The 121,896-nt window shown below is 52.5% G+C and overlaps 6 protein-coding genes and 1 long non-coding RNA gene across 11 annotated transcripts; 5 read left to right on the forward strand and 2 right to left on the reverse strand.

The window, feature by feature from the left end:
- Positions 1–2,848: 2,848 nt before the first annotated feature.
- Positions 2,849–31,439, reverse strand: CHRDL2 (chordin like 2). Its single transcript, XM_074573007.1, has 11 exons — positions 30,954–31,439; positions 22,554–22,666; positions 22,012–22,105; positions 20,924–21,066; positions 17,329–17,422; positions 16,171–16,226; positions 14,657–14,825; positions 13,550–13,744; positions 10,514–10,696; positions 5,780–5,872; positions 2,849–3,884 (listed from the first exon to the last, which is right to left on the reverse strand). The coding sequence occupies exons 1-11, from the start codon at positions 31,033–31,035 to the stop codon at positions 3,805–3,807; spliced, it is 1,302 nt and encodes a 433-aa protein (XP_074429108.1). The 5' UTR covers positions 31,036–31,439; the 3' UTR covers positions 2,849–3,804.
- Positions 31,440–45,807: 14,368 nt separating this feature from the next.
- On the forward strand, positions 45,808–80,209 carry RNF169 (ring finger protein 169). Of its 2 annotated transcripts, XR_012585187.1 has the most exons (7): positions 45,808–46,200; positions 61,178–61,254; positions 69,976–70,122; positions 71,026–71,138; positions 71,810–71,909; positions 74,110–76,894; positions 78,818–80,209. XR_012585187.1 is itself a non-coding variant. In XM_074572232.1 (6 exons), the coding sequence occupies exons 1-6, from the start codon at positions 45,825–45,827 to the stop codon at positions 75,316–75,318; spliced, it is 2,022 nt and encodes a 673-aa protein (XP_074428333.1). In that variant the 5' UTR covers positions 45,808–45,824; the 3' UTR covers positions 75,319–80,209. The 2 variants fall into 2 exon arrangements, 1 of the variants encoding a protein (XP_074428333.1); XM_074572232.1 differs by having other exon boundaries at positions 74,110–80,209.
- On the forward strand, positions 64,842–66,231 carry LOC141737493 (uncharacterized). Its single transcript, XR_012585188.1, has 3 exons — positions 64,842–64,882; positions 64,986–65,188; positions 66,082–66,231. It is a non-coding gene; the product is annotated as an uncharacterized LOC141737493 (long non-coding RNA).
- A 797-nt stretch (positions 80,210–81,006) lies between the features above and the next one.
- On the reverse strand, positions 81,007–97,937 carry XRRA1 (X-ray radiation resistance associated 1). 2 transcript variants are annotated; one of them, XM_074572235.1, is made up of 18 exons: positions 97,834–97,937; positions 96,091–96,134; positions 94,520–94,674; positions 94,222–94,293; positions 93,378–93,450; positions 92,589–92,686; positions 90,918–91,051; positions 90,202–90,300; positions 88,837–89,096; positions 87,335–87,375; positions 86,438–86,554; positions 85,315–85,408; positions 84,496–84,614; positions 83,801–84,043; positions 83,083–83,248; positions 82,843–82,955; positions 82,159–82,264; positions 81,007–81,400 (listed from the first exon to the last, which is right to left on the reverse strand). In XM_074572235.1, exons 1-18 carry the CDS (start codon positions 97,929–97,931, stop codon positions 81,138–81,140), a joined length of 2,295 nt encoding a protein of 764 aa, XP_074428336.1. In that variant the 5' UTR covers positions 97,932–97,937; the 3' UTR covers positions 81,007–81,137. The 2 variants fall into 2 exon arrangements, with proteins under 2 accessions (XP_074428336.1, XP_074428334.1); XM_074572233.1 differs by having other exon boundaries at positions 96,025–96,134.
- A 73-nt stretch (positions 97,938–98,010) lies between these two features.
- Positions 98,011–107,778, forward strand: SPCS2 (signal peptidase complex subunit 2). The gene is made up of 5 exons (XM_074572236.1): positions 98,011–98,119; positions 104,946–105,029; positions 105,340–105,499; positions 106,683–106,818; positions 107,520–107,778. Exons 1-5 carry the CDS (start codon positions 98,081–98,083, stop codon positions 107,704–107,706), a joined length of 606 nt encoding a protein of 201 aa, XP_074428337.1. The 5' UTR covers positions 98,011–98,080; the 3' UTR covers positions 107,707–107,778.
- An 831-nt stretch (positions 107,779–108,609) lies between these two features.
- On the forward strand, positions 108,610–111,333 carry NEU3 (neuraminidase 3). The gene is made up of 4 exons (XM_074572237.1): positions 108,610–108,638; positions 109,724–109,771; positions 109,867–110,103; positions 110,234–111,333. The coding sequence occupies exons 2-4, from the start codon at positions 109,745–109,747 to the stop codon at positions 111,200–111,202; spliced, it is 1,233 nt and encodes a 410-aa protein (XP_074428338.1). The 5' UTR covers positions 108,610–108,638; positions 109,724–109,744; the 3' UTR covers positions 111,203–111,333.
- Positions 111,334–114,854: 3,521 nt separating this feature from the next.
- On the forward strand, positions 114,855–121,545 carry P4HA3 (prolyl 4-hydroxylase subunit alpha 3). Of its 3 annotated transcripts, none has more exons than XM_074573008.1 (13): positions 114,855–115,065; positions 115,695–115,837; positions 116,207–116,427; positions 117,587–117,736; positions 117,827–117,878; positions 118,056–118,213; positions 118,295–118,471; positions 118,895–118,959; positions 119,142–119,301; positions 119,897–119,959; positions 120,223–120,291; positions 120,983–121,079; positions 121,277–121,545. In XM_074573008.1, the coding sequence occupies exons 1-13, from the start codon at positions 114,875–114,877 to the stop codon at positions 121,345–121,347; spliced, it is 1,617 nt and encodes a 538-aa protein (XP_074429109.1). In that variant the 5' UTR covers positions 114,855–114,874; the 3' UTR covers positions 121,348–121,545. The 3 variants fall into 3 exon arrangements, 2 of the variants coding, with proteins under 2 accessions (XP_074429109.1, XP_074429110.1); XR_012585283.1 differs by having other exon boundaries at positions 114,865–115,065; positions 119,902–119,959; XM_074573009.1 differs by having other exon boundaries at positions 114,865–115,065; positions 115,767–115,837.
- The last annotated feature ends 351 nt before the right edge of the window (positions 121,546–121,896 follow it).

The raw sequence follows: 121,896 nt of genomic DNA on the forward strand, positions 1-121,896 counted from the left end.
CCCTGTGGGTAAAGCAGCCTCTAAGAGGTCCCCCGTGGAGAGGCATGGTCATTAGGGCATGCTCCTGGCACGGCCGGGTCTGGTGTATCACTGACACGATTACAGATTACCCACCGCTCACAGCCCCCTCCAACCCCACAGCAAGTCCCTCTGCTCCTCCTCGGCCACATGTCACTGGGCAGTGCTACGTGCAGAGGTTGGTCACCAGCCCACGTGGCCCCTGGGCACATCTCCAGCGCTCCTCTGGGATCGTTTTTTACAGTCCTTGGAAAAATAAAGGTCTTTGACACTGGCCAGCATTCAGGGTAAACCATGGTGAGGGTGATGTCTTCTCCCTCCCATGCCACTGCAGGGAAGGAAAAGCCAGAGGGCCAAAAAATTTATGGCTGGAGAAGGGAAAGGATGGATGGAGAAGGATGGATGGATGGATGAATGGATGGATGGGAAGGATGGATAGGGAAGGGTGAGGAACACACCTAAGAAACCCATGGTTGCAGCTCTGCCATCTGCAGGGAGAGCTGAGCCTACTCCTCAAATCCCTGTTGGCTCAGGGATCACCTCAGCTGGGTAAGAGCCCTTCCTGCCTCACTGCAGAGAACAGAGGGGAGGCTTTTGGGTCTCCTTGGGTGGAGACAAGCTGTCCTGCACCACCTGTGGCCGTGTCCCTCTGACAGCAGACACCAGTGCTGCTCCAGGACCAGTGCAAGGCTTATTCCTCCAACCAAACCAGCAAAAAGCAGCGATGTCCTCGTTTTCTCTGCCAGGAGCCGGCAGCCGAACTGTGGCACTTGGCTCCTGCCTACCTGGAGCTCGCCCCTTTGGTCCGTGCTGCCACAGCGAGCGAGGGGGAGCAGCAGCCAAGGCGAAAATGTTTTACTGTTCAATATAAAATTTATGGGGTGCCTTTTATGACAGCGTCCCAAAGCAGGGCTGCAGTAAAGGGATAACTAAAAGGCAGCAGAAAGCCTGACTCACAACAACAGAGAGCTGGCAGTGGCGTAACGCCTGAGGTGGGGGAGAAGCGGGCACCGGAGAAGATGAGATGTTGCTCGGAGGCAGCCAGGGCCCGGCGGTGCAATGGTTCTGGGAGATAAAGAAAGTTATGGGAGGATGGGACAGTCACATCATGCAAATGGCGTCTTTGGAAACTTCCACATCTTCCTTTCATGGTGGGTACGCTCAGCACCAAACCCTGTGTGCTAGGATCAACTTCAGTGCAAGGACAATGGCAGCAGGAGGAGCAGAGCATACCCAGTCCACCTCGGAGCACCAGGGCAATGCCATCTGTGTTTCCCAGGAATGGACCAGGCCGCAGCATCACCTCTTGGTGGGAAGCTCCTTGGGATGAGACCGCTTCTCCATCTCCATCTCGCATCTCCATGAAATCTCTCTCCAAAGAATCTCTCTCTTGCTTATTGCTGTTAATCTCCAAATCTCCCTGCCCAAGGCAAAGCTCAGCCACGTGTCCAGGGTGATACAGCACAGCAGCTCTGGGGTTACTCCAAACACGCAGTGCTTTTTAGAAGAAACATAATGTCCCATGCTCTGGGTAGAGACTACTCGGTGAGGGACGGCACGGACCTCACCCAGGCAGGTTCCTCTGTCTCTGCTCACCAAAGGGTTTCTCCTGGCTGTGGAGCAGCCGGCACCATCCACCACCCTCCTGGAGATGGTAGAGGAGCTCTGTGTGCACAGCACTCAGCTGATTTGCACCCAAGAGGTCTCCTGCCCGTCTCTGGGCTCAGCATAACTCATATGGGCTCAATATAACCCATACTGGGCCCAGTAATCTATACTGGCATCGGTAATCTATAGATACCTGCAGGAAACCTAGTCTGGGCTGGGCAGTGCTGGGTTTGCGCTGGTTTTCTCCAGGCCATCCCTAGGAACCCAAGCGGGCGGCTTCATTTCAAATGCCTGCCGCTTCTGGTAAACGAGCGTAAATGGGGCCTCAGCTCTGCTTCAATTAGAGCACGCAAGAGCGAGTTAATTAGGCTGAGGAGTGAGGGGTCAGGCTCTGCCCGGCGACTGGCAGCATCTTCCCCGCTGGGGCACGGCTGTGGTCATGCATACGGCCATGGGGCGAGAGGATGGTTTCACTCCCATCCCTTTGCCCCACGCCACAGGGGACACCTCCCAGTGCCCAAAAACATCACTGGGATTTTTTCCTGAATAAATTTAACCGCGTCGGCCCCATCTCCTGGATCATCGCACAGCTCCGGTGAGCGGTGCCGGGTCGCTGCCGACCGGCTGCTCCGATTATCCCCCGTTGCTCCTTGCTGCGGGTTCACTGGAGCTGTGGACATTTTGCTCTTTGGCTTCTCGGCCCTTTGGCCATGCACAGACCTGGTTTCCATCCACATCCTGAGCGCACGGCAGCAACCTCTGGTTTTTTGGGAGCGTAACGAAGAGAGAAGGGGAAGGCATGGCTGTCCCCGGGGTGGGAGCTGCTCGCATTGATCCCTTTACAGCCCCACGTGAGCAGTTGCCTGTCCAAGAGAGAGCACCTGCACTCACTTAGCAGCTTGTTGGGCGCCCATCCAGCACGCCAGGACCTCCCGGTTCCTGGCCCGGGTTTGCCCCCAGCCTTCGCCTGACCCTGGTGCCCCAAAGCTCTGTTTTCAGCCCCAAACCGTCTGTGCACCGTAAGCGAGTGGGGCGGGATGATCCCCTTATGAAGAGCAAAGCATCCGTGGGATGCTCTCTGCATGCCTTGATCCCGCATCCCAACCCTTAGGATGCTGCCTGAGTGAGTGAAGGGGATCAGACCCCACCAGGATGGGGGGGGGAAGGCGGGGAGGGGCAACAGGGCCCCGCTATGGGGGAAGGAGAGCCAGCAGAGGAGGCTGAATCAAGAAGACGCTTTAATCAGATTTATCAGACAGATCTGGATCTCCAAATAAATAGATTTATCAAAACAGAATAAAACAAGAAACCAGGGATAAATACATGTACCAAAACAACCTGAAAATCCCCCAAAGCTATTTCCAGACAGGGGGAGGGCGATGCTGGCTGCAAGCCCTCCTCCCCACGCTGCAGAAATGGTCCTGTTTGCCCTTTGGGAGATGCCTCTCCTGTGAATACAGCCCAGTAGATATTATGTAGAATATATATAAATATATAGCATAATAACATGCTTAGTAGCGACCTTAGTGCAGTGTTCGGGGTCTCAGACCCTGTCAGCAGGTGGGTCCTCCCAAAAACTACATCTTCAAGTGACCTGCAAAGAAGGGAAAAGAATCCTCCCAGCTGAAACAGAGGAGAAAAAGCCCAAGATTTTTCAAGAAATGCCCTTTGGAGGATATTCAGCCAAAGAAACCCTTTTGCAGATCACTGGGGCTCTCAAGAAAAGAAATCAGGATGATTTTTCTCTCCTCGCAGGTCATCCTTATGCCGGCGGTTGGTAAAAAGCATGGTCACGTTCTGCTTTACTGCTAGCTCCTGATGCTCTTCAGAAATCCCGGGGTGTCAGGAACGTATCCCCAGTCTTCACATCGCACCAGGTCTCGCATCTCCGCCGTCTCTCCTTCCTCCCTCTGCACACTCGACATCTCCGGTGGCAGGAGACGACGGCCGGCCTCTTCCACTCCCCGGCTGGAGAGAGGCACCTCCACGGCTGTGGCTGCAATGCGGTTCCATTTGGTTCGTTTGCTGGAGTTTCTGTAATTTACACTAGTGTTACCCTTTATTGCTGTGCCAGTCTATTTAATAATGCAACTTTTTTTTTTTTCTTTTCATATATATGTGTATGTGTGTGTGTGTGTGTGTGTAGATAAATCAATAGCTAGGTTAAAGTGTTTTTCTTTACAAGTTCTTTGTTTCTTTCTCTGGGCTCTCTGTCATCCTCAGCTCTGACGTCTGGGCTCGGAAGATGTTCCAGTGACCTGGATGAGCAGAGACGGACACTCGTTAGTAACAACCCTTGGAGCAGGAAAACACAATTTACCCCACGCATAGCACCCTCCGCATGGGAGAGGACCCACAAGGACCACGCTGGGAGGGAGGTGGGGAGAGAGGGCTACCCACAACATTGGCCAAGGCCAGATGGGGCCCCACAGTCTGGTCCTAGACTTTGCCATCTTGCAATTAAAATTGTATTATTTGAGGTCAAGGGGCCCTTTATACCTCCTGCAATGCAATTAACAGCACAATCGACAGCATAGAATCAGAATCATAGAATCGTTTTGGTTGGAAGAGACCTTTAAAATCATCAAGTCCAACATTTCCAACGCTTTCCCTGGAAACCACTCGCACGCTCTTCAAAGAAAAGGAGCTCAGCCCGAAACAGGGATAAATCCTTCCTTCTGCCTCCTCAAACGATGCTTCAACGTGAGCGGTCAGGGCCATGTCTGGGATTGGGGCTGACTCCCTGCCTCTCGGGGGGAAGAAGCATTTCATGGGCTTCTCTCCCCCCTTCTCTCAGTCCCATTTCTTTGGGGTGGGTTGCTCAAAACCCCCACATTTATATTTATTTTTATGCTGCTACCCCAGCCTTGGCTCTTCATGCAGGGCTTTGCGACCACCTATGCAGGGGAAGATCCTGCTGCAGAAGGAGGAGAAACCCCTCTGTATCCCCCCACAACTTCACCAGTGAGCTGCAGGCTCCCCGCAAAGCAAATGCATCGGTGGGAGCTGGGAAACACCCCAAAAACTCGCACAAAGTGTCCCAATCCCTCTCCTTCCTCCCCCAAAACACCAGCATCCCCAGAGGTGCAGGAGGTGGCTGAAGGTGCTTTCCCTCTAGGTGGTTGCTTCCCTTGTAATCCCAGCAAGGATTATGCAGCCCTAATGTCGTCATCCCCGGGGGGGGGGGCATATTTTCTAGCTGAATTAATCTCCTGTTGTGAAGAAATCACCGGCCAATGCTTTCCTAGAGCTTGTGGCAACGGCAGAGGGATGGTTTCACAACAGGGTTATTTGTCAGGGGAAACTGAGGCAAGAAGCAGTGGGCACACACCGGAGACCCCATCAGGTTGCGAAGGCTAACCTGGGAGCAGGGACTTGAAAAACCCTCCAGGGTTTGGTCAAGAGATGTTGTCTCGAAGGGATTGGAGGTGAAAACAACTCTCCACCCTCCCCAGGGCACTGGGCGTGCTGGTATGCACTGGGCAGCAGCGTCGGTCCCAGCTGACCCCATGACCTGCGGGTGCTGGACAATATGGGAATGGCTCCGATCCGAACCTAACCCATTAAACTCTAACCCAGCCCTGGCGAAGAGGCAGCCAGCGGGAAATAACACGGCAGTTTCGCTCTGCACAGGCACTCTCGGCATGTGCACTGGCATTCCTGCTTTTTGTAACATTTACGCACATCCAAGAACATTAAGAATGATTTTTAAAAATATTTCAAGAGTTTATACTTTTTTGCAAATCCCTTGCATCATTTCACTTCCCCCCCCCCCCCCGCCCCCTCCCCAGTAACGCCAGATGGATTAGATATAAAAATCAAACAGTTTTACAGGCTTTGGAGAGACAAAGCCTTTGGATTTCACAAGCGCGCGTCCACTTTTAGAAAGCTGGCTGCCCTTTCCGATACCATAAAGTGAAAATGCGACTGCTAACCAGGAGTGTTGCATGAGTGTGTGAAGACAGGTCAGCCCCGACCCGTCTGTGTTTGCACAAGCTTCTCCCTACGGCTCAGCTCTCCACGCCGCGCCGGGATTTAGGCAGCCTTTGCGAAATGGCAGGAAAACACGGGGGTTGTTTGGGGCAGGGTCTGACAAAGGAGCAAGGAAATGGGATTTTTTTTTTTTATTTTTTTTTTTCTTTTCTCTCCCTACCTTCGTTCGTCCTGGTGATCAGCCTGAAGTTCTGTGCTTCTTGCTTGAATTCTTGTTTGCTGATCTTCTTGGTCTGTATCAGATGAAATATTCCTGCAGAGGGAAACACAGGGCATCAGGCTCTGCGACGCTCGGTTTAAGGCTCAGAGGGGTTTGGACGCACAGCGCTCTGTCCCCTCCTGAGATGCAGAAGAGAGACACAGGCTGCACTGGATGCCCCGGGGTCCTGGTTCGGTGCGGGACCTGCTGCCAAAGCCTGGTGGGACTTTGGGAGTGAATCCAGGACTGGCCAAGAACTAGGAGAAATCTCGTTTGAAAACGGTGAGTGCTCGTTAAATCAGAACACGGCAGGGACAACACCACGAAGCAGGTGAAAGAATAATAAGACTTTGTTGCTCTGGAAAGCATCTCACACTGGAGGAGGTCTCATCTCCCCAGAACCATTAGAGAAATTAAGGTGACGCCAATGGGCTCCCCCTCTCTCTCTCTCTCTTGCTCTTGACCATCTACCTTCCCTGACCGCAGAGGCCCCTCCATCCTCAGATGTTTTCCTTTCCTGGAAGCAGCCGGAGACCAAAGTTTTCCATCTCTCTGCCCCCAGCCCTGAACCTCCTCCAGGACAGAAAAAAACCACGAATGACCTCAGCAGAGATTGATATTTCTGTCCGTGCCAGCACCGTCCCGTTAGTGGAGGTGCCTGACTCAGACATTTGACCCAAGAAAACCAGAACCTGCATTTAGCAACGGAAGCGACCTTTCGGCAGGATTAGGGGTTACGATATTCATATTTGCCTGCGAAGCGTGACAAACCAGACAGGTATGCCTGGCACATCCTTCCCCACCTCTCACCCGGGCTCCTCGTGCGTCCAGCCTCTCGCTACCAGCAGACGTGAGAGGCAACGTGGTCCCCCTTATTTGGTTAAGAGACTTTCCCCGATTCCCAGCAGCAATTACACATAAAAAGAGTATGTAACAAATGAGAACCGGCTAGCAATCCATATAAACGAGATGTTATGGACTGTGGAAAATTAATACAGGAAGTCAAAGACATCCGGAGAAATATGTGGATATTTGGACTATTAATAAGTCCTTTAAGTGGATCAGAAAAAGAAGTCCTACCAGTAACAAAAGAAGATACGGGATGAAGATAATAAAACTGTTAATGACGCAAGAAAGGCACAAGTGTTCAATAAATCCTTCTGGTCTATACTTAGAAAGGAGCAGAAGGGTGTGCTTATAGTCCCTGTGGCTGATGAAGCACTTTCCAGTACATTAGTAACCAAGAGGATATTTTAAACAAGAGCTACAAGAGATAAACATCTTTTAATCAACCGACCTAGATAATGTTCACCCAAGAGCCCTCGGAGAGCTGTCTGAGACCTTTGGCCCCACGGACGGTCGTTTCTGACGGATGCCAGGACCTGGGGAGCAGCGGAAGAATGCAGACGATGCTCCAGCACACACAAGGAGAGCACGAGGAGGCGCAGATAAGAATAGCCCGCTGAGCCTGTCATCCGCCGGAGAGGCAACACGGGATGGAGCTGGTAAAAGGTGATGCCGTTTCCCGGTGAGCAGATCCTGTCCACCAGACAGGACCGTTCTATGCAATGTTTGGGATGAGATGGAGGGAGGTGGTGGGGCTGTCGGGCACTTGCCACCCTTCTTGGTGCTTTAAAGGGGGCTTATAAGAAAGATGGGGACAGAATTTTTAGCAGGGCCTGTGGCGATAGGACAAGGGGTAATGTCTTTAAACTGAAAGAGGGGAGATTCAGAGCAGATATTAGGAAGAAATATTTTATGCTGAGGGTGGTGAGACACTGGCCCAGGTTGCCCAGAGAGGTGGGAGAGGTCACATCCCTGGAAACATTCCAGGTCAGGTTGGGTCGGGCTCCGAGCAACCTGGTCTAGTTGAAGATGTCCTTCCTCATGGCAGGGGGTTGGAATAGAAGGCCTTTAAAGGTCCCTTCCCACCCAAACCATTCTATGATTCTATGCTTTAGGCACTGCCTCAGGACCAAAAAACAAGCGGAGTCCAGTAGGGCGCAAGGAATGAATTAAGGATCAGCCCCATCTCCTCCAAGGCAGCAATTCATCTTTCCGAATTTTGAAGAGATAAGTTCTTCCAGACAGCCATTCTGCCCACCCTGAAATGGATGGACGGGACATACCTTCACCGCTTCTCTCTGTGGACTACGTGAGGAGCCAACATGACTCTTTAAACATGATATTTAGCGCTGGGCTGAGGAGTGAAGTTCAAGAAACCGGTCTCAGTACTTGCTAAATCAGCTGCAAAACAAAGCTCCAGCAGGTGGACTGAGACAGGAGCGTGGGTGCACATGGGTGTATGAGACCCACCCTAGCAGGACACAACCTTTACCCAGAGCCCTGCACCCCATTTTGGGCTCTGAACTTCTAGAAAGACAGAGAGAGTCCACAGCAGAGCCATGGGAAGGACCAAAGGACCAGAAATTTCTAACATCAAGGAAAGACTGAAAAAACTCAACTGCTTAAATTGTGTAGGAGAAGACAGAGGCAGGACCTAATGGCATCTGCAGAGGAAAGGAGTCTGCTCTTCACACCTGCGGTGGAAAGGATGAGAAGGCAGGAGCTTGAGGCTACACAAAGGCTGCACATTGGGAAAAGTCTTCCCTTAGGAAGGGTTTTGTGGCTCTGGAAGAGATTACATGGGCTGTCGAGTCTCCGTGGCAGGAGATCTTCAAGCACATGCCAGAAGAGGGCAAGGACAGCTGTTTTGGAACCTGCAAGCCCCCTCCAGCCCAGATGTGAGGTACACCAGTGTGATGAAACACTGGGGATCGCTGAAGGTCCCAGAGGTGCAGGTTTTCAGAATAGTAAGGAATATTTTGGTCAATGTCTAATCAAAAGCCTGGCAGGGTAAATGTGGGAAAGAGGTCCATGGGGTGACAGCAACTCCAAGTACAGCTCAGGCCTCCAGCAAGGCAGGGTGAAGGGCAGGAGTCAACAACAGAGCCTCCAAACCGTGCTGGTCCCTCTCTGATCCTGCCTGTTCCTTTGCTGTCTTCACTCCCCATGATAATTCCTGCTCTAAAACACCAGCAAGTACCATTTCAAAACTTCTGAGGTGTTCAGATGCCTGAAAGCGTGGGGAAACCCCCACTGCAACTCATCTGGGAGCTGGTGGTGCACTACCAGCAAGCTGGTTAAAGCTTTCAGCTGGGTGTTAGCACTGGTTTCTCCTCCCAACTCCTGCCTTGTGGAGGAAACCATTCCGGCACAGAAATAGATGAGGCCACGTAGGTATCATAAGCCCATACAAAGGCAGATGGACAGGTTCCAGGCGCAACTTGCAGTCTCTTTTCTCTACACACGCTGCTCTGTTGGTAGAGTGATGGACCATGGAGAGGTGGAATCCATATGTGACTGAGCTCATGCTCTTTCCCAATAGTAACACTTTGCTCTGCCAAGCAAAAGAGCTGTGTTGGCCTCGGGGACAAGGGCCTCCCCTGTCCTTGGCTGGCAGGGTTCGGGAGCTCCGTGCAGACGTGAAGCTTTTGGCCTCAGAAGGTGGCAAGAAGGTTTGGGTGGCGACCTCTGCCAAGGAGCAAGGAGAGGAAATGGTGGGGCCCAGACAGTGCAGGCTCAGAGCTGTCCTCCAGCTACAAGGTGCCATTGTAAAGGAGGCTTTGCCGAGGCAGGGGGGAGGACAGGGAGAGGGGCACCGTGGAGGACGGAGGATGGCAGGGGGAGGATGGAAACATGGTGGCAGCCACAGCTTCATCTCTGGAGTTAATTTCTCCAGATACTATCTACATGTGCCCACCCCCGGCAGCTGGAAAGAGCCAGCCCCAGGAGGCCTGAGGTCTCCTTAGGGAGAGAAGTGAGACACGAACATACCCAAGAAACCAGAATATCTGCCTACACATGTCCAGAAGACACCCAGCTACCTGGTGTGAGGGTTGCTGTATCCATTCTGGGGTGTGACCAACCTCAAGTGCTCAAGGCTCAAGCTTTTGCAAGGAGTAGAGTATGTCCAATGAAGACTTGGGGTTGGGGCGCTGCAATACTTTCCAGGGCCCAAGAGAAAGACAACACAAATATTTACTGGACCAAGCGCCTCCAGTAGAAATAGGCTCCTCTGGTCCATAAGAGTGTTGCAAAGCTAAAGGTATGGGGACAGAGCAAGAGATTTGGTGTTACTTGATGGTGTATCTGCTGTGCTTTGACCTTTGGAGGACACACCAACAGAACCATCCAAATCCACCCATCCAAAAAGTGAGCTGGGGGCAATTCAACCCCTCCTGTGTGCACCTTCGCAGCAGCTCTGCCAGCTTTGCTCCCAAAGATGGGTGGACTGGGGCGGGGGGGCGAGCAAAAGCAAAAATATGGAATGACCAGAACAATTTTTTGTTTTGTTTTCCATGTATGTTTGGCATGCAAGCGGGCAGGTTTGGTGGAGCAGCCCCATGGCCCATGCTTTGTTTGCCCACGTGCTGTGTCTCTGGGTGGTGTTGCAGCTCGTGGTGGGTACACTGGGGCCAGCAGTGGTTTCCAGCCCCTGGTCTGTATGCAACTGCAGCACAAGAGCATGAAAAGGGGAGTTAGAAAAGCCAGCCCGCTGTCAGCAGGTTTCGACTCACTACACAAGGTCTGGAGCACCACTAGAAAAGCCTGAAAAATTGAACAAAGCTTGGAGAGCACCAGGTTTCCACACACACCTCCTCCGCTGCTGCCTGGTTTCCTTACAGGACTCACCTTTAATCAGCTTCCAGTTGTAGATTTCCACCTCTTCCGCGGGCTCCTTCTCGATCGCGATCGTCCTGAGGATCTCCTTGGAGGTCTCCGAGCTCGGCGGCACAAACATGTACACCAGGACACGGTTGGGGTTCTTGCCACATCGCGTGGTCACTACTTCATCAGTGGGTTTGACTCTGGTTTCTGGGCAAAAACAAGGACAGAATTCATTAAACAGGGGCAGGAAGGAGCTTGGAGGAGGTCATCTCAGCACCTGAGTTGAGGTAAAGGCATCTCATTGGGTTTGACACCATGTAGCACACCACGTCTCTGAAAAAGACCCTAGCTCCCAGGGTCTGATCCCCAGTGCTGAGATTGGCAACAAAGGGAGGTGTTGATAAAGGATCTGTGGACCCACTCATCCCCATATTTTCCATTCCCTTTGTTTTTGGCAGCCTCTACGCCAGCGGGGATGGGGAAGGGGGATTTTCTCCACCTGGATCCCCCGTACCCACTGCAGGGACCTTGGTGCCATCCTCAACGCAAAGCCCAGGCTGGATTCCCCACTTCCCATCTCGCTCCTGCTGCTGTCCCGGAGGAGCAACGTCAGTGAAGCGAAGGGATGAGCCCGCAGCGCGGGAGCCAGCGCCGTGGCCGGGCTGCCTGGGCAGCGCGCCCAGCTCAGCCCCACGGGTGGGCTCAGCCCCAGCCCGAGCCCCCTCCCCCGTATGGGGCACAACGGCAGGGAGACCCACACCAGGGATGTCAGTGGGACCCTACGTGACTTTTTCAACATCCCTGGTGAAGGAGAGCCGCAAATTTTTTAATTTCTTTAATGTATCTGGAGTAATTAAGAATCCCCCATGGTTTTGGAAGGAGATTTATTGCCTTTGGTTGTGGTCCTTGGAACGCAGAGGAGCCCAGCTCTGCTGAATTTAGCCTTGTTCTCCCCGTCATTTTGGATGCTGAAGCTTTTTACACTACTCGAAAGAAAGTTTGGCTATAAATAGATGCGTGGGGTTTATTTTAGTAGACAGTTATTTTAGGCCTGATTCTGCTCTCCCCCGTGCTTTCTGGGGTGGTCCTGAGCTACTCTTCTCAGAGAGGGATGGAAATCCCGATTTAAAGGGATGGAAAGCCAGGCTTTTTCAGCGGTGGGAAGACAAGCGTTCAGTTCTGCAGGCTCAGCATGATGTAAGAGGGGACAATCCCAGTCCACCACCCTCACCCCTGCCACCGCGGGGTCCGGGTCCCCAAAAACCTCCGTCCCAGACCATTAAATTTCACCCACACCAGGGTTGCTCTTTGCATCAATCGAGGCAGCCCCACCTTCACAACAGGGAAGGAACCACACGTCCTCACAGGTACAACAGGTATTTAACAATCTTGGAGCTTCACACTGGAGCCACACAACAGCCAAGAGCATTGGGAAAGAGGAGCAGGGACCCAGGGGTCCCGGCCGCTAGCTCTGCCCCAGCAGCTGCAATGGTTTCTCCATCCGACCAATGCATCCCAGCAATTCCCTTTCGATCAGGGTCCCTTTTGCAAATAGAAATCACTCAGCGTTTCTTTCCAAGCCTCCTGGCTACAAAGGAGGAAGAGGAGGACAGTCATGGAAACTGCCTGGAAAAAGAAGATGGGTGAAACCTCCGTGCAGTGAAACAGAGGACAAGCATGTAACTTGGCTGAGCAACGTGTATGTGTGTGCGATTGCTATCTGCGAGTACTGGAAAGCAAGAAGAAAATCATTTTGGCTAGGTCAGAGTGTTTAACTGGAAATAAATGAAGACTGAACAGCAGACAAGAGATCCCAGCAGAGAAAGTTGTAGACTTTAAACCAGAAAGACCCGTTATAATGAGAATGCAAGACTGGAAGGGCTCTGCTCAGTCATCACATCCCATTCCCACCAGGCACCACGTCATAAATCCTGCTCATAAACATATCAGAAACCTTATTAAAACAAGCTGAGCTTCTGCCCTTCGCTCCCCCGGGGAGGCCATCCCAGAACCTCCTTGCTCAGAGGCTGGAAAAGCTTGAAAATCCCAGCTGAAATTATTTTGCAGCCTGTTTGCCCCCATTCTTAAATGTAGCAATCCCCTTTGCTTCTTCTCCCTGGTGAGACCCCCCTCCACAAAACCACCTTGAAGATGCACATCAGAGGAGATCGCCCAGAAACTGCTGCATCTGCAGTCAGGCTCAAAGAGACTCAGGTATCTTAAGTCTCTCCAGGGAAGCAGTGGGTGGTCCATCATCTAAACATCTACTGCTGAATGATAGTACAGAGAGAAAACATTCTCCAGTGGGAGCAGGAGAAGATCTCATGCCCTGCCACATCTTTGCCAGGTCTGTGGTTTAAGGTAAACAGCTTTCCAAAGACGAAGAAGCAGCTGAGAGACACAAAACCCATTGAACACGAAAAAAAAGAATCATAGAATCATAGGATTGTCTAGGTTGGAAGGGACCTCTCAGATCAAAAGAGGTCCTCTCCACCATGTCCCAGCCCCAGCACCAGCCCTGTTCTACCTGGCCCACCCCAATAGTTGTGTGCCAAAACCTCCCCTTCCTTGGACGGGGACCTCAACTCGAATTCAAACAAACCATGAGTGCCACAGATAACCCCACACCCAAGAAGTGTCTTTGTAATCTCAAACCTACGTTTTAGCTGCCACAATTTAACCCTATGACTTCTTGTCCCAGCTGGTCTGGAGAACAGACTGTGCCCTCTCCCCAGAAAGCATCTTCTGTCTGTCTGAAGACTCCTAGCATGTCCCTCCTGGGGCATGCTCTCCAGACATCTTTCTCCAGACTACACCCACCCAACAGATGCAACTTTTTGGGATTGGTGCAGCTTCCTCACCTTTGCTCTCCAAGACAGGCCAACATTTACATCAGTGCTTGCCCTGCTGAACTCACCTGGTGTGAATTCAAGTCACCAGTGATGTGAACATCTACACATCTCGGCTTTAAACTTTAAACTTTTAAAGCTCTGGGCTTTAAACCAAGGCTAAAGGAAGGAACTGGAAGGCAGCTGCAGGAGCAGGTGGGATCTCACCTACCTGGACATATTTTACAGCATTTTCCATCTACTTTCTCTGGATAGTCACACGGATACTCCTTGGGGCACGTGATCTTCTGGCAGTCCTGGACACCATCCCTGCAAGTGCAGAGGATGCAGGGCAGGAGGCCGTAGAGCCGGAAGACGGGGTGCCACACTTCCCCATGGGAGTAGGTCTTCCCATTGTAAACACAAGCTGGAGGAGAGAGAGAAAAAAGTTGCCAATGGAAATAAATCCTCCTCCTCTCTGTACACTCAGGTCTTGGTGGAGCTCAACACATTTCACCGCCTCAGAAACGGGTGGCCCTGCTGTCTTGAGGAGCATGATCTGCTGGCAGCACATCCAGCAGCAACGAACACTGAGATATAGCAGCCACCCCGCCCAGGAGGTGCCATGAGGCAGGGGACCAGGCTCCAGGAGGTGGAGGCTGCTTGGGTCAACCACCCTGGTGGGGGTGAGTGGAAAGTGTGGGCAGGACCTCACCTGCCTCCAAGCCTCTGTGAGCCCAGGGTCTCTCCGAGGCTGTCACAGGCATGAAGCACAGTGAAGAGTGCCACCTGCTGACTCCTCCATGAAAATTTGTGGAGGTCCCAAAATTTCCTCCAGGGCTTCATCTCCAAGGACTGGAAAGAGCCTTTCTGGAGACACAGTGGTGGGAGAGCCCCCAAGAGAAGAAATGACCTGTCTTTCCCCCTTTGGCTCCATGGGGTTGCCTTCTCATCTCACATTTCTACTCTCTCCTCCAGGAGAAAGACTGCAGCACCAGGACAGACCCAGCACATGGTGTGTGGGTGCAAGGGGGAACATCCTGTCCCTCTGCCACACTGTCCTGGAAGGACCACATGGAGTCTTCCAGCTGAGCACTGCCCTTCCCAGTTCCCAGGTCTCCAAAACACCCCAAATACCAATCTTCTTACAACTCTTTTTGGAAACTGGTAGATTCATGCAGTCAAGAGGCTGTGGGCCACGAGGACTGAGATAGCTAGTGAGGAGTGGGAGGTGGGACTTGATGGTGGAAAGCTGCTGCTGAAACAGATTCCTTGGACAATTCACAGTCCCAGAGAAGTCACCTTAGTCCATGTACAGACCAGCCCTTCTATCTCTTACCTTTCTTGTGCTTCTCCTTCAAGACAATCTTCACGGTGGTGCCACCTCCTCCCTTGGGTTTGAAGCTCCTGGGAATAAACTCCAAGGAAGAACTGAGAACAGTGGACATGGTGGCTCCAGGTGGCTTCCTGCCCATTGCTTCCCCCAAACACTGGTCTTGCGAATGCCTCTGTGAGCAGTCAGAGAAAAAAAGGGACTCAGACCCTAGCAGTTGGGTTGTTCTCACTCCAAAACATGCTGGAAAAAGCCATGCACAACTTTCATCAGGAGTGGAAAGTCTAGAGACCACAGGGATGAGCAAAGACCCAGGAGCCATCTTGGTGCCTGCAACCGCCTAAGGGGTGCTGAGCAGTTTGTGTCAGTGCCCCACACTGGTGTCCTCCCTGTGCTGCATGCGGGTCACCCTTATTGGGGCAGCACCCTTCTCATCCCATGCTCATCCCAATGCCCTCAGGTGAGGTCCTACATCACTAACACAGGCAGGGAAATGGGCTAGTTTTTTCTAGATGCCTGCTGGGAAACTGAAGACCAGCATCCGTGCAAGGTAACCAGGATCAGAGACGTAAGGATGGGTCTTATCCTGCCCTCTCACCTGGCTGGCACCAGGAGGGTTGGTGTGTGGCTGCCAGCCAGCAGGATTGAAATCCCGGTAACATCCCCATCTTCCACGAGCAAACTGCTGGGACAAGACATGCAGCACAAAGGGTCCCCTTGTGTCTATTTTGGAGGTTTTATAGGTGGTGGAGGTGTGACGCTGGCGTTTCACCCAGCAGTATGGAAAAGGGCAGGGCCAGGAGCTGTAAGTGATCTAATCCCACAGACCTGGCATGGGCTGCCCAGCTCTGAAATGTCACCACGAATCCACCCTCGGCAGCCAAGGAGTCACTTTTTCCTTGCTGGGGCTGCTGATACAAACAGCCTGGGGAAAGCACACTGGTGGCCAGCTCCACTGCTGGCTGCTCTGTGGGAACTACAACTGGGAGGCAGGACTCCTTTGAGCCCAGAGTGGAGTGGAGACACCATGTCCTGAAGCAAAAGCCCCCAGAGAGAGATTTGGCCCATCTGATTCTATGGGTAAGGGTCACATTTGGCTGTTGGTCACCTCTGAGTCTGCTCTGCCCATGCTCCCCAGCTGTTTTAACCTACTGGCCAACTTCAGCCAGGTTGGCCAACAAGGAGGAGAAGCAGCCAAGATTTACAGTTCTTGCAGGTCTTTTGCTCTTCCAAAGACATTAGAGGTTCTTCAGAGGAATAGGATGAGAGTCTTTCCCTGGTGGTCTGAAGTCTCAGCCTATGCTGATAGCCCTCACCTAGAGTTAACACCAAGACACTATTCATCTGCAAACCAGGTGTCCGTGGCTCTGCTGTCCAAGGAACTGACTACCCTCCTAGAGCTGCTGTGGGTCATTTCTTTGCAGAAGATTATGGTCAAGGACAAATGGCTTTCTTTGAGCTGTTTAATGGGGCTGTGCTAGAAGCAATAATCTGAGTTTTAAAATGCAAACGTCACGTACAACACCTCTGTTTAACTGCAGGGGCTCCTCCTCTGTGGACTTCTCATATGAGCCATCTGCAAGGGAAAAACATTGTCCTGTGAAATGCTGCAGGGTTGGATGAGGATTTGCTCCCTGGGGTCCAACTGACTAAAAGCAGCTCTCTTCAGGGTGCTGGCCCACCTGCAAGGTCTGGAAGGAGAAGAGCTTCACATAGGCAATGCACATCACCCAAAGCAAGTGGGAGCCATACCCCAAAAACCCTTTTATCCCCACTGACTATTAACAAGATCTCAGCTCCAAGAAAGACATGGCCTTGTAGCTTCTGAAGTCAGGCGGCATGAAAATACCCCCAGAAGTAGAGTATCAGGTGATGGGGATGATCTGGCATTAAAAAGAAATCCAAAGACATTTCTCACAGAGTCAATGACATGTCCCAGCTGCACCAAAGAAAACTGGGAGAGAGGAACACAAATTGCAGAAGGGGAGAGTTTGGAGGAGGCACCTAGAGGAGGTCATTCTGTGTCCACAGCCAGGAGACCACCATGGCCTTACAGCTCCATAAAATTTTCTCATATTAAAGAGTCATTTTGTTCTGTGACTTCACTGTCAGCAAGGTGTGAACCTGCCCACTCGCTCTTGAGTCTGTCTCATTTGGAGACACGAAGCTTGATTTTCTCCTAACCCTCTCAGCTGTGAGTCAGGGGATACAGCAGCAAATTCAAATATTTCTCCCCCATGGAGAGCTGTGGGAGTAAAACTCAGTCATGCCGTACTGAGGGGGAAGGGGGAAAGTTCCCTGACTGGCCTGGAAAGTTCCCTGGAGCAACAGACGCATGCACAATCTTTACGTGGTCCATACAACCATCTCCATCCTGGTGGGTGAGTGGTCTGAAGGACTTTGCCCTTCATGCAGGTCACATCTCTTGCATGATGCACCAGTGGCAGGGCAAAAAGCTCAGCTCTGGCCAGCGTGTGGGCTGCAGGGAGGCAGGACACAGCTAGGTGTGGGAGGGGAAGCACGCAAGGAAAAAACCGAACCCTCATCTTTTGTTTCCTGGTGCAACCAAGACATAGGCAAGTGGCCTGATTTACAGCAGAGGCTTTCAAAATCCTGCTGAAGTGGCTTCAAATGGCTCCCAGTCCTCGCTCAGGAGCAGCTCCTGGGCCCCTCCTTACCTTTGCAGACCTGGCAGCAGGAATCCGGCACAGTTAGGGGAGAGGAGCACAACAGCTCTGGGCATGTCACCAAGCCGCAGTAAATCTGGCCTTCCTAGGAGACAGGAACAAAACCAAAAACACTGTCAGCGTTATCAAGGTCTGGACAGGGGTGTATGTCACCCGTGTTAGGGTGTCAACACTTCAAATTGCAGACCTAGCATAAATCAAAAGCCCCCCAATAGTCCATCCTCAGATATCACCAATTATCTATCAACTGATGAAAGCTGAAAATCTGCCCCTGCCGCACACTCCATCCTGTGGGGTATAGCGTGGTGGGTGGTGTCTTCTCCTGGCATGGCTGGTTCACCAATTGTCAGTCATCATGCTCAGGAGTGGAGTGATCTTCCCCAAAAAGAAGGAGACAGTGCCCTGCTCTCAGCCACTGTTAGCGCTACCAGATCTGAAACAGCCACCACACACCTATAAACTCTGCTTGACACCCACCAATTCAAAGTGGCGCAAGAACCTGACGTCTCCCAGGACAAGGACCTGGAGGAAAGGTGAAAAGGGTAAGTGTGATGCTGAATCCAGGCCCAGGTTGAGGTCACAGCTCTGCCCTCCCTCTGTCTTGGGTTATTCAATAACACCAGAGCCAAGCACACAAAGACGTTGGGTCGAGAGCTGTGGATGGACATTCAGGTCTACACCTTCTTCTACTGGCTTGGTGGTTAGTTTGGTAAGTATCATTGCTGCAGCGTTTAAGCTGAAAACCATGGGCCAAGGCCAGTCTTGACCTCAGTGCATCCCAGTCCCACGTCAGTCAATGGATTTGCACCCGTTTGCTGCAGGTCTAAGTTTTTCCTGCTTTGCAGAAGGATAAAAAAGGATGTTCGGCAACCCACCAGCCAGACCTCAACAGCAAGTCCTCTTCTCCAAACAGCAGTTTCCTCTGGGACATACACAAGCTCTCAGTCAACTGAAGCCAAGAGGTTAACCAAAGATTTCCTTAGAAAACCAAACCACAGCAGCTTCTTCTACCATCAGTAAGCCAAACCGCTGTGCAGGGGACGTGAAGAGGAGGAAGAAAGTTTGGTAAATGAGAGGATCTGGTGGAGGCCGCTGCAAACCAAACCCTGCTCTCCACTTCAGGGACCTCCACGGGGTCCAGACCTGCAGGGAGCAGGGTTTGGCCATGCAGCTTCTTCCTTCTTTCTCCTTCTGACCAGTAGCTCTCGGCAAAGACCTGCCTTGGGCGGGAAAGAGCAAATGTCATAAAAAGCAGGATTTATCCCAGAGGCACTGGTCTCGGGGCAGTTTTCAAAGAGGTTTAGACCAGCTGTTCACGCAGCTGTTCTAGCAGCTGACAACATCAGACACAGCCCAGCGAGACCCCGCCGCTGCAAAGCTCCTCAGCCATCCTTTTATTTTCCCCTTCGTATCCAAGGCATTATCGTGCCGAATAAACAGAGCCTGAGCGAGAGCCAATGCCTCTGAGAGGGACACGAGGGTCGCAGGCTCCTGGGGATCGTGGTGGATGGGGTGGGAAAGCAGGGCCAGGTGGGCATGTAAAGTTGAATCCAAGGGCTTCTTCCCAGCGTTTGTCCCCAGCCTCGTGGGCTGGCATCCAGATGGGGTCCATAAGAGAGGAACCAGCCCCAAAAACTCTATAATTTCTATGTCTAAGCTATGCCTCTTGCCACCTAGCTCCAAGCCACTTAGCTCCAAGGCGGGCACAAGCACCAAAGGCTCAGAGCAACTATCCTGGCATCATGGACGTTTTACTATCAAGCATCAGCTGATGGTAACCACCATGTGCGTGCTCATGGCATGAGAGAGGGAGGTGGTTTGGGGTCTCTCACCCCTTTTTCTTTTCTGGCCAAACTTAGTCCAATTATTTGCCGCAAGCAAAGGACAGATCAGTGGAGCCTGGTCCCATCTAAGGGCTCTGTATGATGCGTGGTGAAAGCCACGTCTGAAACCCTCTTCTTTTTTACAGCAGAGGCTGTAGCGGGTATGAGAAGTTCCCCACAGCATCCAAGTCCAGCATCGGCACTTTCAATCCCCCTTCCTTGCTCCCTCTCAAGGAGGAGGAGCTGCTCCATTTATCTCCCAACACTCAGCTCCTGGCACGCGTGGCTCTACACTCCACACACCTTCCCCATCGCCACTGGCCAGGCTGCCTCGCGTCTCCTGAGTAAAGCATCAGGACTGGGTTTTTGATGGGTTTTTGCAGGATCCCAGACTGCGGGAGAGGGCTGGCCAGAGCGGAGCCAAAGCCCTGTCTCAGGGCACTGATGGAAGCTCACGGATATGGAACGTCCCTCCAGTGCTGGCAATGGGTGGTGGATGGGCAGTCCATCCCGGGGATGCATGTTGAGGACCACACAGCATCCTGGCCACTGTCACAGCCCTCAGGTAGGGCAACCAGGGCCATCAAGGAAGATGGGCATGCAATGGTCCTGCAAAGGTCATTGTAACTCAGCATGAAAGGCAAATGCTTCCTGAAAACGCTTTTCATAGACAGCCTGGGAAGCATATGCACAGCCCTTCTCCAGGGCACAGCTCCACACACAACAGCCCAGAAGGTTCGTGAACACGCTGCAGGAGTTTCCAGACAAGAGTAGCTCCTGGTGCTCAAGCACATCTTGGCCCTGAGTTCAGCTTCCACTTAAATCCAGGCAAGGGGAATGAAGATCGCTAGGTGCCTGCCCATTGCCATCTCTGACTGCTAGGCTCCACTGCCCCTGGCTCTCTGCTGTCATCTCCTGGCTGTGTTGGAGCGTGAGATCCAGCCATGCAGGGCAGGAGCTGGCTGCTGGAGGCACTGTGAGACCCAGGCACCCACCAACGGTTGGGAGTCACCAAATCCTTTCTGGAGCTCAGCTCAATTTCACCAGGTCAACATGGGGCTCGATGTCCCAAGAACTTCTGAAGCCCAAGAGCTGGCATCCGTGTTGCCTTGAAGGCACACTGAGCTCCCCCATCTTCCCCTGGCTACAAACCCCACCTGCTTTGCACCAAGCACATGGGTAAAAAGGCTCCCTGTCATCCCCTCTGCCAACCATCTGCCATACGATGCCTCGGTGGGGCAGGTGGGATAGCTGGATGCTGTGGGGACAGCACTGGTCCCCAGCAGGCAAATGCTCAATGGGGACAAGGGCTGTCCCCCTGCCCACCCCAAGGAGCCCCAGCAGGGTCCATCCAGAACTGGCCTGTGGGATGTATGCTGAATAATCCACTCTTGGAGCAGCTTGTTTGTGCTGTTCCCACCAAGAGGAGATGCAGGCAAGTGTTTTGTGCTCTGACCCCAGGGCCCAGCGGACATTTGCAGCCCACCCTGCTCAGGGTCAAGGCCACATAACACACCTGGGCAGAGGGGGAAGCACCGAGCTCTGTGGTGGTCCTTGGTCACTGGGTAGGGGAGGACCCATCACCATTTCAGAGGAAGCTCAATCTCCTGCACTGATAACCTGATCCTGATAATAAACCATTCCACCATGGGCTGGTACCACCCAATGGTCTTCATGAGGCTTTTGACCTGGTGGAACACTGTTGGGGTGCAGGAGTAGACCCCAAGTCCTCCCCACGTCCCGCGGGCTCGCAGGTAGCTTACGGAGCAGCTGCACTGCACACACTGGTTCGGCTGGCGGCTGGGAAAGAGCTCGTTGGTGGTGAACATCTCGCCTTGCTGGTAGGTCGTCCCGTTGTACTGGCAAGACTTGATGGGTGCCCGGAGGCCAGAAGGCGAATGTGGCTCTGGAAAAGAAGATGAGAAAGCAACTGGGATGAGAGTCAGCCCTTACTTGGCTCCGATGTAGCACAGATGCTCAGCAGATTCCCACCAGCCCAACCCAAAGGGACAAGGAGACTTTTACGCACCGCAGTTATCAGGAAGAAGTGGCCGGGGTATTGCATGGCCAAAAGCTTTTGGAGAATGAGGCTGCCCTGACTGCACTGAGCTCAGCACAGAGTTGTGGAGTCTCCTTCTCCGAAGAGAGGAAACCTGCCTGGATGCATTCCTGTCCAAGCTACTCTGGGTGGCCCTACTTTGGCAGAGGGGTTGGACTACGAACGTTCCTTCCAACCCCTACCATTCTGTGATTCTGTGAAAACCTGGAATTCTGATCTCCCACAGTCTTGTCCCCTGCTGTGACAGAGTGATGGCAAAGCTAGTCAAAAACCAACAGCAATTTGGGAAATTAGAACAAAAAAAAGAGAAAAAAACACTATTTTTAATTTTTAGCTAATTATCCATGGGAGAAGCCCTTTTTATCTGACTCCATCTGATGGTGAAAGGCATTACACACAGAGGAGGGAAAAATTCAATAATTTTGTTTAAATTCCTCTAAATTATTCTTTTCCCTACATCCAACACATTTTGCTGGCAAACGATCTGAATAAAGTGCCAGCTTCTGCTTTGTCCCTGAACTGACATTTTGTCTGTCCCTACAAGGTTCTGTGGATGGGGGAGAGTTGGAGAAAGTGGTCTGCTAGAGACACTTGTCCGTCAAAGTGACATTTTGGGGGGGAAAAAAGCAACGTGAACAGCCTGAGCTGCCATTGCTGCCATGACCCTTGAGCAGGGCCAGACCCAGCATTGCTGCGCTGCTCCAAGCGTGAACATTCAAGTGACTGCAGTTGAGGTATGCCCTGCAGGACATGGCAACCTTGTCACCTCCTCCCCATGGGATGTCTACCTACCGAGACACCGTGGGCAGCACTGCTGGGGGTCCGTGACGGGACTGGCACACTGCAGAGCCGGGCACTGGATCCGGTAGCACCTGATGTTGGTGTTCTGGGGAGAAACAGAGAAAGATGGTTCGTTCAACTATATGTTCACCCCTGCATGAGGAGGAAGATGTTGGATGACGGCCACATTATCACAACAGACTCTGCTTGTGTAGCTCACCTAGACAAGGACGTCTCCATCCCTGGCTCAAACCCAGCCAGCTCATGGTCTCATCTCTCATCACCAAAGATCACTTGTGGTCCCACAGCAGGCCTGAGCCACTTCCACCCACAACCCATCAACACTGCCGAGACAGCTCCCTCACAAGGTCAACCCAACAACCCCAGGGGGACATGGGGCTTTGTCAAAAGGAAAGAGATTAATCCAATGTCCCTATGGGACTGGAAAGGGCTTCTCTGGTCAAATTAGACACCAAAACTTAAAAGCTGCCAAAGCAATGCCCCAGGGCAGCAGCAACCCCACCACCTCCCATGGAACCTCACAGGGGACGTGCCTCAGAGCAGCTGCAGCGGATGCAGTACATCAGCCCCTGTGGCTCCAGATAGGGGTGCCAGCTCTCGCCAGGGCTGTACTTCTTGCCATTGAAGTCGCAGAACATATCGGGCCCTGAAAGTCAACCAGGAGAAGCTATGTGAGAGAAAGGAACGGTCCTTGGGAGAGCTTTCCTCCCTCCATGATAAGAAGAGCAAGGCCAGGTTGGATGGGGCTTTGAGCAACCTGGTCTAGTGGAAGGTGTCCCTGACCATTGCACGGGGATTGGGACTAGATGATCTTCAAGGTCACTTCTAACTCTAACCATTCTATGATTCTATGACAGCTTGGTGTCTTCATGCTTTCCCCCATGAGCAGATGATGGCCACATCCCATCCACCAAACCCCAGAATGAATACATTCCCCAAAAGACATTTTTTTGCCGTGATTTGTTATATTTTTAGCCTGGGATCCATCTGACCAGCTGGCAATTCCTCTGTGCAAGCTGGACTCCCTTTGCAGGCAAGGAACAGAATGGGTGGGTTTGAGCCATAAATTAGAGCGCTGTCTCTAAAATATGTCAGTAGAAATGCTCGTTTGATGATGGACAGGTGATTTCAGGGTGATGTTATGGGACTGAATTTTCCCCAGAAGGGCTGTGACTGGTGGGGGGGGACAGGAGAGCCTGAATTTAGGAGACGTTTTCACTGTTACCCAGAAATAGAAGAGGAAAAAAAGATATTTTGAGATAGAAACACATTCCAAAGGAAAACGTTTTACTGCCCCTAAGAGCTTCAGCTCATTCTGTTCAGGACCCCTGGACAAGCGCCATCAGCACACAGGCAGCGGAGCATCAGCCCTGAGGAGCAGGACAGTGCTGGCTTGCCCCATCCCACCAGGCTCAGTCCCTTGGCTTTACCAAGCTTGAGATGGCACTGGTCTGTCTGGAGTGGGTTGAACCATGCTCTTCATTCATGGGCGTGTCCACGGGGACAGCAAGTCCACCTCATCCACTTTTTGCCCCCAAAAGCACAAAGCCATGTATTTTTCTACTCCTTCCTGATCCTATCATCCTGAGAAGAGCCAGTTTCCAGCCATGCTCCTGAACTGGAAGTGTCTGTCCCAGAAACGATCTAACCCTGCCTACGCTGGCATGGGTTTAACCTTGCCGTGGCACAGGGAGATGGATGAGATGGTGCCCAGCACAACTGGTGAAGGAGATCCCCTTTGGAGATCTCCCCTCTCCCTGGATTTTAGCAGGTCTCTATCAACCCCTTCCATCTCCAAGCCCTTGATTACACACCAACCCTTTGGCAGGACAAGGCCAGCCTGCAGCAGGACCTGTGGGACAAACTGTGGCCATAATCACCACCAACAACCAAAGGGTTTTGGCCAGAAAGCCCAGATCAATCATCCTTAATGTTCGCATCAAAAAGCATTGCAGGACCAAGCTTCGAGCCCAGTTGGACCTGCAAGAACCTGGACCCTGTAACTCCCTCCACAGCCCAGTGGCTGCTCCTGCTCTCCCATGGTGTGTCCTCAGTCCCCGAAAAGCCAGAGGGACGCATCGGGGCTTAAGCTCTTTCATGAAGAAGCACATGCCTGCCCGCGTGTGTTATTAGTGGTTTCAGTGCTTACAGCCCCGCTAAAAACTGAAGGTGATTTAAAAGGTTATGTCATCGAGGGGATTTGAGGTAGTTTGGGTGATTACGTTGCACGAAGGCAGCAGAGACATTTATGCTCCCTGAAGCATTTATGGGTCTTTTAAAGCCTTGTGGTGCCCTGGGGATGTGGGGAGCGGGCAGAAGGCTGTTTTCCAAGGCATGGTGCCCAGCTCTCACCACCTGCCGCATGGTTGGGCAAGCTAGCATGTGCTGACCCCGCTACATGGCTGGAAGGAATCCTCGATGAATAGCAGAGGGTCCCCAAAATCAGCTTGGTGGTGCTCACCACCCCAATGATACTAAAAGTCATCCCATGCTCCACTCTGTCACCTGGGGCAAAGCAGTGGTCTTGAGATCCATGCCAGCGTTGTCCCACCTTGCCAAAGCTGAAGATGCCACCTTCTTCATGTGTTTCTCCCACCAACCAGGCAAAAACCATATGAATACAACATGGTGGGCTGACATCCCTCCTCCAGCTTCTGACCGTCCTCAGGATGAACCCAAGTGATGGTCTACCACGGCTGGTCCCCATGGCCATCAGGAAGGGCAGCCCTACCTGAGGACCCCTAAGGGTCTATGATGATCCTTATGGGTCCCTTCCAACTCAAGCCACACAGGTCTGCCAGCAGCCATGAGCTCCTCATTGAGTTCATGGCTTTAAGCACATGATTCTACAAGTTGTACCTTCAAAGGAGGTGATCACCAGCTGCCCAGACCACCTAGTCCAAGCACAGTGGTGTGGGGCCAGTGTTGTGTCTGTAGAGGTGGAGATTTGCAATGACTTTGGGGTGGATGCTGTCACAGGGACAGGCATTTTCCTTCCTTTTCCCTACTCCGGTCTTTACATTGTCCCCATAGCTTGCTCCAAACCTCTCGACAAGTCAGCAAACCCTGGCCATGCACAACACAAGCTTACAGCAAACCACACAAGAATGGGAAGCACGTGGCTGGAAACTGCAGAAACCCAGAAGAAAGGGGAAAAAATCCACGAAACTAAAAAAAAAAAAAAAAAAAAAAATCATCATTTTGCAAAAGGGTGAGAAAATGACTTCATTTTTCCCTGCTTGCAGCATCTTCATGAATTACGCTGAGGGTGAAGAAATCGAGTTGCCTTCATGTGACGCGGCCCCGCTCAGCTCGCAGGCTTCCATGCCAGTTGGCTGCTTCGTTCAAACATTTAATCACAAGTGGAGCCCTGGTTTGGGTCCAGCCCTCGAAAGCAGCCTGATTCATGTCTGCAAAGGGCCCGCTGGTAAAATTAAAGCCGACTGGCAGCGCTGGGCAGCAGCAGACACTTGTCCGCATCGCAGTAGCACTATGCCGCGTATTTGGCAAGAGGCGCCAGCATGTTTGGTTAAAAGCAAGCTGGGGATGGGTGGAAGGAGGAGGCTTAAAAGCTGAAGGCTCTGGATCATTTTTTCCCATGCCAGGCTAATAATTTCATTTTCAGAGGTCAAACTTTGGATATCTTCCCAATTCACTCGGACTGAAAAACCATTTGTGGCAGTAAATTGCTCCTGTGCCGTTCAGTCTCCTTATTTATTGCGTCTTCGGCAACAGCATGCTCACAAAAGTCACGTTGTTTTACTTTTCATTTTCCAGAGAGGGCTCCTGAGCTGTGGAGCATTTTCAAGGCTGCAGTACCAAAAATCCAGATGAAGCCATCACCTTGTTTTCCTTCCCGAGGACCACGCCACCCCTGGGTAGGAGAAGACAGCGGGCCAGCCTGGTCCATGCCACCTCGGAGACACAACCACAGCTTGCTGATTGCAAGTCAGAGGCTCTACGCTTGTTGGTGGCCCTACGGGACCTGGAAGCAGGAGCAGAGGTGGGAAGGGGCAAACAGCTCTCATTGCAAACACCTCCAAGAACAGGTCCCATCTAACAGGTCCCACCTAACCAGTTTCTTCTCAAATACAAGAAGCCCCCAATACAAGACCCTGCTCTTCAGAGTATCGTTACGGGTTGTATGAACCAGGAAAACCAACTGAAAACCATGGAAATGATTTCTCTGCCACCCAGCAGCAAGTCCTGTGCCTAGAGGGAGGGTGGGAGATGCTGCAAAGAGCAACTCCTCCATGCAGGAACTGCTCCGCCTTTCCCACCACAAATGGTTCTGCTTGGGGACATCATGGAGGAGGAAGGTTTCTCCCTTCCTCCCCATCCAACAGACAGTGTTTTCTTGGGTGAAGACCACCTGGTTACAACCAAATCATTGAATACCCCAGGCCAGGGTCTGGGGCCTGTGGCCCAGCCCAGCTCATGTTCATACCCACCTGCTGGAACTGCCCTGGCCCAGCTGTCCCCAGGCATTTGCCAAAGCGCAAGTTGGCATCGGCCAACACCACGCTGGGGAGTGCACCTGCAGCGAGAGTCTGGACACCTCCAGTCAACACTCAAGGCTGTGCCCAAGCCCTGGTTTACTTTGATTATCATTAATTGTCATTAATTATCATTAATTGCATCCTGGACAGCAAGGAGGGTATGTAATATGATGTGGAAAGTAAGAGGGGGAGGACAAGGCAAGAGAGAAGAATAAAGTTACAAAGAAAAGGGTGTTTTTTGTCCATAACAGGGACAAGAAGCAGTCAACCTGAGGTAAAGCCTGGAAGATTTAAGACAGGTATTGAGGGAAGGTTTCCAGCTACCAGGAGATTTAAACCCCAGAAGAGGCAATCACAAAGGCTCTGAGCCACTCCATGAACCCCTTGGAGCAGCATCTTCATGAAATGGTCTAGAGACATCAATCCAGGGTCACAAACTGAATGGCATGGAGAAACCCCTCCTGCACTGCCTTTGGTGACCGCTGACACCCTCTCACACCATGAGAATGGCCTCAATGCCTCTTTGGGATGTATCTCAACAGCTTCATACACCAACCACCACGCCATCCTGCATCTTCGTGACCTGCTCTAAATCCGGTGAAAGACCATGAAACAAGGGGAGATGGGCGAAATCCCATGGTCTCCTTGCTGAACCATCAAACTGACTGATGTTGATCAGACCATCCCCAGACATCTGGCCTCAGATGCAGACAAGTCCACTCAGGCCAGCATGTCCATGAGACCTTTTCCCTTGAAGCTCTCCCAGCTGCTGACACAGCCCGTTTGAGCCGGTTCCTTCCACCCCTCCACATTCACAGTGGACAAGGATGTCCCCATGGGTTTCCCAACACAGTGTGACTCCTCCCACTCCCTGGGCACTTTGACCTTGGATGAACCAGGGGCAAAAACAGGTCAGATGTTCTCCTGCATCAATCCCGAGCATGGTAGCAGGAACCGCAGTGAGCTATCAAACCCGCAAGCGTGGTGGTTACCAAAATGCCACGTTCTGCTGCCAAATCCTCCTTTGGCTCAGGTTGAACCATGCTCACTTCACCTTCCTCTGGGTATAGGGACTGATGCTCAAGAAAGTCAAGCCATAGACACACCTGTGCCTGCAAGATCCTGCCCCTATGTCCCCAACTCCCACATCGGGGGGTTTCCCATACCTGAGCAGAGCAACCTGATGGGTCATGGGAAGTTTAAAGATGCTTTTACCTCACTGCTCCATCAGCCCAGGGATTCTCACACCCGTTACCCAGTCGGGTCTCCACACACGTGGGATCACCATGCATCAATCCTTACTTTCACTGGAGATCCTCCATGCTACAGGACACTGAGGAGTCCCCAGAGGCGATTCCCTGCTGCACGTAAAGCCTTGACCCGTGGCTGGAGAGGGGCTAATGCGCCCACAAGACCCCAGAGCATGGAAAATGAAGGTAATAACCTCTCCCAATTTGCTCTCCCACTGCAGAAAGCTTCCACCAGCCCTGTGCCTCAGTTTCCCTAGCAGGGACTTTCACTCCAAACCGGCTCCGACAAGGATGCTTCCGAAATATCCCACAGGTCTCACCCTGCTTCTCCCTCCTTTCATCTCATGGGGTGGGGGGTTTCCTCCACCTCTGCATCCCCAGAGGGTCTCCCCATAGCTCTCCCCCAAGCAGGGCACGTCTGAGCCAGGCTCCCGACCCCGACAGCTTTGTCGGAGGTCAGGCACCTGCCAGCCATCCCTGCGCCGGGCGTGCGGGGGTGTGTTTATGCAAACCATTTTGCGAGTTTTAAGAGCCGCCATAAATAAAGTGTAAAAACCACTGTCTGGTACACAAAGTCCAGGCGCTCCTGTGACAGCCCTGTATTTATGAAGGGCTTAAAATGCAACTTAGCTGCAAAGGGACTGGTTAAAACACACTGGGCCCTTGACATGTGGCATCCTAATGACTCTGCTCACGTCCAGATCGCTTCCCACGCGCTCGCCTCGCTCAGTCCTGGGCTGGGATTTTCTTCTCAGGATTTTGGGAGCCTGGAAAACTCTGCAGCTCTGCAAATGCAGCCTCACAAAGCATCGCTGAACTCCCCAGGGTGGAGGAGCCGAGTGAAGTCCCGCACCCAGAGCATCCGCAGGGGTTCTGCGAGCAGCAGACAGGGCCCCATTTCCCTCCTCTCCTTCCCCCATTTCCCTCCTCTCCTTCCCAAGGGGATGCTCAGTTGTCTAAAGCAGGGCATGCAGCCCTCACCTCTCCCTTACCCTGGCCACCAGCAGGATTTGCTTTTCATCCGCATCGTTCCTGTCTTGGACCAGTCAGTCCCTTGTCATGCTGAATCCGAACTCGTAGGACAGAAGGATCCCACAAACTCCCTTTTCTCCAAGAATGACGTTAAAAAGAAATGAAACGGCAACTTCCAAGCTCCTGGGGAAAACCACTGCCCCGCGCTCTCCAGAGATGCTGGTGTTTAAATGCCTCCAGCCAAAACATCATTGCATTTAGCTATTGCCGCTGAATTACTCATAGTGGCCGGGCTGCAGCACATTCGGCCCAGTAACCTGTGCCTCTGTTATTTTTTCAGCTGAGAGTATAAATCCCCTAAAATAGCCTGTTTCTGTGGGCAAATTCTTCTTTTCTGACTGGCCTTCAAGCCCGAGCTTTCTGCTTCTCACCTATTTTTAGCCACGACACTGTAGGTCTCTTGGCTGATGAGCCTGCTCGTAACTAATTTATTCCTGTCTTCATTCTCCTGGAGCGCTCGGCCCTGAGCAAACTTCAAGGCAGTGAGCTGCAGAGGTGGACAGCGGAGAAAAGTCCACGATTTGATGAGGACCTTGTCAACAAGACCCTCCTGCCCTTGACCACAGGGCATCTGGAGCCCCAGCCAAGTCCCCTGCACTGCACCGCAGGATGTGCCCAGCGGCAGAGCCAAAGCGATGCAGAGCTGGGGGTGATCCCGGATCTCCCTGCTCCGATCCTGTCCCTGTCCTGCGGTGTCCAGCCCTTTATCACCATTATAAATCCCACAAACAGACCCCAGCGCTTCCTCCCAAAGCAAACAAACCCCTACTGTCCCCATTCATCCTGGCTTATGCCCAATTTAGGGGCTCTGCTACCATCAGCAGGTGCCTCCGAAGAGCAAACACCTCACCTAGCATCTGTGTCACCTTCTGGAGATGTCTCCATCCTCCTCCTAACGTGGGTACCACAGTTAACGCAGCCCTGGCAGAGGCAAGGAATCAGATCCACATCCCTCGCACAAGAAACAGATGCTGCAGTCTGAGATCGGTGGCTTTCCATGAGCCCAGGGAAGGAAAAGCAGCCAAACTCACCCAGGTTTTGCTCTCCAAGGCTCTGCACAGCCCCATCGAGCCGCCTGCCTTCCCCCCCACCAAGCACAACCCACCACCAGGACAAGCAATCCAGCGCTCACATTTTGGGTCGGCACTCCAAGAGGACGATTATTTGCTGAGTGCCTAATGCACTGCTGGCAGCGGGCAAGTCATAAATCATCCTAATGCAGTCACCGACAGACTCTACTGGGATTTCGGGAGATTAAAGGAAAGAATAAGTGTAGGGACACAACAGGTCCTGCTCTGGTTTGCTCGGTGTTCAGGTAGCTTTGTGATGCTGTAGGGGTGCCCTGCGCCCGTTGGTGAGGTCCCAGTGCCTTGCCCAAGCCAAATCCACCTCCCGGTCCCAGTTAACACCTCCGGCACCCTGCAAGCTGCTAAACAGCCCCGGCCAAGTCCTTCAAGTCCTTCTGTACAAGGAAGTGTTGAACCTCCCTTCCCTTCCCCATCCCAAAGCTTATCTTCCCCAGTCAGCCAGCTGGGAGCAGGGGCAAGGAGAGAACAAGGGATGGACATGGAGATGGACAAGGGATGGACACGGAGAAAAGCCCCCAACTTTGCTTTGAGGGGGTCATTTCCCACAACTGCCCGTGTCCCCATCCACCCTCAGAGGGGAGATGCACCCATGCAGCGTGGGATCAATGGTTGGACTCGATGATCTGAAAGGTCCCTCCCAATCTAGGCAATTCTATGATTCTATCTGTGCAGGGGAAGGGCTGCAATTCAACCTCCTGCCCTCTGTGATTTCTAGCCCACAGGAGGGGGGGTCCCAGACCTTCAGCACGTCCCTGCCAGCCCATGAAACCCCACAGCCCCCTCACCATCTTGCAGCAGTGTGCTCGGCGCTGTACATCCCCACAAAGCAGCCGGGGACAGCAGTGGGTGGAGGGGGACACAGTACAGGATGGGGGACCCAGCTTGCTGCATGCCCTGGGACGTCCTGGCCATGGAGAACGGGCACCTGCCACAGCGAGGAGTCTCCCCGTGATCCTAGCCATGCCCGCAAAGCCCCTTCTGCAACTTCCGGGGGACCCTGGCGATGGGGAAACTGAGGCACAGAGGGAACCAGCGCAGCCGGGAGGGGAGCGGGGGCGACTTACGAGCCCGGGCTCGGCTCTCAGAGGCGAAGAGGAGCAGCAGACACCGGAGGAGGAAGGCGAGGGGACCCGCGCCGGGAAGCATCGCAGCCCGGCGATCGGCGCCCGAGGGCTTCGATCCCGGTGCCCGGCGGTGTCTTGGTCCCAGTGCCGGGGGGCTGCCGCTGCCAGATGTCCCGCTGCTGGTCCCGGTGCCCGGCGGTGCCGCGGTCTCGTTCCCGGTGTCGGGTTCCTCGGGGCGGAGGCCGGTGCCCGGGGGTGTCGGTTCCCGGGGATGCCGGTGCCGGGAGTGCCGCGGTGCCGATGCCCGGGGATGCCGGTGTCGGGGGTGCCGAGACGCCGGTGCCCGGGGGTGTCGCGGTGCTGGTGCCCGGCGGTGGCGGTGCCGGGGGTACCGAGATGTCGGTGCCCGGGGGTGCCGGTACCGGGGGTGCCGCGGTGCCGGTGCCCGGCGGGGCTCGTCTCGCTCCGATCAAAGGCGCCTCCTTTAGGGAGAGCCGAGGAGTTTGTTTGTTGGTATTAAAGGCGGAGATGGGGAGGGCGGGGGGGGGGGCGAAGGGAGGCGGGGGGGAGTTGTGTGAGATCCGCAGGGTGGTTGTTTTTTTTTTAATTATTATTATTTTCCCACTTTTTTTTTGGGGGGGGGGGGTGTTTTAGGAAATTCCTCGGCGGCGGGAGGGCGGAGGGAGAGCGGGCGGGCGGGGAGCGGGTGCGGGAGCCGCAGGTTTAACCCCTGCCTCCCTGCAGCCTGGCCGGGGCTCCGCGGGGAGGCTCGGGGGCGGGGGGGCCGGGGGGGGGTTGGGACGGGACTGGAAGGACCTGCCGGGCTGGCCCCCCTCCTGGGGTGCTACGGGGTGACACTAATGGGATATATCACCCCCCACACACAAGGCTGCACCCCTTCTCCCGGTTAAACCCCACCTGGCTCTGGGATGCTTGAGTCCCGTCCCCCCGCCCAGGGAGAGGTTTAAGCCCCCACGCTGGGGTTGAGCCCACGCAGATGCATCTACCCCAGCCCCGAGCATCTCACTGCAGAAATCCAGGTTGCAGCCTCCCCTCCCAGTGCTCTGCTCCATCACCGAGGTCCCCCAGTGCCCTGACTCCCTTCCCAGTAAATCCCAGTGCCATGGATGGGCTCCTTCCTTCCCGGGACAGAGGGGTGCAGCAATCCCCCCTGTACCCACAGGACGTAGGGACAGAGGTTTCAGCGAGACAAAGCGGTCGATCTCGCTTTCCCCGCCAGCTGCTTTACATTCCTCCAGCTGCATAAAGCCATCTTAAATGACCAGCGTAGCCCCTGCCTGCAGGAAACCCCCCCTGTCCCCAAGCCACGATCCCAACGGCGATCGTACCTCGACTGCCCTTCGTCTCTGCAGCACGGAGCTGCTGGGCAGGAAACGCCGTCGGTTGGAAAGCCACCGGTCACGCAATCAACCCCTGGAGAAGCCACCTCGCCTCCACACACATTGCTCCTGTTCCTGCTGCTCCCCAAATTCTGCATGAAGTGGTCCAGCTCTGGCTGCCAGCCCTGCTCTGCTTGTCTGTGGGGCTCAGCTTTCTGCTCTCCAGGACCCTCATGGAGAAGTTCGGCAGCATGGGATCCTCCCCGAGCAGCCATGTCCACTCAGCAGCACTGCTTCTCACCACCAAAATAATCCAGGGCCACCAGCCCACCATGGAAATGGGTTCCTGCAGCCTCCTTAAACCCCCAAGGCCAGATTTTGCGTAGTTTTTTACCCATTTCTGCTCTACCTTCACAACTCATACTTCCAGGGGTGCTTAGAGCAAGACACTTTATTAGCACAAGAAATACCTTAACGCAGCGCTGAACACCTTCATGCCCACGTTCCCCCATCGGGCAGGCTTGAACAGAGGTCCCAGACCTTGCAGGAGCCCTGGGCTTCTCCTTCACAAACGGCTTCGTCTCTACACCATGGGGTCTCCTTCAGCTTCCTCACACCGCTGGCCAAGGAGAGACTGTCATCACCTGCGATCCCTTGGCACCGGGTGACCGGAGATCTCCTCTATCAGCTAAGTTATGATTTATTTTGCTCCATTAATTCAAGCTTGGGATTGGGTTTTCCAGAGTGTGAGATCATTGTGCCCGACGCCAAACCACTCGAGAGTGGCACCAAGCCACCAGTCTGCCAACGGCTCCAAGGTGGCCCAAACCCCCTAATACTGGTCACACAAGCCACGTACCTCATTTGACTCGGAGAAGAAAACAGTCAAGGGGAATTTCTGCAACAAAAACTCTTCTTTCCATCCATCTCTTCTTTCCATCTGGCTCTAGCCCTGCCCCAGGAGCCAGACACATCCCCCTGTACCACACCGCATCTGCAGGTGCCTGTTCCCAGAGCTGGATATGAGAGAGGGAAATCTTTGTAAGAAGAAACCTGTTTTTATAACAGTTGTAATCATCATCTTTGTTATTGTCTCTTTAAGCTGTTGAGCACAAGAAGTCAAGGCGCATTTCTGCACCTGCATGAGCTGAACTCATTTTCTGGGAAGAAGGTGTCAATCACCAAACCACGGGCAGCAAATGCAAACGAGTCCTCAGCCCACCTTGACTCTCCCGTACGGGAATATCTGTGACCCTCAAAGAGCACAGCCCTGTGTGCAAAGCAGGACAGAGAGCTGGGTCATCTGCAGGGATCGTCACAGGTTGACTTGTTTACGAGCTCTAAAAATAATTTCACCGCTCGGTGACCTCCCCTGCGAATTGTGAGTGTGGTTCTGCTGAAGGACCAAGTCACTACGGGGAAACATAGGAGCCCGGAACCCAGGACTGCTCTGCACCCCATCTGGCACCCACCACCTACAGAAAGCACAAGCATTGCCATTGCTGCTGCAGTTCAGGGCTACCCAGGGCGATCCTGATGTGACCACACACCTTCAAGTCAAACTATAAAGCTGGTTTTTAGAGAAGGCAGCACAGGAGAGACACGGAGCTGTTGGAGCGGGGCCAGAGGAGGCCCCGGAGATGATCCAAGGGCTGGAGCTCCTCTGCTGGGAGGACAGGCTGAGAGAGTTGGGGGGTTCAGCCTGGAGAAGAGAAGGCTCCACTGAGACCTTGGAGCCCCTTCCAGTCCCTCAAGGGGCTCCAGGAAAGCTGGGGAGGGACTCTGGATGAGGGAGGGGAGCCATGGGACGAGGGGGAAGGGTTTTCCACTGCAAGAGGGGAGACTGAGCTGAGATCTCGGGCAGAAATTCTTGGCTGTGAGGGCGGTGAGCCCCTGGCCCAGGTTGTGGGAGATGCCCCATCCCTGGAGGTGTTCAAGGTCAGGTTGGACGGGGGTTTGAGCAACCTGGTCTAGTTGAAGATGTCCCTGCCCATGGCAGGGGGTTGGACTAGATGGCCTTTAAAGGTCCCTTCCAACCCAAACTATTCTGTGATTCTATGATTTTATGAACATGCCTCGTGAATTACAGCATCATGTGTCAGAGCAACCCAAAGGCTGGGATGGTCCACGCTGCCCACTCCTCTGAGCGACGGGTCAGCACCTCTGCAGCCTCCACGTAGGTCTGGGATGGGGATGTCCCATGGTGTGGTTGGAAAACCCGCATTTTTCCCCCATCTTACTGTCCCCGCTGCATTATCTGCATGCTGACAGCTCCGTGCAGGGCAGATCCACACCGGCCACGTTCAACTCACCCAATGGTTCCAACTTCTCACCATCTAACCCAGTTTCCCTTGTTTCACTGCTTCACTCATTTCCACCTCCCTGCAAATTTTGCTAGCAATGCCCCTCTATTTTCTTCTCATGCCTCGATAAAGATATTAAAGGGGTTTGCGTAAACAGCAGGCTCCTTCCAGCTCCCACCAGGAACAGCCGGTACCTCCTCTCCCAGCTCTTCCCTTGCACAGGGCAGACTTGAAAAGCCCATTTGTAGCGTAAGTCTGTGGGCAGGTTATGAAAGTGCTTAGAAAAATGGGGACGCGAAGCCCAAGTCAATGAAGTTATTTTACGTCTCTGCTGCAACAGCAACAGCTGAATTCAGGACTGTAGATCCTGGCCCCGCATCAGGGCTAAAACGTATGGGAAAGTTCAGCCATGTCCTAAGCACAGACCCAGGAAATAAAGGCCAGCCTTGTCAGGAGCAAGGTGCTGTGTTACATCTCTCTTGCGTCTCATAAAGAATACATTCATCCTTTGGCAAAAACGAGGCTCTTTATCTTCATCTGCGAAGGAATCCGTCTGACAGTTCGATTCTGCCAACATCAATCCATCTGCGATCATGAATCAGGCTCCAAAAACCATGGGATTGGCTTGGAAATAATAAAACTTGGGTCCTTTTTATTTGCCTTCTGGTTCCTGTGCCTTTAGGTCAAACTCACTTCATGTTTTCAAGAAGATGAGACGATTCCTTTTTTTTTTTCTTTTTTTTTTTTTCGAATGAAAACCGAGATTCTCCTACAAACTACTGAATAAACAGCGTGGGCTCCAATAACATCCCCCGCCACGCAAGCCTCGTGGCAGGATCGTGAGCTGGCCAGACTGCAGGCTGGAGGAGCTGGCTGCACATCACCGTACCTTTCCCTGGAAGTTTGCAGCCCAGCATCCCCGGTGTTTGATCCGGCGCGCGTCTCCAACGCACATGCGAGGGCTGCCAGCTGCAGGCGACGGAGCTGGAAACCTGCAGGACCATGAACCGTTGCGAGCCGGACTAAAGAAATCCGCCTGCAAGAATGAGCCCTGCTCTGGGGACAGAGGAGCTGCTGCCTCACTTGACCGCAGGCTGCAAAAACACGCAGCCTGATGTGGTTCCTTCTGCTCAAGTGTGAAGGCTTGAGCCCGTCCTGGGGAACGCAGGAGTAAATCCTGATTACCAGTAATCCCACAGTGAAAAGCACGGTCCCCGTTCAAGCCCCGCAGCCCGCCCACCCCACCAACCTTCAGCCAGCAACAAAATCCAAGCTGGTACCAACCTCCTCTATCAAGCGGGGAAAATCACCTCCCATAAGCAGATTCTGCTCTTTTTTATTTTTAATCACAGGCTGTGGCATGAGACCCTGGGAAAAACCATCACAGCCTCGTGGGAACTGTGGGCAGTGGGAGGACAGATGCGCTGGCACACGAATTCGGGGTCGCCCAAAGCAGAGGCGAGATTCCTGCCGCAACTCCATAGTCTTCCTCCAACCCTGTTGATGACCAGCAACCACATCCTTTATTTTTGGAATGCATTCGAGGAGGAGTTGATGCATCCCACATCGTCATGGCAGAGGTCCCAAGCTGGAGTCAGGGAAGATGGAGGTGGAGATGGAGCCCTCCCATTCCAGTAAGATGGACGTGAAATGGGATGACGCCTCTCCACCATACTCCACCGGGTATGGCTAAATCGAGAAAAATCCAAATTTTCTTCATACCACAACTACATAAAACTCCTCTCCTATACCTGGAGCCTCGTGGGCTTCCTCTCCTCATCTGCAGATTTGAAAGATGGTTCATGGCATTTCTGCAGGGAGACACAAGCTGATGGTACCTCCCCAGCCCCCAGCTCCAGCCCAGCCTCCCAAGAGGGCAAGAGTTGTATCTTCAGAGCCCTCAAGAGCAGAAGACATGCCACCAATGCTGGCAGCCCAGCCTGAGCCTTGCTGCAGAGTTCAAACCACCCCAGCTGCACAGCCCCAACTGATCCCCTCCATCTGCTTTCCCACATCACCTCGTTTCGGTGGGGTTTATCCCTCCTGTTGCCCTCCTCAAGGAGGAGTCTTGTCACTTTTGTCACTTCTATGTTGCTCTGCTTTTGTACACTCTCTGCAGAAGGATATTGTCCTGCTTGGAGAGTACCAGCCACAAGCGGGATACCCTGGAAATGCTTCCTATCAGCCCTTTTCCTATTTGTCTCTCTTTTTGGCCTTTCCAGCAGGCAGCAGCTATGAATTCTCCTTCATATCCAAAAGCAGCCACCACAGAGAAGTCAGTCCCCTCCACCTCTCAAAGCCTTGAGCCCATGCATGGGTTGGGCAGGAGTGTAAGTCTCCTGCTCCTGGCCCACCCTGCTGTAGCCCTCCTCCCTGCAGATACAGAAGCCACCAGGAGGTAGAGGTAGACATTTGGGTAATTAAGGCTGATGGCCTGGGTGCCTCCATTCCCCGTTGGTCCCTCAGGCCAACATGCAGAGATAGACAGCTGGAGGGGTAAAATATCTCTTTCCAAGCTGCAGAGTTAATCTTGCTGTGAAACCACAGGAGAGGAGCTACCTCCTTCCCACGACTGACGGTGTAACCCTTGAACTTCTCCCTGGGCTCATTGCAGCCTCCTCGACCCAGGGCCTGGCTTTGGTGCAGTAATGGCAGCAGATGTGCCTCCAAGCTAGAAGTCGACACTGAATGTCTCCTGGAGCTGCAAGGAGACACCTTGCCTGCAAGCAATCAGCACCTCCTTGGGACACAGCAGCTCAGGGAAGCTGCCTCCGGCTGCAGTTCTAATACAGACATCACCTTACACAGCATACGGTTTTCTGCTCCCATCCTGATGAGTGATGAACGCTGGCGAGAGCTCCTCCTGAAGGTCTCTTGAAGGCAACTGTGTTCAGGGGATGTTCAAGCAGAGCATTCACAGTGGAGCAGTCCTGGAGATAGCTCTGCCCAATGGACCAGGCATGAAACTCAGCCTCACACAGCAGCTTTATCTCATCTCATACCACACCTCAAGCAACAAAGACTGTCTATAGAGGACATCACCCTACCTCTCCTGACTCATGCTCAGGGGAAAAGGAGGAGCAACCTTTGCATCTGTCACCCTACAGCGATGGATCTCACGACCTGCAGGACTCGTGCTGGAGGCAACATAATTTGTCACAGCACCTTGAACACAAAGTGTGTTCCCAGAAGCTTTGCAGAGTTGCAACAGGATCTGGTCAAACCCTGCGAGAGCACGTGCCAGCTCTGGGTTGCCAGCATCTGAGAACGTCTTTTCCTCATGCAAACAGCCATAACTACCACAGGCAAGTGGTTGTTTTTGCATGAATCTGAGTGCTGGAGGACTTTCAAGAGCCCTGAAGCTGCAGCTTCGGGGGTTTAAGGCAGTCAACGACTGATGAGGCTTAAAAAGATTATTTATAAATGGAAACAAGTAGTCCAACCTGGAATGGGAAATCCAGTCATTTTTTTAACATCTAAGCATGTCACCAAGCACAAGACCAACACATAGTAAATAGTCTATACAATCAGGGCAAATCAGCAATACAGAGAGGACAGTGAGTAAAATATTCTCCTCCAGGAATGGAGATCAGCAACCATGTAAGAGTGAGGGGTGATGAGAGGCTGGGCAAAGCAAGAGGGAAGGACAGAGAGGAAAAATGGGGGACACAGTGCCATGGGCCTGTCCATATCTCCTGTCTCTGCTGTGACACATACCCACCTGCACCCCGTGGCACTTGTCTGGCCAGTGACAGCATCATCGCTGGGAGGGCCACAAAGAGAAACGGCGGTGGCAAAACCCTGCTGGCTCCTCGGGAGAGGTGAGAAGTGGAGAAACATTCCCCGGCAGCCTGGGCAAGGCAGAGCTTTTGGCTTGGGGTGGCGGGATGCGAGGCTGGAGCTTTGCACGGGCTTAGGATACCCTCTGCAGGCCAGTCCTGAGCTCCACATGCCCCGAATCATAGAATCACAGAATGGTTTGGGGTGGGAAGGGACCTTCAAAGATCACATAGTCCAACCCCCCTGCCCTGGGCAGGGACACCTCCTACCAGACCAGGTTGCTCCAAGCCCCGGCCAACCTGGCCTTGAACACCTCCAGGGACGGGGCAGCCACAGCTTCTCTGGGCAACCTGCTCCAACATCTCACCACCTTCATCATAAAACAGTTCTTCCTTATGTCCAAGCTCAACACTTTTTCAGTTTAAAACCGTTGCCCCTTGCAGGGGTTTGGGCTGAAAGACAAGCTGGAGACACAGAAACCAAGTTCTGTCCAGGGTGGGCTGGATGTGCAGGAGTAATTTGGCAGAATATCTGGCAGAGATCCCTTTCCTAATCCGCTGTCACTAGGACCTCTGCAGAGAGCTAAAGCTCTGCACAGCGGTTTGTCCCATGAGTGGCTTCGGTGGAGAATTTTCTCCACTTCCCATGTTCTCTGTTCCTCCTCGAGGGCTCCCCAGGCCCCAGCTCCCAGGCTGATCCCGGGGAGTGGGCAGCTTTTGCAGGGGGACAAGGCCTCTGTGGGAATAGCACACCCCATCAGCTTCTACAGGACAGGCACCCCAGTTGCTGGACTAAGTCCAGTCCCAGCACCAAACCGCTGCTTCCTTTGCGTCATCATTCATCTTAATAAAGTCACCACAATTTTTCTGTTGCCTGGAAATTAGCTTTTTTGCTGACTGGCATTTTGCGGATCCCGACAACAGCGAGGATCAATGCACTGATAGCCTTTTAGTCATTCAACAGCGAGAGTAGAGATGACTAAAGACAGAAGCGTGGGTAAAATAGCAAGCAAATGATAACCCCTAGCAAGTTCCTGGCACACATTTAGAGGCTGTTTCTCGGGCACGGATCTTCCCTTCCTCTCTCCAACCGTAGGTCTTTCAAGGAGGTCCAAAGGTCCAGGGCTTCACCTCAGTCTCTGCAGCCACATTTTCTCTGCCGCCATCCCAATGCCTAGGGTAGCTGAGAGCCTTCACCAGGGAGGGACCTGACTCTAAAATATGGTGAAAAGACAGATTGTTTTAGTGCCCCAGTAAATAGATGAACGGCAGAAGCGAAGCACAAGAGATTTCCATAGCAACCAGTGCAGAGACTCTGCCTCCTCTGCTTTTCTCCAATTCACCTTCCCTGCACACAGATAATCCAGGGGTGCTGGTGTGACCACTGACCCCACTGGAAAGGGATGGCCTTAAAGGAAGTGCGGTGAGCACATGATGGAGCCATGTGGACATAAATCTTCAGCTGGCTCTTCCTCCAAAGGAAGCACCAAGTTCTTCTAGAGGGGAATTCTGAACCTACGGCTTGCTTAAACACGCCAAAAAAAAATCAGTTCTTCAAGCTGATTGAAGCCCCTGAAGATAGAAACCTGCAAAGCCAAGTCATGCTCTCAGAACCCTGAGTACGGTTGCCATCACGGTGACATCCAGCCCAAGCACTAACTACTAACTAATTCCATTTCTGGCAATATACAGAAAGGCGAGAGCTCCGTTTGACTTCAAAATAAAGCCACACACAGACTCGACGCTCCTTTGGTCTTCCCAGAAGAAATAGAAAAAACAAGCATAAAGTCACCCTGAGAGCTACGAAAGAAGTTCTTGCACACCTGAAGAGGAAGCTGGTAGGACGCAGAGTCCTGGCGGAACCTGCTGTGCTCTGGAAAGCACAGAGAGCGGAGGGACAGCAATGGGGGGCATCAAAGCAGGACCGTGTCTGGGGCAGCCCTGCGAGAAGAAACGTGTCCTCTGCGCTGCGCTGGCATTTGAGACGTCTTCTACTTATCATACAGATGATAAGTAGAAACAAATACTTGTTCGGACAGGATGGCAGGTAGGGGTGGGCATCCCAGACAAGACAAATCCCTGGCTTAAATGTCAATAAGAGAAATTCAGATACAAGAGTGAGAGACTAAAAGATTGGGACCGATAATTTAGGAAGGCTTCAGGGTCCCCACTGCTGGAGATCTTTGAGAAGAGGCTGAATTCATCTGTCAGCGATGACATACTCAGAGCTACCTTGGACCGAAGCGTAGGAGCAATCTGGATCGCTGTATCCAGCCCTCTGACCGAAGGCTGCCATGCAGCAGAGGTTTCATTCTGATGGTCAACAGGGCATCCACACCACTTGCCACACGGGGACAAAAAACACCTCCCAACATCCCACCTAACGAATGGCTTACCACACCAGGGGAGAGCCTCCGAGCTCAAAGGCCTCTCCTGTACCTACAGCCCTGAAGCAGCAGGGAGGTTGGGTAAAAATCAATCCAGCAACCCCGGTTGCTTCGACCAGGGTGAAATTCCCTTGAACACATTTGGTGCTGGTTGTTAAGGGAGTTAGGCACTGGAAAGCAGGGTGTGCAAACCCAGGGCATGGCTCCTCTGGGCTCTGTCTTGCTCAGCACACAGCTTGGCAAGAAAAAAAACAACTCCCCAAACAGATGCCCCAAAAACACACACATGAGCTGACGGTTTGGTGGCATTTACTGATACCTCGTGCATGTCCTGGCCAAACCCTCTGCCCTGCCCCTCCACAATGGCTTCATGAAGCCTTCGAGCATCCCTGCGTGAACGCGTGTCTCTCCCACTAGCACTGTCTCAGCAATGCAGAGGTCCCTGGAGGTTCTGCTACCCTTGATCCAAAACCTCAGTGCTCTGCTCAGCTGCAGTTAAATAAACTCCAACTATAGGTCCCTTAGGTCTCTTCCAACCTAAACCATTCTATGATTTTATATGGCAGCCATGAGGAACTGTTGGAGGTATCTGAAAGATGGAAAGGTACCACAGAGATCTGGTGGCCACAGTGACCTGAAACCAAGAAAGAACAAATCTCCTGAAAAAAAAAAATCCCTAAATCTCTATTATACCCACCTTCCCCTTGTTCCTAGAGCGCATGGAAACAGTTAAACCCGTGGCAGGTGGCTGACAAAGTCCAGATTGTCCCATGTCCCTCTTCCCTAGTCAGAAGAAACAGCCTCTCCTGCTCCCCGTGTGAGTCCTAACACCCCAACCCCAGCCCGCACAGCTGGCACAGGAAAGAGTAAACTCACCCCAGGAGAAGCTTCAGGGCAATTAGATGGTTTTTCCTCCTCTTCCTTCCCTGCTAACTCACCTCCCAGGACGATTGGATGTTCCCAAGTGTCCTGTGTACTTGGTGCTGCACAAATGTTGAAGCAGGGGTCGAGGATCTACTTAAGCAGAGCGACAAGACGCCTTCCTGACCCAGCGCGCGCAATGACCTGGAAAGCAGAACAGCTGGTGAGATGGCCAGGCGTCCTGCCTGCACGGGTGCTTTGCATCTCCCACTCCTCACATTTAACACCCCAAACAACCTTCACGAGCCTGCACACCGCCTCACTCATGCCAGGCCAGCTCGGAGGGGTGCTGGTGGGCTTTCCAAGCAAATATCCCTCTCAGACTCAGCACAAGGAGCCCAGATTTTGAAGTAATTTAGGTGTCTGGAAAGGGAGATAGGCACCAGATGGGATTTTAACAGCACACAGGCGGTGGCAACAAGGTGCCCATTGCAGCAACCCTCGCTGACCTCCTCCCACTCCTTCCCAGGGTGCCATGCTGTTTGTGGTATGCGTCACAGCAATTCATGGCTCCACAGATGGAGCCTGTAGCTGCTAACAAATTAAATAGTCCTTGCTCAGGCTAAAGCCACACTATTAAGTGCTTTGTTCCTTCCCAAACACGGTGGTTGCATCTAAACTACTTTTGAAGAACAACCTGTGGCCCCAGTAACCCCAAAATCATGCCTGGGGATGGGCTGGGTTAGCATGAAGCCGGTTGTTCAAGACAAAAACTCTGCCAAGGATCTAACAGTTCACTTGGGATGCGTTGGGGTGTAACACAATCCCTGGGATATGGACTTCATCCTGCAGCCCCAGCTGCATCAAGATGAGAGCGGTGGTCAACAGCCAGCCAAATATGAGCCAGCAGTGTGCCCAGGTGGCCAAGAAGGCCAACAGCATCCTGGCCTTCTATCAGGCCAGATCCTGTATCAGGAACAGTGTGGCCAGCAGGACTAGGGAAGCGATTGTCCCCCTGCACTCAGCACTGGTGGGACCCCACCTTGAGTGCTGTGTCCAGTTTTGGGCCCCTCACCACAAAAAAAAGCCCTTGAGGTGCTGGAGCGTGTCCAGAGAAGGGCACCGGAGCTGGTGAGGGGTCTGGAGCACAAGTCTTGTGAGGAGCAGCTGAGGGAGCTGGGGGTGTTCAGCCTGGAGAAAAGGAGGCTGAGGGGAGACCTTCTCGCTCTCTATAACCCCCTGAAAGGAGGGTGTAGCCAGGGGGGGGTCAGTCTCTTCTGCCAAGGAACAGGCCACGGGACAAGAGGAAACAGCCTCAAGCTGTGCCAGGGGAGGTTTAGGATGGATATTAGGAGAAATTTCTTCCCCCAAAGGGTTATCATGCATTGGAAGAGGCTGCCCAGGGCAGTGGTGGAATCACCATCCCTGGAGGGATCTAAGAGACATGTAGATGGGGTGCTGAGGGACACGGGTTAGTGGTGGATGTGGCAGTGTTAGGTTGATGGTTGGACTATATAATCTTAAAGATCCCTTCCACCCAAAACGATGCCAAGGTAGCTGCCAGTCTAGACTCCTTTGTTACCAGCCTGAGTCAGGAGGAAGGGATGGAGGTTAATGGAGACAGCAGGGTCACCAAGACAAGAATTATGGAAGATTTACATCCAACAATGGAAAAATAGCTTTCTGATGACAGGGATAAGCTCAACCAGTTGCCTGGGGGGAAGGTGGGTTGCCAGCAGTGGAGGTCTTTAGGAAGAGGATGACCAAGCCTTGCTCAGGAGTGACCTGGACTGCACTGATCCCACTGCAGGGAAGGGGGGATAACCAAATAACCCCTTGGGGACCATGCCAGGCCAATTTTCCATGATTCCTGCATGCTCTTGTGTAATATATCACACACATCTGAAACACCACATAGTATTTGCCTTTAATAACTAGCTGGTCAGCTTAGTGGGGCGAGTTAACAGGGAATTGCGTTCCCCTAGTTCCTAAGGAAATCACATGTATCTGGATGCCACAGCTCCTCTCCTCATCTCTTTCCTCCTGGAAGAGTGTCCCCTCTGCAAGCCCTGCTTGGAGAAGGAAGGGGAAAAGGGAAGCCACCACAAAACAGACCCCAGGAATCTGCTCCTAAGGCAGCCGATGACCCCACGGGGATGGAGCTGGGGTTCACTGCACGCACCAAGCTCACCCCGGCCAGCAGCCAGCACCCCTTGCTCGTGCCCACGCCTCACCATCTTTGCTTCTTTTCCAAGCCTGTTTGCTGCCTCATTTTCCCTGCCCACCCTGCTCTGAATCCACTCTAAGCCAGCTCCGCTTTGCAACCTCTTTCCCACACCCTCCCTTTCCTCCCAAAAAAACCCCACAATGATTAAATGTGACTTTGCATCTCTTCCTCCAAGGCTCTCCCATAGGATGCGGTACCTCTCAGGAGGAAAACAGTTCAAAGCTTTTCTCTCTCAGTAAAAGCTGTTTGTTAAATCGTCAGTCTGCTCCACGAGCATTGAAGCTTTCCTCCTCGTTTGCTAATCACTTAACACTGCAGGCCAAACACTGTCTATCTTCCATCAGAAACGGCTGTTCCTCACATTAAGCCTCTGAGGAGTATTTGTTAAATGCTGTTAATGAAAATAATCAACTCTGCATCGCTACACCTTCAAACGCTAACAGCCATGGATGTACAGCAGTGCTGCCCCTGCAGCTGCAAGGCTTCACACAGGAGTATTGTAAGATTTTTAGGTCTAATCGCTTCTTAATCAGACGGACCTTTCAACCAGCCTGATGGAAAGATAGATATCGCAAAGATATTGTACACCAAAATATTCTGTGCAAAGAGGAGCTAGGTAGGAGAAATGTAAATTAGTACCCTGCAGTAAGTGGGATACATTAGTAGACACTGGAGAATCCACAAGGAATGGAGCTCTGTGGGAAGCACATCATTTCAATGACGATTTCCTAAACTTCCCTGCCCCTCACCTCCCAGCAGCTTGCATCCCAAATTAGGCAAGATTAGAACCTACCCCACCACCCCTTTTACCCCTCCTCAGCAAGTTATTTAGCAGAAGTGGAAGTCTTGAGATTAATTCCCAGTCCCTACTTCAAGCAGCAATAGAAAATGATGGGTTAGGGGAGACCTGGAAGTCCTAGGATGTGGTTGGGGAGCTGGGAATTTGGGTTTCTCCAAACCCCGTGGCCGTAGGGCTGAGCACTGCAGTCACCGAGCAAAAACACTGGCTGAATGCTTACAAGCATATACTACCTAGAAAGGGTTAAACTAAAGGGTTGGTGTGGTACTGGCTCCTGTGCTCTGCTGGTTTATAACTTGCTAATCTCATCTGTGGAGCTCCTGGACACTCATATCCAGCCGGAGAACGGAATGGGGGCTCTCCACTGGCTTGGCCTGTTGATGTCTGGAGTCAAGCTGTGCTTAAGAACCACCAAGGAGTCCAAAAAGGAGCATGTCCTGGGGATATAAGGAAGAAAAGCTGTAACAATAAAAAACAAGATAGAAAAGGCTTGTTAGCACATGGGGATTCTGTGGTGTCCTTTTAAAGGCCCACCACTGGATCTTGTTGGAGGAGGAGGCTGGAGGCAGCCAGAGGGCTCTAGGGCTGCTGAGAGCCCCCATCCAAGAGGGATGGTCTTAAATCCCCTGAGAAATCACAGGGATTTGAAGCAGCACCATGAAAGGCAGGCCAGCAGGAACAACCTGAGATTACGCCCTTCACCCAAGCATCCAGCAAGGCTGAAATAAAAGATACCCCAATCCATAGCCGACTGTGGAGGTTTACCCTCGTGTGGCAGACAGTTTGCTAAAGGATGTGCCACTATGCCCTACGCCCTCCTCGGGGTGGTGGAGGGGACGCTGGCCTCCTTCAGGGACAGGGCTCCTCCCGCCCCACTGCCCCTCACACCGGGCCCGGGCTCCGTGAGTGAGTGGACCCGCCGGCCGCCAAACCACCGCCATCGGCCGAGGCCCCCCGCCTACTGAGGGAAAAGGGAGGCGGCCCCTCCTTATATACCCGAGCTCATGAATATTCAGTGAGAGGGCGTGGCTTATGCGGAGTGAGCCCCCGAATACTGACGCGCCGCGGTGCTCATGAATATGAAGCGAGGAGGGGCGTGGCCACCTCATGAATTATGTGGGAATTGGGAGGGGCCGCGCGCCCCAACGCTCTGTCCCTTCAAAGTGTGTGAGAAGATGGCGGCGGCAGCGGCGGGGCCCGGCGGCCGGGCCGCGGTACCGGCGCGGCGGGGGCGGCGACGGCGGGGGCGGGCCGGGTCGGCAGCGGCGGCGGAGGAGGAGGAGGAGGAGGACGAGGTGGTGCTGGCGGTGGCGGAGTGCCCGGTATGCCGGCAGGCGTTGGCGGAGGCGGTGACGCCGCCCTGCCGCCACTCGTTCTGCCTCGCCTGCTTCCAGCGCTGCCTGCAGGGCCCGGGCCTTTGCTGCCCGCTCTGCCGCAGCCGCCTCTCCACCTGGGCCCGCCGCCAGCAGGCCCGCGCCGAGCCCGCCGCCACCACAGCCGCCGGAGGAGGAGGAGGAGGAGGCGGCGGGGAGCAGCGGCCGCCGGACCAAGGTGCGGCGGGAAGAAGGCGGGGGGGGGGGGGGGGGGGGGGCAGGGTTGGGGTGCGATGAGTTTGCGGGGGCTCAGCCCCGAGGGGGCGGGGCCGGCCTGGCCTGACGGGGGAGGGGGGTGCGATGAGTTTGTGGGGGCTCAACCCCGCCCCCCCACACTCCCCTTCCCCACCTCTTGCAGCGGTGGGAGACGGGTTGCGGGGGGGGGGGGACATGTTTTCCCACCTCAGCGGTTCAACATCTGCTCCGTGCACCGAGTGCGCCCGGGCCCAGCTGTCGGGGTCCCCTCACTGACAGCATCAGGGATGGGAATGGGGGTGGCGGGGCAGCAGGACCGTGCCCCCCTCCACAGAAACGGTTCAGCCCCCCACCCCCGGGGCTGAGCCCACCCTCCTTTGCAGTGGTGAGATGATGGGTTGTGGGGGGGCGACGCGTTTCCTCACCTCGCCAGTTCAACATCTGCTCCATGCACTGAGTGCGCTGGGGCTCAGCCGTCGGGGTCCCCTCACCCACAGCATCAGAGATGGGAATGGAGGGGGCAGCAGGATGGTGCCCCCCCTCGACAGAGGTGGTGGAGGGAGAGTCAGGAACCCTCCACAGAGACGGACCAGCCCCCCACCCCCAGGGCTGAGCCCACCCTCCTTTGCAGTGGTGGGATGGTGGGTTTGGTGGGGGACACATGTTTCCGGACATCCCCATGCCCGGTTCAGCATCTGCTCCATGCACTGAGTTGCGCTTGGGCTCAGCCGTTGGGCTCCCTTCGCCAACAGCATCAGGGATGGGAATGGGGGGAGCAGCAGGATGGTGCCCCCCTCCACAGAGTTGGCTCAGCCCCCCACCCCTGGGCCTGAGCCCACCCTCCTTTGCAGTGGTGGGATGATGGTTTTGCAGGGAGGGGACACATTTCCCCACCTTGCCGTGCCCAGTTCAGCATCCGCTCCATGCACTGAGTTGTGCCCGGGCTCAGCCTTCAGGCTGCCTTCGCCAACAGCATCAGGGATGGGACTGGTGGGGGCGGGGGGGAGGTGTGGGCAGCAGGACAATGCCCCCTCCACAGAGATGGCAGGCTGGGGAGATGCAAAGGCTGGGTGGGAGAGGGCTACTGGCATCGTCTCGCCCCATTCTCATCCATGATTTTTAAGAAAACACCCCACGTGGGGCAGGTCTGGTTTGAGCCCCGAAATGCCGAATGGCCAGTTATGTTTATAATACGGTTATTATTTTTGTAATGGTTCCAGCGGTGCTGCCTATCGTAAGGGCTGGTAAAAGTCGCGTTGAGAGAGGAAAGCTTTTACACTGTGGGAAGTTCCACTGCTTTGTTGACATTAAAAAAAAAGTCCATCGTTTCTAAGTTCATGGCTTTTTGTCACGCGTTTCCTCCCCGTCCCAAAAGCCGCCAGCCTTCCTCAACTCCTGGAAAACGCTTCCCTTGCCTTTCCTTTAAAATAAATCCTTGTTTGAGCTGGTGGCGTGGCTTTTTCCTGGTGGGAGCCGAGGTGCTGCAAAAGATGCCCTGTCGAAACTCGCGGTGTGCTGGGACCGCTTCTGCTTGTGCCGCGGTGCGTGTTGGTTGGAGAGGGTTGATGCAGCAGCACCGGTGGAGACTGGCCGCCGATGCCGCACCTCCACAAGTGCTTTGCCGACGTCGCAGTGCTGATGGGAGCCCTGTAGAGCTTCTCCGAGGCTTTAAGCTGTGGATAAACATCCTTTTAGCCATCCAGCCATGCCCTAACCGTTCCTTTTCGAGCGGGTTACGAGTCTCACGGTTCATGCTTGTGTCAGCACCCTCTAATTTGCTGCGGGAAAAATTGGCAGGATGAGCTTAAACGGCTTAAATTGGTGGTTTGAACTAACCCCGCTAACCTTTGCTCGAAGCGGACCGGGAAGCCTTCGCGCAGAAGGATTTGCTGAATCAATGAACAGATGGGGCTGTCCGGAGGGAGCTGAGCCAAACGGCTGGGAGCGGTTCCTCCTCGCCAGCCCAGCCGGAGGAGGGACAACAGCAACTCTCTGAGTTGGTCTCCACTCCGAGGTACTTCTGTCAGTCACACTTAAATATACTCAGCTTGGTCCAGCCTAGCTGGAATGAGAATATCCAGACATGCTGCAGGAATACTTAACAGAGTGCCTTGGCTGTTTGGTTTTTTTTAAATTAATTTTAATTCTCTGCTTGGCTTGAATTGTCTGAAATGTGTATATTTTTGCAGCGAGGCACATGGTTGTCATGTTGATTGTCATTTTCTGCCTGTCCAAACTTCTTAAAGCTCTGGAAGTGTTTTGGAGAGAATTGTGGAAGGTCTTAGCACGGAGCAACATGGGGTGTGCTCCCCAGACGCGGACGGACACCTGCACCTGGGTGTCACCTTGTACACCTTGAATATGGCTTTGTCATCGGCACTCTAAATTGGGCTGGACTAACCCTTGTACTCTGATTGCGTTTCGTACCATAGACCTCGCCGCCATGAAGTTGCACTTAGAGCTGCAGAGCAGCTGAGTTATCAGCCGATGAGGTGAGCTAAAACCAGCCGTAATCTCGAACGGCGTTTCTGTGGCATTTCTAGCTTAGGCTCAAGCTTGTCCGCCAGACGGCTGAGTTGGGCTAAAAGCTGTCAAGGTAACTGGCCGTTTTTAAGTTGGGCTAATAGTGTGGAAATCAAAGGTAGCTGATCCATTACAAACGGTAACGTGCAGAGGGTGAGCAGTGGATGTGCTTTATCTTGATGTTAGTGGGGCTTGTCAGAGAAACACAGCATGGCCGAGGTTGGCAGGGACCTCTGGAGACCACCTAGTCAAACCCCTGCTCAAAGCAGGGTCACCAGGAGCAGGTTGCCCAAGACCATGTCCCGTTGGGTTTTGACTGTCTCCAACTCTGCAGATTCTCTGGGCAACCTGTGTCAGTGCTTGGCCACCCTGACAATAAAAAAGTGTCAACCAGAAGGCTGTGCCGCCATCCAGAGAGACCTGGACAGGCTGGAGAGTTGTGCAGAGAGGAACCTGATGAAGTTCAACAGGGGCTTCTTGTAGGGTCCTGCACCTGGGGAGGAATAACCCCATGCACCAGTACAGGTTGGGGCTGACTTGCTGGAAAGCAGCTCTGCAGAGAGAGACCTGGGAGTCCTGGTGGGCAACAGGATGACCATGAGCCAGCAATGGGCCCTTGTGGCCAAGAAGGCCAATGGTCTCCTGGGGGGCATCAAGAAGAGTGTGGCCAGCAGGTGGAGGGAGGTCATCCTCCCCCTCTGCTCTGCCCTGGGGAGGCCACAGCTGGAGCACTGGGTCCAGTTCTGGGCTCCCCAGTTCCAGAAGGACAGGGAACTGCTGGAGAGTCCGGCCGAGGGCTACGGAGATGTGGAGGGGCTGGAGCATCTCTGTGCTGAGGAAAGGCTGAGAGCCCTGGGGCTGTTCAGCCTGAAGAAGAGCAGACTGAGAGGGGATCTCATCAATGCTCAGCAAGAGCTAAAGGGCAGGGGGCAAGAGGATGGGGCCAGACTCTTCTCAGTGGTGCCTGGGGACGGGACAAGGGGCAACGGGCACAAACTGGAACACGGGAAATTCTGTGCAACCACGAGGAAAAACTTTCCTGTGAGGGTGGCAGAGCCCTGGCACAGGCTGCCCAGAGAGGTGGTGGAGTCTCCATCTCTGGAGACATTCCAAACCCGCCTGGACGCGTTCCTGTGCCACCTGCTGTGGGTGACCCTGCTCTGGCAGGGGCTTGGATGAGATGATCTCCAGAGGTCCCTTCCAACTCCTACCATTCTGTGATTGTGTGATGATCAGAAGGCTGGAGCACTATGTCACCTATGAGGACAGACTGAGAGAGTTGGGGTTGTTCAGTCTGGAGAAAAGAAGGCTCCGAGGAGACCTTATAGGGGCCTACCAGTATCTTAAGTGGGCCTACAAGAAAGCCGGGGAGGGACTTTTTAGGATGTCGGGGAATGGTAGGACTAGAGGGAATGGATTAAAACTAGAGATAGGTTGATTCAGACTGGACGTTAGGAAGAGATTCTTCACCATGAGGGTGGTGAGACACTGGAACAGGTTGCCCAGAGAGGTGGTGGAAGACCCATCCCTGGAAGTTTTTAAGGCCAGGCTGGATGGGGCTCTGAGCAATCTGGTCTAGTGGGAGGTGTCCCTGCCCATGGCAGGGGGGTTGGAACTAGATGATCTTTAAGGTCCCATCCAACCCTAACAATTCTATGATTCTATGTTATCCTATGTTAAATGGAACTTCTTGTATTTCAATTTGTGCCCATGTCCTCTTGTCTTGTCACTGGGCATCACAGAGGAGAGCCTGGCTCTGTCTTCTCTACTGTCTTCCACCAGATATTTGAACACATTAGTAAGATCCCCCTGAGCCTTCACTTTTGAGGCTGGACAGTCCCAGCTCTCTCAGCCTGCTCTTGTTAGTCAATACTCCAGTCACTCAATGATCTTCATGGCCCTTCACCGGCGAAGATAAACATCCACTGCTCTCTGCTCATCCACCAAGGCAGTCATCTCTATTAGTTACGTATGCTTTCCTCTTCATATATCCATGCTGACTACCTGCCCAACACCTTCTTGTCCTTCATGTGTCTGGAAATGGTTGCCAGGAGTAGTTGCTCCATTACCTTTCCAGGTATCGAGGTGGGATGGCCAGCCTTTCATTCCTCCTCCTTGCCCTTTTTAAAGGGAGAAGTGACATTTGCTTTCTTCCAGGCCTCAAGAACCTCTCCCAATGGCCATGACCTTTCAAAGATAATCAACAATGGCCTCCCAATGACGTTGGCCAGCTCCCTTAGCACTTGTGGGTGCAACCCATTAGGTCCCATGGACTTGTGTATGTCCAGTTCGTTTAAATGTTCCCTAAGCTGATCCTCCCTCCAGCGAGGGTGGGTCTTCTTGGCTCCAGACTCTCCCCCTGATCTCAGGGGCTTGGGATTCCTGAGGCTGGTCTTTAGAATGACAGAATGGTCATTGTTTGGAAGGGACCTTCAAAGATCACTTCGTCCAACCCCCCTGACATGGGCAGGGACATCTTCCACTAGATCAGGTTGCTCAGACCCTCATCCAACCTGGCCTTGAACACCTCCTGAACACCACCTGAAACACATGCACTGGCACAGGTTGCCCAGGGAGGTTCTGGAGTCTCCATCCTTGGAGACAGTCAAAACCCAACTGGAGATGGACCTGGCCAGACGGCTGCTGGTGACCCTGATTGAGCAGAGGGGTTTGGTCTCCGGAGGTCTTTGCCAACCTCAACCATCCTGTGATTCTGTTAGCAAACACCAAATAAGCTGAAGTATTTCATTAAATCACTTAAAATCTGTAAAATTGATTTAGAAAACTACTTGGTATTATTTTTTCTTTAAAAACCATGAAAGGTGCCTCTACTTGACACAGCTTAATTCTTCCAGCTTAAATTGGCTAACTAATAATGGTTTCAAGTCCCGATTTTTGTCATTCACTGTGTCATTTATACATAATAGTGGACTTAGGGAGCTCTCAGACCTTGGCTGAGATTGAGGATTCTGTGTTAGGTGCTATATGGATACGTATGAAGACAAAGTCCTTGTCACAACACTCATCAAACAAAACTGGATAGAAGTAAGAGGAGACATCACGTACTCGCTCCCTGTGTTGTGTCTTAGCATGGGCTGGGTTTGGTTGCCTGCTCCTGGGTATGATGCCCTTCGAGCTGCCCCGCTGCCTTCAGTCTGGTCTCCAGTTGCCGCTCCAGAAGGTGTGGGTGGCCCATCAGTCCCACATCCTCTCTGCCTGCTCTGTGGGCATCTCTAGGTACCATATAGCATCTGGAAATTCACCCTCAATGCTGGCGTAAAACTGAATCTTGAGATAAAGATGGAGTCCTGGCTGTTATACTTTGCTAAGGAAGGTTTCTTATATTAAACCAGTTGCCTGGTGGAAGTCTTGGAAGGCAGATAAGTGCGGCAGATGGGAGGCTTGGAGACTGCGGGAACGTGTTTGAGGATTCAGTTGGCCAAGAAGAACAAAGATGTACGTATCGTGTTTGCAGCAAGTTGCTCAGCCTGATTTGTAAGAAAATAAGTACATTCCCATTTCTCCGAGGAAGATGGAGGACCCTATGAATAAGACAAAAGAAAAGGATGTCATGAAAAAGGACAAGCAGATGAGATTTTGGCGCACTCTTCTCAGACAGCAGGCACCAGTCCCACCTTCAGTATCAGATACTCACCCGCATCGATAGATTTTTGCCTATCAGTCCTGACATTACTGTCCGAGATTATAGATGCCTTTATGGAGCTTGGAAAATTGCTGAAGGGCAAGCATTCCTTCATGAACTGGGAAAAAGAAATTCAATTTTCCAAGGAAAGGGCTTGTTAAGCTGGTCAAGCGCTTTAAACTCCTACCAGGAAAGTGGTTGGGGAGGGAGAAAATAATTGACTGCTTTTGGAAGGGGCAGGGGAAGTCTGCTCCCCTTCGCCTGAGTAGGATTGAGCGTACCTAAACCATTCCTCGTAGACACCCGAGCCATCCATTCGTCCACAGATGGCAGAAGGGGATCCCACAGCCACCTTTGTTTCAGCCTCTGCACGCTTGGAAAATTTTGCCTAATATCTAATCAAAATCTCCTTTGTTATAAACGCAGCTGATTTCTTTTGTTTCTCTTCTGCCCGGTAGCTATGCAGAACAATTAATAACTGATGGTTTTATAAGAGGGGTGGGGTGTTTTTGCCAGGCTTCTAACGTGACTTCCCCCTCCTTCCTCCGAGTCTTTTTTTGGCTGTGGTTTCCCTCTTTCCCCGCTGAACCAGACCAGTCTAGTTCTTGAGCATTTCCTAGTGATCCCTTAATTTCCTGTCACTTCTGTTGTTCTCTTGCCTGTCGCCAGTTTTTTTGCCTCAAGACCACAGTGCTAAGAGTTTAGAAATGGCAATCCTGACGAAGCCTTTCCCTGCTACATGAAAAGCAGTGATTTACTCCCACATAGAATCATAGAATGGTTTGGGTTGGGTTGGGAGGGACCATAAAGATCATCCAGTTCCACCCCCCGGCCCTGGGCAGGGACACCTCCCACTAGACCAGGTTGCTCCAAGCCCCATCCAGCCTGGCCTTGAACACCTCCAGGGATGGGGCAGCCACAGCTTCTTTGGGCAACCTGGGCCAGGGGCTCACCACCCCCATAGTGAAAAATTTCTTCTTAATATCTAATCTAAATCTCCCCTCTTCCAGTCTGAATCCATTACCCCTTGTCCTATCACCACCCCTTGTAAAAAGTCCCTCTCCAGCTTTCTTGTAGGCCCCCTTCAGATACTGGAAAGCTGCTCTAAGGTCTCCCCGGAGACTTCTCTTCTCCAGGCTGAACCCCCCAACTCTCTCAGCCTGTCTTCATAGAAGAGGGGCTCCAACCCTCGCAGCCTCTCCGTGGCCTCCTCTGGCCCCACTCCAACAGCTCCATGTCTTTCTGATGTTGGGGGCCTCAGAGCTGGACATAGTAGTCCAGGTGGGGTCTCACCAGAGCAGAGTAGAGGGGCAGAACTGATTCAATCAGTTCATCAAACTGGTTAAAGTCAACACCACCTCTTCTTTCCTCCTTGTTGCAGCGCTGGTGGTGTATGGCTGTTTGATGGGATGGGTTTAAAATGGGTTAAATTAAATTAAAAGATTTCCCAGGAAAAGAAAGAAGGCAAGGCTGCCTCTTTGGGGGCAGGAACAACTGTGCCATGAGACTGTTGAAGAGCTTGCACCTCCATCTCCTCCCTCGCTGTCCTCTCTCCAGTCATCCATGATACTTAAATTCTTTTTAATCTACTGGTCAAGCCGTTAATGAAGAGAGTGATGAGGACCAGACCCAGAGCTAGCCCCAGTGGCCAATGTGAGAGGCAGTCCTGGCATGGCGGTGGATCGTTAACTCTTGGAAAAATAATTTTTCCGCTAGTTGTGCATCCATCTGAAGAGTGGCTATACCTACACTAGCTTTTTTTTTTCTCACTGTGCTTCTAAGAATGTTTTTTTTTAATGTGCTTCCAAATGAAGACAAAATATTTTTGACGTACTGTTACTCGGGATGCTAGGGACACGGTTATCCTGCACAACGGGGCTACATCCAGAAAATAGGGGAGCTAAAGGGTGAGCTGGGGATCGGCTTGCAAGGAAACTTCATGGAATGAGCCTGCATCTGCTGGAATTTGAGCTCTGTCTCGGGACCAGCCCTGCTGCACCCAACCTGGCAGCTCTGCAGGGTTGCACGTGCATCCCTGGCAGCTCCAGGAGAGCACACGAGCTTTTGTGTTTGTGCAACGCTACGCCTGAGCTGAAATGGTCTCCGTGAGCCCAAAGGGTGTTGGCAGTAAGCCATATCTAGCAAAATTTCTTAACCTGCCTTCACAGGGTTAAGAGCTATCGCTCCTTGTCCCACTCCTTACAGCTTCTCCATCTCGTTCTTGGAGCTTCTTCCCTCCGATGCCTCCACACCACACTCCAACCTCCCCAACCAGCTCTTCTCCTCCTTTTTCCACAGAAGCATAAAGGCAGGATTCTGAGTTCCTTTGCGGTGGTTCCTATTCTCATATTTTCTTGCTTTCTTTCCAGAGCAAGTTTTGGACAGTGTAGGAGCAGTTCCTGCATGGGCTGCTCAAAATTACTTGTGTGACCCCTAACACAACACATCCTGCTAGTCCTTAACTTTCTCCGTAAAGGAAAAGTGTGGATATCTTGGTCTCTACAGCTGGCAAAATACCCTCTCACCCCCAGGAGATGAACTCATATCGTTACTTGTTTCTCTCTCATCCCTTAATTATTCCACCAAAGGAGGAGATTGGACTGAATTAATGCGAGTTCTTCTTACTGAGTTGGTTTGTCATCTGCTTGTTACCTTTTAGAGACTTCCTTAATGAACTAAAAATTGGTTGTAGTACCCACTTCGCTAAGTGTGCTGTTTTACAGATTTCAAGTAGCTGCTTCCCCTCACGTTCCCCAACTTCTCCATGACCTTAAAAAAAACCCCTTTTGCTCCAGGAAGCCTCAAAGAAACCACAAACAGTTCAGAACTTACCAAGGGGGTTTTTACCAGCTTTCTAAAGCATCCTCTTCTCTCTTTCCCACTCACATCCCCAGACAGCTTCTCCATCTTCCTTTATTCCAAGCCTCTTCCCAGGGTTTGCTACCAGCAGGAACACATCTTTTGGATTTATACCCAATATGGCTTGAATAACTCCCATCTTCACCGAGACTGGCTCTCAATACACCATGCAGAGGCATCGACTGGTCCTCGGCTGCGTCCCGGGAAAGGTCTTTCCATTTACAGTCTATTGTATTCTTGAACTTGGTACATTCCTTTTAGCTTAGATGGCCTTTCATCTATTTATACCACTGTACAACTCACAAATTTTATAAATCCTATCATTTGGATATCATTTGGAGCGGGTCCAGAGGAGGCCACAAAGGTAATCCAAGGGCTGGAGCCCCTCAGCTGTGAAGACAGGCTGTGAGAGCTGAGGTGGTTCAGCCTGGAGAAGAGAAGGCTCCAGGGAGACCTTAGAGCAGCATTTTTACCAAGGTCTACAATGACAGGACAAGGGGCAACACCTTTAAAACTGAAAGAGATTAGGTTTAGATTGGACATAAGGAGGAAATTCTTTACGAGGAGGATAGTGAGACACTGGAGCGAGTACCTAGAGAAATTGTGGATTCCTCATCATTGAATGTATTCAAGGCCAGGTTGGACAGGGCTTTGAGCAACCTGATCTAGTTGAAGATCATAGAATCGTGGAGTCATTTAGGTTGCAAAAGACCTTTAAAATCATCAAGTCCAACCGTAAACCCAACACTGCCAAGTCCACCACTAAATGTCCCTGCCCATGACAGCAGGGTTGGGCTAGGTGAGCTTTGAAGGTCTATTCTAACCCAAACCATTCTGTGATTCTATGAAAATCCGTTGGGAAGACTTGTCTTGGGGAGATTATTGAAATTATTAGTACCAGCCTATTTAGGGTGAAATGACAGTGTGTTAATAGCTATCTACCAAAAAATTAACATTTTTTTAGTGTCATCATCTGCTTCAGCTGGAACTCCAGGCTCAGAACTAGATTAAGTCTATTTTTGTCCCATTTGGCTCTGCATGAGAACTGGTCTGGAGCATGTTAGGTTATGGGAGCTGCCCTGGGGTGAAAAAACAAAACTTTCTGGAGGGTTGTGGGTTTTTTTTTTCAGTAGATCAGTCGTAGCTTGGCTTAGTTCCCATCTCCGGTTTGCTGGACCACAGATGCCCACAGCAGAGCAGGAGAAGGGGGCTGGCGATGCCGCATGTTGTCCTACCAGTATGTGACAGCTGCAAGTCTTCCTACAGCTCCCACCTTATTGATTCTTCCACTTATGAAAAGTTGCAGATTTCTGGCCAAAATATTCTGAGTTTTGATTTCTTGTTTTCAAATACGCCCCAATCCACCAATGATGAAGTGTATATATATATATATATATAAAAAAAAAAAAATAAAACATATATATGAAGTATGCCATTGCATGTCTTCGTGTAATTTAGTTAACATCCTTTTAAAAGAACTAGATAAATTATTCTTGTTGGATAACCTCCCCGTAGTCAGAAAACTTCTACCTTCTTGTTTTGTGTTTTGAAAAAATTAAGATCTCATCTTCACTAACTGCTGGAAGTTAAAAGGAAAAAAAGTGAAAACCTCGAGGTTTTGATTATCCCTGCCAGGAATACAGGGAAGCTACGAAGGCTGCTGCAAGTTTCCATGGAAGCTGGGGGTGAGGGGGATTCGCTGCCGCGGGTGGCAGGGCTTTGACTTGCCGGATGGCATCGGTTTGGCAAAACCCAGGAGCCTCTGAACGACAGGCAGGGAACCGAAGGGTTTCTGAATCGAGTTCAACTTATTTTTATTCAACCCATGTTGTTAAATTCACCAGATGGATGTTTCGGAATCTTTTGCCAGTAAATATAAAATCTGCTGGTCGGGAGTGCGGATTAAGGGTGGCAGTGTGTAATGCACACTTCTGTGCTAACGTTGGAAGGATGGAGTCATTCAAGGGGATTGAGGCTACAAGTCAAATGCCTCTTATAAAAAGAACCAGTGTTAAATAATTAGAAAATATTTTTTCCTCTCAAATAGTGCAGAAATCAATTGGGCTATTTCCAAGATTGAGCACAATAGGATGAAACTCTCGTCTGCCAGTGTAAAAGAGCAGGATGCCGGGTTTGCTCCTGCCACTGCGACTGTTTCGGTGCTGTCATCGTGCTTGGAAGGAGCATCCCAGTGCCAGCCTTCCCCACAGCCCTTCAAAGTTGGCTCCACTCAGAAACCGTTTCTGCTGACCCACAGCTCGCTGGAGAAGAAGAGCAAGGAGCTTTGCAAATTAAAGCACAAGAAGGACATGGAGCTGTTGGAGCGGGGCCAGAGGAGGTCCCGGAGATGCTGGGAGGGCTGGAGCCCCTCTGCTGGGAGGACAGGCTGAGAGAGTTGGGGGGGTTCAGCCTGGAGAAGAGAAGGCTCCGCGGAGACCTTGGAGCCCCTTCCAGTCCCTGAAGGGGCTCCAGGAAAGCTGGGGAGGGACTCTGGATGAGGGAGGGGAGCCATGGGATGAGGGGGAAGGGGTTTCCACTGCAAGAGGGGAGACTGAGATGAGATCTCAGGCCGAAATTCTTGGCTGTGAGGGCGGTGAGCCCCTGGCCCAGGTTGCCCAGAGAAGCTGTGGCTGCCCCATCCCTGGAGGGGTTCAAGGCCAGGCTGGACAGGGCTTGGAGCAACCTGGTCTGGTGGGAGGTGTCCCCTGCCCAGGGCAGGGGGGTTGGAAGTGGATGATCTTTCAGGTCCCTTCCAACCCAAACCATTCCATGATTCTATGAAGGCTTTTTCTTCCATCATCTTACCCATTTCATTGTTCTCTTAGGCTGTAGCACACATTGAAACAGCTGCACAGCTTTGTCCTGCACCTGAACATGTAGAATTAGCACGTGAGGTGTGCTGGAGGAACACGTGTGATGCTCTGATCATCTTGCCTTCCTCCCCAGTTGCGCCCCAGTGCGAGGACCAGTCTGGTCTGCAGCAGTTCTGTGCTGATAGAAGCATCCACAGTGTAGCATCATTCTACCCCAGAAAGTATAACAGGGTGTTGTAAACATGGATATACAGTTGTGCAGAGAGTGGCCTAGGAGTCCTGGTGGGCAACAAGTTGCCCATGAGCCAGCCATGTGCCCTGGTGGCCAAGAAGACCAATGGTCTCCTGGGGGGCATCAAGAAGAGCGTGGCCAGCAGGTGGAGGGAGGTCATCCTCCCCCTCTGCTCTGCCCTGGGGAGGCCACAGCTGGAGCACTGGGTCCAGTTCTGGGCTCCCCGGTTCCAGAAGGACAGGGAACTGCTGGAGAGAGTCCAGCGGAGGCTGCGGAGATGTGGAGGGGCTGGAGCATCTCTGTGCTGAGGAAAGGCTGAGAGCCCTGGGGCTGTTCAGCCTGGAGAAGAGCAGACCGAGAGGGGATCTCATCAATGCCCAGCAAGAGCTAAAGGGCGGGGGGCAAGAGGATGGGGCCAGACTCTTCTCAGTGGAGTCCAGGGATGGGACAAGGGGCAATGGGCACAAACTGGAACACGGGAAATTCTGTGCAACCATGAGGAAAAACTTTCCTGTGAGGGTGGCAGAGCCCTGGCACAGGCTGCCCAGAGAGGTGGTGGAGTCTCCATCTCTGGAGATATTCCAAACCCACCTGGACGCGTTCCTGTGCCACCTGCTGTGGGTGACCCTGCTCTGGCAGGGGGTTGGACTGGAGGGTCTCCAGAGGTCCCTTCCAACCCCTGCCACGCTGTGATTCTGTGTCCACACATTTCTGTTTTCATCTCTTCTGCACACAGTGAGAAATTTGGGTTCTCTGTCTTTTGACCTATCTATAAAATGTACAAGTTGTTGCATAAAGATGCTCTACATAAAATTGCCTCCACCTGGTGTTAGACCACAAGCTAAACCAGCCCAACTTTATAGATAAACGTTCCGTTATTATAAACCTCCTCTGGGCTGCCGAAGCCATGTAAGCAATGAAACAGTTGATGCGGCTTGTCTTTACTGCTGCGCGTTTCCCTCGGGTTAGCTAGTACGCTTTTATTACCCTGGAGGGAAAAAATACACCTCCTTAGCCTCGAAGATAAGGTCTGAGATGAGCCTTAGGCATTCAGAAGTAATTGAAGGTTGCTGCGGGTGCCTTACAGATTGCTGCTGCTCTTGGGACCGTCTCCGTGGAAGTTCAGCTTGATAAAATTCACAAAGAACTGGAACTGTTCAAGGACACAATTGAAAAAAAACATTTTGAGAAGCCGGTGGAAGGTTTCCAGCCCGGCCGGTTGCAGGCGCAGGAGCGAGGAATGCAGCCTGGCCTCCCCAGTGTCGCCACCGCTCGGGATTTTTATCACACATGTTGGGACATTTTTGGATGTTTTCCTTTAAAAACAAGTCTAGCTCGCGCAGGCGTGCGAGTGAGAGGGAATAGCAGCTCTTGTTTTTTAAAAAAGAAAAATAAATTCTAGTTTGCATGCTTGAGGTTTGATTACAAGAGATTTTTTTCCTCCCCTTTTTAAAGCAAGTATTAAATACTTTGTCATTTGTTCAGCTCTGGCGTTGGCAGCGTTCCCTCTCTGGATGCTCTGAGTTTGCACTTACTGGTGAGTAAAGTTATGGGGCTTTCCTCTAAGAAATTAAAAGCAAACCAGTGGAAAGCAGGACAGGTGGAAACAGGATTTAATCAGTCTTCAAATGGCACATCTCAGCACCAGGGCTGTGACCTGTCCCTGGGGAGGAGGCAGCCGCGGCCATGAACTGGAGGATGCCCAGCAGGGCAGTCGGCCGCTGGGTATTTGATTTATTTGCCCTGCCGTGAACCTTTAATTTTTGGCCCAGTGTGTTTGAGGAATAAAAACGCTTCCTAAATAAAACATGCGGTGGAGCTGCCGGTTTATAGCCCTTAATTTCAGCGAGCTGGGAAAAGGAAACACCACCGATGTTTCCTCCTTGCTCATACCCGTTTCATCCTGAGCGTGGCACGTCAGGGTGATGAGCTCTGCTGCACCCTGCCTGGAGCACGGATTTGGGCTGAGCTGGGACGGTTGTTTAGGGGTCGTCGTTTTATTCCGGTTGTTCAGGGATCGTTTTTTGTTCTGGTTGTTCCCTTTTCCATTCAAGCTCCTCCGACTGCAGCGCAACTTGCCCCATGCAGAAGCGGGAAGGAGCTTTGAGGCCGTCGTAACGAAGCAAGTCATTTGGGGAGTAACTATATTTGGGGAGGTTAAATTATAACCCCGTGGCAATATGCTTTCGCTTTCTGAATTCCCAAGGGGGAAGGGAGGAAGCGGGAGCAGGACGGGGAATTCCTGCCGGACGGAGCAGCCCGCCCGCCCGGCTTCGAAATATCCACCTCGGGGAGTGCGTTTGCAAGCGGAATAAAAGCTGTGTTTGCTCCAGACCGGTGCGACGGCACCGCAAACGCCTGCGAAGGAGAAGGGGATGTGGAGGAGTGAAAACACCATTTCTATAGAAAACAGAGAGTGTTCTCGATGTTTGTTTAAACGGCAGAAGGGCAGGGGTGTGAATTCGGGGTGTGCTGCTGCTGTCAGCCTGTGCTTCTCGGGTGTTTGGCTGGAGGAGATGTTTAAAGCCTGGTTTTATTTCTAGCGCTCAGATTCCCTGTGATTCTCAGGGCTGTTACTTAACCTCCGTGTTTACATCCTCCTAATGCTCCCCGGATTGCTTAACTGCTCGTCAAGAACTCTTGAGAGTCTCAAAAGTAACTATAGGCGTGCAAAATGGTATTCCTTGGCCATCCTCCTCCGAATGTTTCTGTATGTTAAACAGAGCTTTGATAGCAGTGTCATAATATGAACATATGTGCTTGAAAAAATGCTGCCGAACCTCTTGTGCAGTCCCGGGAGAGCTTACCCTTTTTGGGAAATAATGGACAACCCCAGTCATCATACCCTAAAAAGTGTTTCCTTTATTTTTTTTTCCCCTTCTCTTTCCAGACTTTATATTCAGAGCACCCATTAAATTAAGCAAACCAGGGGAACTCCGAGAAGAATATGAAAGCCAGCTAAAGAAGGTACGGTATTCTGTGTAATTGCGGTTTTTCTTCCAGAATAACTTGGATTTCCTGCAGGAATGCCATCCTACCTATAAGAAAACTTGAAGGGCTTTTTATTCCTGCTCTGTAACAAAGGTCATTTATTCCCTTTATGCTGTTCAGCCAGTTCAGGAAAATGTTGGCAGTAATGGAGCATGTAGAAGCCAGATTTTGCTGTCTTAGGCTGCCTTCCAGAACATGGAAATGTACCTTCCTTGGTGGACCTCGAGTGACTGTTGGGTTTGTTGGAGCGTCAGTATTTGTGGATGTAATTCCAGAAAGGCTTTTGCAGCATACGGCATCTCCTGCAGTAACATCCTTCTCAGAAAGAATTTATTCCAAATTAGAGCTTTCTGTCTATTTTTAGGCAAGAAAATAATGTCATTTAAAGACAAAAAAACTGAGAAGGAAAGAAAAGCTTTTCAGTTGATATGGAGTTAAAGTCTGGGAAAATATTTCCTACATTTAAAAAGGGATTTTTTTTGCTTAATCTAAGTCATTGAAATACCTCCAGTGACTAGTCATTTATCGAAATTGGCTGCTTTTTAGGTGACAAACACCACAGTGAAGCAGCGACTGCTGTAGGCGAACAGATAATGATTTCCATTGTGACCCTTCTTGTTTTAGCCCATAAGTTGCTAAAACATTCCCGCTGTCACTCGTAGCTCCTGCCTTTGCCAGACCCTGCGCACTCTCCTGCCAAAACAAGGTGGACTCTGCCCCGCTCCTGGTGTCTCTGTCAATAGATTTAAGCGCCGTCCTGGGGCCTTGATCTCTGCGATGGTGTTCGGCTTTGAGATGGTTCCAACCTCTCGCGGATTAGTTTACCTGCAGGGGGAAAAGGAACAGGGGGGTTTTCCTCATTGAAGAATTTTCCTTTGGGTTTTTACTTGAAGATCTCAACAACCGTAGAAATGGCTGGGAAGCCATTGAGTGATGCTAAGCGGGGAAATGCTGCTTAGGTGATATTTAAGGTAAATAACTCCTCTGGGAAATGCATTAAAGGATACAGTTATAAATGTGGAAGGGTCTTCTCTCCTGCTTCTCTATGCGTGGCATCAGCGGTGACGCTGACGGACATTGTCGCTACAGATTATTGGGATAACTTAACTTTGGCTGACTGTGACCTTTCATTAAGCGATGTGAAGAAATGCAAACTCTTCCCTGGTCCTGGTGACTTCGTCTGGGTAGGCAGGCATGGCTTTGTGCGTAAACTCTTATGACATTTTAAGCATTTTTAGCAACGGTGAGACACTTCGTTGAGAAGTTTAGGCAGCAGCGTAAGACTTAAGTGCCCAGAAATCTTATTCATATAAAAATCTAGTTTGTTAAGTAACTTAAACATGCATCATTGTGGCAACTTAATATTTTTTCACTGTAACCTTCAGGATGAGTATACTCAGGGCATCTTTGGCTTAAAGAAGAAATATATTTTTTTCTATAGGTATTAACTGTAAACCCTGCTAGGGTTTTATAAATCTCTTCATAATAATGAGTGGGAGGTGTTCTGTGATGATATTGGAGCCGACTGCTCATTGATCCTGCCAGACTTGTTGTTTGATGTCTTCAATCCAGCTGCAAGGCCAGAATTTCCCGGGTGTCCAGAGGAGCAGGAACCACCTGAGTTCCATGGGGGACAGGATCTTGGCTCTGCGGTTCTTCCGAGTGCCTCCGCACTGGTGGATATCTGGATCTTCTGGAAGGATTAAGCCATCTTCTTTCCCATAGTCCATAACATGAGCCGCCAATGTGCACTGGTAGCCCAGAAAGCCAACCGCATCCTGGGCTGGATCAAGAGAAGCATGGCCAGCAGAGTGAGGGAGGGAGGGGACTCTGCTCCGCTCTGGTGAGACCCCACCTGGAATACTGCATTCAGCTCTGGACCACCCAACATAAGAAGGACATGGAGCTGTTGGAGCGGGGCCAGAGGAGGCCCCGGAGATGATCCGAGGGCTGGAGCTCCTCTGCTGTGAGGACAGGCTGAGAGAGTTGGGGGGTTCAGCCTGGAGAAGAGAAGGCTCTGCGGAGACCTTCGAGCCCCTTCCAGTCCCTCAAGGGGCTCCAGGAAAGCTGGGGAGGGACTCTGGATGAGGGAGGGGAGCCATGGGACGAGGGGGAAGGGTTTTCCACTGCAAGAGGCGAGATTGAGCTGAGATCTCGGGCAGAAATTCTTGGCTGTGAGGGCGGTGAGCCCCTGGCCCAGGTTGCCCAGAGAAGCTGTGGCTGCCCCATCCCTGGAGGGGTTCAAGGCCAGGTTGGACGGGGCTTGGAGCAACCTGGTCTGGTGGGAGGTGTCCCTGCCCAGGGCAGGGGGGTGGAACTGGATGATCTTTCAGGTCCCTTCCAACCCAAACCATTCTGTCATTCTATAAAACTTCTATAGGAGCGTTGCGTCTGTGCAGGACAAAGTGGGTACTTTGTCACCGCTTGTTAACCTTGATCACTCCGCCACCGACTTTAAATATTATCTATAAAGTTCAGGTAAGCACAGCTGAAGCATAGTCAGACTGCAGCTGAAGAGGTTTTTGCATCTACCGCTTGACTTCAGCAAAAAGGTACCATGTGCGCTCCAGTGCCAACACTTCTCACTTCCCCACCAGTCAAAAGGAAATGCTTTAACGTGTTTCTAGCATTTTGGGCGTGTTTTTGTCTTATTCCTGTTCAGCCTCCTGCCTTCCCCTTTTTTGCTCACTGGTAGATGGGAGATAGGTTTCTATCCCCTGCCGACTTAACTCACTTTTTATGAATCTCGTCTGAAAGAGCTGGGGTAGGGGGGAAATTCTCTGAATCATCAGCTAAGAGGAAAAGGCAATGGAATTTTGCCAACAAAATAGCAGCCTTTGATACACTCACGCTTTTTCCGTAATCCAGGCAAAATTGTGACTGTTGCCACTTAGTGAGAGTTTCTTGGGGTCTCTGAATTTCTGAATTAGGCAGGAGGAGACGAGAACTCAGGTTTGGGAATGGAAGTTTGTGTATAACTGGGCTTCCCTCTGTGTCTCGAGGCCAGAGATTTCATCGCAGCTTCCCTGCCTGTGAAACGGGGATAACCTGTCCTGAATTTCCTCCTCAGGAAGGGAGAGGAGCATTCAAAAGCTTTTACCTCTCCCAGATGTGAGTTGTTCTGAAAATCCTAGCTCTTGACCTCCTTCCCAGCCTTTTGCAGTTGAAAACCAAGCGGTTACCGTAATTATGTACCGAAGAATTTTTATTTGAAGCGGATAATCTCGTAGTGTAATTTTCTCAACTGGCTTTCGGAATGAGATGAAGTGTTTGCCGTCCCTGCAGGATAGCGAGCTATTTTTTTTCCCCCTCTTTTACACAGCGCACTTGGTGCTTTTGTATTTTGTATTTTTCCAAAGGAGGATATGGTTTCTGTGGACTAAAAGCCGAACTCCTCCTGTTAAACTGTCTTTGTGTCACAAGCAGTTTAGCGCTAGTAATCACACGCCATCGGGAGGGAAACTCCTACCTGAGGCATGTGCTGACATGCAGCTTTCCAGCAGCACGGGGAGACGGAGCAGGCTCCGGGAGTGAGGAACCCGCACAGTTTATGGAGTGGAAAGAAAACGCCAAACGTGAGTTTACCAAACTTTGGGAAACTAATGTTAGTATGAAGAACGATCTTCCTGAAATTCTCATTTCTTGACCAATTCTTGAGCAAAAAAAAAATCAGCGATTGCTTCCATGGCGGTTTTTTTTTCCTGCAGTTCCAGTATCCGAAAGGGCTACAGACAGGTTAAAATGCGTTTTCTGATAACTGCACCGCTAATGGCAGCTGACGGTCCTGCGTCCCGCGTTGGAAAGATGCTACTCCGATAACATAAGATAATTCTCCCAGCGTAGATGTTTCACACCAGCTTGTTTCGGTTTCTAGTCCTCATATCCCAGCACAGCATTGCCACGTTTGGAAGTAAATTCTCTGGGAGATCATTTACATTGGGCTACTTAAAATTATTTCCTTTAATTAGTACAGATTTTATCATTAGAGTTTGCTTTTGTTTGCAACCTGAATTCTGGACCTAAATTCCTTTTTGTATCCCGCTAATTAGGATTAGGATCCTGTTGTTGCTTTTTTCGCTGTCGGCAGAGCTTGTGCTTGTGCCTCACATTAACTGTCCCATGGGTTTGCCCCAAATCCTTAAATATTCCTGTATGTTGTTACATATCCTTGTGGCTTTAGATTTGGGAATTGAGTATAATTTTATAAGGTAGACAAAAAAAGTGAAGGTTTCCATATAGCTTCCTACCATGTGAGAAACATGGAGGGGACACAAGCGTTGGGTAGTATTTCAGCTGGCAAAAAAAAGTCATCTTTGTGATAAATGGTGGAAGTGATCTCGTTTTTCAGATAATTAAAAAAGGCTCTTTCAAGTGCAGAAATATTGTTCGTGAAACGTACAGCAGACTATTCACCATGTCTGCATCATGTGGCCATAATCTGTATTAGTCAGACACCGTGTTGTAGTTATTGCTCGAGATTATAAATAGATCAGGAATTTAAAGATACATCTTAAAACAACTCTAAATGAGAAGTCAAGCCAGTCTTTGAAAACATTTGCTGAACACCCACAATCAGCCAAACACTGGGTTTTTTTCCTGATTTCTACCTTCTCTCCTCCTGCCTCTCTCTCCCTCCTCTCTGGGGGTTCGGATTTATTAGGATTTGGGTCCTTCCCAGTCTGAAAATCATGATGTGCTTTTCATGTAGTGCATTGTGAGCTCTGTTTTCTTTATCTCTTCACCTTTTAGGGCAGGTTCACCCGCATCTCCATGGTTTTGGTTTTGTTTTTTTTTCCCTTGCAGCAGGGAATAAAAATACTAAACATTTTTGGAAGAATGAGGAGTTGTTGCAATGTCACCCACTGCCTTTATGTGCAGTGCTGTAGGATCAGTGCTTGAGCTGCCTGTGGGTGCCTTGAGCTTTCATCGAATCACAGAATGGTTCAGGTTGGAAGGGACTTTAAAGACCATCCAGTTCCACCCCCCTGCCCTGGGCAGGGACACCTCCCACCAGCCCAGCTTGCTCCAAGCCCCATCCAACCTGGCCTTGAACCCCTCCAGGGATCGGGCGGCCACAGACCCTCTGGGCAACCTGGGCCAGGGGCTCACTGCCCTCACAGCCAAGAATTTCTGCCCGAGATCTCAGCTCAATCTCCCCTCTTGCAGTGGAAAACCCTTCCCCCTCGTGCCATGGCTCCCCTCCCTCATCCAGAGTCCCTCCCCAGCTTTCCTGGAGCCCCTTGAGGGACTGGAAGGGGCTCCAAGGTCTCCCTGGAGCCTTCTCTTCTCCAGGCTGAACCCCCCAACTCTCTCAGCCCGTCCTCCCAGCAGAGGGGCTCCAGCCCTCCCAGCATCTCCGGGGCCTCCTCTGGCCCCGCTCCAACAGCTCCGTGTCTCTCCTGTGCTGAGGCCCCAGAGCTGGAGGCAGCACTGCAGGGGGGTCTCCCCTGAGTGGAGCAGAGGGGCAGAGGACACTTGGAGGGCACCAGATCCCACAGCACTGCTCTCCTGGGAGGCGAGGGGGAAATTGTAGTGGTGTGAGAAGATCAGAGGGGAACGTATCAGGGCAGCTTCTCAAGCATCTGAGATGCCTACACTGAAATGTGAGCAATAAACAGAAGTATTTGAATTCCGAGTGCTTAGCTATTTCTGTGATTCATCAGCGTGATGGAGATCTGTCAATCAAAGGTCAGGCTTGTTGTCCCAGACGAGGATCACTTATGCACAGAGGTTGGGTGGAGGAAGAAGGAAGAACCTGGTGTTTATATACATATATATGTAGACTATTCATGGCCTTTGTGTAAGCCTGAAGTTGAGGAAGAGGTGAGACACAAGCTGGGTGAATGTCTGGGTGACGTGTGAGAAGGGAGCTGGGTGATGTTATCCTGGGCAGGGACGATCAGATGGTGTTACGTGAAGTGTGTACTGCACAGCCGGTTCATCAGAAAAAGGTGGTGGAAAGGAGAAGAAAAGGGATTTCTTGGTTTTGAGTAGCAAGTGTGCAGGAAAGAGGTCCTGACAGAAATGGGGAGTTTGATTCCTTAAATAGAATCATAGAATTATGTAGGTTGGAAGGGACCTTTCAGATCATGGAGTCCAACCATCCACCCAACACTGACAAACCCACCGCTAACCCGTGTCCCTCAGCACCACGTCTGCCCGGCTTGTAAATTCCTACGGGGATGGCGACTCCACCACTGCCCTGGGCAGCCTCTTCCAATGCTTGACAACTCTTTCGGGGAAGAAATTTCTCCTAATATCCATCCTAAACCTCCCCTGGGGCAACTTGAGGCCGTTTCCTCTTGTCCCATCGCCTGTTCCTTGGGAGAAGAGCCCGACCCCCCCTGGCTACCCCCTCCTTTCAGGGGGTTGCAGAGAGCGAGAAGGTCTCCCCTCAGCCTCCTTTTCTCCAGGCTGAACACCCCCAGCTCCCTCAGCCGCTCCTCACAAGACTTGTGCTCCAGACCCCTCACCACCTCCGGTGCCCTTCTCTGGACACGCTCCAGCACCTCAATGGCTTTTTGTGTGGTGAGGGGCCCAAAACTGGACACAGCACTCGAGGTGGGGCTCACCAGTGCCCAGTACAGGGGGACAGAAATAATGCAGCAGGACAGGAGGACAGGCAGCCCGTCGGAGTCATGGATTGTCCTGTGGATAATCCTTTGGTTCAAGAAGAAAGAAATCTCTGCAGGCAGAGCCTGGCCAGGAGGAGCTTGTGGACGCTAAAGATTGACCTTGGTTGGTTAAAAGGGATGACGAAGTGATGGATCGTGCTTTTTTGGAGGGAGGGAAGGAAGGAAACTGCACTTCTCTGAAATCCACTTTCCTTATTACCCACTTTCCTTATTACTGGACTTCCGGAGGCTCAAGAGTGGGTGGGGGATCTGGGAAGACAAAGGCGTATATGCCAGGAGGACTGGCAGCTAATGCAAGAAGCACGGTTTAGAAGGCACAGCGAAAAAGTGCAGAAAAGGGCTGGGAAGTGCAGAAAAAGGCTGTGTCCAGCCCCAGCAGGGTGCAGCTTGGGGCAGCCCTGGCAGTTCGGGCGGATTTCTTGTGCAGCCTTTGGGTTTGTGAAATGCGGTAGCACAGCACGTGGGGATAAAATAATGTTGCATCGTCGCCTTTTTGAATTGCCAGGGTGGTAAAAAGTAGCAAGAAGACTGTCCTGGTTTGAGCAACGCGGGATTAATTTCTCTTTCAGTAATTTTACTTTTCAGTAAGGTCTCTTCTAGTGCTTGGGAAAACTGCATTTTTAGAAGACTCTAGTGTCTGAATTTGTGAAAATATTTACTTTATAGCCGGCTCTGGTGTGCAGGTTTCAAGGTCTCAGTATTTTTGGGCTCGCCAGGTGCAGGGACGAGGAGGAGCGAGACCCGGCACTTGTCCCAGGCTGCCAGCAGGATTATTTCATACCACGAACATCACGTTCAATATAAATTAGAGAGTTTGTCGAGGAGTTTTTCCTCTTCTATGATGGCTGTGATCCCAAGAACTCCTTGCCCCAGTGTGCCGGAGCCCTGAGCCCTTCCCTTCCTCCTGAAGCCGGAGCGCTCACAGTGTCCCCCATTGGCTGTCCCTGCTGGAAGTGCACGGCTTCCTGCTGATGGAATGGGCTGAGTATAAGCCTTGTGTATTTTATATTGGTATTAGGATCAATATTGGTTCTTTAGTGTTATTAATTATTTAGTATTATTCTATTAAATCTGTTTATATTTCAGCCCTCAGGTTTCCATGCTTTTTCCCGATTCCCCTGGCAAGGGGTCATCAGGCGAGAGAATAATTGTCTAAACAATAAATTGTTGTGGGTTCTTCAAACCATAACAAAAACATCTAAGAATGCATTGGAATTAGAGAAAAACAAAAGGAAATATAGAGGAAGTTTCCCTCATAGGAGGTGATACCAAAAAGGCTGAAGGTACTCGGTGCCTTCTTCGGATCAGACTTCTTAAATTGCAGGATCATATTAAAAAAGCAAGGGAATTTCAATAAGGGGTTGACTACGGGGCAGAGTAGGAAGTCAGGAGGTAAATGTCAGTTCGGTCCCATGGATCCACGTACCTCATGTCCATCCTAGATCCTGGCATTCGCTTGCACTTCTCATCCCCATTTGCACTTCAGCTGATAAACTGACTTCAAGCTTTGGGCCTCCAGTTGGCCATCAGAGAGTTAGCTCATCTCTCTGGATCTTCTCCATCCCAACGCGTCAATGAAACAATAGGATTTCATGTAGCGCATGGGTTTCAACATGGGAACTGCTGTATCTAACCACTTTTAATTTGGGTGATGCTGTCTATATGTCTGCCAAATTGAGTGTGCTGTGTTGCAGGCCATTTGAAGACTAAAATTGAAATGTCGTAGCTTGCATGCAACTACTGTTTTGCCCATCTTTATTTGTAGTATGATTATCTCCAAGTAGGCAAAAGCTTTTGTCTCTCTCTTTTACAAATCGGTGTGGCAGAGAAGTCTTTGTCAAACCCTGGACCTTTTTGCAAAGAAAATATCCGTGGTATTTGTGTGGAGTGCACGTCAAAGCATTGTAGAAACAAACCGATCTTCACATTATCGTTGGTGAGCGAGGCAGTGGCTCTACTCGAGGGTAGAGAAACGAAGACACAAAATTAAATCACTTGTTGGCAACCAGGTGTAGGACTTAAGGCATTTCAAATCCGCTGTCTCTTTTGTCGTTATTTCCAGCTGAGAGAAGAAAAACTGCAAGAAGAAAAAGCTTCGGAGGATCTGATTCACAAGTTCGTTCTCGATGACATGGACGTAGGCAAAAGAAAAATGGAAGAACAGCAGAAAAAAGATGAATCTTTAGTGTTTAAAGTGAACCAAGAGTGTGTAAGTAAGCGTGTGCTTCTCTTTCTTATCCACGTCATAGACACTGACTGGTAGGTGAAATGCTGCTAAGACTCAGTCCTGGAACAAGAACTAGGTTTTTTAAGACCTTGACTAGCTGAGTATCTCCTGTTCCTGCCCGCTGAAGCTGGGAGCTTTCATCCTTTGACACAGGGAGCTTCCCAGGATTATTGGATTGACTTCATTGTAGCCCTTGAAGGCTATGAGCTAACAGATTATAAAGATCCATGTTACTGAGAACCGTCTTCTAAGGTTTGTTATGATTACGGCTGTTCTTCTAGAGGTTTCTATCCCCCTTTTTACCCACTGTACTCGTGACTGAAGCCGCAGCTCTTCCAAACATATCAGTTAAGCCTGTAGAGGCAACCGCTCTGCTTTGTGTGTCCTTGGGCTTCAGGCAGATGTGCATTTCCACGAACATTTCTCCATGAGTCTTCTATGGTGTAGGTGTGCGATACTGTAGTCCAACAGATCCCTCGTGCTGAGTTTTGGCTCTCACTTTGGTTGTGATACTCTGCAGGAAATGCTCTTTAGAAGTAAAAACTGATAGGCTGGTATGTGGGTACTGAGTAACGTCTCGCAGTACCTTTCTTGTAGGATTTTCTCACATTTCCTCGATGATTAAATTAACTTTCTTCGGTGACTGACAGCTACATATAGGAGCTGTGTGCTTATTTTTGCATTATTTATGCTGTTAGAGCTCCAGTGAAGAGAGCTGCACGAGCATGTGTGTCTGCTGGCAGGTTGCATTCTTGGCTTATGTCATCTAGGTGGAATCAGAACAGGGGTTTTGGAATCTTTAATATCTTTGCAAGAGCGAGCTTTATTTTCCAAGTGATTCTTTTTGTTGTATATGTCAGCTAACTCTTCCTTGATTGACTTCAGTTTCCTGAACGTCTCTCGGATTCAGAGAATGAAGAACCATTCCAGGGCAAGCAAACGCATCGGTCGGCTTTTGTTTCCAAGACCAGTGCCTACTCCTTTGCTTTCCTTTCAGGGTAAGATGCTGAGACTTTATTCAAGCCAATTAATGTCCATTACAGATGTTCTAAACATGCCTAAGATGCTTTAATTAAAATCATTGTTCCAATCCAAAATAAGTAATTTTTTTCCTGGAAATTTAGAACAGACTAATTGGTAGAATGTAGCGTCTGTCTGGTTACCTCCTACCTGTTATAAAATCCTAGGGGTTAACAAAGTTAGTGTTCGTCCCATGAAGCAGAAAAATCATTGCCTGTCGAATTTAAATGAGAGAAATCGTTGAGGTACAAAATTCTGTGCGCTGAACTCAAGAGCGCTTCTCCAGCACAGATGTTAAGAGATAGCACCAGCCCCAACAGCTTATCGCGGAAAGCTGTTGCATGATTCAGTGGAAGCGGCTGAGTAACTCAATGTGTTTTCACATGAGAAGCCCAGAGGGTTTCCATAGCGGCATCGTTTGCTCTGACCTCAATTAATTATAAGCCGTAGGTGGAGGTGTCGGTGTGTTTAGTGTGGAGCCCTTGAACGCAGACCGGGGCTCTGTGGCACATCCAAGATTCCTGGATCCCTTTACCCTGAGGGCGTAGGAGGCATCTCTTGGAGCCAGGCGCTGCCAGGGCTGATGCTGTCGGGCCGGTTGTTCTGAAGGTCATGAACAATCTCCTCTTTTCACCCATCTGCTTTTCAGGAACCTAACAGCCAAGGTGGAAAGGAGTCGGAGCTGCAACGACACCATTCAGGAGAGATCAAAGAGCAGGCAGAGATCAGCCCCGGCCAACAAAACAAAGGTACCGGCTGCCTCTGAAACGTAGGGTTTCTATGTGTAAGTGTTCTTATCTGAGGTTACACAGCGCCGGGAATCCGGAGACATAAAATACCGTGTTTGTGGCGCTGCCAGTGCTGTGTTATCGCCATGGGGCCAATCGCTTCCTTGCAGCTCACACTAAAAACCTGCTAGGTTAGGAATTACTAAGCAGAAAAGTAGACAGCTTGCAGAGTTGTTTGTTAGCGTTGGAGGATAATTGGAAGTTGGAAGGGTACTCATCATGTTTTTGTTTTGTAATTAATTTTCAAGGCTGAATTCCCAGCCATTTAATGAAAAATCTTGTAGAAGTTTAGAAAAAAATCCTCTCTTCCTCCCCCTTTCTCTCCTGTTCTTTCCCAAGGTGTTTAAACGGAGAAAAACTCCTTGCTTTCCTGATGTTAGGATACTTTCTTTTGCACTTCCACGCTTTGGGAAGAGCTGGCCTGCTCTCGCTTCCCCTCGCATCCAGCAGACCAAGTGAATTAACCGTATCTTGTTACCCTGTGCAACAGGACTGACTTTACAGTGCACCTCAGTGCTTCAAAACGAGCGGTGATCACGAAGCACCGCTGAAAATCTGAGCCGGGGTTTTTTCAGGCTCTTCCAGCAGTAATCGATGGGTATCTTCCACTCATTGGAGATGACCTTTGCAAACGCCTTTCCTTGCACCATGTCTGGCAGCACCACTGATCCCTCTGGCCCTGCCAGCAGAAGCCAATTTTGCACTCTTGCTCTTGTACTCGTCTCTGTCTCCGGGGCCGTGCTCTGCCTCCTTTCCGACGTGCCTCTCTGGCCCATGGGATCCTGGTTCAGCAGGATCTCATGATTTAATCAACAGCTTAAATCACGAGAGCTGTGAGTTCTCAGCCTGGAACAGCTCCAGCGCTGCTCCGCTGGGGCCACTTGGTAGGACATCTCACCTCCTTCCGCTGATGCCCCTCCTTCTTGGGCTGTTTCATCCCAGATGGAGAAGGGGAGGAGGGTTCAATTCCAGAGATCCCAAAAGGTACAAAAGCCTCTGCGATCCTTTGGAAGGTCAGTTTGGTTGGTGCAAATTGCTTGGAAAGTGGTAAAATCCCCATTGGGCACAAGAAGTTGACCCCAGTGATCACCTAGTGTGACATCTCTGAAGTTATGGGCATGGAGCATGGTCAGAGAGTCTGTATTTAAAACCCGGTCCAGTTCCCATCTAAGCTGACAGGACTGGACTGAGCTCAAAGTGAGGGTCTGTAACTGACCTGCCTCCTCAGGACTTGGGGTTTTTTTAAATAGATCGTTTATGGACGTGGCCAATTAAGACTTACACCACCAGGGTGTTCCACAAATTTGTTTTGACACCAAATAAGCAGGGAAAGGTTATCACTGTTTCAAACTAGCTGCTGGATAAAATAATTTCATCTTAGAGAAGATTAATACCATTTGCAATTGTGTATGTGCAGCTTTTGTTCCTGATTTATTTGTAGCTGGATTCTGTTGCATTCTAGATGTAGCAGCATTAGGGGATGGTCTTGGAGATGACGAGAAATGTTGCTCTTAAGCTCTGCTAGAATCTGTCTCAAGCAGTGGCCACTGTGGTGGCCACGGTGTGGTCTAGGACCACTCATCAAGGAGGGAGGCTTTGTGCCAACACACACGTTTCCCAGACTTTGGGTTTTTTTTTCCTTTTCTGTAGTATCTCCCTCTCACCTCAGGGACATACGCACCTTTTCTCATGACGTTTTGCAGCGCAGTGTGTCAAGCCTGGGCCAAGTATTTATTCTTTCTCTCCTACAGCTTAGTAGGAAGCAAAAAACCCTTTGGAGCTCATTTCCCTTGAAAAACATGGCTTCTTTCAGCCGTGGTGGTGCAGTGCTTCTGGGCTTCTCCTTGTCTTGCCTTGCTTCAAGCATTTTGCCATGGGAGTGGTTGCCACCTGTGGCAAGAACAGCTCTTAAAGTGAAATAAATTTGAGACCCAGATCGTGTTGGACTCTGGTGTCCTCTGCTTATGTTATATATTGGCCATGAAACGTGCTGTGACCAGCAGAGGCTGCCATGGCCGTTCCAGAGAGCATTCCAGCTGGTCTGCTGCAGGAGCACAGCGTGGTAGCCACATGTTCTCCTGTTCTCCCCCGTGCATGCTTGCCCATGTTCTTCTCAATGACAAACGACAAACTTTCTGAGCTGTGGTGCCTTGCCTTGCAGGTGCCACCCGTCACCAGCACGTCAACACCGCTGGTTGGAGTTTTGTCGTCCACCCAGAACAACCGCTGCCTCTCGGCCCCAGACCTGACGGCAGAGAAACGCCTGGTTCTCAACCCCGTTTCGTCCCTCTCGGCCCTGCACAAGCCAGAGCGATCCATCAGCCCCGAGAGCAATGACAGCATCTCGGAAGAGCTCAACCACTTTAAGCCTATCGTCTGCTCCCCGTGTACTCCCCCAAAGAGGCTTCCTGACGGCAGAGTCCTGAGCCCTCTCATTATCAAGTCCACCCCGAGAAACCTCAACCGGAGCCTGCAGAAGCCGACCACCTATGAGGCCAGTCCTAGAATCCTGAAAAAATGGGAGCAGATATTTCAGGAGCGCCAGATCAAAAAGACTCTCTCTAAAGCAACCCTTACATCCTTGGCTTCGGAGCCTGGGGAAGATGTTATTGTTCCCGACATCACCAACTCCAGCAGCTGCACTAAAGAGCAGCCACAAGTGCAGGATGATCACCTTCCACCTGACACAACAGGAGACCCTCGCCCCGAGCTGGATTTCTTTCCTTCCATCAGTGAAACGAAGCCAGCAAGAGGGAGTGAGAAAAACAGAGATTCACAGGCCTTAACAGACGACAGCGCTGCTGAACCAGATGTGAAATCAAATGTAACCTCCCTAAACACACGAGTGTCTGAAGTCCCTGACCTGAAAGTGAACGCGTTCATGGACAAATCCTGTCTTAGTCTTGGCCCAAAAATGCTGAGCAGAAGACTCATGGGCGTCAGCGCATCGCTGCCTGACAACAGCACGCTAGGAGTCCCCGTCAAGACGTCAGGAAAAAAGCAGCTGAAATACCTGAATAACAGCGAATTGATCAACGTCCAGAACAGCACCTGCAATTCCGTCGAGAACATCATCGGGGAACAGCCCCCGTCGCTGAGACGGGGCCGGAAGAGACGCTGCAAAACAAAGCACTTGGAGCACAACGGCTCCGTCAAAAGACTGAGGCACGCGGCAGGGGAGGTGGGCTTGCCTCCGGAGGATCGTTTGGTACGGGAGATGGAGCAGAAGCTCCAGCAAGAGGAGGAGGACAGGAGGTTGGCCCTGCATCTGCAGCGGATTTTCGACAGCGAGAATAGGACAGTGGATAGGCGGAAAGTCAGAGTCGATCGGTATCTGCTGCGGTCGAAGAGCACTCTGGGTGCTAAGTAGCACTGGTGGACAATGTTGCCTTTCTAGAGGACGATGAGGTTTATCAGATTATCTTATAGGAAAACTATTTTTTGTCATACTTCCACCCACAACAATTGGTTTTTTTTTTTCGTTTTGGTGGTAAGACATTTGTAGGTCCAGTTCAGAGAGAAGCCAGAGTCCTTCCAGATTAACAAAAAAAACAAAAAAAAAAGAGAGAAAAAAATCCTCCAGCTTTCTGGTCCGTTGGTCTGAAAGACGTGTCCTTCATCCCCGTGAATACGCTGCAACGCCTCTACATGCAGTCGGTGACATTTGGGTTCCCCAGCTGGGAGGGTTGTCTGAGCAGTATGTGGGGTACGCAATAAGGACCTCATCCGTTCCTTGCCTTGCAGCTTCAATATGCCAAGAGAAATCAGAGCTCTACTCATGGAAAGTAGGTTTTTCTGTCCTAGAAGGAGTCTTCTCCTCTCTGCCTGCCCCGTTTTCTTCCTTACGCTGCAGCTGGCTGTGGTGGTCAGATCATCGCCGATGTCAGCGTGTTCGAATGACCTGACTTGAGGGCTGTTGGGGAGGGAAGCTGATCCGTATTTCTGCTAGGAAGTACCAAATAGATCCACCCGTAGCACTTAAAAATGAATGTATCTCACTGTCTGCACCGGCAGTACAGGCCACAGGTTATTTTCTTTAAGTAGAAGGCCACATGCAATGAAGAAAGATGTAAAATAAGGATTTTACTGAAAAGCCTTATAGCATCTTGCACGTTCGGGTTAGTGACACAGAGAGAGCTCGGGTAGAGCAGCTGGGAGCCGTGCTCTGGGCGCTGTGACCCAGGGAGCAACTGCAGCTTTTCTCCCAGTCCCTGCCTCTTCCAGAGCAAGAGAATTTCACGTTCTTCCCACTAATGCTGAAATCTAGAAAGGAAACCCTGGCCGGGTGATTTCGGGAAGAAGGTTCTCCCTGCTGATACGTACCCTGCAGGTTCTTGCTCAGTTAAGAGATCTCTCAGCACACCTAAGACCTGTCCTTACATGTCTGAGAGCGGCCTGAGGAGGCATCCCGAGGTGTCTGACGCATCGCCGTCCTTTCCCAGGCACGCAATGGGTTGGTGGGAGAGCTGGGACAGGAGCCCAGCCCTCCCGGCCCGCGGGCACATGGATGTGGGTGCTCAGGGTGATGCAAGCCCGCCCTGCCCCTGCTCCGAGCTGGCTGTCTTCAGATCCAAACCACCAAGAAAGCTCAGGTGAGCAATGCACTAAAAATTTCTACTTAAAGGCATGAAGTCGGGCACGGTAGCCTGAACCAGAGCTAGCTCGGAGCCTGGGCTTGGTGGAGCATGTGGTGTCTGCCCAGATGTGGCCTTCAGTGGCAGCCCAACCTCTGGGCTCTTCGTGTTTCTAACGCTCTTCCCCATCATCCATTACCAGCACAATAATTTCGTTGATTATTTCCAGTATTTGGGCTCAAAAAGGATCAGCTCAACTCGATACTTGAAAGCTGCCTTGCAGAGTATTCACTGGGGACCCTCGGTGCCCGCAGGGACCGTCGTCCAGGGCGGAGGCTGCGGCGTTAACGATCATACCGACCCGTGTGCCAGGTAATGAGTGGTATTTTCAAGACACAACTGAAGCACGGTGCTGGGGCAAACTTAACGTGACCCGTGGCGTGAAGGGAGGACAGCTGATGCATTTAAACAGATGGAACTGATCTAAGAGAACGGTCGTTGTCCAAATTCCTCTACCTAAAACATGGTTGAATTTTCTCCCTCCATCTTAAATGGTTAAAAAAAAAAAAGAACAGGAACTGGTTTTCTTTTTCTCTCCTGGCATACTTGCGTAACTGCAAGGACCCTGGCGCTTTTTCCTAATGGAACTGGATTTTTTTTAAAAAAAAAAAAAAAGAAATCTTATATTTTAATGGATAAAATTTATATATTTTAAATACTATATTTCAACAGATTGACACTTTCGTTTTGAGAAAACTTATAGCAATGATTCCGTAATATATATCTATCTATCTCTGTATCTCCTTAACACACCAACTACTGGATGTTTCAAGTCATACCTAGGGCCGGGTAGACCTGGCCTGCTCTGCCTACCCGCTGCGGCTCGTGGGCGATGGCTTTCTGTGCCCTCTCGCACGCCGCGGCCTCGTTAGGTGCTGATCGAAGCAGGCACTTTTTGCCCCAGACCAAATCCTGCTCCCGTACCCAGCTGTGAATTGGAAGGAAATTAAGTAATTAGAGCCTTGGCCGGACCTAGAAGAGCGGCGCAGAGAGAAGTAGCGATGGCCTGGATTCGCCCCTTACAGTGAAATAAGCTCAGGAGGGAAACCCAACAGCTTTTACTCAGAATTCATGTCATTTTTTTCACGACATTTTGAGTTGAAGTGTGCACTTTCCAAGTGCATTTAGATTTATAATTATTTTTTACAGGACCCCTTCTCCCCGCCCCTTCCCTGCAGTTGATCCCTTGAGCCCAAATCAGACTTCCCTAAAGTTTCCTCCTTTATCGCGACGCGTGTGCGGGTTTCTTCCAGGCTTGGGCTGCCAGGCGCTCTCCAAGCAAGCCTACACCACAAAAAACTAGATTTACGTACTGAATGTATCTTTTTTTTCCCCCCTCTTCAAATAGATTTCACAGTCCAATGCACCAGGCCAGTGTCTTAAATATCTTCTTTTTAAAAGATGACATAAATATTTAGGGGTTTGTGTGTTAATTTCCTCTTTCTAAATCCGAGCTGGGCGGAAGCGCAGGAGGCAATGCCTGAGCTGGAGCTTGTCCCCAGCCAAAAAAAGCTTAATGGGACCCCTCGCACCCCCAGCTTCCCAAACCTCGCCTTCACTGGGCAGCCGGCGCCCGCCCGAAACAGGGAGTCCCCATCCTGGCAGCGCTGCTCGGTCACGCACGGTCCGTTGCATCTGCATTGAAGGAGACCTTTGGAGGTGGCGTCGCAATCGTGTCGTGGCAGGGTTGCGGTGGCGGCAGCTTTCAGTAAATAATCACCGGGGGATGGATCTTTTCTCGTGAGGTCCGATGAAGCTGCTGGCTGCGTTTCTACATTTGCTTCTCCATCTCCTTGCTTAAGGACTGGGGAAAACACACGTAGTTTTCCAGCCGGCCCACCTAGACCCTCTCACCTTCTTCCTGAGCTAGCGAGAGCACGACTGCCCTCGGCTAAAATCCACCCCAGGCTGCGTCGGGTTCGAGACTTGAGGCGACGTGAAGCTAGGATGAATGTTTTTATTAATTTAACACTCTGTAAGTTTGTGTAAGCTTGCACACACACACAAAAAAATAATTGTATATAATTCCACTTAAAAGAGCAGGAATTCCCAGCCTCTACCCTTTAAAGATCAGGTATGACGCTACCTTCGCCACAAATGATACCAGCTGAGGAGTAAAATACCTCTTGCTGAACGGTGTGGATGCAGCACAAGATCTGCAGAGGCTCTAGGATGAAACCAAGTATTTATTTACGCTTACCTGAAAGTCATTTTTAACCCTCCTCCTTTCTGCAGCCACCTTCTCTCTGGGATGAAGGCAGTCCTTGCCGGCCGGGGGACAGCGCGGGCGTGCAAGCATCCTCCCAAAAATGTGAAGCTGTCTTCTCTTGCGAGGAAAAAAAACCAGGTCAAGAGAATGCACTGCCGGTAGCGCTGGAGGGGCTGGGGTTGGTTTGACGACAGAAGGACCGTATCTGCCAAAGATGCCACCGACTCTGGAAAGTTGCTTTCTGACCCTCCGGAGCTCTCTGCCTGGGAAAAGCCGTACGGAAAGGTCCGTGTTTGGAGTCCGTGAGATCAGATAAATGAAGGAAAAGTGCCAAAAGAAGGGATCATGCGAGATGATTGTATAATGTTGTTCTATATTGTCAGTATTTTTCTTCAAATGCTCTTGTACATGCAGTGCACAGTAGTCATGAAGTGTAGCTTGAACAAGTGCTTCTTTGTATTTTCTCAATGAAAGCGGAGGGGGAGGTTGAAGCCTTAAAGACTATCACTGATTTTAAAAACAAGCCTTTAGCAATGCTCCGAGGACAGACCCCAGGGCTCCGCCTGGACCCTCCAACAGGCCTGTGCCGTCTCCCAGTTGTCCGGCGAGAGGTTGACTAGGAGCTTGTCCCGTGTGAGGGGGGATGAATTTGACAAAAACCCGGCCCTTCTCGCCCATTAGGGGACAAGAGACGAAAACTCATGACTGTTGGACGCGATGGTCTCGCGTGGCACCATGATGGAGACCCGTGGGATGTCCCCGTGGATGGCAGCTGGGTGGAACTGGGACGTGACGCTGGTTTGAGCTACAGCGCGGAAGCTGGGATGATCCCCACGTGTCGCATGCATCGGACACAAACCTTTCTCTTCCCCGTGTCTGTAAAACACCGCGAAGCATCAGCTCTAGAATTAGCTCTTCACTATGCAAACAGAAAAACCTTCAGCTGGTTACAAAGGGGGTTTGTGTATGCCTGGTTTCCTTGGTGTTTACTGTCAAACTGTTTAAAACAAATCTAGATGTTGCTACACTTTTTTTCCCCCAATAATGCTTTAAATCGTTGTGCTTTCGTGTTCTCCTCAGCTCGCCAGCGGAGCACCGGGGTGGTAAAAGACTTCACGGTCATTTTGGGGTCTCAGCTGAACCACCGTGGCTTCATCTGAATGTTTTAAAAAGCGATGGAAGTTACTGAAGGACCGTTGACTTGCATGTGTAAAATGTGTGGGTAAAATGACATGCAGGCGTCTGTCATGTTGTGGCTTCTGTTATTTGGAACAGAGTAAATCCTGCTTGTGAAAAAATTGTCACAAACCAGAAATATGCCAACTGTGTACAAATAGCTTGTACATTTTAACAGCGACAAGGACTTTAACTGCAGGACAAAGGTCGAGGTTAAAACAGAATAAAACCAGGTTCTGACAGTGAAACTACCTGTTTCTGCTCAAGTTGCTGCGCTCGGAAACAAGCGGGATCCTACTGCTGCCTCTCCCGAACGGGTTACAGTTGCCCCTGGCTGAATGAGGTGGTTGATTAATCTTTTGCAGGGGAAAAAAAAATGGTGAAGGTGAGTATAATGACATATTTTTCATGTAGGTAAGCAGCCAGCGGGGAGCGAGCATCCTCCATCGCTCCCCATCGCTTGTCCCAACCCCTCCGGTTGCACTGACACACCTTTTTTTATGGGTGCCAGACCAAGGGATGGATTTGGGTTTTTAATAACTATTTTGTGCCCAGCTTGGCATCCTGAGCAGTCGGGTCCGGCTGGTTGGGCACGTACCTGCGTCAGGATGGGGCTCTGTGCTGAGATTTGCCAAGAGCAGCGCTGGCAGCGCTGCCCCAGCGCGAGATGGATTTTCCCCAGGGCTTGGCTGTGGGACAGACCGATGCTGGGATGGCGGGTGAGAGCTGAGAGGACCGGGGAGCTCGTATTAGCTTGCCACGATGGCAGGGGTGTTGCTGCTCACCCACAAGCCCTCCTTGTACAACCCGTCCATCAGCGTGGGCAGAACCCCGTCACGAGCCACCCTGTTCATTGCTGGCCAAAACCCCCCTGCAGTGCCCCAAGGGTGCAGCAGTTTTTCTTACAAGTGATTTTTTGCGCAGGGATGGCTGAGCACACACCTTATTTTCCAGGAACTGCAGAGCGCAACAGCGGGCAGACGTGGTTTTTGTGTGCTGTCACGGCAGCGTTGTGGCAGTATCGGTGCTTTCAAGCTGGAAGTCGCCTGAAAGCCTGAGATGAATCTTGTCACCGCGCTCAATTTTCCAACCTCAGGAGGGCAAAAATGGCTCCAAACAAGTTACAAAATAACATACATTTTATCCAAGAGGACGGGGGTGTGGCATGCTTTATTCAATCCTGGCTGTATTGTGGACTAAACTGTGGGCACCTTCTTGGCCGCTCTCTGGCAGCTGTAGCTGTTCAGGGCTCCCCTGCTCAGATGTTGCCTCCGCGAGAAGAGCTTTTACCACCCACGCCTCATCCGACAGCTTGGCCATCTCCTCGCCTACGGTTGTGGGGAGGATCTTGAACACCTCCTGGAATTCCTCCATCAGCCTCTGTGCCTCCCGGTATGCCCTGGGGTTGGATTTCCTCTTTTGCAAAACAGACACTGGAAAAGCCAAGGGTGTGAGCAAGAGCGATGGGACGGCTCCTTGGCTGCAATATTTGATCTTCCCTCCCGTGCCTTTGCCCACCAGCAGCCCCAGTTCTCTCCCGTCCCTACAGCACGGGGCACATCACCATGGCAGGGGCACAAAGGTGGCTGCTGGGATCCTTCTCTGTCCTGGTGCCCACATGAAACACGGGAGCCCCGAAAGCAAAGGCGCCGGTGGTCCTGAGTAACTCAAGAGTGAAGACAGATGTGCTGGGTTCAAGCCTGGGCAGTGGCTCTTACTGTAGGTGGCAGAAAGTGCCTTAATTTCTTGCCTCTCTTCCCTGGTCAGTGCAGGGAAAAGGAAAAGCACCGGGGAGTAGCCAGGTCCTGCTTGAGACCCAAGTCCTGCTTCATCTCAGGGGTAAAACCACTTTTACCCCAAGGCCATTCTCCCACCAGCTGGGTTTGGGGTGGGGTAAATCCAGCTGTGGATCCAAGGGACCCCAACAGTGTCCATGTTGCATTTACCCCTCTGTTAACCAGTAGCCAGAGCATCGGGGTCCAGCCTCATGGTGGGATGAGGGCATTCAGCAGGTGAAGCCCTTGTGCTCTCACAGGGACATGAGGGGAGGCTGCTACAATGGAAGGAACCCTCCATTCCCAACTCAGCCATATCCCGGGGCCCCACCAGCTCAAGGACACCTTTACATTCAGATCCTGCCCCTGCCTCTGCGGTGCCGTCAACAGGAGAGATTGGGAATGCAGGAACATACCCAAGGGTACTTCAGTGATGGTCGAGGTGTTTCTCATGGCCATCAGGATTCCTTCCAGGACTTCTGCTTTTGTCTTTCGGGCCGGAGGGCTGGGCAACCTCCCATGCTGCAAGAAAGACCAGGAAGCTGCAGCATGCCACCCCTCCAGGCTGATGATCCTCCACCTCCTTTTCCTGCCCCCTCCCCAAACTAACATGGGCCTGTGCTTCTGCACAAGGTAGGTGACACCGTCTCTTTTTTTGGACCAAGCTGGTCTGGTTTTGACACCGATTTAGGATTATAGGTGTATTGAGCAGTGCTGCATCAGCTTGTGACCCCAGAGCAGCGCAGTGGATCCAGGGACTGTAATTCTACTACAACGCACCCGCAGATCCAGCTTGGAGGTCATTTCCTCTGCCTCCCTTGGGACGGGGCTGGCTTTGTCCAGGGCATTGGTGACAAGTGGTTCCCCCTGCACTGCCCAGCGGCTAGCAAGGCTCTTGGCCATTTACCAGCCGCCTCATCCCTGCAGGTCGGTTCCCGTGGGGGCTGCATGTACCACACCATGAGGGTGAGAGAATAGGGAGGTGCCGTAATTGGGAACGGGGGCAGAGCCCATGCTCAAGCTCTCGGCATCCATCCAAACACGCGGGTTGATCCAGATACAGATACAAACGGTCTCCCTTTGGAGCTTTGGCTCTTTACCTTTTTCTGAGGCAGGTAGGGCTTCTGCACACTGTCCAGTCGTGACTTGGCATCCTGGTAAGCCAGGGAGGGGTTCTGGGTGTAGTACAGGCCCTGCACATTCTTCTGTATCCCTGTGAACCAGAGGAAAAATGGGACAACAAAAGCCTTTGCTGCTTCTTTCTTGGTCAGAGTGGACCATAGTGCTCATCAACCTGCCAAGGCTTTTCTAAGCAGGAGCCTTCTGCTATCTTCACTCACCATCTGGCTCAATAAAATCCAGGTCCTTGTCTCCACTGAGCAGCTCCTCGTAGCCTTTGTATTGCTCTGGAACCACCTGGGATCTTCCTTCCCTCCTCTGCTCACTCCTTTTCTCCAGCCTGCCCTCTGCCACAGGTCTCAGCAGGGGTCTGGACACATCCTCCACCTCAAAGCAGTAAAATAAAGGAATTCACAGCAGCCCTTTCTTACTAGTCCTGCTGTGGCCAGAGATCTCTCCCGGTGGCACTGAGCCATGCAGCCACCACCTCATCCCCTCTCTGCTCGGCAGGAGCAGGCACAGGGAGAGAGGGGCCACCCTCATCCCAGCGCAGACTGGATTTTTCCCTGATAACACCAAGATTTTCAGGGAAATCAAGTCAAAAAGCTGCCCTGGTGAATCCTAGGAGGAAGTTTTCCAGCAGGCACTGCAGGGATGATGCTAGACTGAAGAGGTCCTGCAGTTGGGGCTGCCCACCAAGCCAGCATGCCCTGTGCCACCCTGTGAAATAGGCTACCAGTTCTTGTTCTTGGTCACAGCGTTGCATTTATGCTTCTTGCTAGTGCTTCCTTTCTCAAACCCCTTGCAACCAAAGGAGGGTTATAACCACTGGTGCCCACAGCAAGTGTACACGGTTCATTCACTTAGGAAATGAGGATTCATCTATGGACCATTTCTGGTCAAGCCCTGCAGTCCTGAACGCTTACAGCCCGGCCTCACCTGCGTCATGAAGAAGGATGGAATGTCCTCCTTGGCTGAGCCAGGAGGAGGCCTGGAGTTGCCTTCCCCTTCCTCCAGCACTGGGGTTGCGGAGCTGATGGAGTGCAGTGGCTGGGCCGGACTCGGAGGTTCCGCATCTCTCGCAGCCTCCACTGCAGCTGGGAGCTGTTTCCACAGAAAGGTCTTGGCAGGAGCTTCCATCATCAGTGGCCACTTCGTGACTTTGGGGAGATGTGACGTGACCTGAGGGGAACACAATGGACGTCCACGCACACTGCCACAAGTGTCAGCGTGGGGTCGGGTCCAGCAGCTGGAGACTGATCCTTGTGGGACAGGGAGCGTCAGGACAGCCCTGGCTCCAGGGACACCCTGGCAGCATCTTCAGTCCTATAGGATCCCTCAGACAAGGACGATGGGCAGGACTGAACCCAAAAACCCAGTGACAAACCCTGCTTGGGGCAGCAATAAAGGGGTGGTTGGACTCCCCAGCCTCATCCTGAGCAAAATACTTCCAATTCTTCCTATCCTTTCCTCCATCCTTCCAATCCCACTGGGATCCATGTGTCCCACCAGCTCTTCCTGTGCTCCCCAGCAAGTCGATTCCTGGGTAATCCTGCCCTGCGTATCACAGCAAGGGTTTCATCCCTGCCTTAGGCAGGAAAAACCCCACACTCCCGAGGCACATCCCTCCTTACCTTCCAGCTGGCTTTGAGAGGGATGGAGAAGTGCCACCTCTCCACGGCTACGTTCTTCTGTCGGACAAGTTTAATCCCCAGATTGTGCTGGAGGAGCTGGGTCAGCAGAGGCGGCTGCCCTGGAGGAGCAGAGATTCATCAGAGCTGCAGGCCGCTGGTGGAGAGCCCATGGCCTGCTCCTTCACTGGCAGCACACTCTGGCCTGTGCCAGGCTCAGCTCAGAGCGTGGCACTGCCCAGGCACCAGAGTAGAAGCCACCCTGTTTTGTAGGGAGATGCTTTATCCCTAAGGGCACACACGGGACTGGGCCACGTGCCACCAAGGCCAGAGGAGCAGTCCTGACCTGGTTTATTTACTAGTCCACACATAGCTCATGGAGGGAGCAACACCATTGCAACGTTTCATCAGCATCCTTCTGGCTACCTTCAAACCTTTGGGAGAACCTTTGGGGTTTATCCCCCCTGCTCGGAGAGCTGCTGGCAGGAGGAAACCTGGACCAGTTTCAGACAAGCCCTTTGTGGGATAAACACCATTTGGAGAGCAAAATTTAGCCTGAGACTGCACTGCCGCAAGTCACGGATGGGCTGTTATGGACTTGCCAGGAGCAGCAGCAGGGCATTAACAGCGTTTGCAAGAGCAGCGCTCATCTGCGTTGCTCTATAGAGAGCAGAAATGATTAAAGCACCTCCCTGGGAGCCAGGGCCAGTGTGGCAGGAATGTCTGAACACCAAAAAGCAGCGTTGTCCCTGTCCCAGAGAGCTAACAGCAAAGGAGGGACAAAGCAGGAGTCCCCCCTGCAGAGCCAGGCTCATACTGTACCACTCCGGGTGGTGGTAAGAGGGTTATTGTGAAACGTCAGCTCCTTCAGGCGCGGGAAGAAAGCCACGGGTAAGAGAGCTGTCTCATCCGCGATCTGCAAGATAAAATTGTTTGCTCTAAGCACTATGTCATGCCAGAGGCTGTAGAGTTTCATCCCAACCCTCCCATCAAAGCATGCTCCTCCGATGTGTGGGGTCCCTTGCACTGGGCAGGTACGTACAGCGGGGAGGAAGAGGAGGGAGATGGCATCCCTTAACCAGCAATGCCCAGCAGCTCTGCTGCCTGCGAGTATCGAGGGCAGAGGCAGCGCTCCTCTCTCCCTCCTGCTTGCTGCAGTGAGAGGACTGGTGCCCCCAACGCTGAGAAGAGCCGCAAGGTAGAGAGGCAGGACTCTTTTTTGCAGCCCAGGGCTACAGCTGCAGCTTCTCTGAGCAGGAAGAAAGTCCTGTCTCTCCACCCTGCAGTCCAAACCACAGCCTGGCCAGGGCAGCACAGCCAGAAACCAGCTCACCAACAAGGCACTGATCTAAACCAGGGTGACGACACTCAGGGAAGACCAGCAGAGCCACCGCATCACGTCCCAGGGGGATGCCCCTTGCTGAGCAGAGGTGACTCGGCACTGCCAGCTCACCTGGCTGGGAAGCAGCGTGAGTTAAGGCCTGGGTAGGAGCCAAAAGCACCAGGAAGAGGAGCTTAAATGTTGTTGCATGTTACTTGTCCGTTGAGGTACACTGAGAACCCGGTGTGGCTCAGCAGACAGGTATAACCTGGCACTAAAACAGCAAAGTCCTCGATGAGACACAACCATCCACCAGGCAGCTCCAGCAAAGGATCAGTCCAGAGGGAAAGCAATCCTTCATATATGCTCTGATGAAATCCCCAAATATGCAGGAGTTTAGACAAGCTGGGTGCAATTCAGCTGCCTAAATAGGTGTCCTGTCTCACCCGAGAGATCCTGGATATCTGACACATTCCCCTGGGCTGGCAGATGGACACAGGAGCCTGAGAGAGCTGTGCCCTTCTGCAGTGGCAGCTAAAGAGCAAGGCTGTCTCCCAGGGAACTAAGGCTGGGCTCAAGCAGCTGAATCTTGACACTTAACTGGAGCCACAGGATCCAAATCACCTTATTGAAGGCCAGGCTGAGACGCTTCAGCTCAGGAAAGGGAGCACAAATGTCCCTGAGTGTGGAGGGAGCCGGCAGAGTCTTAGAGGCAGATGGGTCTCCTTCCCTGGGAATAACCTTAAAGAGAGGAGGAAGAGGGTGAACAGAGACACCACTCCAGAGGCTCCGGTGGCAGGAGACACAACCAGTGGCAGAAGACCACCCTCCTGAGCCCAAACACAGCTATAATTCGAAGAGCTTTTGGTTCAGACCCACTCCGGAGGTTGTCTTGTGGCAGCTTGCTTTGGCTTCTGCGTTACTGTGGGAGCCCTGCAGGGAGTCATGGCAAACGCACCGAACTCCATCATCCAGCACTGAAAACCTGCACGGGCTCAGGAGGAAGCAGCTGTGCTCTCCGGGAGCAAGCGTGTGCGCACATGTGTGTTACACTAGAACATGCTCCAAGGGCTCAGCATCTCTGAAGCTTAGCCCCTTGCTCAAGTTCTAATAAAAACCAGGGTCTTTGGCTTCAAACACCTGATTCTGAAGAGCACCATATAAATAAATCTGGGGGAAAAGATTACAGGGCTAAGAATGATTAAACTCCCATCTCCCGAGCTTCAGTCCTCACCTGAGCCGCAGAACACACTTCCCCATGCAGGGAGGGGCACACAGTCACAAGCAAATGGCAACCCAGCTTTTATTTGAAAGTGATACAAGTTTAAGCTCCCGTATCCCTTGGTTATGGGAAAATTTGCTCCTGATCTCCCTGACAAGAGACAATACTCACTGCAAGCCTTTGCAGGCACACAGGGTCCCAGCTGTACCCACAGGCTTATTGAAACTCAGCTGAGAGGCTTGGGGAAGGGAAGTTTTGGAGCTCACACCCCAAACTACAGATCAGCCAATGGTTCTTACCGGCACCGGGCATCCCGGAGAGCCAGAATTAAAAATGACCCCTGCAATGAAATACAAGCAAAGTGAGGGTTTCTACATGTAGCACCTGAAGCTGAGCACTGCACCAGCCCCACGGCAAGGCTGGAATTACCATGGAAAAGCAAGTTAGCATCAGGCAGGATCTGACTCTGTGGCAAGACGTGCCCAAGGTGAGGGAGGATCAGTCCCACCATAGCAAGCTTGCTGGCAGCCCCATTGCTCCAGGTGAGGTTCACATCCCTGAGCACAGCAGAAACCCTGCTGCTGGCCTCAGGGCAGCCAGGAGCTCCCCGCAGGTAGATTTTGGTTTGGAATCTCACCCGTGAGCATGAGGCCTTTCCCACATCATGCTGCTACTGCCAGGCCAGCACCAGAAGTTGCCCCGTTGCCTGCTCCACAAATACCTAACAGGGACTGCTGCAGCGAGCCAGGGGACAGGAGAAGTGCTTGGAGGAGCCTCACCGGCAGCTGCCATCACAGCCCACTCCACACAGGAGACACCAGGCAGTCTCTGGATCCATCCCACCATGTGGCCCAGCATGGTGTATGCATCACGCTTTGGTAAGGACATCCAGAGGGGAGAGCTGACCTACCCCAGGAATGCAAACCTGTGCATGTGCTACCTATACAACCTTCTACACAACCTTCCTGCCCTCTGCTTGTCCAGCATCCACAGTAATGCACATCCTAACCTGAATTATTTCCCCATTTTTGCCAGTTTTCCTCCCATCCAGCATACAGTGTCTGCTTTGGAGCAAGCTACCCTGGAGAAGTCATAGAATGGTTTGGGTTGGAAGGGACCTTAAAGACCATCCAGTTCCAATCCCCTGCCCTGGGCAGGGACACCTCCCACCAGACCAGCTTGCTCCAAGCCCCGTCCAGCCTGGCCTTGAACCCCTCCGGGGATGGGGCAGCCACAGCTTCTCTGGGCAACCTGGGCCAGGGGCTCACCACCCTCACAGCCAAGAATTTCTGCCTCAGATCTCAGCTCAATCTCCCCTCTTGCAGTGGAAACCCCTTCCCCCTCATCCCATGGCTCCCCTCCCTCATCCAGAGTCCCTCCCCAGCTTTCCTGGAGCCCCTTGAGGGACCGGAAGGGGCTCTGAGGTCTTCCTGGAGCCTTCTCTTCTGCAGGCTGAACCCCCCCAACTCTCTCAGCCTGTCCTCCCAGCAGAGGGGCTCCAGCCCTCGGATCATCTTTGTGGCCTCCTGTGGACCCACTCCAGGAGAAAGAATGGGGCACTTCTGTCTGAACCATGGGAGTTGTCTGCTTTGGGGTGATTCATGTCCAGTAAGCTCACAGTAATTACAGAGGGACTGTACAGGTTAGCTGAGATGTCTAAAATAGTTCTATGTATCCCTCCCTCACTGTTTTAATTTTGTCAAGCTGCTTCACTCACTAGCAAACATCCAGCAGATCCTCGCCCTGACATAACTCAGCCCCATGGTTTCAGTGTGGACAGGGAGAGGCAGGCGCTGCTCACCCGTCCTGCCTGGATCCCTGTTGTTCTGTAGCATGACATATCCAAGCTGTCCTTTTTTCCCTTCCAGCTCTGCTGGCACCTCCGTGTCCTCCTGCTTCGGCAGCCGGGACTGCTGCCAGAGGCTGCTCAGGGACTTGTACCACTCTGCCCTGAAGCTGTCACCGTACAGCGCGGGGTGGAGGAAGAATTGCCTTCTCTCTGCTTGGTGCAGGTAGGGGACAGACGAAATCCTGTTCCTGTCCAGATTCAGCTCCCTCAGGCTATCGGAAGAGGAAATGCATGAGAAATGCCATGATTGCTATCGGTGTATGCACAGGGCCATCTGTTCGCCCTGGGCACCCACAGGGCAGGGACCTGGCCTTCGACCTGCCTCCTCGCTGAGCTTCCCAGCAGCAGTGCGGAGGCATCCATGACACCCGCATCTCCCTGCCCTGTTCCCCCTCCTCTCCAAACCCCAACCGCAGACTCCATTCTTGGCACAGCCCAGCGTTGCCCCTGAAGCCCATGACTCTGGTCCCCTACACCAGCCCAAGGGTCACCTAGCTCTAAGTTTGCCTCTTGATGAGAATTTAACAGACAAAGAGACACCCTGGCAGTTCATCAAATCACCCAGGGCTCTGATGAGCTGCGGTCCTACTGGGATTCCCTAACAATATTCCATCTTCCCATGGAAGTATAACATCACCAATGCACTTGCTCAGGGCCACAAGACAGCTTGGGGAAGAGCAGAATCACAAATCTCTGCACTGCAGCCCTTCAGTCTCGTGCTTAAACCTCACCCACTCTCCCTCCTCTCTCATGAACAATGCGGACAACGTGCAGTTTCCTCCAGGAATGTCTTGGCAAAGCCAGGGCAACAAGCCAGACCAGATACCCACTTCCAGTCTGCAGCACTGGAGGGAGGCCTCTGCACTGTCCCCAAACCCAGCTGAGGGGCACGTGAACAGCCCCCTTTCCTAGTGACTTCTCTGGCCGAAACAAGAAAGCCCACATTAAAACAGAAGGAGATGATCCGCAGCCCTTCCTAGTGCTGCTGCGCTGAAATAAAGGATGAATCTGGGCTGAAGAAGGGAAAATGGAGAAAGCAACTGACATTCCAGAAATCAGACCTGGAGATCAGCAAACACCCAGGGCAGGAGCTGAATTACCAGCCACCTGCCGGGTTTGGCCAGCTTGTGCTTTGCAGCAGGCTGTTTGCTTCCGTTCAGTCCCATTTGCAATACTAGAAAGACTAAACAGGGAAGTATCCAAGTGAATCACAAAGATTTTGTTTTTCATTTTAAGCCTGGCTACTGTGCAACAGCTGATGGAGGCAGCTGCCAGCCCCTAAAAGCCAGAGCCGTCTGCTGCCAGGTGTTTCCTTACCTGCAGAGATGAGACAGGCTCACAAAGACGCTCGGGTCTGACAGGCGATTGTCATCCAGCGACAAGACCTCCAGAGATGGAAACCTTAAATGAGCAGAGCTGCGGATACAAAGAGGCTCATTAATAACATGCTCATGCAAAGACAGGTGAAAACCACACCATTTGCTGTCACCAGGGGAAGATATATCCCCCAGGAGACTGGGCTGGGGCTGTTTTCATTCTTTTAATAGAAAACTGATATCCTAACTCAAAGCAGCTAAATTGAATCAGTCCAAACGACCATTTAGCTCAGCATCTTATCTCCACCCATGGCAAACGGCGGATACCTTGGCATGGTAACTGTGGCTAAGGTATACGTGAAAGGTCTAATTAATGATGAATAAATAACATCCTACTCACGTGGCTTGGCCACCCGACGGGGCTGCTGAGTCACAGTCAAGAGGTTCCTCTCCAGCTGCTGATGACAGCAGATACCCTGGGTGATCTGGGGCTGAGCTGGGATAACACTTTCCTGCCACCCAGCACCCACCATCAGGTTATTTGATCTTCCAGTTTGCAAGGGAAGAGCTCTGCTGCTCTACTCATAAATCCCAGGCTGCCGACACTCGCTGCTTACCGCTGCCTTGACAGCTCCACCGCTCCATCACCCTGCCTGCCCAGCGCATCCCACCGGCACACCAGCAGCTTCCCACCAAACCAAAGCTGCGTGCACTTACTCCCAGGAGCCTGCCAGGTCCGGAGGCAAGGACTGAAGCCTGTTGGCTGTCAAGCGAAGGACTTTGAGCTGGGACAAATCTCCCAACGTCCAAATGTCTTGGGCGGACAAGTTATTGTAGGAGAGATCCAGATCCTGAAGGAAACAGAAGAAACAATCCCCTGGAGCAAAGAACAATCTCTGTTGGCTTTCCCCAGTTGGATATTAAATATTTACAGGAGACTTTCAGTCATGCTACCACCCACCCTAGAGTGATGCCGTGAGCATCTCTGACTTGCAGGGACTTCACTTAACAGCAGTGGGACTCCGCACCTTGGCAGAAGTGCTCAGGGCTGGTCCCCAACTCACACGTGTGACTCACGGGACGACAGCCAGGAAAAAGCCAGGGAGCAGACCCTGCTGGGGGCAAGGATGAGGGTTTCTAGGATATGTGAACCGGAATAGCTTTGCTGGGGCATTACAATAGGCTGCTTTTTCCCAGGAGGAGCTCAAAGCACTTTCCGAATCAATTTAATATGAATTTCCAATCAGCCTTCCCAGGGCTGATTTCTACAGGCTGTCAGCAAATGAGACCCAGACGCTGGTCAAGGATGAAGCTGAGATCCACAGGGGCATGGCAGGAAGTGTAATTTAGGTGGGTCCCTTCCCCACCTTTCACAGCTGATGGCAGTGACAGGGGAGCTCACACAGAGGCACACAGGGACAGACGGCATCAACCCTGGCCTCATGAGCCTTGGAAATTTGGTTCCCCATCACCTGGGCACGTGCTCACTGAGTCAAACCCTGAGCAGGTTATCAACAGTGCACAGGAGAAACATGGGAGGGCTTCATGGATTTGGGAACCTCCCAAAGCCTGCAGGCAGGAGGGAGGTCAGGATCTGAGCGTACAGAGCTGACAGCTGAGCCACCAACAATTCTTTGAATGAGACAAGAAGGAAGAAGTCTTTTAAGACAAAACTTTATATCCAGCTGCAATCAGAAACCATGCGTACAGTGAGAGAGAGAAATCCAGGCAAGGACACCTCCTCGAAGACAGCAAGCCTAGATAAGGTCAGTACAGCCAAGCCAGAGCCTGAGCAATCTGTAGCAGACACACACTCCAAGCTGGATGGAGAGGACAACTAGAGCCATCATTCCAGGCATAGTTGCTTATTCTTAGGATCCACTTTGTCTCTTTTTTAAAGCAAAAAACCAAACTGACTCCTTTGCTGTGTTAGAAAAGCAGCTCATAAGTTGGGGAAACTGCAGAGACCTGTTTAGAGAGGAGGAGGATGGGAAACAGAGAGGCAGAGCATAGCGCTGACAAGGATGGGGATCTGCCGAGGACCACATAGCAGCAGGGAGGTGAGGGATGACACAGGTGACTGGGAGACCGCAGGGAGAGGATCCTACAGCAAAGGGGGCAGCCCATGACAGGGGAAACAAGGAGTCCTGTGGCAAGGGGCTGAGCAATGGGGATCTGTGAGGGATTGCTCTGTTGGAGGAAGCAAGATGTGAAGGTTCTTGAGGGACAGCAGAAAGGACATCCCAGAGTCACAAGGAAGCAGGAAGAGAGAATGACCCTGCAGTTTCAGAGAACTCACACTGCAGGGACACGCATCAACACTACGTGTAGGCTTCAGTGTGACGGTTGGGAGGAGATGAATAAGGTCTCAGATTCCCCTCATCTTACTTCCAAATGCAGGAAGTCTCCAGCGGTGATTTTCAGATTTCTTAGTCCATTCAAGGAAAGTTCCAGTTCCCGTAGTCCTGGAAACTTCCGAAACGGTTCTGCAAAGGTGGAAAAGGAAACACTCCAGCAAGTGAGGAACAGCAGTAACAGAACAAACCATGACTTATCTGGGTCTGGAATGGACCAAAACCAGCCAGAATAAGCAGCACGAGTATTGTCAGTGGGCACGTCTGAAAGAAAATGCCAGCTCAGTTAGATGTTTGTCCCTACAAAACATGATGCCCCACCAACCTACTCCTTCCACAACTGGTTTGCTTCCATGCATTTGCTCCCATCCCAAATTGGATTATTGCTTGAAGGCACTGATTGCACATGTAGCTTATATGTTTTACTAGTTATAAACAGATTTCCTTTTTTCTTCTTCGAATTAACTGAGCCCACGACGCTGGATTTGGATTCACCTCCCAGCTCTACCATTAACCTTCTGAGCCTTTGGGACAAGTTGCTTCATTATTCCATGCTTCTATATATTAAATAGGGATTTTCTTTGTAAAGAGCTTTGTTTTCTAATAATGAGAAGGATACCACAGTGGCACACAATTATCATTAATATAAAGGGAATTAGGGCAAGGATTTCAGCTCAGTAACAGGAAGAAAGCAATTCTGCAAAGAAGTGCTGTTATGTGTATCTCAAACCTCTTTGTAAAGCTCTAGACCTTTGTTCAGACAAGCGTAAGCTTCCCTGGGTTGAAAAGCAGTATCTATTTTTTTGGTAATGCAATCCTTTACCTAGTGTCAGCAGGTTCTCAGCAGCATTTATAAAAGCAACACAATCGAATTTCTCAAAATCATCTTCTTTAGCCTGCAAAATACAGGAGAAAAAAAAAAAATCATTCCACTCCAGCCCTAAACTGATCTGAAATGACTGGATCTCTCCTTTTCTCAGAATGCCTAAATCATAGCATTTCCCATAATTAGTTCTTCATTTCTTTTTCTGACTATGGAGAGCAGAGTATGCGCTTAATGCACAGCTGCCTCAGTGACCAACACCCAGAAGACCTGGACCAGTTGAAAGCAAAGCCCTCTCTGTGTCTTCATTGCTGACCTTGCTCCCCTGCGTGTGTCGCAGGGCTCCTGAGCCATATCTCATACCTAAATGTGACCCAGCAAACGTAGCCACCCTACAATTTAGCACCTCTGTCCTTCACAGCACCAGGAGGGAAACCTAGAAAGCCACTAGAAACCTGTCAGCATCTCAGCTCATTTTCTCTTTGCATGGCAAGTTAGTCATGAACCCAAATAAAAGTCACTTCTCAAGCTGAAGTTGAACTCCTATCGTAGTTGAGCTAAACGTGCCTGAACCCAAAGAACAGCGTTGCGCGAGGGGATGTAAGTGGGGAAGGGGCTACGCCTGATGAAGACCAAGTTCATTTGATTATGAAGACACGATCCAAAAGTTTGTAGGACAAATCATACAAGCCTGTCCACAGCTGGATGGCTAACCTTCCTGTGCAAGGAATATACCTGCATTTAACGTGTGTTTTCTCTATCTCTGGACATTCATGTGCTGATAGGGTAAATTTTTCAACTTTTAAAGCAGTTCCCTAGTCCTTCTTGAGTCTCTGATACTCACAGAGATGAGATTTTGGCTGCTTATGTTCACAGAGCACAGGTCAGAGGGGTTCTTCAAATGGTGGTGCTTCATCTGGGGAAAAAAACAAACACACACACACAAATGGTTAGTCCTACAGCAATCCTGTATGTCGTGTCCTGGGATCTGAGCCCCAAAACTAGACCTCGGCTGACTCCCGGTCAGGGGGAGAAGGTGGCATGGAGATGTGGAGGGAGAGTCAGCCTACCAGCAGGATCTTCCCAGCTCCACAAAGCGCTATCAGAAAGTTTAGGCAATAACAGGGGAAATCTGCACTCACCAAAAATGGCTCATCTAGGACATGGTCTTCAGTATTTTCTTCCACAGAGACAGACACTGGGGGCTTTCTCCTCTGCTGTGGTGTTTTCCCAGTGGTCCCCTTCTCAGTCCAAGCCCTTGGGGTAGCTCTGCGTGCCAGCATCCAGCGCCCAGACCCTGGCATGATGATGGACCAAGGCAGCAGAGATGGTATGGTGAGCACGTGACCCTCCAAACATGCCCGTCTCAAAGTGACTGCACTCTACCTGGTGTTTCAGCCCTACACTGAAATCCATCATTTTAAAATCCCCTATATGGACAAGAGGAAAGGGGTTCAAGTTATGTCAGGGGAGGTTTAGATTGGATATTAGGAAACATTTTTTCACTGAAAGGGTTATTAAACATTGGAATAGGCTGCCCAGGGAGGTGGTGGATTCACTATCCCTGAAGGTGTTTAAAAAAAGGGTAGATGGGGCACTTAGGGACATGGTTTAGAAGTGGCTCTTGTCAGGGTAGGTTAAAGGTTGGACTTGATGATCTTAAAGGTCCCTTCCAACCTCAGCGATTCTATGATTCTATACTGGAGCATAAAATGTTCAATGACCATAAATTTAAGGTAGGAACATCAAAGCTACAGCCAGAGCCACAGAAGAGGAGAAACGTGTTACTTTATAGATGGTAATAGAGCCATAGGTTGCAGACATGTAAACGTGGGCTGGAAGAGCCTTCTGAAGGTCTCTAGTCCAACCTCCCACGCAAAACAGGACCACCAGCAGCATTAGATCAGTCAGTTGTGGCTTTGTCTAGCGATTCCACCACCTCCCAGGGTAATCTGGCGCAGAGGTGCACCTCCTCCCAGCAAAGAAGTACCTCCTAACGTCCAACCTAAACCTCCCAAGGTGAAATGTTTGGCTTGGTTATGCCATCTGCCACTGTTAAGAGTTTGTAGCTGTCCTTCAGGTAGCTGTAAGGCACAATCTCCCCTTGGACTCCTCTTGGCCAGATAAAAAACAAGCTCAGCACCCTCAGCCTCACCTTGAAGGTCCTGTGCTCCAGATCCCTGACCAGCCTGGCAGAGCTCTCAACCACTTCTCCTATATTAGAAGACATTTCTGCCAATTTTAAGCATTTTGCGGATGTGACTCTCAAAGCCCAGAGAAAAAGGAGAAGCTCTAGCTCAGAATAGCTGCTGGAGAACCATGCTGTGCTATCCACGTCACTGTCTGAAGCTTCCCTCCTGCCATCATGTGGGGATGGCTGCTGGAGCCCTCATTTAAAGGGTGGCCCTAGACATCCTGCCCTCTTCATTGCAATGAAGTTTTAAACAATGTTAAAACCTTCCGGGTACCATTTTAAGTTCTGTTATCAACTCTTATCTGTGTTATCAGCTGTGATGTTGATACAGGAAACCACAGCTGAATGTACCCTCTACCTGGCCCAACAACAGCGCGGATGGTGGACCTGCCCCTATGGACAAGACATTATTCTGCAGGGCGACTTCGCCAGCAACGCTCAAAGAAGTGTCACCTTCTTTACTTGCACGTAAAATGTTGCTGGCAGGGAAGCAGTTAGTTCCATAGTTGCTTTCATCACCTGTTTTATACTGTCCTGTTGTAGCCATCTCGACTGCAGTGTTCCTGGGGAGAGTGGGAAACGAATAAATGGGTTAAAATTTTAATTGGCTCTAACATTACTTCGCTTTAAACAGCTCTTCCCAAGGGTAGCCACAAATGAAGTGTCAGCCTGGAGGCAAAGGAACACTGTCAGGGACACATGAGGAGCATCACCTCCTAAAACGGAGAAGTAAATGAGGTGACAGGAGTACACGCAGTATTTTCCAGCTCAAGACAGCAAAATGCAGACACCAGCGCATGCGTGAGTCAGGCTGTGTGGACGACGACTCACGGGATTTACGCTTTACTCCTCATTCCTCCTTCCCCTGTCTCCTTTCCCTTGTCACTTGTGGAGGCTCTGGGAAAAGAACTACACCAGTCACCACTCCCCAGACCTCGGAAATAAACTTCAGAGGCGCTGCATCGCTCTCGCCCTGTGCCCCTGTAGCAGGAGATGGTCTCCCAGTGCCATCTGATGGTGTCTCCACACTCAGACACCGCTCTGATATACTACAGCACGGCTGGACTACGGTGTTCACACACAGTGCCAGTATTTGGGGTGACTCTCCCCGGGAACAGGCACACGCTGTGTGTTCATGCACTGATATAAGTGGGAGGGCAGCTGTGTGCAACCTTGTCAACAGCATCAGCCGGGATTCACCACCGCACAGCGACGCTTCAGTAACTACATCCACCCAACACACACCCACCGACCCCTGCTACCTACGAAACTACCACACACTGATCACACACTGATACACACCCCCACAAAAACACCCAGAAACACCCTCACACACCCCACTCGCACGCATATACACCCCACGCACACATCCAACACATAAACGCCCCCACACACTTCTCGCTACACCTCCGAAACACACACCCTTAACATCCCAAAACACCAACACCCATGCACACCCCCCACAAACACCCACACATGCCCCATGCACACACACTCCCCACACTGGTGAACAACCCACAACAATGCACACCCCACAAAAACACGCACGTATCCCTTCAAACACCCCACAGACACCCACAGAAACACTCCCCACAGTGGCAGACACCCAACAACGATGCACACCCCACACAAACATCCTCACACACCCCACGGAAACCCCCCCACATGCTTCCCACAGTGGCAGATGCCCACATCCATGTACCCCCACACGAACACGCTCACATGCCCCACAGGCACCCACACACACACTCCCCACACCGGTGAACAACCCACAACAGTGCACACCCCACACAAACACCCATGTACTCCCTAACACACCCCACGGACACCCACAGAAACACTCCCCACACTGGCAGACACCCACATCCATGTACCCCCACACGAACACCCTCACACATCCCACGGACACCCACACACCCCACAGACACCCACACCCACACTCCCCACACTGGCAGACACCCATAACGCCACACACCCCGCACGAACACCCTCACACACACCCCACGGAGACACCCGTGGGCACCCTCCCACAAACATACACCCCCGCACACCCACCCACGACACCACAAACACCCCCACTCCTCACAGACACCCCCTCTCCCCCTCACATCCCCCCCCACACACCCCCCTCCCCTCACAGCCCAGCGATCATAGAGTTCACAGTCCTCCACAGTCCAGAGGGGCCCCACACCCATCTCCCCCTCACCCTCCCCAGGTCCCAGACTCAGGGGTCCCGGTCGGGCAGCGCTCCCCGCCGCTCACCCCGCGGGCCGAGGGCCGCCCCAGCCGCTGTCCCGCCCCCGCTCCCCGAGCGGACCCCGCACTGCCGCCGCCTCCCCTCCGCGCCGCACCGTCGCCATGGCGACGCGGAGGGCGGGCGGACTACACTTCCCAGCATGCAGCGCGGCGGGAGGGGGGGCGCGGCCTTTGCTCCCGTCGGCCCCCGCGGGCGGCCAATCAGGGACGACCAGGTCGCGCGGGGAGGGCGGGGGCGGAGGGCGGCGAGAAGATGGCGGCTAAAGGCGGCAGGAACGGTCTGCTCGACAAGGTACCGTGCAACGGCCCGCCCGGGGACCGGCCTGCTGGGGCTCCACCTCCTCCACCCCCCCGGCCGCGTCTCAGCGGTTCCCCTCGGACCGCCCCGGCACTGGGCCGAGCAGTGGCAATCCCTAAGCTCCGGCCTCAGTGTGCCCCCCCCGCCCCGCTCGCTGCTGAGGGGGATTCCCCGCCTCAGCCGTGGGGCTGTGGGGAGCTCCCGCTGCTGCCTCCTTGTAAATGGCAGTAAATAGCAGAAGAGGCCCCGGGGAGGGAGGGAACATCCCGCAGACAGGCCGTGCCTTACGTCCGGCCGCAAAAGCAGCAGCAGCCGGCTGTGAAATCGCTTCTTTTTTTATTATTGTTTTAATTCTTTTGCCAGCGTGGCTGGTTCTTAGCCCAGCCGCCCTGACAAAAGCCCGGCTACCGGTACAGCCGCGCTCCTCCCGGTGGGTGTTTTGCCAGAAAAGTAACTCTGGGCATGGTAGAGACGTCAGGTGGAACAGAGCGTACTGTAAAAGTCTGCTGATAAGATACTCAGTCTCGGTAGTTTAAAGGAACTTGTTTGTAAAGTGGCTTTCAGCTCAGTTTTAAACGGTCAGATGTTTGTGTCACAGCTTTTTGTGGTATTTGGGAGGTGAAAGCTAGAGACCTAGAGGCGTTTTTTTCCACAGGAAGGTGGAGACAATTGTATCTGTATCTCTGGTTGCAAAAGGGTGTATTCAGAGTGATATGTTTGGCATCTTTCACTGTATTTCAAAATATGGTTTACTGCAATTGAGAACACTTAGGGTTTTTTTCACATATGTATATTCAGAAGTTAACATAAACATACTATGTTTCGTAACATAAAGAGTATAGTTTTCCTGCATCTCTTTGAGAGGAGGCTATCTTACTATCCCGAAGAATTTGGTGGGTTTTCTTCAGAACAGTAGATCAAGTTGTTGAGCAAATGCTTTCAGGGGAAGGTGTGCTAATTAAATATTTCTGTCTATCTTCTGCAAATGTGCGCAGCTTCCGGTTTTGAAATGACGGCCCTTTGTGGTTAAACTTCAAGAACTCTGGAAAGCATCATGCTCTCGAGGCGTTCTCACTCCTGCCGCGTTCTGTGGATACTGAGGGGTAGTTATTTCAGGAGAAAAAGGAGTTGTTGGTAAGGGAAATAAGCTGTTGTTGCGGAAGCTGAATCCTTTAGTGAGAAACCAGTGAATATTTTCAGCAGGACTTCTACCCGAAGTACATACACACGCTTGATAATGTTCTGTCATCTTTTCCCTGTCACCATGCTGATCTGTGTGCCTTCGTTTCCCCCCTACCCCAGATGACTTAAATGAAATCTGGTCATTTCTGCGAACCGGTGTTTATATTGTTGAGGTATTATCTGGACAGTTGTGGCCTTAGGTCCATAATTTGCTCAAGCTTTTCTTGAACAGAGAAATAATGGGTTGTCAGTGAGGCTTTAAAGTCTTCAGATGGGTTGGTTGTTTAGCGTATCTTTTTGTACTTCACTAGTAAGCTAAATCAGGGTGAGTTTAGGGAGGCCTGTGTTTTAACTATCCCTTTTTTTGTCCTCACGTTCTTCCAGTGTTTGTGATAATCAGGTAGCTCCTCCTGACCTCTCCCCACTTAACCAGGACTGCCTAAGAGTGCAGACTTGCTGACTTCAAAATGGTGTGCAGCAGCGGCTACAGTCCCCTCGAACATCTTGAGATTTCACCCGTTTAGCACAACACAAAGTTATTAACCACGCTCTGCTGCTACTAGAGCAAAACCTTCGAAGGTTTTGCAAGCTCCAGGACTAAAACCACTTCCTGAATACCAAGTTCTGTAACTGCCTTCCACTCCTGTGCCCCAGAAGGAGCTCTGTGGGATCAGGAGATGTTGACTGTGGGTACAGTCAGTCAGCACTGGTATTTTGGGGAGAGTGAGGTCCAGAATTCCTTCCTCCAAGGTAGAGGCTGAACTAGTTGGAGCTGAGAACGACCACGCTGACTCACTGGAGTGTGCTGCGGCTCTTCCTTCAAGAGGAAGAGGAGGGAACTGATGTACCATGGACTCTGCAACTTGCAAAACCAGCTTCTGCCTGGTTTGTGGTGTGCGATGTCACTGTTAATTTAGAATTTATGTTAGGGGGCGGGGACCTGTGGTTTGGGACTCGCTGCTCTGTGGGCTGCAGCCCAACCCACAGGAAAAGGCAATCAGCTGCAATGTCGGCTGTGTGCCTTGAGGGAGTAGATGAGCATCATCTGCTGAGGCTCTTCCAGCCTCCCTGGGCTGCAGCATCACGGGTGCCAGTGTGAATAGTTTCTGATTTTAGGGCTTAGGAAGGGGAGGTTACTTTCTTTTCATCCTTGCAATGCAAAACACAGGTTAGATGCAGGAATGTTATTCCTCTTGAAGAGTTTATGTAGTCTACGCTGGTGCTCCTCTTGCAGCAGCAACAAATCTTTTTTACTGTATGACTTGACTGGTTTATTTGTGTGTGTAATACCCAAAGTGCAGTATAAACTTCAGAGCAATATTCAAAGAGACAAGTTAGCTACCCAGAAGATGCTGCAGGCTAAAATTGAACATGATGTAAAAGAGGCTGACAGTAGTGGCAGAAGGAATAAGGCGGGGGGGGGGGGAAATGTTAAGTTTGTGCCACGTCTTCCTTCTGAGTTATGAACATCTTGAAGTTTCTCCTGCAGGATTTTTCTGTGCTTCCTGCTTTTGAGGGAGGAGTTTGAAGGGATTTAAATGAAGGCGATAGCTTGACAAATGAACTTTGCGAGCGCTCAGATCCCACGGTGTCTGTTGTGAAAGCAAGCACTCGTTTTGCTGTCCCTTTCTTGGAGCTAACAGCAGAATGCTCCCCTGCTGCAATCCAGCTGCAGGCTGCATCTTTACTTGCATGTGAACAGCTGGGGCCTTTGCGTGCTTCTAGTGTCAGATTGGGTTGGTGGCTTTCTGAAATTGCATTTCTGATTTTATTCTTTGTTATTAAGGAAGGTAACTGCTGGCTATGTTTAAGCTGTTGTTCTGAAGCCTTGTTCTTACACAGGTATGCTTTCAGGTACCAAATCCAATTCCTAGGTGTGCCTGGCTGTAGAATACTGTATTTGCTTCCCATTCATAGTTAGGATGTGTTCAGGACAAGTTTGATAACCTTTCATTTAGCTTTTAAAACAAAGGAGTGAAATCACACCCAGACTATAAAGCTGTTTTGAACTGGTTGAGTTTTTCTTTTCCTCCATCAGATGGGAACCAAATCTGAGCTTTTCTTTTGAAGCCTTTGGAACTCTCACCCGAAGTGCTGAAAATAATGAGTAACTGGTAGAAAAATGCCATCCATGATCTGGAAGAGCAGACATGTTTGCATCATCCAGGCTCCACAGGACACCAGTGCAGCTTCACCTTCCCTCCGCAACCTGTGTAGGCAAGGCAGGGCTGTTCTGCAGACCCGAGAGGGGGTGGAGGCTTTCCCGCCGGCTTGAGGGTGACCATTTGGTGGTAGGCGCTGAATCTCCAGCTCTCTTCCAAGCTGAACATGGGGCTGGCCATCAGTCGAAGGCTTTGCCCATGGTTGCACTGGTATATAGATGTCAGTGTAAAGACGTGCATATGTTTCTGAGCACATCTGGACACAGAGGTAGCGTTGATGTTTCCTTTGAGTATCTCCTGCTCCTCTTCCGCAGCACTGGCACTCCAGGTGCCAGCACGGCATCCCACCTTCTCCCTCTCTCTTTCATCCTGCGGATCAGCCTGGAAGAATGAAGAGAAGCAGCAGCTGTACTGTGTTAGGAGAAGTAACCTCATGGGAACATCAAGACCAAGGTGAAGGGAGGGCTAAATCTTCACCCTGGCTGAAGTCCCAAACTGCAGGTGTGTCTCTGATGCAAGGTCCCTTCTGACATGAACTGCCCTGGCATTATCAAGCTGTTTCTGTCTTGAAGCAGAACAGCCTCAGACACAGGGAAGCCTGAACAAGAACTGAAGAACTGCTGGTTCAGCTCATTGCTTTAGACAGTCTAAGATTAGATTATTTTTTTTTTCCCCCGTAACAGCTTTATTTCAAAAAATATGTCATGTGGGCTTTACATCTACCCCTGAAAATGCTGCTTCTCTGCTAGAGATTGGTATCAGTTAAATATCATGGATGTTACCTGGCAATTCCAGTGTCAGGTGAGTCGGGACAGAGAACAAGAAGCAAAAATCCATTTCTCACTCTGTCACGGGCTTCCTGGCTATATGTTATTACAGCAGTGCCTTGACTTGTTTTACGTACAGATATTTCTCTCTGTGCAAAACCCTTCTGCAAGTAAAGTGTTAGCAGTCCTGTGCCTATAAAATAGCTTTAAAATCTTGAGGTTTTTATTCTAAAAAAAGCCTTGGGCTTTATTTTCATTTATTTCTTGATTCCTGAACTTCCCTTGGTGTTTTCCAGCTATTCTATCTTTGAGTATATCTAGAAAACTGCTGGTTTTATTTGGGAGGAGAAGAGAAGAAATTTTAGCATGAGCCTTGATTCCATCCTCATGGGCTTTAGGAATTAAAACCAGACATAATAAAATTGACTAAAAACTCGAGCGTTGGTAGATGCATTGCGCTTTAATACCAGGTAAACCATGCTGTTGCCAAAAGCATATATTCCAATATTAATATTTAATTGTAAAATGTATCACAAAAATATCACTTGAGTGGTGTCTTCCCAAGTATCTCTGGATTCTTGTTCTCACTTAGGAACAAGCTGGGGAACACTGTCATATTTTATACTAAGGATTGTCTTGTTCTAACCCTAGCAATGTGGAGAACTGTTAATTCAAAATATTTGCTCGGATATATTTTTTTACTTCTTCAAAATGATTCCTTTAGCGGCCTTTGACAAAAACAAAAAATCGCAACTGTACTTAAGGGCAGACCTGGTCAGAAGGAAGGCTTCAGATGGCCTGCGGAGGTTCCTCGTGGTATTAAAACCGTCTCATGAATTTTGTTCTTTATCATTTTTAAAATCAGCAGGGGGAAGGGTTGAACAGCTGTAAAGACTGAGCCTTTTCATGGACTTTTATCAATAACAAAAACAAACTGCAGGCAAATGACTCCTTCCCTCCTGGGTAAGGCTTGCCTTCGCTGGAGCTGTACAAGTACAAGAAAGGACAGAATATTTGCCCACAGTCACATCTGAGTTCAGGGTTCGGTTATTGGTGTATCTCGCAGCGAATCCAGCTGAGCTGCGTCTTGCATGTGTCTTACTAGTCAATATTTTTGTCTTTAAAATAACAGGACTTGTCTGCACCCTACAAGAATAATTCTGCGGCAGTAGCAGCTGGCGCTGTTTCAGGAAAAGACTCTGTTTTAGGGTTTTGCTAAGCAGAGTACATTTCCACGTCGAAAGGCTTTTTTAGCTTTCCTTCTACTCCCTCATGAGAAATGGAGGCCGCACCTATGAACAGTGAGGTCACGTCTGAAAGGGTTTCTTCAAAGCTTTTTTTGATTTATTTGTGAGATAAGGAGAGAGGGATTGGGTATTGGTGTTACTACTTCGAGACTTCTGACTTCCAATTCACTAATTAGGAAAAAAGGTAATTTTTTTTTCCGCTACCTAATCTAGCTCTTGATAGTTTAATCATTGGGAATTCCAAAGGGCAAGAAATAAAACTGCTACAGATGCTTTTATAAGGAAAAAATAAATCTTTGAAAGGATTATTCTATAGTCTTTCATGGCAAAGGGTTTGGCTTTCAACTGGCGTGTGTGTTAGTTAACCTTAGGAAAAACTGGTGGCTACAAAAAAAAGTAGCCACCTAAAATATTTTGTAACTTACACTGATGTGAGAGCTTTTTCTGGCTTCTGGCTGTTGCTTTTGTCCCTCATAAACCAGGTACAGCATGTGAATGTACGGTGACGTTTACTGTGCACCTAATAATTCATACCTGCAGAGCCTGAAGGATAATCAGGCTTTTCCCTGGGCGAGTGTAGGGGAAGTAGATCAGGTTTTACATCTTACTTTAAAATGGTTTCATTCCTGCCAGAGAAGGGAAATGAGCTCTTGTGACGGGTGGTTAATAAATCCAACTTGGGAGCTTCAGGAGCAGGAAATAACACGAGCAAAGTTGAGAATTGCTTCTAATGGCAGCTAAAATTTGAGCTCAAATCACTCAACTGTTTGAAATAATTGATGGATTGAAATACCCAGGGCTCAAGCTCATGTGTCCGACTGCGGCTAAAAGCAGTAGTGTCACCGAAAAATAATATAATTCAGAGGAAAATTAACCCCTTTGAAAAACTGAGCTGTTGTACCTGAGATTCATTATTGATGAAGAACCCGCTTCTGAGGAAAATCAGAATATAGAAGAGCAACAGAGCCTTTTGGTTTCGGTCTGGGGGATGGTCTGGCTGAAATTTTCTTTTCTTGTTTGTGCCTTTATATTCTCCCTTTGTACCTGGATTGTTAAGGCCACCTTGAAATTTTCCTGCTCTCATCATCTCCTGAAGAGTTGATCTGTAACAGCTGGGCTGAAAAGCGTGAATACCTTCAAAGGCAAGAATTAAGTCATAACTGACACTTTCTGCAGATGGCAACGGGAGCAGCAAACACAGAATCAAAATTGGGGTAAAACTGATGTAAAAAGTCCCTTCAAATATCTTCAGTACCCGCGACAAGCTTAAATCTGGAAGGGTAATAGGGACGTTGGTGCCGAGGGGGGCTTTTGGTGCTGTGTAACAGGGCCCGAATTCTCTCCGTCTCTGGGCACGTATTCCCAAACAGGGAGCAGTTTGCTGGGTTGCCTCCTGTCTTTGTGTTCGCGACATTAAAACGGAAGGCCAAATTCTCTTAACGCCGTTTGGTTTCCGTTGCAGTGGAAGATCGACGACAAGCCGGTAAAAATTGACAAATGGGACGGTTCGGCTGTGAAAAATTCTTTGGACGATTCTGCCAAAAAGGTACGTCCTGCGACTGCTGATTTCTCCCTCTTGGGAAACGCTGTATTTGCTTAGGTTTCTACGCTTAGTTTTAAAAACTCTGTAAACTTTTTTTGGTTGGATTTGGTTGGAACCCCTATCTGTGCTGGTTCTGTAGCATCTCTTGCAATTCCCATGGCTAAAGCTTAGAGCATCAGCAATTATTACAATGTCTGATGCAGACATTAATTCTGTATAAAGTTTCTGCTCATTTTACCCATATAATTGAGATTGGTTTATCTGAATCTAATGAAAAGCACAAAATAAACTTGGCTGCCTGTTTCTCCCGCAGGTTCTCCTGGAGAAGTACAAGTACGTCGAAAATTTCCGTTTGATCGACGGTCGCCTCATCATCTGCACAATCTCTTGTCTCTTCGCCATTGTAGCTTTGATTTGGGATTACCTGCACCCTTTTCCTGAATCCAAACCCGTTCTTGCCTTTTGTGTTGTATCATATCCTTTACTTACGTCGGCTCATTTATACCAAAAAGGGTTGATTTTCCCCATAAACACAACAAAACCCCTCTCTGTATTCCCATTTTCAGGCCCGTGGTGTGGAGATCAGCTGATAATCAAACTGTTTTCATGTGATGGTAAAATTCCTGCCTGGCTGGCTGTAACGTACCTAAATTTGGGTGATCTGGGGGTGCAGCCTTCCCCTGCAGGGGTTGGAAGCGATTCGGCTCACGTCAGAGGAGTCAGCGGCTGCCGGGGCGGCCGATCCCTTCGCCAGGCTCCCGGCTGTGTTTGAGTGCGTTTCCCACATCTCAGACACCGTGTCAGCTCCGGTTAGAAGTCAACTGTGAGATTTCCAGTAACACAGCGTGACTGGGGTTGGGTGTTTTCCCCCTGTTTGGGCTCCAGAGTGTCAGCATGGCGCCGATTTCCCTGCGGCTCCTCTAACAAGAGAGTCGCCTGCAGAGGTTTTACGACCCAAACGTAGGTGACAGATGAGGGGTGCTCTCAAGAGCTGCCGACGGGCGGCTTTGATGGCACCAGTGAGGCAGCGTGAACTGGTAGCCTGGAAGCTTCTCTCTGGCCTGGGAGTCACTGTGTACCACTGACGGCTGTGGGATCGTGGGCGAGCGATGGCCTTATTTTACAGTTGTTCTGGTTTTCAGCACGAACGTTGAGATAATTCATCTTGCAGCACTTCATCTTTCTCATTTTTGGAAGGAAATAATTCTAATTGCTCGGTCTGTGCTTAGGAGGAATGGACAAGCGATTAATTTTGTGGCTCGTTTGGTCTCAACGTTTTCCCGCTGTCTCCCAACAGTTGCTCCAAAAATTTAGCGAAATAATCGAAAACGGGATTTCGTTGTGATTTCTCCTTCTGCTTCATGGATTTATGAGCGAAGCATCTCGTGTGGCTGGAGAAATCCCTTTCGGGAAAGCGTGTTAGGGAGTTGTCGCTTTCCCCACCCCTTCCAGGCATCGATTAATGTCCAACGGCAAAGATTGAAGAAAGTGTCCCGATAATTATTTAACTTCTCATGCCGAGCGTGCCGCGTGCCGTTTGGAATGATAATGTCACGAGACGTGGTTAAACCGCGGTGTCTGAGGGGATCCAAGCAGTTTCTCCGCCTAATTTCTACTTCTAATTACAGCTTTCTAGTTTCCTTAACTTTTCGAGCACATATTTTGTGATGATGGGAATCCTGACCATCTATACCTCATACAAAGAGAAGAGTATTTTCCTCGTAGCTCACAGAAAAGACCCTGCGGGGATGGACCCCGATGACGTTTGGCAGCTCTCCTCCAGTCTCAAACGGTAGCGTTTCCCGGGCTTAGCGAGCGGGAATGACCCGGTGCCGCACCGGGTTTCGCTTTGCCTCCACTGGTAGCTACCCGGCGCAAAAAAGCTGCATTTTGGATAATTCCTAAACAAAATGGGGGGAAATATTGGTATTTCTGCAGCGTTGGTGGCTCTGCTCCGGGGATGCGAGCTTTCCGCAAAGGACCGGCTGCCGTGCCGTGATCTTTGGGGCTTCCCAGGCAACTCGTGATGAATATTCACTGCGGAACATAATTACTCAGAAGTAACAGCGATCTGCCACGGGCTCGCCAGCCTCGTGCGCACCGTTTCCGTCCGTATCTCTCCATAGGCTCACCCGAAATATTTTCCTTCATTTTTTTTTTATACCCCCAAATCTGTTTTCTCCGTCAAAATCGACGTCCCAATCTCGAAATGGGAGCGGGTGCCACGCGGTTATCTGCTGCAGATGCTCACGTTTCGTTTCTCTTTAAATGGGGGGGGAAATTAATTATTAAGAGTATAAAAATCTTTAATTGAGGTATAATTAACGCCTGCATGTTGTGGCTGCTGGTGCGGGGGGCGGGGACCTCCGCTCCTGGGGGCTTTCCGGGAAGACGAGGATTTCTCCTCACCTTTTCGTTGGTGTCTCAGCTGAGCCAGGCTTTATTTCAGATTTTAATTTCTTTTATTCTGCAATCTCGCCGCCCTCCCTGCAGGTTCGATGACAAGTACACCCTGAAGCTGACTTTCATCAGCGGCAAAACCAAACAGCAGAGGGAAGCCGAGTTCACCAAATCCATCGCCAAATTCTTCGATAACAACGGGACGTTAGTCATGGAGGCTTACGAGCCGGAGGTGTCCAAGCTGCACGATAGCCTGGCCCTGGAGAGGAAAATAAAATGATTTCCGACACCGCCTGCCACCTGGGAACGCGCTAAATTAACACCAATAAAGAAAAATAGCAAAGAAAGTGAATCATTGCCTCTGTTTTTTGTCCTGAAATCCTATTCCATTTGGGATGAGCGGGATTTTTAATCTTGGATCCAAGATTTATTTTTTTTTTGAAGCTACACAACCTTGGTCTTGGCCTTCATGCTCCTGCTGCCTCCGGGGCGGACAGTGGAGGAGGATTTGCCCGTGGGAACCCTCTGGAGGGGGGGGACTTTGTCACCAAAACTGTCCCTGCTTCTTCCCTGGTTCCCTGGCAGTGCTTTATGGAATAACCCCATGCCATGCGGGGGCCGGGGCGGGGGGGGGGTCACCTTTCCCTTTTGCGTTAGGAATTCAGGACAAAATCCTTCTGTAAAACAACCGTCCGCTCGCAAACAGGTTTTTATTTTTGTATTTTTCTCGGGGGGGGGGGATTGTTTTGTATAAAAAGCCTTTTATGTGTTGGGGCCGGGGCGGGGGGGGGGGGGGGGGGAAGTCAGATATGCTACTGCTGTATGTTGGGCGATGCTTATCTACAAGGTGGGGAGGAAAAAAAAGGCAAGCGAAGGGCTTTTCCGAGCCGTGACCCTCCCCGCGGGTCCCCTGTCGCCACCTCCTGTCCCCCGCCTCCCTTCTATAAAATGCCATTTTTCTAAAATAGAAGAGTTTGGGGTTTTTTTTTATGTTGGTTTTTGGTGGTGTTTTTTGTTTGTTTTGGTTTTTTTTTTTGCAATAAGAGGGAAGAAGAGCCGTTGAACGTGTTCCGGAGCATCCCCGGGTCAGGGCGGGGGGGTGGATCCCTGTTACCGGCCCGCCCCCCCCCCCCCTCCCGCCCTCCCCCTCCCCGGCCGGGGGTGGAGCGGGGCGGCCCCGGCGGCGGCGGCGGCGGCCGGAGGAGCCGGGGGGTGCGTGGGGCTGGGGCGGGGGAGGAATCGGGGGGGGCTCGGGGGAGCAGGGGGTCCGTGAGGTGCGGGGGGGCTCGGGGGAGCGGGGGGGGCGGTCGGTGGAGGGGGGGGTCCGTGGGACTGGGAGGGGGGGGGGAGCGGGGCACGGAGGGGGGGTGCAAAAGGGATGGGGCCGGGGGGGGCGGGTCGGTGCATGCCGGGGGCCTGGTCCGGGGGGGTCGGTGCATGCTGGGGGTGGGGCTGGGGGGGCCTGGCATTGGCGGGGGGGGCGGGGGATTGGTGGATGCAAGGGTGCAGGGGAGTCGGGGTGGGGGAGCGCGGGGGGGTCCGGGGATCGGGGGGGGGGGTGTCGGTGCATGCAGGGGTGTGGGGCTGTGGGGGGTACGGGGGGGGTACATAGGGGAGTCGGGCTATGGGGGTGCGGGGGGGGTACATGGAGGGAGCTGGGCTGTGAGGGTGTGTGGGGGGGGTGCAGGGGGATGTAGGGGGGGGTCTGGGCATGGGGCAGACATGGGGGGGGGTCGGTGCATGCGGGGGTCTATAGGAGGCTGGCTGTGGGGGTGCAGGGGGGCTGTGGGCATAGAGGGGTACACGGGGGGGCATCGGTGCATGCAGGATGTAGGGGAGTCAGTCTATGGGGTGGGAGGGGACATAGGGGAGTCGGGGCTTGGGGGGGGTGCAGGGGGATGTACGGGGGGGGGGACCGGTGCATGCAGGGGTGCAGGGGAGTCAGGCTATGGGGGTGAAGGGGGGGACATAGGGGAGTCGGGCTACGAGGGTGCAGGGGGCGTCGCAGGGACATGGGGGGGGGAAGTGGGGAGTTCTGGGCAAGAGGGGATACCTGGGGGGGTTGGGGGGGGGGGGTGGGTGCATGGGCACGGGGACTCTGGCGGGTGCTAAAGGGGATGGGGGTTGGGGACAGCCTTGGGGGGGGGGGGGCATGGGGTCACGGGCAGAGGGGAGCCGCTGCAGTGCGGCGGGACAGAGGGACACGGGGACAGTATGGAGGGGCAGGACAGGGGGGGTGTGACCCCCCACACACAAGGGGCTCCACACTCACCCCCCCACCCTTCCACCCCACCTAGCGGGACCTCGGGGAGGCCACCATGTCCCAGGCCACCACCTGCCTCGAGGTGAGTCCTTGTCCCTGTCCCCCCATCCTGGGGGACATGAGGGCCACCCTCTGCCAGCATTTAACCCTTTACCATCTGACCTTCCCCGCCAGCAGCAGGGGGATGGCGGGGAGACCCCCCCCCCGCCGCCACCGCCGGGATCCCCCCTCGTGTTCCCACGGGAGACGCTGTTCCGGCAGGCGAGCGGGGTCACCTACCGCATCCCGGCTTTGCTCTACATCCCCCCAGCCGCCACCTTCCTGGCCTTCGCCGAGAAGCGCTCCTCGGCCAGGGACGAGGACGCCAAGTACCTGGTGCTGCGCCGGGGCCGCCGGCACGGCTCCTCGGTGGAGGTAACAAACCAACCCGGGCCGTAGCAACGAGCTGCGTCCTCCATCCCTGGGAGCGACGGCGGGCGGTTTCGGGGCGCAGCGACACCGGTGCAACCCGGCGGCTGAGCCCCGTTTTCCTCCTTGCCGGCAGTGGGATCCACCGGAGGAGCTGTCGGCCTTGGTGCTGCCCGGCCGCCGCACCATGAACCCCTGTCCCCTCTACGACGCCACGAGCGGCACCGTCTTCCTCTTCTGCATCTGCGTCGAGCGGGGGAAGACGGAGCGGTGCCAGATCTGGAGGGGCTGCAGCGCCGCTCGCCTCTGCTACGCCACCAGCGCCGACGGCGGCCACCGCTGGACCCCGCTGCGGGACGTGACGGACGAAGCCGTGGGCCCCGACCTGTCCCGTTGGGCCACCTTCGCCGTGGGGCCGGGCCACGGGGTCCAGCTGGCTTCGGGGCGCCTGGTCGTGCCGGCCTACACCTACTACGTGCACGAGCGGTTGTGCGGGGTCGTGCCGCTGCCTTGCTACACCCGGCAGCACGCCCTCGTCTTCTACAGCGACGACGGCGGGCGCAGCTGGCACAAAGGTGGCCTGGTGGGCGGCGGGCCGACGGGCGAGTGCCAGGTAGCCGAAATCGACGGGGGCGATGCCCGCCAGCCCTTGCTCTACTGCAACGCCCGAGCGCCGTGGGGTTGCCGGGCCGTGGCCTTCAGCGCCGACCGCGGGCTGCGGTTCGAGGGGTCGGCGCGGTGCAAAGCGCTGGGCGAACCGCCGCGGGGGTGCCAGGGCAGCGTGGTGAGCTTCCCCCCGCCCTCCGGGGAGGCGCCCGCTTGGTTACTCTACTCCCATCCCACCGACCGGCACCACCGGCGCGATTTGGGCATCTATCTCAACCCTTCTCCGCTGGACGGGGAGGGCTGGCGGCACCCGTGGGTGCTGCACCCGGGGCCGGCTGGGTATTCCGACCTGGCCGTCTGCCCCGGCGGCGTTTTCGGCTGTTTGTTCGAGTGCGGCGCCAGCAGCGCCTGCGAGGAAATCGCCTTCTGCCTCTTCGCCCTGGACGGCCCTGACGGCAGCGAGGGGAACCTCGAAGTTCCTAAAATGGACCCATTTTAAGGGGGGAGGTGGGGGAGGGGTGGGATGTGTCACTTCCGACTGCCGGCAGCCGGAGACATCAACGCCGGGACCTCACCGGGACATTTTGGATGCACCAGAGGCTCAGCATCGCGTAGCTTTTATTTAATTAATTAACGCTTGGCTTTTTAATCACCCATTGATAGATGTTGGGACCTGGGGGCAGGGCGGGGGGGGAGGGGAGGCAGGGGGCGAGTTGGAGGATCTGCTGCGGGTTGCCCCGGGGTGGGGGATGCTGACACGGCACCCGAAATGCTGCTGTTTCACCAAAAACGGGCGTTTTTCACCTGGGAGCAGCGAAAAAGCAGAAGGTGCTACTGAGAGCAGCCGGTCCCCTGGGGAAAAATAACCCAAAAATGGTGGTTTAGTTAAAAATATTGGCAATTCTTGTGCCCCCGCCACGTGGCAGAGAGAGAATTCCCCTTTTTTTACCTTTTTTTTAATCCTGTTTTCTTCACTTTTCCTGGTTCAGGCTGTTTTGCCTTGTATTCCCATGGGAAAAAGCACTCAAATCTCAAGGCGGGGGGGTTTATTCTGCTCCGCAGGGGACAGCTTGTGGCATCTCGACGGTGACAGCACCCTCACACCCCCGTGCCGCCACTGCCGAATAAAATCCTCCCCAAACGGGTGAAATCCGGCCAACATTGGGAAAATCCCGAGGGAGATGACCCTGCTGGGGAAGGATGCGGGATGTCCCCGAGCATCGTCACCTCCCAGTGCATCCCACCGCTACATTTTGGGCACGCAGCACCTGGAAGAGATGAAGACCCACCCCCAGTTCGTGGGGCTACTGGTTTTTAGTGGGGTGGGGGGGTGGGGGGGGGGGTTGGTCTCAGCGTCCCCTTCTTACCGGTAGCGCCGGGGACAACCGAAATGTCCCTGCTGGGTCTCGTGGGTGAAGCAGAAGCGGCGGCAGCGGCCGGTGTTCTGGGCACAAGGTCGGGCGCTGGTGGGGATGGCATCTCCGGGGGGTCCCTGGGGGACGCTGGCGGTGGGGTGCCGGGGGCCGGGGGCCAGGAGCACGGCCAGGAGCATGGCCAGGCACAGGACAGGCATGGTGTGGGGACACCGGTGTCACCTGGGGTTGTATTTATGGGGTTCGGCCCCGGGGAGGTGGGGTTTGGTGGCAGAGGGTGCTGCTGGATGGGGTTTAGCGACGGGCGACGGCTCTGCCTGCGGCGGTGGCTGTCGGGGGGGGGGGGGGGGGAGACACACAGGGGACAGGGAGGGGACACGTGGGAGGGTGGGCGGGGGGGGGGTTGTTTGTCTGGCTCCTTGGGGTGACTGGCGGGGGGGGGTGGAGAAAGGGCGGGGATGATGCTGGGATGTGGGATATGGCTGAGTGATGGGGACATGGGACACGGGACGCGGAATGATGGGAGTGTGGACACGGCTGAGTGGTGGGGACATGGAATGGTGGGGACACGGGACACGGAATGGTGGGAGTGTGGACACGGCTGAGTGGTGGGGACATGGAATGGTGGGGACACGGGACATGGAATGATGGGAGTGTGGACACGGCTGAGTGGTGGGGACATGGACCACAGCTGAGCAATGGGATGGGGGACTTGGCTGAGTGATGGGGATGTGTGACATGGAGCCATGGGGCCATGGGACGTGTCTGCGTGATGGGGACATGCAACATGGCATGGCAGGGACGTGACACGGCTGAGCGATGGGAACGTGGGATTGGCTGAGTCATGGGGACGTGAAACACGGCTGCGTGATGGGGACGTGCAACATGGTGGAGTGACGGGGACACGGGACACAGCTGAGTGGCGGGAATATGGGACACAGATGAGTGATGAGACATGGGATGCAGAATGATGGAGACAAAGGACCTGGTGGAGTGACAGGGACATGGGACGTGGCTGAGCAGTGGAAGATGGTGTCCAGACCCTGGAGCAGAGGATCTCGAAGCAACGCCCACCCCAAGCTCGGCACCCATCGTGCTGCCATGTCCGTCCTGTCCTTGCACCCATCATGTCCTTGCACCCGTCATGCTCCTACATCCATCCTGTCCTTGCACCCATCAATCACCCCACTGGGGTGTAGGACAGGGCTGGCCCCTGCCAGCCCCTCGGCGTGGGTGCAGCCGCCCAGGGAGAAACCCACATTTCCTAACTTCTCTTGGCCTTTCCTTTGGGAATTCAGCTGACCTTGGCCAGTTTTCTCCAGGAGGCGCCAGGGGGCAGTGGGGGCGTGTTATTTTGGGGTGCCATCGTGGTGCTGTCCCTGCAGACGGTCCACCTGAGCACCCACACCGACGAGGTTTCCTGCAAATAGAGCTTTTCCCAGGGAGAGAAAGCGTCTGCAGTGTTGGTGGGAACCCAGCAGGACGTCCCCAACCCACCGCCCTTACCCCACTGGGACAGGACGGGATGGGGACAGGGAGGGATGGGGACAGCATGGGATTATTACAGGACAGAGTGGGGACAGGCAGCAGGGGACACACAGGATGGGGACAGGGAGGATGGAGACAGGATGGGACAGGGACAAGCAGGATGAGGCCAGGGCAGGATGGGGACAGAGAGGATGGGGACAGGGTGGAATGGAGACAGGGAGGATGGCAATAGGAAGGATGAGTCCAGGGCAGTTTGGGGACAGGCAAGAGGGAGACAGGCAGGATGGGGACAGGACAAGACAGGACATGGACAGGCAGGATGAGGCCAGGGCAGGATAGGGAGAGACAAGAGGGAGACAGGCAGGATGGGATGGGGACAGGGACAGGCAGGATGGGGACAGGATGGGATGGGGACAGGACAGGATGGGGACAGGCAGGATGGGGACAGAAGAGGGGGACAGGCAGGATGGGGACAGGCAGGAGGGGGACAGGCAGGATGGGGACAGAAGAGGGGGACAGGGACAGGCAGGATGAGGCCAAGACAGCATGGGGAAAGACAAGAGGGGGACAGGCAGGATGGGGACGGGGACAGACAGGATGGGGACAGGCAGGATGGGGACAGACAAGGGGAGGACAGGCACGATGGGGACAGGTTGGGATGGGGACAGGGACAGGGACAGGTAGGATGAGTCCAGGGAAGGATGGGGACAGGCAGGATGGGGACAGACAAGGGGGACAGGTGGGATGGGGACAGGGACAGGCAGGATGAGGCCAGGGCAGGATGGGGACAGGACGGGATGGGGACAGACAAGAGGGGAAGAGGCAGAATGGGGGCAGGATGGGATGGGGACAGGGACAGGCGGGACAGGGACGGGACGGGATGGGGCCAGGCCATGATGGGGCCAGGCAGGATGAGGGCAGACAAGAGGGGGACAGGGACAGGCAGGATGGGACGGGGACAGGCAGGATGGGGACAGGCAAGAGGGGAAGAAGCAGAATGGGGGCAGGACGGGCTGGGGACGGGGACGGGGACGGGCAGGATGAATCCAGGGAAGGATGGGGACGGGATGGGATGGGGCCAGGACATGATGGGGCCAGGCAGGATGGGGACGGGAAGGATGAGGCCGGGGCAGGATGGGGATCAGCAGCACCACGCCCCCACCCCCCCCACCCCCACCCCCCCCAGCCAGCGTGGCGGATCCGGGGCACCCCCCCCATCCCCCCCGTCACCCCCCCAAAAGGCGGGGCCTCCCCGCCCCTTCCCCCCCCGCCCCCCCCCCCCCCGCCCTCTCCCGGGACGGCGCGGCTGGATGCGGGCGCTGGGGGCGCCGGGGGCGTTGGGGCTGGGGGTGCTGCTGGCCCTGCTGCCCCCCCCCGCCCCGGCCGAGACCTTCACGGCCATGCTGAGCGTCCGGAGGGCGCTGGGCTCCGAGGGCCGCCTGCTCCGCCGCCTCCGAACCTACCTGCGGGAGGAGAGCGCCCGCCTGCGCCGCATCGCCAGGTACCGGACACCCCCCCACCCCCCCCCCACCCCCCCCGACCCCATCTCGGTCATGGGTGGTGGTGGGAGCATCCCCTCCCCTCCAGGCACCCATATCCCCCCAGGGTTGGGTGCCGCCCCGGCAGGGAAAGGGGGGGTTAATGCAGCCCACACCAGTTTTTGGGGGGTGTCACTAAATAGGAGCTGGGGGCATCGTGGGTGGATGGGGGAGCACAGCCCGGATGCTGCCCACGCCACCCCAGCCATGTCCCAGGAGGGGGACGCGGTGCCCCCCAACCCTGGGCTGGGGACCGGGGACGTGGGTCACAGGATGCCCAAGGAACTGGCCATCCCCATGTACCCACCAGGAATGGGGTCTACCAACCTCGATGAGGTTTTCCCCACCTCTGGCTTGGCTAAAAAGTGGGGTCTGGGGATGTGGGGCACAGAATCCCCAAGGAACTGACCGTCCCCACGTACCCACCAGGGATGGGGTCTACCAACCTCGATGGGGTTTCCCCACTTCTGGCTTGGCCAAAAAGTGGACACTAGGGCAAATCTGCCCAACTATTGGGGGGCTCAGACTCCACCCTGGGGGTGTCACCACTGAGGGGCGTCACTCAAAGTGTCACTCACTGAGTGCCTTGTAGGTTTTATGAGAAGGTCCAGGCACTGCACCAGGACCCCAAGGCCTCAGTGGACAACCCCTTGCTGGCCTTTAGCCTCATCAAGCGTCTCCACTCTGACTGGCCCAACGTTGTCTACAGCGATGAGGCCGCTGAGAACACCCAAGGTATGGGGGAGATGCTTGGCTGTGTGCCCTGTCACCTGGGGAGAGCTGGGAGGTGATGGTGACCGGGTGGAAGAGCATGGGAATGGGTGGTGGAGCTGGAGAACAGGTGGTGGAGTTGGAGAACGGGCAGAGAAGCAGGAGAATGCGTGGAGGAGCAGAATGGGTGATGGAGCAGGAGAACGGGTGGAGGAGCAGGGGAATGGGTGGAGGAGCAGGAGAACAGATGGAAGAGCAGGAGAATGGGTGGAGGATCAGAATGGGTGGAGGAGCAGCATGTGGGGTCCCTGGGAATGGAGAAGGGCTGATAAGAGTGATTGCACCCCAAAAGCTCGTTAATCCCCCACTGCGTGCCCCATTACCCACCCTCAGTACTCCAAGCCGGCTTCAAGGAGGTGGAGCAGGAGCTGCCTGGAGCCGAGGACCTGGATGGGGCTGCCCGGGCACTGATGCGGCTGCAGGACGTCTATGCACTCAGTGTCAAGGGCATGGCCAACGGTGTCTTCCAGCGAGCCGGTGCCGGCCGGCCGCCCCTCTACAGCCCTGGCCGGCGCGTCTCCCTCTCTGCTGATGACTGCTTCCATGTGGGCAAGGTGAGGACAGACCCCGTCAGACCCCACAAAGCTTTTCCAGCCCAGGATGTTCCTTCTGTAGGGTTAGACGTTGGGTTTTCTTCCCACGCGGATGCGGAGGGGCCCCTCTGACTCAGCCCACAGGCATCCACCCGCCTGCCATCGCCTCTCGGCTCTCGCCCAAATAATGGGGCTTCTTGCTGCTTCGTGGCTCGCGGAAGGGAAGAGCCAAGCCGGTGGCCTGGGGGAGACCTCCTGCCCCAGCATCCCAGTTGGGTATCGGGTTGGGTCCCGCCCGGGGGTAAAAGTGGGTCCGTAAATCCCTGGGAGGGGATTTGGGTGCTTTGACAGAGGTTTTTGTTGAGGGCAGAGTCCGCTGAGTGTCACGGCAGAGCTGGGATGGAGTGTCAGAGTGTGGGTTGGGGTGAGGTGGGGTGGGGTGGGATGGGAGGAGATGAGACAGGATGGGATGGCATGGCTTGGCATGGCATGGCATGGCATGAAATGGAGGTGGAGGTGCAGATGGAAATGGAGGTGATGGAGACGGAGGTGCAGAGAGGGATGGGGATGGGGATGGAGATGGAGACGATGGAGATGGAGATGGAGGTAGAGGTGCAGATGGGGATGGGGCTGGAGATGGAGGTACAGATGGGGATGGGGATGGAGATGGAGACGGAGATGGAGATGATGGAGATGGAGATGGAGGTAGAGGTGCAGACAGGATGGGGATGGAGATGGAGGTGCAGATGGGGATGGAGATGGAGATGGGGGTGGGGATGGAGATGAGGATGGAGCAGTATGGATGGCATGGGACAGGAAAGGAAGAGATGGGACAGGATGGAGATGGTTTGGGAGGGAATGGGGATGGGAATAGAAAGCAACAGGATGTGATGGGACAGGATGGGTGGGAATTGCAATGGCATGGAATGACAAGGCATGGGGACGGGATGGAGATGGGGTAGAATGGGATGGGACAGGAGAGGATGAGACAGAGTAAGGACAGGATGGCAGGGCAGAGGAGTGGGATTGGGATGAAGATGGTCATGGGGATAGGATGGAATGAGAAGGGGATTGGTCAGGATAGGGGTGGGATGGGATGGAATGGGATGGGACACGGTGGGGACAGGATGCAGGCCAGGCTGGCCCAGCCAGCGGGCCCAGGCGATGTGCTGTCTCGCAGGTGGCCTATGACACGGGTGACTACTACCACTCCATCGCATGGCTGGAGGAGGCTGTCAGCCTCTTCCGCCTCTCCTACGGTAGCTGGAACCCCGAAGACCGGAGCAGCCTGGAGGATGCTCTGGACCATCTTGCCTTCTCCTACTTCATGGTACAGCCTTGAGTCCCATCACCCCCGTGCCTGGTGTAGCCGAACCATGGGCAGGGGGATCCTCACGGGTTCTCCGCTCCCCCTATCCAGGCTGGAAACATCTCCCATGCCTTGAGCCTCTCCAGGGAGTTTCTCCACTATGGTACACGGGACAACCTCGGATGTGGCAGGAGGAGGGGAGAGGTTTTGGGGTGTCCCCATCACCTCTGTATGACACCAGCCTCCTTCACCCTATTTCTTGCCCCCACATGGGGTAATTCTTGCCAGGGAAGGGGGTGATGGGGACATGGCATTTCGGGTGACACCACCTCTCCGGCAGATCCCAGTAACAGAAGGGTGACAAGGAACGTGGCCAAGTATGAGAAGCTGCTGGAGATGGGGACGGCGGTGAGCGCTGGACCCCTCCAACGCCCCAATGGCACCCGCCTGCAGAGCCGCGACGCCTACGAGGAGCTGTGCCAGCGCCCGAGGGGGCAGGTGGGGCTGGCGGGGGGGGGTGCCATGGTCCCCCACCCCACTGCTGTTGCCCCTCTCACATGCTCCTTGGTCCTTTCTTAGCCGGCTCCGGAGCTTCACCCGCACCTCAGCTGCTCCTACGAGACCAATGGCAACCCCTACCTCCTTCTCCAGCCTGCCAAGAAGGAGATGGTCTGGATCCAACCCTACGTGGCTTTGTACCATGATTTCATCAGTGACGACGAGGCTGAGACCATCAAGGGGTTGGCAGGGCCCTGGGTGAGCTGTCCCCGTCCCCAGGGATGTCCCCGTCCTGGACGAGGGTGCCCCAAGAGCTGGTGGTCCAGGGTGGACCACCCTGAGCATGCAGAGATAAGAGGGGTTTTACGCCAGGGCTTAGCCAAAGCCTTCTGCAGCGAGACCCTGGGGGAGGGATGAGCCCAGCTTAGCTCCATCTAAGCCCCCCAAGATATTGTGGGGAGAAACCAGGTCCATGCATGCACCTAAACTCCTTCCCAGCTAGGCTTGACTTGCTGACACCCAACTGCTTCCATCACCCTGGTGGGACACCTTGGGGTGGGGATGTTTGGCAACCAGCTGGTATAAATCCACCAATTTCGACCCCGACCGGGGTCCCTGCTTGGTGTGGGGGTCCCCATCTGCAGCAACATCTGCCCTCCCCCCCCGCCATGTGTCCTCCAGCTGCAGAGGTCCGTGGTCGCCTCTGGGGAGACGCAGCAGAAAGCCGAGTACCGGATAAGCAAGAGGTAATATCCAATCCCTCCCTTGTCCTCCAACCAGCGGGACCACCATGGCCCCATCACCACCACCAAGGTGGCAGTGAAGCCATGCTGGGGAGGCCTGGGTCCTCCACACCCAGCAGGGCTGGGAGGGTTAAGCCCAGCCACGTGTGAATTTGGGGGGTGCTGAAGGTGGGGTGTTCCCACAGCGCATGGCTGAAGGACACCGCTGACCCGGTGGTGCGGGCGTTGGAGCAGCGCATCGCTGCCGTCACCGGCCTGGACCTGCGGCCACCCTACGCCGAGTACCTGCAGGTGGTCAACTATGGGTTGGGAGGCCACTACGAGCCACACTTCGACCACGCCACGGTCAGAGAGCTGCCTGGGTGGTCATGGGGTGGTGTGCAGGGTGGTTCTTGTGGTGCTCTGGAGATGGTCCTTGGGGTGATCCTGGGATGGTTCTGGGGGTGGTCTCTCAGATGGTCACTGGGGAGGTCCCTGGGATGGTCCTGCGGTGGTCTTTGAAATGGTCCCTGGGGTAGTCTTTGGGGTGGTCTCTGGGCTGGTCCCTCAGATGTTCCTGGAGGTGGACCCTGGGGTGATCCCTGAGATGTTGCCCAGGGGGGTCCCTGGGGTGGTCCTTGGGGTGGTTCCCATGGTGGTCTCTGGGATGGTCCCTCAGATATCCCTGGAGTTGGACCCTGGGGTGATGCCTGTGATGCGCGCCTGGGGGGAGGTCCCTGGGGGTGTCCCCATGGTGATCCCTGGGATGGTGCCTGGGATGTTCCTGGGAAGGGAGGGAAGAAAGATGGAAGGAAGGAGGGAGGGAGAGAAAAGAAGGGAGAGGGAGAGGTTTCCCTGGGGGCAGCTCAGAGCTACCAGCTCTGTTAGGGTGTGAGGTGCCTCCAGGCCGAGCTGTGTCAGCATGGGACTGATTGTCCCCATCTCCTCGCTCTTGGGGCAGTCCAGGAAGAGCCCCCTTTACAGAATGAAGTCAGGCAACAGGATCGCCACCGTCATGATTTACGTGAGTCCCCCCCATTTGCGGGCCTAGAGAGACTGCACTTGCGTGGTCATCAGTAGGGTTCAGAGTGAACAGGGTTTGAGATGGGTGAGGGCAGCCCTAAATCAGACCTTGGTGGGGTGTTAAAAGACAACATCTGTAGAGTATTTAAGAGTGTGTGCTGGGGGGGACCAAGGGAGGTTCTGTGCCTCAGTTTCCCCATGCAAAGCAGCCATATCACAGGGGGAGGAGGAGGGCCATGGCTCATATTTTTGCTCCTTTTCCAGCTGAGCGCGGTGGAGGCCGGCGGTTCCACCGCCTTCATCTACGCCAACTTCAGCGTGCCCGTGGTTAAGGTGAGGGAGACCCACACGAACCCCCCAGGAGCGGGGACGGGGGACGCTGCTCTCTTGTGTCTCGTCTCTCGCAGGGACTTGTGGCCGAGCCTGTCCTGATGCCAAACCCCAACCCTGGAGCTCCCTGATCTGTTTTGGGGTGCCAAACCCTCCACCCTCAGAGGAGCCAAACCCCAATCCCGCAGCTCCCAGCTCTGGTTTGGGGGGGCCAAACCCCAGCCCCGGGGCTCCTGTCTGTGTTTTGGGATGCCAAAATCCAATCTCAGGGATCCCAGCTCTATTTTGCGGTGCCAAAACTCCAACCCCAGGACTCCCAGCTCTATTTTGGGGTTCCAACCCCCAATTCTGGGGCTCCCAGTTCTATTTTGGGGTTCCAAACACTAATTCTGGGGTTCCTGGCTCTGTTTTTGGGGCACCAAACCCCAACTCCGGGGCGCCCAGCTCTGTTTTGGGGTTCCAAACACTAGTTCTGGTGCTCCTCACTGTTTTGGGGTGCCAAACCCCAGCCCCAGGGCTCCCGGCTCTATTTTGGGGTTCCAAACCCCAATTTTGGTGTTCCTTGCTCTGTTTTAGGGGTGCCAAACCCCAACCCCAGGGCTCCCGGCGCTGTTTTTGGTGTTCCAAACCCCAATTCTGGTGCTCCCGGCTCTGTTTTTTGGGGTGCCAGACCCTGGGGCTCTCTGCTCTGCAGAACGCAGCTCTCTTCTGGTGGAACCTGCGGAGGAACGGGGACGGTGATGGGGACACCCTGCACGCCGGCTGCCCTGTCCTGGTCGGGGACAAGTGGGGTGAGAGACGGTGCCTGGTGTCACCCTGGGGTGACACGGGGTTGGAGGGGCAGCTCTGCCGGCGGGGAGGCAAGAGGTGCTGGGAACCTGGAAAATTCCTGGATAATGGGGAAAAACATCACCGATACTGGAGCGGGGTTGGAGAGGGGTGCAAGGGGACAGAAGCGGGTGGGGATCCTTGTCCTTGTCCCTTCCAGTGGCGAATAAGTGGATCCACGAGCACGGGCAGGAGTTTCGGCGGCCGTGCAGCGCCGACCCGCAAGACTGACCCATCATGGGCTCGAGGACAAGGCACCCATGGGTGGCAAAGCCACCTCGGCGCAGCATGTCCCCAAGGCTGCAGCAAGAGGAGGGAGGGAATGGGGTGGCAGCAGTGTGGGGTGCTATGGGGGGCGGTGGCACTTGCTAAGCCATGGCTGAATCCAGTGAAAATAAAGTCAAAAGACACTAAACTGGAGTCTAGGGGAAATACCTCAGTGTGGTACCAGAGGGGATGATGTGGGGGTGTGCACGTGTCTGCACATGTCTGCGTGCCCCCACCCCTGATCCTAAATGTACCCTCAAGTCCCTCTCCTCCAGCCCTAGATGAAAAGTCTCTCTTGCTAAAAGGACTGGCAGTTAGTGACATGGCATTTCTACGGTCATCAGTAGGCTTCAGAGTGAACAGAATGGCCCTAGAAGACCAGAGCAAAGCCAGAACGCTATTCTTCCTCAAATAAGCCTCCTGCAGTGCCTGGCTGCATCTTGGGCCCCATTGTGCAGCCCCACACTCCGCTCTTGCCCCAACAACAGCACAGGGCCCCCCTCCCCTGCACCC

The sequence above is a fragment of the Larus michahellis genome, chromosome 1 (genome assembly GCF_964199755.1).
Source record: "Larus michahellis chromosome 1, bLarMic1.1, whole genome shotgun sequence".
In the NCBI taxonomy this organism is placed as follows: domain Eukaryota; kingdom Metazoa; phylum Chordata; class Aves; order Charadriiformes; family Laridae; genus Larus; species Larus michahellis.

What these genes read in the sequence shown, in the direction of transcription:
- SPCS2 (XM_074572236.1), top strand. Translation starts at nt 98,081, where the DNA reads ATGGCGGCTAAAGGCGGCAGGAACGGTCTGCTCGACAAG. An exon ending in GGAACGGTCTGCTCGACAAG is followed by an intron (nt 98,120 to 104,945) that starts GTACCGTGCAAC and finishes TTTCCGTTGCAG; the next exon opens with TGGAAGATCGACGACAAGCC. An exon ending in CTCTCCTCCAGTCTCAAACG is followed by an intron (nt 106,819 to 107,519) that starts GTAGCGTTTCCC and finishes CCCTCCCTGCAG; the next exon opens with GTTCGATGACAAGTACACCC.
- XRRA1 (XM_074572233.1), bottom strand. Translation starts at nt 97,931, where the DNA reads ATGGCGACGGTGCGGCGCGGAGGGGAGGCGGCGGCAGTGCGGGGTCCG. An exon ending in TCCTAGATGAGCCATTTTTG is followed by an intron (nt 94,294 to 94,519) that starts GTGAGTGCAGAT and finishes TTTTTTCCCCAG; the next exon opens with ATGAAGCACCACCATTTGAA. An exon ending in CATCCTTCTTCATGACGCAG is followed by an intron (nt 83,249 to 83,800) that starts GTGAGGCCGGGC and finishes TACTGCTTTGAG; the next exon opens with GTGGAGGATGTGTCCAGACC.
- CHRDL2 (XM_074573007.1), bottom strand. Translation starts at nt 31,035, where the DNA reads ATGCTTCCCGGCGCGGGTCCCCTCGCCTTCCTCCTCCGGTGTCTGCTG. An exon ending in GTGCTGCCCACGGTGTCTCG is followed by an intron (nt 21,067 to 22,011) that starts GTAGGTAGACAT and finishes CTTCTTTTCCAG; the next exon opens with AGCCACATTCGCCTTCTGGC. An exon ending in TGCAGTTAAACAGAGGTGTT is followed by an intron (nt 14,826 to 16,170) that starts GTACGTGACGTT and finishes GACTGCTCACAG; the next exon opens with AGGCATTCGCAAGACCAGTG.
- P4HA3 (XM_074573008.1), top strand. Translation starts at nt 114,875, where the DNA reads ATGCGGGCGCTGGGGGCGCCGGGGGCGTTGGGGCTGGGGGTGCTGCTG. An exon ending in CAGGGAGTTTCTCCACTATG is followed by an intron (nt 117,879 to 118,055) that starts GTACACGGGACA and finishes CCTCTCCGGCAG; the next exon opens with ATCCCAGTAACAGAAGGGTG. An exon ending in AGGGGTTGGCAGGGCCCTGG is followed by an intron (nt 118,472 to 118,894) that starts GTGAGCTGTCCC and finishes TGTGTCCTCCAG; the next exon opens with CTGCAGAGGTCCGTGGTCGC.
- NEU3 (XM_074572237.1), top strand. Translation starts at nt 109,745, where the DNA reads ATGTCCCAGGCCACCACCTGCCTCGAG. An exon ending in AGGCCACCACCTGCCTCGAG is followed by an intron (nt 109,772 to 109,866) that starts GTGAGTCCTTGT and finishes CCCCGCCAGCAG; the next exon opens with CAGGGGGATGGCGGGGAGAC. An exon ending in GGCACGGCTCCTCGGTGGAG is followed by an intron (nt 110,104 to 110,233) that starts GTAACAAACCAA and finishes CCTTGCCGGCAG; the next exon opens with TGGGATCCACCGGAGGAGCT.
- RNF169 (XM_074572232.1), top strand. Translation starts at nt 45,825, where the DNA reads ATGGCGGCGGCAGCGGCGGGGCCCGGCGGCCGGGCCGCGGTACCGGCG. An exon ending in TTAAAGTGAACCAAGAGTGT is followed by an intron (nt 70,123 to 71,025) that starts GTAAGTAAGCGT and finishes GATTGACTTCAG; the next exon opens with TTTCCTGAACGTCTCTCGGA. An exon ending in CCCCGGCCAACAAAACAAAG is followed by an intron (nt 71,910 to 74,109) that starts GTACCGGCTGCC and finishes CTTGCCTTGCAG; the next exon opens with GTGCCACCCGTCACCAGCAC.